We start from the raw sequence: 143,157 nt of genomic DNA on the forward strand, positions 1-143,157 counted from the left end.
CAAAGCCAATTCTTATTTGGGGTTCAGCTTAGAGGATATCTGATGTTTTTAGAGTCGCTGATGTTTACAGGTCCTTACTGCTACAGTTAACCGGCTCAAGACCATACTGTTATGTACAGTAATCCCTCCTTGATCGCGGGGGTTGCGCTCCAGAACCCCCTGTGATAGGTGAAAATCCGCGAAGTAGAAACCATATGTTTGTATGGTTATTTTTATATATTTTAAGCCTATAGAAACTCTCCCACACTGTTTATAAATATTCTCCGCACAGTTATACAGTAAACCCTCGTTTATCGTGGTTAATCCGCTCCAGACAGATAAATGAATTTCCATGAAGTAGGATTCTTTATTTATAAATCTAATATTTTCGTAGTTAGAGCATAGAAAACCTGTTTACAACCTTCTAAATATGTTTTTTAACATTAGAGCCTTGTAGACATGAAAACACCCATTAGTTGCGAAAGTCAAAGTGTGATATAGTGAGAGATTGCTGTACTTTCAATTACAAACAGCATGAATACATCCCACGACATTTGAGAGCACTCCCTACTGTAGTCATGGGAGTGAGAAACACTGTAATGTGATGCTCTTACAGTTCAATAGAAGTTGACTCTCTGACTTGGGGGAGAAAGTTGAGAGGATGTGAAATGCAAAGGGTTGTCGTGCGACTAACGTACGTGGGTTACTAAATGTATTTTGAAGTGTCAAATTGTATGGTTAAAATAAGTATTTCACAGGGGTTTTTGAGAGAAATGTCTCAAGGTTTCTGATGAAGTGGCGCTTGGGGCCTCTCTCTCAAGGGGCCCTCAGATGTATACTGTAAATGGTGCATATTGACAAAAATGTCGCGTACGCCAGTTTCTATGCTCCCTTCGATATGTATAAAAACTAAACGCACATTTTCACTATAAGCCTTAAACCATGCGGTTTTGCAAATTGGTGGCACCCAGCATCAAAGCAGTGCTACTGTTTCTGTGTCATTTCTTTCTGTTTTAGATTCACATCTGTGACGTGGGCTTTTATCAAATACACTGCAATTAATTGCATGTAACTGCAAATATTTAAGGCATGGATGATGACTGGTTACAAAGTTGATTTAGATTTCCAAGAGCTATCCTCTTGGAGCTGTGTGCTATTAGAATGCTAGAATGTATATTTGATATCATCTTTATGATGAAGTGCATTAAAATATTCATATTACATTTTACAGATAAGTTAACTTCATTTAAATAATGGATACTGTTAATAATTTGAATATTGTGGGGGCATAGTGAATCCACACCACAACGCGCCGACAGGCGTGCCATACAGAATACATTGCATTCATGATATTACAGCCCTCTGACAATTTTAAAATACTTAGATGTATACTTGATATCATTTTCTTGATTATATGTATTAAAGCATGCTTTAGACAGGAGGGGGCATAGTGCCACAGTGGTAGCTAATATGAACACATTTATTGTGTGGCAATTGGTAGTGTGGAGAAAGAAAACAGAAGGACAGGAGTTAGGGGTTGGTATGTTTGACAGAGACAGTACTGCTAAAATAAAGAATAAAAAAGCTCATCCAGAAGAACATCCATTAAATTCCCAGGACACTTTGCCACAATATCTCTAACTGCAAAAACAGCTGGATGTTCAATGCAGAGAACATTTATGGAAGTTGTGACAAGGCTCCAAGAGGCTAGATTTATGAAGGAGTATAATTGAAATAATATATAATTGAATATATAATTAAATTGGGGGTTTAATTGAAATACAGGTAAAATTCCATTACAATGAATATCTTTACAATGAAGTATTTTTGCAAGGAACAGTGTAAATTCAGGTAACTGGATTACTTGATCACTGATCTGGCCACGACCCTGCCTGACTGCTGTGTCTGCGTATAGCAGAGTTGCGGATACTGCTATAATAAATGTGTTCTGTTCCTGTTTCAAGCTGAATAAAGCTGGTTTTGCTAAAGTACTGAGACTCGGCCTTGTGTTCTGGGGTGTAAGACAGGGACTTATAGTGCGACCCCGATCTTTTATGATTTGCTTCTTTGTCACTTCAGCGCTATGAGCCTGTTTTTTGCCCTGCCCTGGCAACAGACAAACAAAATCTTCCACAGACGCTGCAATCGCGCTTTGGGATGCACTTCAGCGTGCTGTTCCTGTTGGGTGGGGGGCTCTCAAAAGAGTTCAGAAACCTCAAAATAAGAAGAAAAGGATGATTCAGCTACTGATTGATAACTGTACTGCCCACAACACGCTTCCACATTTAGATAGTGTTCACATTGAATTCCTCCCACCCAATTGCACGACAGTGCTTCAGCCATTGGATTTGGGCATCATTCAGACCCTGAAAGTGTATTATCACAAGGAAATGCCGAGAAAAATTCTTGTCAGCATAACTTGTAGGCAGGAGGTGATTAAAATTAACGTGAAAGAAGCTATTGAAATGATTGCAACCACCTGGGCGCAAGTTAAAGCAAGCATTATAGTAACAAATACAGAATCTCATTACAACAAAATGTTCGTTACAAGATATTTTTTAGGTCCCTGGGAGTTTGTTGTAATGGAATTTTATGTGTAAATGTTGGGTTTGTGGTGGTGAAGGACACACACACACAGAATTCAAAGGATGTTCTTCTGAGTGGTGAATGTGACTATTCTGCGGGGCGATCGCTGCCTGTGCCCTCCTGTCAGTGTAAGAGGAAGCCCATTTAAGAAGCACATAGTGATTAGTGACAGGGTTGAGGAACACTAAGAATATGAAGCATTTAACATGCTACCCTAGTTACGATGGGATTTGGGAAACTCTAGTGATGAAGTTTATGATCTACTTGAATGACAAAATAAACAGATTAAAGCCACCAAATAATACATTTTCCTTGCCTATACTTCACTGAGTAGGACCTAAAGTTCACATTCGCTTGAATTCTTATTTTGTCCACAATTTTGCCATTATCTTTTCTACACCTGAATTTTTTTTGTAAGCACATTTGTTTTTGTCCGTACACCTTTTTAGTGTGAATTCTACACACAGTGTTAAACGTCAAGCCCATGGTGTTTTCCTTTTCAGACGTTTCCAACAGGCACTTGTAATGATCTATAAGCAAGGCCAAGACTTCCAAGTGCAGGATCGAAGTCCAATTCTCCAATTACCATCCATGGCTGCAGTGTCAGTGGTGTGCCATCCATGTCTAGTGTACATTGGTGTGTCCATCTTCTCACTGACCTATAACTAGTGTGCATACACACATTTGTTTTAAATATTTAAATTGTGGCGATTGTTCAGTTTTTTCTTCTTCGGCCTTTTGAATTTATGTTCTCCAGTGTTTTGTGTGTTGTATGGACAAATCAAATCTTATAGATTAGTGATTCATCTGTGACGTCTCCATGCAAGGCCAACTTTATATTTGGCACTAGTCTGTCACAACTAACGCTCCTACTCTGGCTACAGGTACCCATTCTGAGAGGCTGTTAGGTTCCATCTGTACACAAGATGAGATCTCATTAAAGCAGCCTCCAATATGTCCACTTAGCCTGTGGTGTTGCTTCTCCTGCACAGCAGACCTTTCTGCTGGTTTTGTGCACACTGCAGGCCATACAGTATTGAAATGCTGCTGGTGCCCAAAGCTTTCGCCAGTGCTAGACCCTGCTTAACCTCACTGCACCATTCGGAAGCGGAAATTCCACTTGATGACTTTGGTTTTGCACCACCGACTTTTTCCAATCCCTCCATCGAACTGTTGATGTCCCATGTTCACCTTGTGAGACTGTAATGGGGAGGGCTACCACTCTTCCATTTAGCCTTGCATCTTTCTTCCTTGCTGTCTTTCATTTTATGTGTGCATTGTTGTTTAGAAATGAAGACAAAACTGCAAAAAATGGCTTTTTAAATTTTTTTTGTAAGCATTTTTATAAAATTGAGAAAAAAATTACCACAAACAACCACTCACAACCTAAATGTGTACAATTTTCATAAGAGGATAAAGTAATAAGCAAATACTGATTATTGGTATATACAATCTCCAAATCCAAATATTGTACAAAAGCGCCTTTGCCAGCGAGAAGCATCAGATGAATAAAGGGCTGCGAATCACTTGGCAGACGGGCAAGCGGCACTTCCCAAGCATCTATTCAAATTGCTGAATAAAAAAAAATCTCAGCTTTACTAATATAAATACAAATATTAGGTACCATCAACATCGCTCCTGTCTGTCTAAAGCAGCAAAATGCCTGAAAAAAATTACATCCACACGATTTCCAGTGAATATTAATTTAGAGAAAAACAATACCAAACAAACCAAAAAAAGTAATGATTTTAGCAGAAAAATAGAAGCTTTTTTTTTTTTGTTTTAGTAATATCCCCACAAAATAATTTTTTTAAACAATAATAAAACCTCTTTAAAATAATAAATCGGCAGGCTCCCCATGTATCTAAAAGTAGAGAGATGCAAGTTTGAAAAATCATTCACAAAGCAGCCAGCTCGTGTGTAAATGGGACTCGATGGTAGAAGGCCCTGCATAGTAAGACTGGTGGTGCCGCCCCATGGCCTCCTCCTCGACAGCACCGTTAACCTTCACACTCCTCCGTTTGGGAATCGTGTCACGGCCCGTGAGGCTTGTTGGCTACAACACAACAGAGACACAGACAGACAACGTGTTTTTTAGACCACTTCCATGGTTCACTGCTTGCTGTTTCATAAGGTTGTTACTGCACATTCAGACTTCAATGATCAACGGTAATCATGAGGGAGTCATTGCAGTGATCACTTTGTTATTACTAATATTCTGGGGAGTTTCTCACACAGCATTAATTTAGCCAAAATGCGAGAGTTTTATCTAAAGACTGCCATGCAATTTCAACTTCTCTGCCAATTTCCCACTTGCTAAACTTTGGGAGTCGCTGAGTATTCGGTGCAAAGCAAAGAAACTGAAGCTCTCGCTTCGAGACAGCACTGAAGGCCTAGTGTTTTTCATTTGTCACATCATGTGTGTGATGTAAATAGTGTGCCAGTGCCCACTGAACATAATCAGATTTGCCAACGGACTTCCTTAAATGTATTGTCCATGCTTGTGGCCTTCACAATGATAAAAGCAACAACATAATTAAACATTCACACAGTTTGGGGGGAGTTCAGCCTACCAGTCAGCAAATTGAGATAACCATTCAGAAGTTCTCACTGCTAGTTTTACCTCTCTAAAGTAAAAGGAGCACATAGTAGCACCAAAGGCATTTTGCAGGTAGACATTGGTAGCCACTGTCAAGTCCATTTTGTCCCCAAATCCTGATATTGTCACGACTGTGTGAATGAACATCATCGCTAGCATCTGCTATAAATGCGGCACCTTATTCTTTTTTTTGTAATCATTTCTGAAATTAAGATTGAAATGTAAGGCATACCTAATTTTGTGTTTGCATACAACACAGGAATGCTTTTTTTTTTGTTTTTTTTTTTGTAAACGTTTTGCTCAAGCTGAAACTTAAAATTTCCTGACCCATAATTTTTTTTAATTACCACCTCCACCATCCACATCAAAACCTGAGAACGTGAAGGCAGGCTGAACCGACTGTGGTGAGGTGAAGGGACAGAAGGTGGAGCATTGCTTTTGGATGAGGCGTGGTGGAGGAGATCCTTCAGATGTTTCCTGCAAGGTGGTGTTAACCAAGATATTGTCATCTGTATGGATACGTTTGGATAAATTACTGTTCTGCACATTCATAAGCTCCTTGAGCTCAAAAAAGCTGAATTGTCAGTGCAGCAGACCCCATGGAGCCTCAAGCACTTTATTTCCCACTGGTCTCGGGGCCTTTGGCTATGGCGGCCTCTGGGTCCTGTTTTTTCTTGACTGTGGAGTTCCCTGTTGCTGCGTTGTCTTTCGAGGCAGCCTTGGAGGATGGATTCTGGGAAGCTGCTGAAGTCTTCTTAGCAGAGCTCTGAGGCCTTGAGGAGTTAGACATTGGTCTCTTGCGACCACCATCTTCGCTATAAGAGTTGTGTCGTCTTCTGCTTGTCTCTTCTCCGATTGGGGGCTTAAAAATAAATAAAATACTATTGTGGCAGAACATCCTCCTTTACAAATAACACTACAAAATATGAACTGTTTAGATACTCACATCCACTCTGAAGTCTTCCAGGCGCTTGAATTTAATAAGTTGCTCTTGCAGCTTGGGGTCAACTGTGTGGTTTTTGGTTTTGGAGTACTTCAGAAAAGCCCAGAATTTCTCCAGTCCATACAATTGCCCTAAATGTTTAGAAAATTATAATTAGTAATTGTAGTTTTTTTTTCTTCCTGCCCTGGAGCATCGACCCAAACAAACATAACAAGGCTTCTCAGAAGCACTTCTTCTCCCAAACAGTTCCAAAGTCTTTCACACTGTTTAAACGGACCCGCCATCTCTCATTCAGGGGTTGATAAAAGCGTCAATTAACTGTGATCTCTGCTCAGGGTGTTGCTCCCCCTTTCCAGACACTGTCCTTTTTTAAATGGCTGAAGTGAGTATCCAAAGTGGATCTCTAGAATTACACACCACAAGCTGTAACCTCTGAGGAGAGACGAATGATTTGCTCAGTGGTGCTTCAATGAGAGGCTCTCCACGATTACTAGCAGAAGTTGCTGCTTGTAGGTCCAGTGACTCATGTTTGTTCCTCACCGCTGCCATCTCAGGGAGGACAATGACCATTATGGAGAGAAGCCTCGAGCAGAGCTAATCGCTTAATAAATACTGAATCCATTAGGCTGTCAGCTCAGTCTCACTGCTGCACTGTGCTGATTGATTTCAAGTGATACGCTGACACCACACGTATGCTTACTTAGCAGCATGGCCCTCTGTAATCAAACTGCCTACCAGCTCAACCATTACAAGTCTAAGAAACATCAGATTCTGGGACAAGAAAATCAACATTTATCACAGGACATTTCAAATAAACCTTGTTTTTACATGACAGGGTTAAAGCAACTGGAGTTCTAATGGCACAGAATGTTTCAACAAACTTATCAGGAAAGTGTACTCCATCAAAGGGCTAACCCAGGACACACTGGGGAGCCGTTGTGGAAAAACTGGATGAGCACTTTTAGCCACAAGTTCATTCCTCCAAGGTGTGCTATTAAGTGCTGCTGCTATCAGGCAGTTCAATGTTTCCTACATTCATTTCGTTATGATGTACGTATCTATCTATTGATTCATTCTGCTCTACTCTAACTGAAGAAAGGCAGGAATAAAAGCAATATAACTTGTCTTTTCACATGCCAACATGTAAATGGGTGGTCACCTACTGGGGTGGTGTTATCAAGTTTGAAAAGCACAACTCTGCAACGGCTAAAACAAGTCTTTCAGCTGGTTAGGCGGTCAAAGAGGCTCCTGTGTCCCCCTCTGTGTGCAACTTCTTGATCAGTACTGAGAAAAGACTTGTGTGTCTGCATCTACTTGTGGAAATATCTGTTCATATCTTCCCCAGAGCTCACATCTCAAGAATGGCTTGCCTTCCTAAAGTTAGCATGGCAGCCTTTAACTAAGCCTGGCTGCGTCAGCTTACTTAAGAAATGTGACTTTCTGTCAGTTCCTGGAGGCGCAACGGGCTCTGTATGTCAACAGATTGGGGCTTCTCAAATGAAACGTGAAAATGAGATCATGTGGCTACAGAACGTTTAGAACAAACAGAGTGAACATTCCGCTGTAGCAACAAATTGGCAAATAAGTCAGATTTAAGTTTCAAGTTAGATGAAAACCCATCATCTGTAGTTTATGGCCCAAAATCATAATGGATTCTTGACTGAAGCACTAAATTCAGACTGTTCTGAAAGGTATTCTTTCTTTCTTCACAATATTTTGTTTCTTTTTTGCTTTATATAGTAGTATTAAAAGCGTACCAATTGAATAATCCCGAAGGGTTTCCTCCTGAAAATCCTTGAAGATGTCTGGTCGGAACTTCTTTTCTAAGCCGTAACTGTAAAAACGGAACAGACATTCCAGACCATACCTGCAAGAGGAAAGGAAGCATACATAGATGTTAGCCCGGCCTTTCAGTGGGGGGCTTCAGCTGCTGACATGAACCACCCAGCAATATCAGCACAATGGATAGCCACTAAACATCACGGCAAGATTTCAAACTAAATTTAATCCACATATCAGGCTGCCTGCAAACACTTCCTCTTATCATTTTATGCTTTCTTAGTGCAATTGGCCAACACTTTACTGCAGGAAATAAAAGGTTGTTAAAAAAAAAAAAAAGTAAAGGAAGTAAGAACAAAAAGTGAATTAAGAGAGACTTTTCCACTACAAGTTCCTGCACAGCAGACAGCTAAAGCCCCAGATGAGTGGCACGTATGCTCTGCTCCTGGGTGAGATCTGCAGCTAAAGCTGTCGTTTGAAGGGCCTCTGAAAACATCCTGATCTCATAGGGGTTTGTGTCTGATTTCCCTCTCGATTTCTTCAGTTCTACAAACTACTATTCATTTTCTGACTATAGTGTTTAAATTAGGACGTGCTTTTTAAAAAGCTCTTACCAAGATTTTTATCACTTGTATAGTGCCTAAAAGCTTCTTTAAACATATACTAATAATCTCATTATTTTGTGTAATTTGCTGTTTTTTTTCTCATGTATTGAGGTCTTGATACTGGACTGTTAGATTTTTTTACATTTCATCTCACTGTTTAAAAAGGTGATTTTGCAATGCATTGTTCTGAATATGAATTTGTCGTTTTCCAACACTTGCTTATTGAGTTGGTCAAAAATGCAAACACTTCCAAATAAAGTACCAATATATAAAAGCTGATAACTTGAAGAAAACGTTCCTCAAGCTCCCACACATGCACTGACTTGGACATCACGTGAATGACAAAATCCTTCCGATGGCCGATGTGCGTAGCTTTAACGCATGGAGACCCCTGAAGGAGTGTTAATTGGCTGCATACATATATTCTTTCAAAACACTCAAACTGGTGAATGATTACACTTCATTCTAATTATGAAGAGACAAATTCAGTTGAAATAAGCAGTTTGTGGTTTAAAAAATATGCAAATTGTGTGACAGGTTCATACATTTTCATGCACAACTCAATGCTCTGTGGGTGGCTGTGGTAACTCACAAATTATTTACCGTATATACTCGTAGATAAGTTCTCCCGCGGATAAGTCGGTACTTACTGTGTGATTTCTGGTATTTTATAATGTCGGTCATATAAGTCGAATACGGAAAACTCACGCTATTGGCCCAAGAGATTGATATGCTAACGCCCACCTGAGAGAGTAACCACAGAGCACACGGCCTTTTTTTTCTATGTGGGTGCGGCAATGCGCTGTATCAGCGTGTGCTCCTAACTTCTCGCTCTCTCTCTATTGTGCCTACGTGACCACACAGTAATACCCAAACTATTCACAAGCAACGTTTGCACTGATTTGTGTTTTTGTGTCTCACACCCTCATACACCTTTATCTATGATGAAGCATGCGATCAGTACTTTTAAATTAAATGTCGTTGAAGTAGAGAAAGAAATTGGTGACAGTTCTGCTGCAACAAAATTTGATGTGTCTAAGAAACTGAATGGAGAAGGCAAGAAGATGAAAAAAAAAAAGTGTTGCATTTTTGAACAGGCGTATAAGATGGGGTCTGTTTTTATGAATGATTTTTTCGGGTTTCAAGACCCGACTTATACGTGAGCATATATGGTAATCTTAAGGAAACTTTGCGCAATTAATACTATGAAATGCTAGAAACCAACTAACTCTGAATAGAAACTGCTCCCTTAGATTTTGCTCTACAGGGATATTTATTTTCATTTTTATTTCTTTCTACATAAGACAATATTGGCTCTAAATATTTTCTTACAAAAAGCACATCTTTAGATAGACCGACAAAATTTTATGGGAATATTTTATATCAGTGACTGCTTTTTAATTTGTAGCCACATCAAAAGTTTTTTTTTTTCTTTCTTGTTTTTGTTATTCTTGTGTGTGTTTTGCTTGTTATTATATTAATGTATTTATTGGTCCTATATAAAAAAACACTATCAATTAAGTTGGCTATTCAGTCTAATACATAGAAAACCTAACACTTTAAAAAATGTATCCCTTTTGATCTTAAAAGCAAATGAATGGGCCTGGAAAGTGGCGATGTGTTCCATCCTGGTTAAATTTTACAGAGGTGCTCATTAGCATGTTCTGACGAGAACAGGCCATTCAGCTCAACCAGTCTGTCCAAAATAACACCCAAGTCGAGATCTGAAGGCCTGCCACACTACTTTGGTAATTTATTCCATGTCTGGTTCTTTGTGTAATGTAAAACAATTGTGTAAAATTTGCTCCTAACAAGTTTCTAATCATACCCTGTGTTCTTGCTGTGGGATTCACATTTCAAAACACGACCTTCCTCGTCACAACTCTTACCGACTGTTTGCTAAAACTCCCATTCTAGACACGTGATGCTCGATTTAATATTTGCTTACTGTAATTTACCTTTGATATGCGTTACATACTGCCCTATAGTTCTTTGAATTGGCCCAATCACCATTGTTATACAACAGGATCATATTTGCTAGCCTGTAGCCTTTAGGAATTTCCCCAGTGTGCAGAGATTTTCAAACGAATATGTGCCAAGGGTTGATAGATATACTCAATGATTACCTTAGGCACTCGAGGATAAATGTTATCTGGTGCTGGTGACTCTGTACAAGTGACAATACTACTACTACTACCACTGCAGCTAATAAACAAGAATTCCATAACATTAAGTAAATTACGTTGGCCATCGCCCTGAAGAGCCTTACAGAGTTTTTTTTTTTTTTTATTTCTATTTTCTTCCCTCAATGACTGGCCATGGTGCCAACAACAGAATCATTTAATTTTGCAGTTGCCCTCTCTACTCCACTGACACTGTACTATATTTGTGAGGACACCTCTGTTGTAATTGGCACCAAATGAACAAGCAAAAAAGTCTGATAGTAATCCGCCACCGTAACCAGCTATCATATTCAAAATACTTTCTGAGCCTCTCTTATTCTGCAAATTCACATCCATGTATTTTCTGAACTCATATAATTCGAGTTAGGATTGCACAAAAGCATGGACTGTCACAGCAACATCGGGCACAAGACAGAAGTCATCTTGGAAAGCCCCCCAATCTATTGTAAGGTCCACACTGCCACAAATGGGTCAGTTTAGAGAGTCCATGTAAAGTAACCTGTAAATGTTTGGGGGAAGCTGCACGCACCCCATGTGACCAGCACTAGAATCAGACTAGAAACAATTTGTAAACAATGTTTTCTAATATGCAGCCTGGTTTTTATGACCATTTTAATTCAGTGCCATTTCTGTATAAAATGAGTTCTCACTGTGAACAAGTGGCAGACATAGAATTGTCATATCACCAGATTTCTCATTAGTTTGTTGACGTGATCATCAGTAGTCATCCTGAATCTGAAGAAACGTGTCTGTTGTGTTGTAAGGCTACTGATGTTACCCAATTTAAACAGACAATGCAAGAGCTTTTTAGAGTTATTCATTTTCTAACTTCTATTGTAAAAAACGTTTTTATTAAAGAGCTAAAGTAAATGATTGGTCCCACTGATCACTTCTCAACAAAGACCTGAGCAAACTGGAGGATGAATGAGTATCAATATCTGCATGCCACCTTCCCAAAGTTGTTTTAATTTTAGACGTCTAAGCTTTGATTAACACATTTTTAAATGTAGTAGACTGCTGGTAGGATGATTGCACAGGCAGACAGTTACAACCATTGCATTTCTTACCTATAATTTTCTTTTGCATCTTCCAAAGCAATCTGTTTAAACTCCTCATACATTTTTCGGTTAAAATGATCACGAAGAAAGAAAGACCAAAACCTGAACAAGGTGTTCATTTCTTGAGACTGACCGATTCCCAACCGTTTCCTCTCTAAAGCAAAAAAAAAAAAAACATTTGTAAATTTAAAATATTTAACATGTGAAACACACAGTAAAACTAAAGCAGTGAAATAGCGATTTTAAATTTCCCTACAAAAAATATATTTAACTCTAAAGTTATTCTTTAACTTCTGTACAAATGTAGAAATATGTCAAGTGTCAAAGCGAAAAACTCGACATGGTGACGGAGGTGCCAGGGCAGTTCTCAATGTGGCACAATGCTTGACGTGTGCATAACAAGACTGTATACAGCAGGTCTGTCTGCCCGCTCCCAGGCCCTTTGGCCTCCGTTGCAACGTGCCATTCATTTCAGGTGCGTTCTTTACTCTACAATAATGTTGCTTCATACACTCTTTTAATATTGCCAAGCCTCTGCTATTGCACAAATGCAGGAGTGCTCTTTTATGGATTCACGCTATCAGGGTAAACATCAAAAAAAAGGACTGCGAGAGGAAGAATATTAAGACCCATTGCTTTCATTAAGCCACGTCACAGACCCCTTTGAGCATCTTTAGCCAGCAGCTCATTCCACAACATTGTGCTTCACAGGCACGGCTACTGAGGCTTTTTTCGGCCTGCAGCTATCAGACTTTACAATGCAATGCCTCCTCCCATCATTCCTGCGTTCAAACCCCTGGCAGTTACAAGAGACAAACTGGTGTGTGGACGTCTCTACTACTAAAGGCCAATGGGACTTCTACATACATCTAAGTATCAGCAAGCTCTCCCTCTGCCTTGCTCTTCTCTCCCAGCCCGTTACAGGCTTAATATTTCTTTGTATTACACTTATATTTTACACTTATGTAATAATTAGAACTTTTTTTAACCCTTTTGCAGCCTCACAGATCCAGTGTCCTGAGTTTGAGCCCTGCACTTGGTTGCTAATGCTGTGGAGCTTGCAAATTCTCCCCCCATGTCTGCCAAGAATTTTCCTCTCACTTCCCCAAATAAATGTGCTGTTAGCTCAACTGTAAACTAAAATAAGCAGGCCTGACACTGACACAGCATCTCAAGTTACTGAAATATCTTAACTTGGCTACTGCAATCCTCATTTTACTGTCTTTACCATTTAGGCATCTTCTTCGGTACTTGTGGTAAACTTGCTGAGTGAAGCCATTCTCCTGAAGTAGTTCATGCGAAGGATGCTGGAACTTTGGCAAGGAGTGAGGTGTACATCCATAACTTCCAACAAGAGGAGCACCTTCTGAAGGTGAGGCATTGGAGCTACTGTAAAAAAAAAACAAAAAAAAACACAAACATGCCAGGCCTACTTAAAAAACTTTAGTTTAACGGAGACACATTCGCTACAGTGCATGTCATTTTTTAAAATAAGGAAATAAATAAAACTGACACAGAATACAATAAAAATCCTCCCTCAACGTGTGCCTAACAGGGTGATTCTCAAGTCTACACCAAAGTCCTAGATAGCCGTTTGACACTTTTATGTCCTCCTCATGATTAGACAGCAAAACTGCACAGCTTTTGTTTTTATATTTTACCTGAAAACATAATAGTAATTACTGCTAAAAATGTTTAGTGTTTTCATCAAAAGCAGACCCCTTCATATTTTAATCCTGCTTGTAGGAAAAAAGGCCGAAGGTCCAAGTCTTTAGAGTCCTGGTGCTTCCTTTCTTGCTGTATGGTTGTGAGACATGGACGCTATCCAGTGACCTGAGACAAAGACTGGACTCCTTTGGTACTGTGTCTCTCTGTAAAATCCTTGGGTACCATTGGTTTGACTTTGTGTCGATTGAGCTGTTGCTCATGGAGTCCCGAATGAGGCACATTACCTGCATTGTGAGGGAGCGTCAGTTACACACTACGGCCATGTGGCGCATTTCCCCGAGGGTGATCCGGCTCGTAAGATCCTCATTGTTGGGGACCCGAGTGGCTGGACCAGGCCAAGGGGTCACCCACATAACACCTGGCTACGGCAGAGAGACGGGAATTTCCGGAGAGTGAGACTGGACCACATGTCTGCCTGAGGGATTGATACCCGGGATCCTGAGTTGTTTTGTCGTGTAGTGGGTGAGGCAATGCACTGTACCAGAGCATGCTCCCCAACTTGACATGACTTATAGAAGATGTAAAAAAAATAAAATATATAAGCAAAAATCACATATCCTTAAAAGTTTTAATGACAAACATGGAAGCACCTCCACAAAACAAAGGTTTTCGGTGCCAACACCATTTTCTTCAGTTTAATAATCCAAAGTAAAACCTTATAATGCTGCAACTCTCAAGGCATGTGATAAACATTGTAAAGAAATTAAAAACAAAGAAAAAAAAAAAACAAAACAGTATTTACCAAATTCAAATGTCAATACGTTCTTTGAAGCACCCACTGCACAACGGAGGAAATGCCAAAACAAAAGTCACAGGGAATACTTTGTAAAGATCTTATTCATTTGATACAATTAACATCTTAAAAAAAATGCTCCCTTTTCTTTTCCTGACCATTCTGTGGAAATTCCAGTGAGCTGTTTAGTTAAAATGACTTCTATCCTGCAGTATCTATTTTCTTATATTGAGCTGAATCACAAAAGAGAAAGCGTCGCAGTTGTTAATAACACCATACTGTATGTGTTTGTACTGAATGGCAGTCAGGGGTTTGCTACCCAAGGAAATTTGTTAAGAAAACAAAAATAATGATATTAATAAAGGTTTAGGTTAGCACACTGTTAAATATAAAAATAACCCTGGAAAAAGGTCAATTAAAGGTATTTTCTATTTTTTTTTAGGGGTTGGTTCAATTGTGCTAATCCATGCAAAAGGCAGTAACAGTAGACCATCAAATATGTTTTTCATTTTTGGAATTCTCCTGTTACTACATTATAAAATAAAACTACCATAATCACATAAAAATGACAAACAGACACTCACTCAAGAGCATGAAAGTGCCGTTTGATTATTTTAATAAGAACCCACGTGCAAAGGGCTTAAAGACTTCACGTCTATATTATAACAATTATTCTGTGACATTCTGAAATGTAATCAGGTTTACCTAAGCAGAATCAAACACTGTCAATGCAACAGAATCATTTTATAAAGTAATTTGCCCATGCTCTATATGCTATATGAAAAGACATTTTTACAAGAGATAAGTTGTTTTTGGAAGAGATAATAAAACACATTATGGAAGGTTGACCAACACGTGAGGAAAACTGCAACGTGTCCGTCTACATTCAACACGTCCTGCGGAGTCCATTTTAGCTGATGACATGACTTCCAGGTATGCCGACTGTTCAGCCACAAAGCACTACTGCAGGAGTGAAGGGCGCTCAGAATATTACTGGGAAACGGCCACTTCCTGTTCAGGACGCATATAAAGCACTTTACCTTATAAAGGCAGACCACTTTTATTAAAGATCTGCTGAATTGGCCAGAGAATTTAGGCAACTTCACATCAAAAGTCCTTGTTAACTAGGAAACACCAGTAGAATCTTTTAATGCTTTTACTTATCCTAGAACTTTTGTGCTGTCATGTTATCACACAAAAGCTGACTTACAGTTTCCTTAAAACTGCAGTGATGGAGAAATTACCTAAATTTAAAACGGTCTGCCTACCATCAGTGTAGCCACATTTCTTCTTCCTTTAAAATAGCCAAGGAACACCCACCTCATACTGAAGAGGTACGCAGTGTTACAAAGAGTGAGCAACATTAAAAATATGGCCTGCTTGCTCTGGTAGTTACAGATTTTCTGAACAATGATGCAGATTTACTATACAGTAGTCAATCACAGAAAACCAGTTAAGTATATTAAAATAAATGTTTTTTTTTATTATTATGAGTAAATTACAAGACATATCTACATATATGTAAAATCCAACATCCGTAGGTCTGTCTGCTTTTCACGAGAGAACTACTTAACAGATTTAGATTGGCTTTGTTTCTATAATTTGGCTGATTTTGCGACTTCGGTCATTGTGCCAAGTATCATAGTTCACTTGCAGGAGCGATTTATTTGCGTTAATCCAAGACAGAGGCTGCGGGCCAAAGGGAGGGAAGAGTGTGACTCACATGCCAGCTTCTGTTTGAGTCGCTCTACCTTTGGCCACGTTTTGGAGTGTACCTTGCCACCGCTTAGCTAGCAATACCTGTTTGTTCATTGATTTTTAAAGTTTGTCCTGTTTCACTACTATGCAGGCGGAGCCGCGGGGGATAATTAGTTATTCCTAAACTCACAAAATGAAGAATACATTTGAGTTATGCAATTTAAAATACTGAGCCCAGAGGCTTCTCATTGTGCTTGGCAGACATAACTGCATATGAGTACTTTCCAAATATGTGTAAAACATGTAAAACTCATGACATGAGAACATCAAAAAAATGAGAAGCTTAGTCATCCGGGAGGGGCTCAGAGTAGAGCCGCTGCTCCTCCGCATCGAGAGGAGTCAGATGAGGTGGCTCGGGCATCTGATCAGGATGCCTCCTGGACGCCTCCCTGGTGAGGTGTTCGGGCACGTCCAACCGGGAGGAGGCCCCGGGGAAGACCCAGGACACGCTGGAGGGACTATGTCTCCCGGCTGGCCTGGGAATGCCTTGGGATTCTCCCGGAAGAGCTGGAAGAAGTGGCCGGGGAGAGGGAAGTCTGGGCCTCTCTGCTTAAGCTGCTACCCCCGCGACCCGACCTCGGATAAGCGGAAGAGGATGGATGGATGGATGGATGGATGTAAAACTCAATTTCCACAGGGAAGTAAATCAAAAACAACGTCCAGTTACTAACATGCAATGCACACTTCCTGCGCCAACTTGCTTCATAATTTCCTTTTTCAGGGCCAAATGTGCAGTGTAAGTACAACAGAGTAAGCAAATTGTTAATACTTATAGACACAGTAAATCGTTATCTAGGGAACTAACATGTGCCCACAAAACACAATGAAAAGCCTGAGAGCTCAGTATTTTTAAGTTAGTCATATTATTTAAAAACATATTTATTTAAATATACTCAAATGTTTGTTTTTGTGATTGATGTTAATAATACAGGGAGCTTCTTTAATAAGATGGTTATTGAAGGAGTAGTCAAAGTTACCTGACAGAAGATGTTCGAGGCCGGTGCTCTTTAGAGTCCATGACCCAGCCAACATGACACTCGAGAGGTGGATTTGAACTGTGCCTTGTTTTTCTCTTTCTTGGTGTCTGAAAAAAAAAAATATATACACAACAGAATTCAGAAAAAAAAAAAAAAGACAGTTTAGGACAGCGGAGTTCTACCTGTAAGATACAGTACATTCATTTGCTTGGTAGGCGTGTTTATCCATAACAACTTAAAAAAGAGGTGGACATAATTGAATAACATCAGGCAAAGGCCTATTTGTTTGACAAGTGTAGTAGGACCGGTAACAAAAGTTGATTGCCACAAGTGAAAGGAGGTAATAGCTAACAAATGTACATAGATTTACAATTCATAAAGCAATTAAACTTAATGTAACATCAACCAGCAATGTGAAAGATCAGAGCAAAGCTTTATTTTTATAAACTTAGTATGCACAGAAACCTAATGATTAAGTATAATATGGAATGACAGGGAAATAAGAAGACAGGGAAAACAATGAACAATATAAAAAGGTACGTACAGTCAACCCTCATTTATCGTGGTTAATCCTTTCCAGACTCTGCCGTGATAAATGAATTTCCACGAAGTAGGATTCTTTATTTATAAATTGAATATTTTCGCAGTTAGAGCATAGAAAACCTGTTTACGACCTACTTCTAACATTATTATAGCCCTCTAGACATGAAATAACACTCTTTAGTCAAATGTTTAAACTGTGCTCCATGACAAGCCAGAGATGACAGTTCCGTCTCACAATGAAAAAAATGCTAACATATCTTCCTCTTCAAAGGAGTGCGAGTCAGGAGCAGAGAATGTCAGAGAGAAAAGCCAACAATCAAAAATCAATAGGGATGTTGGGTTTTTAAACATGCGAGGCACCGCCGGACAAAGCAGCTACAAGGAAGGCAGCAATGTGAAGGTAGTCTTTCAGCATTTTTTAGAGGAGCGTCCGTATCCTTTAAGCCAGTGTGCGAACACAACCCCCACCCCAAGGGAGCAGAGAATGTCAGAGAGAGACGGACAATCAAACAATCAAAAATCAATACGTGCTGTTTGGGCTTTCAAGTATGCGAAGTACTGCACGGGAAGCATATCATATATTATTGAGGAGTTTTATTTAATATGTAATATACATGCTCTGATTGGGTATCTTCTCAACCATCTTGCAATAGCGTCCCTTGTATGAAATCAACTGGGCAAAGCAATTGAGGAAGCATGTACCATAAATTAAAAGACCCTTTGTCTGCAGAAATCCGCGAACCAGCAAAAAATCTGTGATATATATTTAGATATGCTTACATTTAAAATCCGTGATACAGTGAAGCCGCAAAAGTCGAAGTGCGATATAGCGAGGGATCACTGTAATTAATTCACATATACGGTAATATAAAAATATTTTTAATCCATAAGTTGCCATTTTAATACTAGAAGCCATGAAGCCTATGAAAATATTCATAATGCCGGACCACCTTAAATTTCCTCGCACCTCTTCATCAGCATCTTTGTTTTACAAATGTGCCAATCAGCACTGGCTGCAGGCAGCCTGCTTACTCATCCCCCACGGAGGCAGGTGAATTCAAATCAGATGCTGTGGTCTCTTTATCTGGGTGTGAGGTGCCTGGGGTTGTATAGAGTAAATAATATATTGTTATTTGGAATACATACGTTTCATGTGTGCGCTGTGTTCCATATCTACAAAAATATATATGTAAGTGTAGGATGACAGGAAGTGTGAGGCAAGAAATGAAAAACATTTCTGTTTTAGTAATGTGTTCAACATGTTATAGTAATAATGACAAAATGCTAATGGGAAGTGTATAATGTGCAAAGACTGAAGTCCAAATATCAAATAAACACTTTCACAATGTATAACAAAACAAGTGTGCTTTTATTCAAGAATATAACCAAAGAAAAAGAAATCATTCAATTTATATGTTGCTATCAATGAGTTAAAAACCCAAGCTCAAATGTCAATCGACACAAACTAAACATATCAGCTGGGCTAGTGCAGGAGGTAAGAACTGCCATCGCGTAATCAAGAGATTACGGGTTTGATCCCGGGTCCTCCCCGCATTTACCATTTTGATTAGTGAGCTGCTATTATTATTACTACTTTCATATAATAATAACACACATTTGATTTGAGTCTGTAACGCCCGGTGTAAACTTTTGCGACGTGTAAAATATATTGCTGAAGGGATATAAGCAGACACACAAATGCTGCTGAATCATGTCTACTTGGTGTCTTGTTGTCACTTAATTTTGTTTTTTAAATCAGTTTAATTCTTGAATAAAAGCACACTTGTTTTGTTATATCTTTGTGGAAGTGTTTATTTTATATTCCAGTAACCACCTGAATGACATCAAATCTGTTTCTGCCTCTCTCGCACTTGCACACTCACATTCAAACATGAAAACGTCAGTTTTTAAAAACACAATGTCATTTGAACATGTTTTTTTTCTCCAATCTTGTCCAAGTTATGGTGCATGGTGCTGAGAATGCAGACAGACTTCTTTTTGGGCGCATACACCGTCAGCATGGCCCTGCCAGATCTAAATACTAGCGTGGAATTGCTACCATACTAAAGTGACTTTAGCTGCAGGTGGAAGTTTCTGTCCCAATTTATTTATGGTGCCAATCAGAGATGTGTTACGGTGCAGCAGTCTATTAGCCAGTGAAAACGATGTGAAGAAGTTGTCTATTGTTATGGTTCTACCTTTGTCCAGAACAGCTCCATAAGCTTTATGACCACAGTCTCAGAAAGACTTTCTCCCGTGGGACGGCTACGATCTTTTCCTAAATAAGAAGTGGCATTGCATGTGAACTTTGTCTCAAAATCTGCCACAATTCTTAAATTTGTGCAAAATTTGTCAAGCTTCGTTGAGATGTATTGCAAAAAAGGACAGCAGACTTTGGTTGGAAACAGTTGCTCATTAACAGTAATCTGTTTCCCTGGGTTGTAACTCAAAACACAGTTCTCAACAAAACGTCACTAGATGTCCGAGATCGCAGCAAATCTGTTGTTTTTCAAGACGTTCTGCGTGGGTGTCTTTGTTGTCAAAATGCAAATGCCGCATAGTACTCTGATAGCAGTCACGGGCCATTGTATCTTTGATTGCCAGTATAACAAATAGTTCTGAGCAGGCATCAACCACAGCACCAACTGTGGTCATCGCTGCTCTTGTGAAAAGAATAGAAATAAATGCCATCAACTCAGAGAGGGAGGGGCAAGGTTGTTGTACCACATGATACTGAGTGACTGAGAGAATAAAACCGAAAAAAAAAAAAAACACTAACTTTTACAAGCAGCAAAAATTTACACCGGGTGTTAACAATCAAATGAAATGTAGGTTTTTATTACATAACAACAACAATAATAATAATAGAAGCTCATTACTCAAAATGGTAAATGCAGGTAGGACCCGAGATCGAATCCACAACCTCTTAATTATGAGGCTGCAGTTCTTACCTCTGCACCAAGTAGACATGTCTATCTTGTGTTGACTAATATTTGGGTTTCGGTTTTACACATTGACATTTTCTTAGGTTATATTCTTGAATAAAAGTGCACTTGTCTTGTTGTAACTTTTGTGTTTATTTGATATTTGGACTTTAGTCTTCACACACTACACACATCATGTCAGGATTTTGTCATTATTACTATAACATCCAAGAGGACACTGGGAAAAAGACCTCTCAATTAATATATCAGAAAAGGAGTGGAAAGTAGCAATGCAGAGAATTCACTCAAGCTCCATATGCGCAAAGCATACAATTATACAACTCAAAATTATATATCGAGCACATCTGTCTCGACTAAAACTCTCCAAAATGTTTCCAGGGCATGATCCAACCTGCGAACGTTGCAACCAAGCCCCAGCCTCACTGGGTCACATGTTCTGGGCCTGCACCAAATTAACATTATTCTGGACAAAAATTTTTAATTACCTCTCAGACAGCTTTGGACTCACAATCCCTCCTAACCCATTGTGTAAATTGTGATTGCATTCACTACACTGTTGGCACGCAGACTCATTCTGATAAACTGGAAGAATCCAAACTCTCCTCTTTTAAGTCAGTGGGAAGGGAAACCGATGTGTTATACTATTTGAAATTGGAAAAAATCAAATACTCAGAGGATCCCTACAGACTTTTTTCAAAACATGGCAGGATCTAATAAGTAATATTTTAAAATAAGTTCATGAAGTACAGTGAATTTATTAATTTAGGTATGTTTACAAGCCTTAAATTTTACACCGTTTGGCTTGCTCTCTCTCAGGGGTGGGGATCGATCTGTTCTTAATATAATTCTTTTTCTTTGTAAAAACTTGATTGCTATGTATTGATTGTAATAAATTTAATAAATAAAAAAAAAAAATTATTACTATAACATGAAAAAAGTCCGGTATTACGAATATTTTCATAGGCTTAAGGGATTCTACTATTAAACCTATGGCGACAACACAAGGCCGAAATCAGCCGTGGTCAGATTGTCTGTCCACCCCAGGACAAGAATACGCCAACACTAATACAGGGCTTACTTGGAGTTCAAACTATGCTAACATTTAATATAACAACATTAATTATTTCTTGATGAAACATTATTTTTTCTAAGAATAAATTTACTTCAGTTAATGGTTGGATTTCCCTCATTTTTTCATTGTGAAATCAAGGTAATTCACCAAAAAGTGATTTTTTTATAACCCCTTTTGCTCATTTTTACCACAATAATTGTGGAGGGAACTGTATATAAACATTGGTTTACTGTATTGCCACATAAATACAAAAGTATCACAATAAATGACACCTGGTTGAATTCATGAGATGTGAATGATTTAACATACAAATTAGTACATGTTACTAAGAAAGGGCAGTCAGACTTGGAAAGGTGACAAGATACTTATGAGTTAAGAAATAATTTAAATGATGTGAACAGGAGATCAATCACATCGTTGTGAGGATATCTAGGTAAGGAAAAATGCAACAAAGGTACACTAGGAGTAATGGACACCTCAAGCAGACAAAGTATTTTTAGCAATAGCAAAAAAGCAAGTTTCGAGAAAGATGCTATCTATAATTTGAAGAATTTAATTATACAAGTATAAAGTGTTTTAACCAACAGAAAATATAGCACAACAGCTGAGATTCATATTTGAAAGTAATCATGACTTTTATATTATCAATAGGGAAACTCTTATACAGCTCATTTTTGTAATAATTCATAAGACCTTAATGGCTGTAACAGTTTATTTCTTTATGTGACACACTTGAGGCAAAGTGAGGTAGATTTAAAAGTACATTATGTAAAATAAAAGCATCATTTTATATTAACAACTAGAAGCAGAAAAAAAACTAAACAGATCTTCTCACTGGATGAGTAAAAAGGTTTGCTACCACAAGTACTGTTAAAGAAATCCTAAATATTTTAGAGATTGTAGAGGATAAAGTATTATCAGGATTAAATAATATATACAGTTTGGTTTGAAGAAGGATTTAGTTGTTAGAAATAAGAAGCTCATATTCGGCAAGGGGCACTCAATCATACCTTCAACTAAGCCTCCTAAAGGAACATTCTTTCATCATCTCATCAATAAGAGGTATGCTCTTCTCACTCAGATCAGCTCTCAACTGAACTACTCATGCAGACAGACAACCTACAGTTGTGCTTGAAAGTTTGTGAACCCTTTAGAATTTTCTATAATTATGCATAAATATGACCTAACACATCGTCAGATTTTCACTCAAGTCCTAAAAGTAGATAAAGAGAAATCAGTGAAACAAATGAGACAAAAATATTATACTGGGTCATTTATTTATTGAGGAAAATGATCGAATATTACATATTTGTGAGTGGCAAAAGTATGTCAACCTCTAGGATTTGCAGTTAGTTTGCAGGTGAAATTAGAGTCAGGTGTTTTCAATCAATGGGATGACAATCAGGTGTGAGTGGGCACCCTGTGTTATTTAAAGAACAAGGATCTATCAAAGTCTGCTCTTCACAACACGTTTGTGGAAGTGTATCATGGCACGAACAAAGGAGATTTCTGAGGACCTCAGAAGAAGAGTTGTTGATGCTCATCAGGCTGGAAAAGGTTATAAAACCATCTCTAAAGAGTATGGACTCCACCAATCCACAGTCAGACAGATTGTGTACAAATGGAGGAAATTCAAGACCATTGTTACCCTCCCCAGGAATGGTTGACCAACAAAGGCATGTAATAGTCGGCGAGGTCACAAAGGACCCCAGGGTAACTTCTAAGCAACTGAAGGCGTCTCTCACATTGGCTAATGTTCATGTTCATGAGTCCACCATCAGGAGAACACTGAACAACAATGGTGTGCATGGCAGGGTTGCAAGGAGAAAGCCACTGCTCTCCAATAAAACATTGCTGCTCATCTGTAGTTTGCTAAAGATCATGTAGACAAACCAGAAGGCTATTGGAAGAATGTTTTGTTTACGGATGAGACCAAAATAGAACTTTTAGCATTATGTTTGGAGAAAGGAAGAACTGCATTCCAGCATAAGAACCTTATCCCATCTGTAAAACATGGTGGTGGTAGTATCATGGTTTGGGCCTGTTTTGCTGCATCTGGGCCAGGACGGCTTGCCTTTATTGATGGAACAATGAATTCTAAATTATATCAGAGAATTCTAAAGGAAAATAATCCAATTGAAATGTTGTGGAAGGACCTAAAGCGAGCAGTTAATGTGAGGAAGCCCACCGACATCCCCGAGTTAAAGCTGTTCTGTACGGAGAAATGGGCTAAAATTCCTCCAAGCTGGTGTGCAGGAATGATCAAAAGTTACCAGAAACGTTTAGTTGCAGTTATTGCTGCAAAGGGGAGTCACACCAGATACTGAAAGCAAAGGTTCACATACTTTTGCCACTCACAAATATGTAATATTCAATCATTTTCCTTAATAAATAAATGATCAAGTATAATATTTTTGTCTCATTTGTTTAACTGGTTTCTCTTTTTCTACTTTTAGGAGTTGAGTGAAAATCTGATGATGTTTTAGGTCATATGTATGCAGAAATATAGAAAATTCTAAAGGGTCCACAAACTTTCAAGCATACATGGAAATTTTTCAATGGCAGTAACTAAGGTAGAGAAAGCATTGTAGACGTAATCATTCAAATGGAGCTCATTTGTGTACTAGTTTAGCTTGAAATATGGAAATCTATTGCATGTCCACAATAAGAGAAGTTGCTAGAAAACCACCTACTACACCTCAGTCATGGACATGAGCTAGTATCACCTGGTCCAGGAAATTGTTCAGCAAGTAGTAGTCTTTGGTTGGGAGAGCCCCCCCATAAGCTACTCATTTTGTAAACTATTTTGAAAACTTATGACCTGCAGATATTTTACTGTATTTTCTTTTGGTCCTGGTACAGAATTTCAATGTCCTGAAAACAGAATCACTGCTCTCTGTTGGTGTCATGTCTTTCTTCCCACAAGTACAGCTCCTTACCATCTCAAGTTCAGGGTTGGCCCTGACCATCCTACACACCTTTAACATGCTACTTTTCAAAACAAGGCGAAATGGCAGGCCATGAATTTGCTTTAGAAGTTGCACCATCTACACCACCAGTAGAGGCTTGTTCATGCACTACTTGCTAGGACAGAGACTACATGATAACTTGTTACAAGGATGGTAATTTGTGTTCACAATTCACCTGTTTTGATGAAACAAAACAGGTTACTGCACTCTAAATTGCGTTTTATCTCTGAATGCTATAACCTGTTCACCCCAGTGACTACTTCGACTGTTCCCCCACTTTTTCACCTCAAGTTGATTTTCTGGTGTTTCTAGCAAAGGTACAAGCAGCGCTGACAGCCAGCTACTCAAAAGCACAAAATTTATTTTTGTCAAGTAAAAGACTGAAAAGGGAAGATTACTCCACAAACAAGGCCAGAACAAAGAAAGCATAAAGTGAGGGACAAGACCAAAACACGTGGGAAAAGGCCAAGGACACATGCTTGTGTTGAACATTTCCTATAGTCGCTTGTCAGTCACAAAATGCAGCAGATTGTATATTCAGTTAAAGCTGGAAAACTGGATCTTACTAATACCGCTTGGTGAATGTTAGTAATGTTAAGAGATGTTTTTGTAAAAGTTTCACAAACAACAAACTTTGCAGTCCAAGCTTTGGTATAGGAGGAAGCAAGTGACATCACGCTATATTCATATCTTAAGACATGAGTTTCAATTCTCCCTTGGTGTCTGCTCAGAGGTTTCTCTGGAAATTGTGTTTGCCTGTTTTTTGGAATCAGGCTGACTAGCAGTCCCAAACTGTCCCAGAATGAATGACCATGGCTTTGTTTGCAATTCTAGCTGAAAATGTTGTACACCTTTTTATTCTGGTAATACCTCATTTCAACTATAGCACTGTATTTAAGCAGTTTGCATAATGAAAGAATGAAAAGCTGCCTTGTATAGAACGAGGCACAAATATCTAAGAGGGAAGGGGGAGGATGCGCCAGCAAATGTCATATTCTAAAAAGTAAACACTTCCAATGTCTTAAAAATAAAGTAGTGCAGACACACAAAAAAATGATCACACTTAACATATTGCTTCTTCATTTGTACTAATTGTAAGGAGCAGTAACTTTAATGATGGACTTATTGGAAAGACTGGGGCAAGAGAAATGCTGCAAAAAATGAATTAATTAAGAATATTGTGTTCTTTAGAACATCTGACACAAAAATAAACAAACCACTGTGGTGTGGGAAAAAAACACTTTTTCATATATACAACTGGATGGAAAAAATCTAATTTAAATAGAACTCAAATTAAAATGGACAGTTTTAAAAATGTACATACCTTCCCATCAATATTCCCTCCTTCTTTCACAACAGGGTAAAATCTAGGTGTTTTGTTAGGATCTTGTAGTCGTGGTGTTCTTGGCGTTTTTGGAGTCCTGGCTGGATGCAAAACTGGCGAGTCTGGTACTGTTGTAGGCAAAGAACGAGCAATGTTTGAAACAGGAGGCTCAGGAGCTCCAAAGAGTTTATTTGCCAATTCATCTGCTAAGCCTAACAGAAAAAGAAATAAAAGAAATTGCAGCCTGAGAAGACAAACCTAATAGGCTGACCCACATGGTTTCATGTTCCCCTCACCTCTGCTGAACCTTCCCAAAATGTGTCGCTCCATATCAACCAATCTCTAATTTACTACACCCAATGGTGAACTTCATATTCCGTTTTCTGGTTTTCCAGTCTGCTGGAAAAAACATTGCACAGGGGTCAGCTCTGCTGCAGTGCTGCTCTGGAGTTCAAATTGTGTGTGGAATTTGCACATTCCCGCCATGTCTGCTTGGGTTTTGCTCCCACTTCTCAAAGACAAGCAGTTTAGGTTCACTGAGTTGAACTCTTGTGTATGAGAAAGTTGTGGGTGTGTGCATGAATGCCTTCATTGGCACCCTACTGAATTGTGCACTACCATTTCCCTCTCCCTTCAGTTCTGAAATGGGTCAAGTGGTTTAAACGAGTAGATGGATAAGTTGTCAAAAAACAGTATTTTTAACAAAAAGGCTACTTAAGGTTTGGAAACCAATGTAACTGAAGTATGTCATTGACTTTGCAATCAAAAACAAGCCTTGCGAGTCCACTCCTTCACTGTGTCATGTAGCCTATTCTTGTAGGGTCAGATGCAGTTCTCAAACGTCAAGGGACAGCTTGTTAAAATATTAAGTAGTGAACTGTGGTGAAACTTTGTGCTGCAAAGGCTACACACACAGGTCTTCTTCTCAAACACCCACCACCAGTTCTTCCAGTCCTTGAAGTTTAAACTGCCAAGTTCAAGGAGCGGTCAAAAGAATCTGAAACAAGGTGTCAGAGAGGAGAAAATAAAAAGCTAAAATTGCTGTTATCAGTTCATGAGCTCAGTAGCACAAGGTAACTGAATTTTAATGAAATTTATTTACAATGTAATGGGTGTTATGATAGATGAGATGCATGTGAGGCATGCTTCTGTCTGCTACAATATCTTTCTGTCATCTTGACTATCACTGTAGGTCCCAACAGCAAAAAGAGTGTAGATAAGCACTGAGCTATGGATACACTACATGTTAAAACACTGTGATTATTCTGGCATGGCTTGTTTGCATTTAAAAGTAGATTGTAATGTTAATTTCCTTTAGTTATTTGTCTAAACACCCTGAAACAGTGGATGGTGTGCAGCCTCTTGCTTGCATCTACTGGTTTAGGGTGTGTTGAGCACTGAAATCTACATCTCCTGTGGCACTTCAATATCAACTCTCTTAAAAGCCCTTTTAATAATAATAATTCTTTACATGTATATAGCGCTTTTCTCACTACTCAAAGCACTTTTCATAATGAGTGGGGAGCCAATTCAACCACCACTAATGTGTATAATCCACCTGAATGATTAGGGGGCCAGAATAACTAGGACATGGAGGGCACCCAGGATACACACAGTGTCAGCACCTCGGTTTTACGTGTCATCTGCAGGGTGGTGCTAGTTTTACAGCACAATGTCTCCATCACTGCACTGGGGCATTGGGATTCACATTCAGAGCACAGGGTAAGCACCCCTTGTTGGCCTTGCCAACACCTCTGGCTTTTCCTAGATGGTTTCCCATCCAAGTACCAGCCGGGCCTGAACATGCTTAGCTTCAGGTGGATGACCTCTTCTGCATTTCATGTGGTATGGCTGCTGGATGTTCACCTCTTTTTGACAGGGTGTGACACATCGTTCTGTAGAATGAATATTTTGCAATTCTTCATACTTTCACTAACATTGTAGTTTATCATAATCAGAAACTTGCTCTGTTGGACTCATTTAAGAAGAGCCACCATTGCCCTCTGCAGTTGAAAATCACCACCCTTACTCTGAGTACTAACTTCATGATGGATTGAATTGGTTTAGAAATGCAACACTCGGGGAGCTGGCTGATTGTTTCCTCCCAGTTGTTTCCAGATGTAAATATTATACTACATGTAGCCTAGTAGGCCAGACTACTGTGCATGCGGATTAAATGCTGCAATTGTTTTTCCTGAGCAGAATTTCACAGAACCTCAAGTTTGGATTTGATGATTTTTAGTCCAATATGTTTGAGTTTTGTTCTTGCTTGTATGCTGCACAATTCACCTTAAAGCAGAGCAGTTCAACTATTAAACTATAATTTAATTATTATTAGTATTTTATTCCTTTGGGATTCATGTCTTGTTGGCCTGTCACCCTCATTATAAGTTTTTTTTTTTTTTTATGTTTGTGCTAATCCTGTAGACACTTTGAATTGGCTTACTCATACTGGCACTGTTTATCTCAATAATAATTGCACTTGTGATTTCAATGTTTTTGTATTATTTTTACATGCTTCAGTTTTAACTAAATAAACAAGACCAGTTTTCCATAAATATGTTGTTTTCATTGATATCATTGTAAACAACAATTAATATCCTATTAACAATGACAAGCTATAGCTTGCACAAGACTGTTACAAATGTATTTTTGAAGGATGCAAACTATTGTCTACTGATGTTATTGACAAAATCCCACAAAATATCAAAATATAATTTTTTTTGTCAATATCACACACCTCTAGGAGAAACTTATTATCAAACTGCACAAGGCAGAGTTTTACAGCACTGGGTGCAGATGGGTAAAGAATTGTCTTCAACAGAAAAACCAAACAGTGTTAAGGTGCTTCTTATCTTTTTCTGAAGTTGGAGATGTCAAATGTTGCACCCCGCAGTGTCTGATGATGGAAACAGTGCTTCTATATGTAATGTAAAAAATACAGAGCTTACTCTTACAAATTAAAGCAGATGGATTATCAGAAACATTTGAACTCGACAGTGGGCCTGATCAGAATTCAGATATAGACTGATATATGAAACAAAACACAATATTAAGTTAAATAAAAATTGACTGCACATGAATCATTACGTATGCATATACAATAAGTCCTGAAGCTAAAAAGTGCATACTTTGAAAAGAAATGGAAATCTACGAGGATATTCATAATGTTCATAACCAGACAGAAGTCAAAATGATTAAAAGGTGGATAGGATGCTGTAAATAGATGTCATATATCAGATAAATTATACACTTATGAGACTATGTTCAGGATACTAGGTGCAGTTTTATCCACAGTATTACTCTGCAGTCACATGACATATTTCAGCGTGCAAATGCTATTTATCTGCTGGACTTCGACTTAAAGTAACAGTGAATGTGGCTTGTGCAAAAGTGTCGACACCTTGAAATCACAGATAGTCAGCTACTAGAGGATCGTTTCTTGCTTTAGGATTTTTTCCAACTCTCCCTAGAGAATTCTTCTAGCTTTGACTGAAATATCATTGCAAAATCCATATTTGCTTTGGGTAGCTGTCTTGCTGAAATATAGAGCTTCTGTTCTGCACAATGTTCTGTATCTCATTCCTCATTTTATTCTGAAAACAGTGTGTGAAATGTCTCCTTTGCCTAGGGATATTCAAATGTGTGTGAATATTGACTTCTATGAAACCTAACTGTTGACTACTAAACAGAAAGAAAAAGGTGTGTTCATAAGCTAGGATAGGCGTGAAAGGATTTGGTCATGGATCAAAAGGCAGACAATGGAAAGGCATCAGAGATCTCCTCAGAAAAAGAAGCTTAAAAGTCACGGCTAAGGCCTTTTCAGATGCAGAAGAGAAGACTGTCCTTGATATTACGCCACATGCCAATCAATTCTGTTCAATCATATTCATAAAAAATTGCAAACGTGTTTAAGGAAGGATGGCACTCACGAAAATGCTGCTGAAGCTCTTTTAAAGGCAACAACAAACAAATTTCAAAAGGCCTGAAGCAACCAAAACATCTCCAGCAGACTGTTCTTTACTATCCACCTTACAAGCTGAGTGTTGCAACCTCAGATGTACACAGATTTACAAAGACATTAAATGGGCATCTTAGATTGCGCAGATTGGGCAGTGACATTCTAACCTATCATGTGCAAGCAATAAGACAAAAATATTATAAAAAATAAACAAAATCTTGTATCTGCTCTAACAGCACCTATGGAATGCATTTGTCCTTTACAAAAAGAATGCTGACAAAGATATACATCAAGCAGACTTCACGTGGGAGGTTTCGGGTTCTGAAGAACCACCAGCCATCGACCTTGCCTTAAGTGGTGGGGCTTCAGAGCACAACATTTGTGAATCCTGAATGTCTGATTTACTTGTCATTTCATCAACTACTGCCCACCGACAACAAAGAAACACAATCCTACATGAATGTGTGTGGTTTATTGCTCGAAATGTGACAGGCTGGACAAGAAAGTTCGCAAAGAAACACGCTGAGCTGTGCATTGGTGACTGTTTTAAAATGTATCACACGAAGGATGTGCACCGCATCTGCATACCTTTCATAATATTTTTATGTTGACATTTACGCATTTCTATTACAAGTAATATTTTCTTGGAGAAAAAAATGAAGCATTTTGGCCTATTTGACTACGGGGGCTAAAAAGCATTACAAGAATAAATATGAATGATTAAATTGAAATGTCAAATTACCTAGAATATATTACCTCAATATTTTCAAAAATATGGAGAGTATGTGCAAATTTTCTCCCTGCAGCAATTGAAAAGCATCCAATTGAAACAGAGATGCATAAAGCCTTGAAACATGGCTGTAACAACACTAGGCCAGAGTCCAGAGAACAGTCCATAAACTACATTTATACTAGGAAGAGAATTGTTAATGTTTGGGTAGTTTGTCATATTTTTGTTCAAGTCTGCTTTTCCCATTTACATCGACATACAAGATCAAATGAATATATTTTACTGTGTGAAAAGTGCAACATACTTACCCTGTTGGGTTTTTGGGGGTCCAGGTGGGACTTCCTGATTGGGATCAATTGGTGGCTCAGGAGCAAGATTATCAAACTGTTCTTTACTTATTAAACTGAGCTTTTTAAAATTTTCCACCTCTTGCTGCTTAAAAGGAATGGGAGAGAAAAAATAAACAAGTTCAGTCATCTACCTAAGTAACTTTGTTATTACTGCTGCGCAACTCTGTGTTTCTCATGACAGCAGCCATGTCATTCTCATACAGGATCTCAACATGCCAAATGCCAGGTGAACACGATGTCACTTTGCACTTGACATCGTGCTTTTCTGTTTTCAATTTACGAAGATTCTGACATTTTCAGGGCTGCATGTTGCTCAAATTTCTTTCTGCTGATACCAAATGCAGGCATACCCTTTCTTTCAATTTCAGTCAACAACTTCTGAGCACACACATGTGACCAAACCCTACATGCACAGTCAGGACCACAAGCATTTGAACAGTGACACAATGTTCACAATCTTGTACACCACTACATTATCTTATTTAAAATAAAGAAATCATTACATGATTGAAGTATAGACTTTCAGCCTTAATTTAAGGATTTACCAAAAACATTGTATGAGCCATTTAGGAATGAGAGACATTTTCCTGCATTAACCCCACCCCTCCCCACCCATTTCCTGGGGCGCAAAACTATTTGGACATTTGACTGACAAGCTGTTCCATAGTCAGGTCAGGTGGGAGCAGTTCCCTCATTATTTCATTAAATATTAAACAGCTAAAAAGGTCTGGAATTGATTCCAAGTGTGGAATTTGTATTTGGAATCTGTCACTGTGAACTCTCAAAATGAGTTCCAAAGAGGTGTCCATGCAAATAATAACAGGTCATCATTAGGCTGAGAAAACAAAACAAACACTTTAGAGAGACAGCAGAAACGCCAGGAGTGGTCAAATCAACCATTTGGTACATTACTAAAAAGATGGAACGCACTGGTGAACTCGGCTCAGAAGACAACTGTGCTGGATGGTAGCAGAATTCTGTACATGGTGAAGAAGAACCCCTTCACAACATTTAGCCGAACTAAGAACACTCTCTGGGAGGTAGACCTGTTATTACCAAAGTCTACAATCAAGAGGAGACTTCATGAAAGTAAAGACAGAGGGTTTACCACAAGGCGCAAACCACAGGTAAACCTCACGAATAGGAAGGGCAGATAAGACTTTGCCAGAAAATATTTTTGAAAACCTGCCCAGTTCTAGATCAGTCTTCTTTGGGCAAAGGAAACTAAGATCAATATCTACCAGAATAACGGAAAGGGAAGAATATGGAGAAGAGAAGAAATGGCTCATGATTCATCATCTGTGAAACATGCTGGAGGCAGTTTAATGGTATGGGCATGCATGGCTGCGAATGGAAGTCAGTCACTGGTGTTTAAAGATAATATGACTGCTGGCAGAAGTAGTAGGATGAATTCTGAAGTGTACAAAGCTATACTGTCTGCTCACATTCAGCCAAATGCTGCAAAACAGAACGGCCAGCACTTCACAGTATACATGGACAATGAGCCAAAATATACTGTGAAAGAAAACCAAGTGCTTTTCAACACAAAGTAGCGGAAGATTCTTCAACGGCCATGTCAAACAACTGACCTCAACCCAATTGGACATTCATTTCACTTTCTGAAGACAAAACTGAAAGCAGAAAAGCCAATGTAAAGCAGCAACTGAAGATGTCTGCAGTAAAGGCCTGGCAAAGTATCACTGGCGTAGAAACCCAGCCAAGGGTTCAAGACTTCAGGCAGTTATTATGTTACCTGGTCCAAATACTTTTGAGACTCTGAAAATAAGGAGGGACATGTACAAAAATGTAATTTCTAAATGGCTCATATATTTTTGGTAAACCCTTTAAATTAAAGCTGAAAGTCTACACTTCAATTACATAATGATTGCTTTATTTCAAATCCACTGTGGTGGCATACAGAGCCAGAATTTTGAAAATTGTGTCACTGTCCCAATACATATGGTTCCGAACGTAGAAAGAGCTCCTATACCAGACAAAAGTTATAGATGTGCGCCAACTGCTTGAAACCACAGTAGTGACAAACAAGTCTTAGAACTTACTGTGTCTGCGATTATACGGATGTGACAGATGTGGGAATGTTGAGCTGACATGTGGATACAGAGCTGCTGTTCAAAGTGTTGGTAGCTATACACTTGAAAGTACTAGGTCTCATTTAGGTAAAGATAAAAAGCAAAGGAGGAGGACAGTGTAAAATATCTGCAGAAAAACAAGTGACAATATTTTCCATGTCATGCAAATTTTAACATTAACATTGGGTGATAATTATGTTCATTTAACTTATAAACTTCCAATTCTTGTGTATTCTATGCCAGTTAATGTTCATTGTCTCTACAAGTGTATGCAAACTGAAAAGGCTAAAAGTGATAGGTCTTCAAAACAAAACAAACTGAAACGATAAAAAAAATGTATAAAAGTGAAATGTTCTTTGATTTGGGACATGAAAGACTAACCTTTATTGTTGCATATTCTGTCTCACTTTCTTCCGTCCAGAGATCCTGTTCATAATAGTATAACCCATCATTGATTGCTTTGGCCAGGTCTGCTGTAATTTTTGCTCGTGAAACATGATAACCTGTACGGTCACCACTTGGATGCTTTCGCAGGTGTGGTGGAGTCTGGGTAACAATTAGAATTTTGTTCACATCATGATCATCAATTTCATAATCAGAGTCATCGTCTGACCAGTCAGTGAAGGTATTCTTCCGTCCCGCTATCTGCTCCATTTCCTCATCAAACATGAAGTCTAGTTCCTCTTGTTCTGGTTCCTGCTCTGCAGTAGGCATTTGCTTTGGTATAAGTTCTGGTTCTGCTTTGGGTTCTGAGCTTACCTGTAGATAAATCAAACATAATTGAGACTAACTCAAAACTATTAAAGTGTTTACTCTTTCTCCATCTATCAAGTGTATGCAGTTTCAAACAAGCAGAGTTGAACAGAGCAGTCTGCAAGTAGGCACAGATTCATCCACAGATGATTCAAGAAACTCTTTCAGCATGTCCCGAGTCTGTCCCTGGATATTTTTTCTTAGTGGGTCAGTCTTAGAGTGCAATATTTGTAGGCAAGGCCTAGGCAGTATTCTCACTACTTAACCAAACCAGTTCATCAGGTTTCACTTGATCCACCAATGCACTGACTTTAACCAGGGTTTCTCCCACACTAAACTGCTTACCACAATGTATCAATCCTGTAAAACAGTACAAAGTATAATTTAAGCTGCTTGCACATACAACTTCTGTGTTTTGGTTGCTATAAATAGTTCAAAACTTTAAGTTAGGATGTAAGAAGTAGACTGATCAACAAATTGAAAGCTCTGTCTGAGGATGTAGCTCCAGCTTTATCACTATAGTATGATGCAACATTTGCAAAACCGCATCTGCAACATTAATTGACTAGTCAACCTCACATCTCGACCCCCCATTCTCCACTTTAAATGGACTCAGATTAACTGCCCCATATGAAAAGACCATGAATGAATGACAGGCAGCAGTGACCCCACAACGCAAAGTGCTATACCACATTCAAGCATATACAGGTTTGAGAAACCCCCACAATCTTTCAAATATCCATGCAAGAACAAAGAGCTGATTCTACATTTCATAGCTGAGAGAAGGTCGCATTGCTTCTGCTGGATCTGAAATTTAATGATTCATCATAATCCGTTCTAGTACCTCAGCATATGCTTTTATAGTGAGGCTCAAAAACACCTAGATAACCAAAACAAGCCCTCTTGACCTCTTTATAAAAATGGAGTCTCAACAATAGTAAGGAGGCACAGGAAAAAAACTATTGAGTGCTACATCCACCCTAGGACCCTTAAATAGTTTCATGTTGTCAAGATTATATTAATGACTGAATAACGTAGGTTTACCTCCATAAAAAGTGTTCCAGACTGCATTGTGACAACCCCATCATTTACTACTAACTTCATATACATGCCATTTGGTTTACAAGGTGGGATCAGAAATCATGTGAAAGGTTAAGAGAGAAACTGAAAAAAGATTTACTGTTAATGTTTACTGCATAACTCTAATAAGAACTTCGGAGATACAGTGGAACCTTGGTTCATGACCATAATTTGTTCCAAAACTCTGGTCATAACCCGATTTGGTCATGACCTGAACTAATTTTCCCCATAATATTGTATGTATATACAATTAATCCATTCCAGACCATACGAACTGTATGTAAATATATTTTCTTTAAAGATTTTTTAAGCACAAAAATAGTTAATTATACCATAGAATGTACAGTGAAATAGTAAACTAAATGTAAAAACACTGAATAACACTGAGACAAACACTCAGGCTCCCAGTTCAGCTGCTCGCGCAGGCTCTCTCTCTCAGCAGCACGGGATCCTGCGTTCTCTCTCTCCTGCACCGGCTTTATTTATTTAGTTATTTATTAAAACTGGCCTTTTTGACGGGAGCTGTGGACCCGCTATACCATAGGAGGAAGCTGGGTTGAGAGGAGGTTACAGTTTTGAGAGAGAGTCCCTCTGCGTGATGCACCGAGAACAATGTACAGTACAGGGAGAGACTGAGCACGTGCGGAAATCATGGGCGCGCACAATGAAAGGGAAACTGGCTTATTCGTATACCGAGTGTGTGGTCGTGAATAGATGCAAAAGTTTGGCGAACTTTTTGGTCGTAACCCAATCTGTACGTGTTCTGAGACGTTCGTGAACCGAGGTTCCACTGTACACGAGAAAAAAAAATCATTGAAAATGGTCAGCATAACAACAAATAAACAATATTACTGTAAAACTTCATTCAGGCTTTTATTTAAAACAAACATGGGGGGTATTGCGGGCTGCTGTCACGCTACCCTTCGATCTTTTTAAAGCCTGTACAGCCGCTATCCTTTTTCCTGCTTTGTGTCTCTGCTGCTCGCGTTCTGATTGCTTCTCCGTCATCATAAATATACACCTGACCGAATTGTGTTTTCTTTGAAATTAAACTTGTTGCTTTAACTGTTGCGGGTCCACAGATTCTCATTGTGTATGTTGTGCATCATTGTGTAAATTAAAATTTTGTGCATTGAATGATGTGCAGTGAGACACCCGTATCTGTGTGCACCTTCCCTTTACATTACTTTTTTTTTTTATTGCCCATTCTGTTTCGTCTCACGGTTCTTTTATTTGTCTTTCGTGATCTTATTGTATAGATCACGTATTGTCTACTAGTCATTCATTCCACAGGATTTTCTTTAAAAATTAGAAAATCATCAAAAAGTTTATTTATTTCAGTAATTCAAAAAGTGAAACTCATATTATAAAGATTTATCACACAAAAAGTGATATATTTAAGCGTTTATTTCTTTTCATTTTGCTGATTATGGCTTACAGGTAATGAAAACTCAAAATTCAGTATCTCAGAAAATTAGAATATCACATAAGACCAATAAAAAAAGATTTTTAAATACAAAAATGTTGGCCTGCTGAAAAGTATGTCCATGTACGCACTCAATACTTGGTCGGGGCTCCTTTTGCATGAATTACTGCATTAATGTGGCATGGCATGGAGGCGATCAGCCTGTGGCACTGTTGAGGTGTTATGGAAGCCCAGGATGCTTTGATAGTGGTCTTCAGCTCATCTGCATTGTTGGGTGTGGTGTTCTCTCATCTTCCTCTTGACAATACCCCATTTTAAGTCAGGTGAACTTGCTGGCCAATCAAGCACTGTGATACCATGGTCATTAAATCAGGCATTGGTACTTCTGGCAGTGTGGGCAGGTGCCAAGTCCTGCTGGAAAATGAAATCAGCATCTCCATAAAGCCTGTCAGCAGAGGGAACATGAAGTACTCTAAAATTTCCTGGTAGACAGCTCTGTTGACTTTGGACCAACACCAGCAGATGACACGGCTCCCCAAATCATCACTGACTGTGGAAACATCACATGGACCTCAAGCAACTAGGACTTGTGCCTCTCCACTCTTCCTACAGACTCTGAGACCTTGATTTCCAAATGAAATGCAAAATTTACTTTCATCTGAAAAAAGGACTTTGGGCCACTGGACAACAGTCCAGTCTGTTTTCTCCTTAGCCCAGGTAAGACACTTCTGATGTTGTCTCTGGTTGAGGAGTTGCGTGACAGAAGGAATGCGACAGTTGTAGCCCGTGTCTCAGATACGTCGGTGTGGTGGCTCTTGAAGCACTGACTCCAGCCACAGTCCACTCCTTGTGAATCTCCCCCAAATTCTTGAATGGGCTGTGCGTCACAATCCTCTCAAGGCTGTGGTTATCCCTGTTGCTTGTCCACTTTTTCTCTTTCCACTCAACCTTCCATTAATATGCTTGGATACAGCACTCTGTGAACAGCCAGCTTCTTTAACAAATGACCTTTTGTGGCTTACCCTCCTTGTGGAGGGTGTCAATGGCTTCTCAACAACTGTCAAGTCAGTAGTATTCTCCATGATTGTGTGGCCTACTGAACCAGACTGAGAGACCATTTAAAGGCTCAGGAGACCTTTGTAGGTGTTTTAGGTTAATTAGCTGAGTGGAGTGTCACACCATGAGTTTACAATATTGAACTTTTTCACAATATTCTAATTTTCTGAGATACTGAATTTTGAGTTTTCATAACCTGTAAGCCATAATCAGCAAAATGAAAAGAAATACATTCTTGAAATATATCATTCTGTGTGGAATCAATCTATATAATATAGGAGTTTCACTTTTGGAGCTGACTTGCTGAAATAAGTTAACTTTTCGATGATTATATATATACACACACACACACACACACACACACACACACACACACAAACAAACAAACATTCATTAAAAATCAAAAATGGTCAATGCAGACCACAAGAAAGTAATCTCTGCAGCGATTGCTTAACATTCTCTTATCTAAGGTAATAAGCAGGAAAACTGAATGACATACTGTAAAACCATAAACAAATCCAAATATGAGCTAACAGACTAAGGGATGATTCAAGAAGAAATAGAGTGTAATTTTTTGAGTTCCATAAATTTAAATTTTATGTGGCTATGTGGGAAACAGTGAGAACTGTACATACAGTACATGTTAGCTACAAGTTTATTTGAAAATAGATCTGTGTTGGACCTTTCTCTCTCAGTTCAATGATATTTTGATAACATGCTGGACAGAATCGCTTGCTCTAATCAAAAAAATTGTATTGTTTTGCAGTTTTTAATTGTCCAACTTTTTAATTTCAGCATGGTCCGTAAATCACTTTAAAGAAGAAAAACTATTTGTATGCTACAAAAATCATGACTACTACATCAAAACAGATAATTTTCAGCCAAAAATGACACCACAATGTACATTAAACCAGACACTAATGTTTTCAACTCTGACGTCTGATGAAATTGGTGCCAAACTGCCAACTCCAAACACCCTTAATTTGCAATTTGTAACAATCTGAAGAAAAGGCTTCATTTTACACTAAGGAGGAGATAATTACACACTTTTCCTCTCCATTTAGCCTGCTTCTTATGGCAATACAGTTTTTAGAATTAATAAGTAAATAATAGCACAAAATATGTTAGTAATTGTCAGAATCATGGTTTTAATCCATTGAATGATTTAATAAAAAAAAAAATAAAAAAAAAAAGTAAATTCAGTCAATAATAAATAACCTTAAGCTGACCTTTGGTTTGGCAGGTGAAGGACGGTGCCTCTTTTTCACCTCAATCCAGGGCTCGGACTCCAGATCTGGAAGGCTTGTGGACAGGCCTTTGGACATTGTCTGGAGGTTGCTGGTTTCCACTGTCTTCTTTGCGTTAACTGTGGAGCCAGTTGTTGGAGAGCTTGGCGCAGACTCTGAAAACAGAACATAGTATACAGTGTGGTAAGAAATTGAAACAATCAACATTGACTTGAAAGCACATGTCATTTACTATATACTCAAACACCACCAAATATTATTGTGCAATTGACAACATAAATCTGACCTCAGAAAAAATGTAACTTTTCCTAAATAAAAAACTGAAAATACTGGTTATGTATTTTGTGGAACAGTGGTCACTACATCTCTCTGTTATAAAAAAAAAAAAAAATCTTTGAAGGAGACGAGACGTGATTTTCTCAGAGAGACACTTATACGTCCTGCGAGAAAGAGATTTAACCACACCTGGGGCCAGTAATAAAGGACAAAGAGTAGATGACAAAGTAGAACATTGTAAAGACTTCAAAAATGTTGGCTTGGAACACATGCAGAGCAGGTTAGAGATAATGGAAGTACTAAAATTCGAAAGTCTCAAAGAAAGGATAGTAAAGATTGCATAAGCGCAAACAAAAGGAAATTATTACTCTGTGAAATAACGGAACAGCGAGAAGAGATTGAATATATTGTTTGGATTTAAACTTTAAGTCAAGGACTTGTAGATCGTCTAATTCGTGTTGCCAGCGAGAATTAAAAGATTCCAAAAATGTTGGCACGGTATGAAGTCCCGTGAGTCATGTCCTACTTACAACTATTTTCAAACAACACCACAGTCATCCAACCTCAGTCGTGTGAATGCTTTTGTCAGACACTCTTCCTGCACTCTCAGCTCTTATAATTTTATCTGGACAATAATTTTATACATTCTAGATGACATGACAAAGCAAAGAAGAAAGAGCATGGACAAACATTCAAAAAAGTTGTTTTATTTATTAGAGAGAAAGAAACGATATTCACTCACATTGCATTGTCACAATGTAAGTCCAAACGCAGAATCAAAATTCAATGAGATCTTGAAGAAAACTTAATTCCAAATATTGTTTTTACTAAAGTTTTAAAGTAAATGTGAAAATAAGGCATATGTAACAATTCCCATGAAAATAACTCTCTCTTTAAATTGTATATCCGGAAAACCAAACCCAGGGGTCGATGAGCGAAGCAAGCAGGGGGCAGAGCCCCCTAGTTATAAAAAAAAAAAAATAATTTGTGTTACATTCTAATTGTGTACGGCTCCAAAACTAAGCGATTGCTTGGCCAGGTTCAGACTGACTAATGCAAATTGTACCTAGTCTAGGGCAAATGGGTATCCAATTGTTCAAAATCCTTAGGCGGTGAAATCCATTGAGGCCATGTCACATTACACAACTTTTCCAGTGACTTTCGTAGTAGACTTCATTTACATAATGTTAGCAAGTTGGAAGCAGTGGCAGTTCGCTCCTGTGACTCCAGTCACATAGTATAACATACCCAGTGACCGAGTCCAACCAGTCTGTGACTGTGGAGGTTTAATTTTGCCTCAAGTCGGAGGTGCGGGCTCTGTGAGCATGACAGCCAATAAGCAATGAGTGCTAACCCCAAAGTACAATGCATATGATGCAGCAACAAGGAATAAAAAACAAGAGTGTTTTGGAGCATGAACACAGAAGACAGACTTTTCTGCCTGATGCCATATGTTTTATGTACCAATATAGAACATGGGGAGGTTAAAGGGGCAGAGATTGCAGCTGAATTTGCTCTAACTGTAAATCTTATTTTGAAATATTTAAAAAAGAAAAAAATTGAAAAAGGGTGGCATGTTGACTATTAGTAAATCTTAAAAGTCCAAATGGACTAAATGTGACTTCCGGTATGTAAACTTTATGATTTTACGACGGCACGGACCTTTGTTGAAATGTAACAGGAACCTTTTCAATAAAGCAACGTACATTTTATTCTAAGCAGCTAAGCATTAACAATATCCCTCATTAATCATTAAAACTTAACATTACTAATATTTCTCTTTGATCAAAAATTTTCAACTTTCATCAGATATGACTTTTTCTTTAATCTCAATCTCTGGTAGCTGACTTAAAACATAAATATGCTACAAAAAATATCTTATATTTCTCAAAATATGTATTCATTATAGACAGGGAGCTCCAAGAACCTCCTGTACTTACCAGCTGCCTTTGTGGAAAACGTTTTTCCTGGTATGAACTCCGGACAGTTAATCAGTCGAGAAAAATCCGTCCGTGGTATATCACTAGTAGGTAGTCCAGGGATAGGCCATCGTTCAGGCTCCACTTTTCTCCTGATCTTTTGGTCTATAAGCTCTACTTCTGTGCTGTCTTTTAGAGCCTGGACAAATTAAAGGTTTTTATAATTATAATTTGTGTGAGCATCACAAGAAAACATCAAATCTCACATCAGCTTTTGAAAATGAGGGTTTACAGAAGTACAATCAAACTGTTAAAGGTTCACCTCAAAGATTAGATTAACATCCGTTGTGAGAGCTTGCACCCTGTGGAAACTAGCAATCAGGGAGATTGGCAGAAATCCTTTATTGTCCATCTTTCTTCTCAAGAAAAAGTCTCTTTCCAAATTTTCTGGACTGAAGTAGTATTCACTGAAAATAAAAATGAAAAAATAACCAATTGAAAACGTAGTGATTTACAACTTACTACTGTGTACTTTAAAGCAAGCATATCACTTAACTATTCATGTGTTTCAAATGTATGCATATGCATGTATAACAGTGGAATATTCTATAATATAATGGTGCAAAACAGATCACCGAGTAAAATAATTAAGATGAAGAAAGAAACCAGGTTTACCAACTAGCCAGAAACAATTCAGTATAAAATTTAATCAAAAACTGAATGAAAATGACCCATATTCTACAACTAATATTTAATATTAAGTATTTTTAAGTATTTAAAAAAAGTCTAAATTAGTGTAAGCTGCCTTTATTTTGTACTTCTACCACATGAACAAGAATATGGAGTCAAATCTTTGAAATATTAAAATGTGTGCTTCAATTTTAAACATTAAAGTCTAAATATTCTTGACTGTAACAGAAATTTGTCATTTTTCACCTTCTGATAGAGATCCGAAAAAAGCTAGATCCCTGGAAAAGCATCAAATAACATTTTCATAATCACTGACCTGGAACAAAAGACATGTCATGTGGTGGGGAGTGGGTGTTCCGTTACCTTCTCACATAGCCACCACCTCTGAAACTGTTTATGACCGCATCTTTGCAATTTGAAGAGGACCCCGCTTCACCCCACCAATTCTGTGAAAAGGAGTAACTTTGACTGCTCAAATACCATTTGTTTGAACCCCATATTGTGCTAAAATGGCCCGAGTTGTTTTTTTGTGATTTCAAAACATTCACAAATTCTTATGAATGTCACTAAGCAAACAATATGTCGAGCATTGATACTCAATTCTAACAACTTGACTCCACTGTATTTAACTACATCCTCTACAGGTGGATAATAACAATAGCATTGTACAAACAAAAAGTAGCATCAATAAATTGATTATACATGTTTAAATTACAACCCCAACTCCAATAAAATTGGAACATTGTATAAAATGTAAATAAAAACAAAATGCAATGATTGGCAAAATCATAAACTCATATTTTATTCACAATAGAAAACACATGAAATGTTGAAAGTGAGACATTTTACTATTTCATTTTATGAAAAAATATTAGTTCATTTTGAATTTAACGGCAGCAATACGTCTCAAAAAAGTTGGAATGGGGGCAATAAAAGGCCATAAAAGTAAGTGATACTAAAAAGAAATAGCTGGAGGAACACTGTTCAACATGATTGGGTATGAAAAGAGAATCTTAAAGAGGCAATCTCTCTCAGAAGTAAAGAAAGGCAGAGGTTCACCAATCTGCAAAAAAGTGCATCTACAAATTAGGGAACAATTTCAGAATAATGTTCCTCAATGTAAAATTGCGAAGACTTTGAATATCTCATAATCTGCTGTACATAATATCATCAAAAAATGTGAGATTCTGAAGAAATCTGTGTGCACAGGACAAGACCAAACATCAATATTGGACAACTGTGATGTTCAGGCCCTCAGACTGCACTACACTAAAAACCGGCCTAATTCTGTCATGGAAATCACTGCAGGGGCTCAGGAACACTTCCACAAATCATTGTCTAAGAACACAATTTGTTGTGCCATCCACAAATGCAGGTTAAAGTTCTGTCATGCAAAGAAGCTGCAATATTAGTGCATGATCCGGAAACTCCACCGTCTTCACTGGGCCAAAAAACACTTTTAAAATAGACTGAGGAAAAGTGGAAACTGTTCTGTGGTTAAATGAATCGAAATCTGACATTCTTTTTGGAAAAACATGGACATCGCGTCTTCCGGACTAAAGAGGAGAAGGACCTTCTGGCTTGCTATTAGTGCTCATTTCAAAAGCCTGCATCTCTGATGGTATGGGAGTGCATTAGTTCCTATGGAATTGGCAGCTTGCACATCTGGAAAGGCACCATCAATACCGAAAGGTATAAAATGGTTTTAGAGCATCATATGCTCCCATCAAGATGACGGCTTTTTTTAGGTAAGGCTTTGCACATTTCAGCAAGACAATGCTAAACCATATAATACTGCATCTACTAGAACAGCATGGCTTCGTAGTCTGGGTGCTGAATTGACCTGCCTGCAGTCCAGACCTTTCACCAATTGAAAACATGAAATGAAAAATATGACAAAGACGACACAGCATAGTTGTCTGATATAGGATTCTAGCTATTCAAGAATTCATTCCTCTCCCAAAAGTCCAGCAACTGATCTCCTCCGTTCCCAGACATTTACAGCCTGTTATTATAAAAGAAGAGGGGATGCTACACAGTGGTAAACAAAACCCTGTCCCAACTTTTTTGAGATCTGTTGCTGCCATCAAATTCAAAATGACCTTGTACTTTTCTTAAGATGATACATCTTCTTAGTTTAAACATTTGATATGTTTTCTGTGTTTTATTGTGAATAAAATATTGGTTTATGAGATTTGCAAATCATTGAATTCTGCTTTTATTTATATTTTACACAGTGTTCCAACTATTTTGGAATTGGGGTTGTATGTAAATTCTTAATAATACGGTAAAGGCATTTCTAACAAATAAAATTTTGTTGTTTCTAAAAGTGATCTTAAGTCAAGTTTAGGAAATATGTATTTCTGTTTTTTTTATGATCAGCTCAACCCACAACATTTTGATTTGCTCCACCACGAGTGCCTGTAAAGCAGTGATTTACAAGCGACAATACAGGAGAAGGCGGAGAGAATTGCTGGAATGATCCTGCAAGAGAGACTTTAAACATCCACTGTCACTTGTCCTTACCTGTCCTCCAATTAAAGCCATGATACATGAAGTATTATGCATCAAAATCAAACATGAAACAGCAGTTTCAGATACTTGCCAAAAACTATACTGCTGTTACAAGCTTATTTTCAGCATAACAATTATTTTATCAGTGAAGCATTTTTTTCCATAATGAAAAGGTCTGCAGACTAAATCTTGCATGTCAAACCGGAAAATACAGAGTTGAATATATTTTCTCATATTATTATTCAATTTAAATAACAAAATTCAAACATCTTGGTTGAAAACAAGTTTTCAAAATATAATAGAAAATACTGTACCACTGCATTCCAGACAGTAAACAATATGAGGTGTTTCAAAATGAATTAAAGCATATGGTGATTAGTAGGACATTTTAGTACAACATGCATGTGCAACTCATTTATCAGAAATTTGAATATTCCTCATATGAAACTGGAATAACTTGAGCAGGTGTTAACAGTTCATATGGAGAGCAAGAATAATATATTGATTAGATGGCTGAACTTTACTGCTGGCACTACCTTTTGTCTACTCACATTTTATAACATTATTTTTAAATGAACACCACTTGTTTAAAGAAATTGATTACCCAAATTAACCGTAAGACTGTCAACTAATTTGGGCTAAATGAGTTTACTTAAAATTCTAATCAAATGCCTAATAAAGACAAATTCAAGCATTAATTAGGTGAGACATATACTGCTTTATAAAACCATTTCTGTGGTAATCACAGAAAAGAAAACAATTTAGCAGCTCAGAAACAAGTACAATGCTCAGAGTTACTTACATCTGCCGTTTTATGTATTCCTTCAGTAGCCGCTCATCCACACTGTACATCTGTACTCCGGTACCATCATCATAGTAATACATCATATTTGTGCTGTATTCTGTTTGAAATGAGTTGTCAGAGCTATCCACATATGGCTCCCGAAATCCATATACATAGTCATAATGCACTACAAAATGTGGAGAAGTACTAATTACTAATTTAGCATACTTTTCAGTCTGGTTATTTAGTTTTCAGGTCCTTTTATGTAAGAAAGCCCTAGAAACTTGAATGAAACTTCCATAAACATTCCCAAAAACTGTAAACAGAATGCTAAAAGTTACACAAACATGCTGGGTTAAGGAACTGTGACCTCACTAATGTCAAGATTCATGAAGAAAATAATAAAATACTAAATAAGCAGATCAAGAATTGCAAGTTTCACTCACTCATAGACATGTCTCAGAGCAAGAAACCTGTTGGATGAGCGTCTCCTTTAATAAACTGGATGAAAATCTTTACCTGTACTCGTATAGCTTTAGCTGTTGGGAGCTAAACATTTAAATACTAACTGTAAACAATTTCAATTCAAAGAAATTAAGTGACAGTGACTGATAAATGTTCCATGTTCTAAAAAACAAACTGTGGCATTAACTGTTCCTCAATAAAATTTGTGAGTCCATTCTAGCTTATGACAGTGTAGGCATATGCTATAAAACATGTACAATTGTTGTAAACATTTGCCACCTTTGTCCAATTCAAATCTGTGATCTTGGTCTCTTCCAAGGTAAGATGACGAGGGGATACACAACTGTCCCAAGTGAAACAGGTTTGTAACTTGGAGTCTTGTACATAAGTGAGCATAACGTTGGCTGTGAAACTGATCAAAGTATCAGCGTACTGGCAGAAGGACTATTTGTGTAGTTCAGAATGGTGGAAGTAAAGCATGGGGTCCTTGGACAAGGTTTTGAAGTTATAGATCAATATACATTTCTATCCACACCTACTGTTACAAGTAATCAAAAAAATATTATGTTCGTGCAAACAGCTGAAATTGAATAGGGCCAGTGACAATAACTAGTTTTGAGTTTCCCAGAATTATGACAGTAGAAGTCAATAAACCACAAACCTACTAGAAATTACTTTAAAAAAACCTCACTAATACAAGGTAAGATAACTTTAAAGAAACAAAGTTGGGAAACAACAAGTTACAATATAAAAAAAAAATACATGCAAAATAATAGACCTATATCAAACTCACATGCAAGTTAACATAAACTGCATAGTAGCTCAGTTATGGCAATCCCTGTGTGGCCAAGAGTCACCTTAAGGTGTAAATTCTACATTACAGTTAACACATTTATATTACTAAATGTCCTAACTTGCAAAATATTAAAATTTTATTTTATTTTCAAAAAACCCTTCACCTTGAAGAAGTGTAACCTCAGGCAAACCTACAGCAGTGATGCAGCAATAGCAGTCAAAGGACAGAATTTAGGATTAGCTTACGTGAAGTTGGATTAAAAAAATAAAAAAAAGTCACAAAAAGGGGATCACGAGAAGCAAACTGGGAATGGCATACAAGTAAAAGTTTCCGATTGTCATTTTGGTGGCGTCCCTGTGGCCGTAACAGCAGGGAAGTAATTTAGGTGCTTGAAGGTCTGGCAGCAGCCTCACTGTTATAAATAAACATGTCTAAGTGAGAGGGGGCTGAACTAAAAGTTGTGTGGTGTTGCAAATTCTCATCTTGGTGCTCATTACACTATTGCAAAGTTATATGAACTTCTTAATTTGGATATTAGAATTGTATTAACCAAAACTGAACTTAAAGAAGTAACATAAAATTGCCTGGCCATAGTATAGTAATGCAAGAACCATTGTAATAAAGCCGCTTGACAGAAGAGATGGACTCTGTGGCAGTTAAAAATGAAGGTCAAGACTGGAATTGCTGATGCTCAATTCATCATCATTGTGATGTCTGCAGCATAAAAACACAAAACCTGATGGTAAAACATTTTCTACTGGGAGCTGGACTGATAATATATAATCTGGGAAGGACAGTTTCTACAATTTGAATTTATGTGTTGTTAAATGAAAAGTTATGATTGAGAATACTGATGACTGTAGTTTTATGTAACTATGTATCTTTCATTGTATTTTCTCCAGCTTCTTTACAATTTATACACCATATCTACTAACATTTTGATAAAACAGAAAATAAGAAGCAAAAATATAAACAAAAAGTGAAAGAGTTTTTATTTCTTAAGATTGAAATGCTGCAGGAAACACAACATATTAAAATGCAGACTGAGGAATTATTTACACTTCCAGGTCTGACCTAAAACTAGATAGATAAAGACTAACCTGAGGGGCCAAATAACACATCTTAAGAGTTTATCATTATTTATTCAGGAAAAGAAAGACTATATTATTAAATATAAAAAATATAAAAGTGGTCCTTATGCAAGAAAGTCTCTTACATTACATTGGAGGAATTCTGGTCTGCTTAATTTCATTTATCTTTAAGGGTATAAATTTATGCACAGTTCTATTAATGTAGCACCACAAGCTGATGCAAACATTGCTCTTAGTATGACTGTATACAGTACATATAAATTTCAAAATATTAACATGTTACTGCTATAATGGTACATTTGTTTGAAGGGTGTCTGAACTTAACAACAGTAATTTTAAAGGCCCTGATGTTAAGATAGTGATATCTGGCATGATACTGTGGTATTAGTATGTATTGTTCATGGTTTTGTCTTTAGGGGATCTTCCCCTGGCCTTTTTCTCTAAACTTAACCCAGTATCAGGTGTTATAGTCATACCATTAACGGTGCACTGCATGATAATGAATACACTTGACTTGAGCAGTCCTAGTTTTCATACTCTTTCTCTCTACATTTAGCATTTGTTTGCTAAGAGGTTGATGCGCTTGCTGCTTTCTGAGCAGCTCTTCTTTTCTCCACCCTACCGGCCCGCTTCTCTTCTTTCGTCGGCATCTGTTTGCGTTAAAACTGATTAAATCAATGTTTGTGTTGCAATTACTTAGTACGTTTTCCTTAATTTTGCACTTAAGCTGGCACTTAAGTCTTCAATCTGCCTCAAGAATAACTGAAGATATGAACAGTTAGGGGAACTGACGGTGAAGGTGGTAGGGAATGAGAAAAGTGCCCGTAAGCATGCGCCGCACAGCCGCCCTGCTGGCCGCTGCAGATAGTTGAGTCTACAATAAAATAAAACAAAAATAAAAAGAATAATAAAAACCATCACCCCAAAAGCGGACAGTAGAGGTCATGTAGTATATGTGTACCAAATTTCAGGTCAACAGTTCAAACAGTTTGCAAGCTACAGGTGATTTAAAATCCTGGACAGACAAACGGACATGTGAATATTTTTTATGTGGTTACCACCTAGTAAAAGATAATTTATAACTTTACATCAGCTAGAATTTAGTGCTATTGAATATGGTCCCAACTAATGTATTTAAAAAAAACTGTTACAGTAAGATTTGGAATAAACTTAAATTGTTATACGTTTGCTTTTTATATATTGCCCTATAAAATATTATAAAAAAAAAAAAAAGTCCCAGCCTTTCATTGATTTTTCTCCAACATTCCAAAGACATTCTAAATTAAATGGAGGGTATAAATTTACCAAATATGAGTGTGTGTGTGTGTGGGTATACATAGATGTGCCATGTCCAGGGTTCTTTTCTGATTTTGTGCCCAAATCTAAGCTAGGAGATTGTTTTATGTCAGTTGAGTGAGTTTGTAAATTGAACAGATGAATTTGTTTGCTGCCATGCACAGTACAGCTGCATGTCATTATATATATTTTTTATATCACAGTCAAAACAAACTTTTTTTGCCGAGCTACAGCATCAGACGTAAGGCAAAAGCCCTGAAAGGGATCCCATTAACTGCAGTGTACACTCATGCTCACTGTCTTACACAGGTTCAGTTTTAACTGACAAATTAGTCTTGCACACATATCATAGGAAGGGTGTTGGGGAGGTTAGACTAGAGTACTCAGTTGGGGGGGAAGCATGCAGACAAAGGCCGAACATGACATTTACATACAGACAATTTACTGGCTGTGCACTAACTCCTAGGTCACAACGTTAAAGTATTTTCACACTCAAAGAAATTCAACTCTCAATTGGAACCACTTCTCTATAGTTTTATAAATACTGTAATTCTACCTAATAGAAAATCTTGAACTAAATTTTGCAATATGATAATAAAATGTCAGTGTGTACAAATGTATGGTTATATCTGTTTATCATTAACATATTAAGCTTATGGTAAAAGTTAAAAAAAATAATTAAACAAAAAAAAATCCCTACTCTTAAAAGAAAAAGTTTTTTTTTTTTGCTTATCCTGTTAGCAAATATGAATTCACATTTCACCTTTTTCATTTAACACTTTCCAAACAGATATATTATAAAAAAAAAAAAACGACATGCAAAAGAAGGACTTACTGTGCGAGTTGCCTCTGCCACGTCCTCGCCCTCGTCCACGTCCTCGGCCTCTGCCTCTAAAGCCACCTCGTGTATTGGCTCCCTCACTCCGTACACTTGAAACTTCATCCTGGTCTTCTCTGCGATCTCGGTCCCTCCGCCAGCCTTAAGGAACATCAAATTAGGTTTAGATGAAACAGTGTAAATTTGTATTATGGGTCTTTATGATCCACTTCAGAAAGTGTGGTCTGTGATAAATTCTTCAGTGGTTTTGTTTTGTCTTAGAAATGTCTTTGTTTTTTTTTTTTTTTCTTAAGAGTGACACTATTCCCTGCAGAATCAAATCCCAATCCTATAGCTTGCTTGTTTTACAAAGGTGACTGTCATGCTTCTTGTGCACAGACAGGCGTTTTTGAACAGAATTGGGTTACCAGTATGTATGGTTTCACTGATACACAAACATTGCATTAGTCCTCTTGTCCCATGGATACAACCTTAAACTTGTAAACCTTAAATCTCTGCCACACAGTCAATTTTGATTATACTAAAAATTAAAAATGTTACTTACCAGCCATTTTAGGCTCAGTGCCTTTAATTATTCAACTTCAACACAAATACTTCCACTTCTTACATTAGTTGAGTTTACATAACATGGAATCTACAATGTACGAGTTTCACAACCACAATACAATGCAAAGCGAACTGTATCAAAGTTCTACATAGTTCTACATTTTCATCTAAAAACAGATAATTTTTAATTTAAGAAATTGCTTGTTGTTTTCACCTGGTTAAATGAATCTATTTAAACATTTCTACATTTGAATCTTTGAAACAAAGTCCTTAAAAACAAGGGAAGTTTGTTATTGACAGTCTAACATGAATGACTTTTATATACTGTATAAACGTTTAACCACCTCTTGCTTAATAAGACTACAGGCTTAGCTGCTGGTGGATCTAATATAAACTGAAGGAAAAGAAAAGCAATCATTGTATTGTACATCAGATCATCTTTTTAGAAAGCAACCTACAAGTAAGGCATTTTTTAATGAACAAATGTTACAGAATAGTGACAATGTATTAATAATTGTAAGCTTCAGCTGCCTTCTTGAATGTGCTTTCATGCATCAAGAGACAAGGTAGCAGGAGAACAACCACGTACATTTGTTCAGAGATAGTATAAGAGTGCCAGACTATGGATATTAGAATACTCAGAAGCTCCGGCTACCAATCTGTGGATACCTATAGACAAGGCAAGACAATCTGGAGGGTAGCACTTAAGACACTGCACCTATTTGTTTTGAAACTTTCACAATGTGCATTCAAGAACACTAGAAATAGATCAGAAGGAAAAAAGAAAGGCATTTTACAATTATTTAAAAGGAAAACAGGTCAAATAGGTAACTCAGGATACTCTACTAGACACAGTGTTTTCAATGAGAAACAAAGCAATACTCCAGGCTTCAATACATGTAAAAAGCACAGATCAGTATTTGTTCCCAATACAATATATTTTTTAACATGGTTGTATTAAAATGAACAATTTCAATATGAATGACAAAACACAACGACTTAAGAAACAAGAAGATCCAATATGTGGTGCAATACAAAGTTGTCTGTTCTTTCTAGAAATAGATTTGTCTATAAAGATAGAAGCATTCTGTGGAAACTTTTTTTATATATACGGTTGAGGGTTTTTTTTATGTAAATGAACAGCAAACTTACTCCTTGAATAATCATTTCTTCGGTTATTGTGCTGCGACCCATTGGAGTCAGAGTGAGAGTGAGAGCCATTTCTGGAGCTGGTTCTCTCCTGGTCATCCTGATTCGTATCTTCTAGGAGTAGCGGTACCCAGTTACGTTTGTCACCTAACGACAGCGCAGATTGAGAAGATTATTTATTCTCTGGGTATTAGCACAGAACTGTTTCAAAACTATGAAGGAAGGTCAGTTAGGGAGAAAGGTGCTGTTTAACATTTGGGTTGAAGGGATACTGTAAATAAAAATACACTTGCTTACTTAATGCTCTCCTTTTTACAAGAAATATTAAACTTACTCTGAGAAGGTGAAGAGTGTGTCAGCTTTAAACATTTAACGCAATAGTGTTCAAAAAGTTACATTAAAAAGATTTAGCTTTCTGAGACAACCACTTGTAATATTTCTTTTTGATACAATACTGACAAAATAGCAATGAAGCACAATAGCTTTTGTGCATAAGAGACACTAGATGTCTCTTTCATACAACGGGTCAATTATGGAAACAGAAATCTCTTAATAAGAGAACAATACATAGAAGGAACTCCTGTCAACATTATTTACTTAATGCTTTTGCACAATGTTATCTTCCCTTTTTATTTTAAATTAAATTCTACAAATTAAAGGCAAAACATGCTCTTGATGCCAGCTTTTGGTACATAGGTTATTTACTAAACAGAAAGTAACATTTAAACAATTTCTAGAACTGAAAAAGTACATCTTGAATGTGGCAAGGCAGACTTTATGAATTACTTTTATCCAGACTTACTGCACTATTCAGTGAACTTAAAAAATGGTACTCTTAAACCTGGATAAAATAGACCAGCGAATTAGAGCACAGGGATGAAAAGAAAAATGGGCTACAAATCTGAAGACATCTATTGGTTTGACAAATATATTTTATCAAAACGTAAATACAAAACGTGTTGTTACATTAAAGACTCGAGTGTAACATATAAAGACATCTGTCTTCAGGTTCTAAGTAGGCATTCAACTTAGTGAAGCTCAGACTGAACTCATGCTGACAATAAACCCATATACCTTACACATTAAAATCCCTAATTAAGGCAGTCAACAAACCAATTCACAGCTACAGTTACAGGGCTAATTTTACATAGGCAGTTCAGTTATATTTGTAACAGCAAATGTAAATGCATACTGTAGACTTACAATGATGTACACTACAAATATTTTCCCTATTTTAAGTATACATCAATGTCATTTTTACCATAAAATATTATCTTTATCCAAAACCTATGTAAAATATGAGAAACTGAGGATGTGAAGTATCATTAAAAGCAGTCGCCTTCGGAGAACAATGCTCCCTTAAATATTTAAGTACTTATTTTTTATTACCTGGCTTCTGTTAAAAGCACACAATTGTCTTAGTGGTTCTTTGTTACAGACAAGCAGTGTACACTAGTGACTATGTCTACAGATTATAATTCTCAAGGTTGCCAGTTTAGGCCCTATCACCTACATGCTATGTGACACTACTGAAATCACTTAAATATGTCAACCCTGAAGTATGCAAGAAGATCTAAAATTAAACATCTCAAAAATAAAATTGTACTCTTTATAAATGCCCTAAAAAATGGTCTATTGAAAAGTGAATGTTTTCGTAGAGAGTGCTCTAATGTTTAGAGAAGTACTGTACTTCAAATATGTATGGTATCACGTTTACACCCCAAATTAGTGTGATATACTTCAACGTTTAAATCCCAGGCCGAGTCATTGGCTATGAGCAGTCTGAACTTTCTCAGTGTTTGTGTGCGTTTTATCCAAGTATTCCTGCTTTCCTTTTGAATCTCAAAGAATCATGTGGTAGGGTTAACTAATGGTTCTTCATTAGCCCCAGAGTACTGGAGTGAATATGTATATATACTGGATATAACTTGTAATGATTTGAGGAATATTTTGGACAAATTTATAATTAAGTAAATAAATAAATGTAATGTAAAATGTGACAATAAATAAAAACACAATTGTATGTGAGCAAAAATAATTAATGTTTGGCTGCTAATTTGTTTATGAACATGTATATATTCTTCAGTGACACCACATGAAATGTGCAAAGAAATGAAAATGGTCATTTTCACCCATCAATTAAGAGGGTGGACTACAGAGAGTACTGCGTTTTGAGTGTTGAATATCCAGTGAAGCACAGCTCCATGTTTTGACTGTGCATGCCTATGGCAGATGAGTGCAAGGAATAGTGCGCGAAGCGACTACTTTAATGTGAGAATCTGTGAATTTGTCATTAGTTAATTTGTCAATTTACCAATGAAAACACAGAACTTGCTACAGCCCATTTTCTCATCTTTGCTGGGTGAAAATGGCAGTTTTTATTTTATTGCCTACTGCATTGAAAGAAAGAAAGAATGAAAGAAGCAACACAAACATTTGATGAAACATTTAATTATTTATGCTCACAAATCACTGTGTTTTGTCATATTTCACAATACATTTGTTTTTTTTATTTACTTATAGTGAGAAGTCAAGCAAAATGTCACCTTTTATTGGCTAACTAAAAAGATTACAATATGCAAGCTTTCAAGGCAACCCTGGCCTCTTCTTCAGACAAGACTTAATTTATTTACTTACAGTAATTTTATCTGAAACAATTCTCATTATTTTGTTCAAACTCTGTAAAAGTCGTGTTTTCATCTTGTATCCCTTTAATCTTGAACTGGATTACATTGATTAGTAATGTATGGCAGGATAGAGAGACATATTATAAATGCAGTAACTTTTGATTTGGGGCCAATTCCTAAAAGCAGAGAATTTCATTCCCAGTAGGAGAGCACCTTCAATTTAACATGGATCTCCCTTTAAAAGATCACATTACACTGTGCTTAAACGTGACTTGTCTAAATATTGTAATCCTTTCTTAAGAGCACAGCCGTATGTGTGGAAATGCAATCTCTCCAAATAGTGTAGCACTTTGTATCTGAATATGTCCTCTTTCCAGAGAGCACTTAATTTGCCCTCTGCTCCGACTGTAAGCAATTCTACTGTAACTTTGTGGCTACAAAATGGATTGGGATAAAAATGATTATTTTTATTTCAGAAAGCGTGCAAAAATTTTGAGGTGGATAATAAAATTCTATACAAGGTAAATATAACATAACCTTTTTCCCCATATAGGAAGTGTTTTAAATATAAGATACATTACCCTTTCCCTTACATTAATGCATATTTTACTATGCTATACTTTTTTTAATATAATCACGCAGAGCATTACATACATCAGTAATAATAAAGTATATACAAACTGTTTACCCTTCACTGTTAACAGATTCATTTTATATACCATATGATTTTGATTCATTAAGTATTTTACATGTTTATTATACACCATAAATAGGTATGAAGGGTATAAAAAAGTTTGCATAATGTAGGAAATAGCGATACATGAAAAATTTGGATTTTTTTTTTAATATAGCCTTTATGTTTTCATAGCTAACATTTGTATGAAGAAAGAAAAAAAAAAAAGGTTATTCCCTTGTTGGGGAAAAAAAAATTGCTAGAGACACCTTTGCGGTTGCATAACCTTCAATAACAAAAGCCATTACTCACAACTGTGAGCGCTGGTATTCACAGAAGATTCAACCAAACACAACATTGAATCATTGCAAAGCATCATCCTTAAAAGTGAAGTCAGTGAAATAAGCAGAACTAATCCACCCACGTACCGACTTTGTGCTGGTGGCTTAAAGACATTTGGAAGCATTCTAAAACCTGAACAGCTCAAACCAGGAAACTCATTAATTTATGACGGCAACTCCAAAGCAGGCCTCTCCAACTGCAAACAAGTCCTTAGTGGACTGGTTCACAGGAAAAGTGTTTCTCCCTCTCCTTGTGTTACCTAATGAACTGTCACAAGTGTGTTTCCAAAGCAGCCAAGGCCTAGGGATGAATACTCTGCTGGTTCAGTTACAGCTCTGAAAACGAAGTCTACACCAGCTTTCAAGCTCCCTCAACACAAAGTGTGCAAGTGAAGATTTTTGTTTCTATCGAATTCAGTACCATTGACACATCGTTAATTTGAACTAATGTTTTTATTTAATTGGATAACCAATTTCTTAGAAACATATCTCAGTATGTAATTTGATTAAATAAAATATTTATTTTTGTTATAGCTTTAAACATTCAAAAATTTGTTATTTATTCCTTTTTAGATTTTTTTCAAAAATATTTCCTTGCCTAACTTGTGTAAAAACTGAACATTTGAAAAAGATCCTTTTGTATAAAAGATGCACATACTTGTGTAAACCCTACATTACATAAAGAAAACCTTGTTGAAAATTTCTGAATTAACACAATGCAAGTGAAAATAAAAAGATGATTGGAATGAAAACCTGTAGCCATTTATTCCCAACTGTAGTATTTTGAGCACCAGTGAGCTGTCCATTGCTACAGGCTGCCAAATGCACATTACCCGCATAACGAACACTAACATGATGGCAAATTACTGTATACTGTAAATATTTTTATATCAATGCACACAAAAATGGACAAACACAGAAAAAAAAAAATCAGTCTTGATTTTAAATAATACCTCTTATGGAGAGTTCAGACATAAGTCAAACAAAATTACATCAAAACGGTAAGGACTCGTCAAACAAGTAATATGCAAAGCCACTGGACGGTAAGAGGTATTGGAGAAGAAGCATTGATCATATTGCAATGAAACCACAAGCATAACCGAAAGCAAGTGCACTCTCTCCAGCCAGGTACTGTATATTAAGAGAACAGTGTCTCAGTAAAAGTTCAGTAATTATCTCTTATCAATTACAATTAAAGATATGTGGTAGGAAAGTATCACAATGAAAATCTCCTTGATTGGCACTGCCATATCTTGTACCAAGACAAAAGTAACATGGGGAGGAGTTGTTACCTTTACCTTAAACTGAGAAAATACTATAGCACTTAACACGGTTCTATTTGAATACTGAGCAGAACCAAAAAGGCACCTACTTAATTTCATTGATGTAGTACAGCATAACAACATTCTTTCATGCCTCATTTAGAATCACACCTAAAAAAATTCTACAACAATCTAATGTGATACAGAATAAATAGACTTGCCAGATTCGGGGGACGCTGTGTGACATGCAATTTCTAACACTAAGTAGCCACAATAGAAGAAACACCATCTCATCCCTTTTATCCCCTTTCCTGTTAGTACTTCATTCCCACAAAAAATGTCGGAACCTGAGAATAAGTAAGTTTACTCAAGTAAAAACACAATTATGCTAGAAGAGCACATCTGTCTGTTAAGGTAGCAAGATTGTTTTTCCTGTTATAAGACGCACTGCATTTGTGCAGCATTCAAATGCTATGGAAGTTCTCTTCGCATCGATCAAAAAAGTTTCCACTCAGAATTTTGGGAGACTTGGTGACCATCGATTAGCTAAGTGATCCCCACAAAAAGGAAGTTTAAAATTAGCTGTTTTTTGTGAAACTAAAAAAAAGAAACTAAGTGACACTAAACAATTATTTCATCATTAAAAATTAATTCAATCTGAGAAAACAAACCATTTTTTATTAACTAGTTATTTTTTATGGTCTGATAGATCAAGGTTAGATCACTAATCAGCTAATTCAGGCAGCAGTGTTTTCTCCAAATTTACTCGCTGTGAATTACCACTTTAAAGAGTATCTAACCATTTAGAAGTACTCATCATCCAATGGTATAGCAGGCAAAACTGATGGGCACACACAAGTTATTGTGACAGGAGATTGTGGCCCAGAAGTTAGTGCCCTGGGGTTGAAACTCTCTATGCCTCCCTGAGCTACAATCCTGCAAATATGGTATTGGTGAAGTGGCATACTTGTAGCAGGTCACAACTAGACCAATAAATTGCATGTTTTGTATTACATTGTTACATGGCATTTTCTAGCTCAATGTTATATTTGCCTTTACCACATTTGCCCTTGGACTTCTGCCACTTTTATCTGCATTCCTCCAGTGTATTCATATTTTATCTGATGTCTTTGAACTATAAAATGAGTCTCTTTGATATAGTGCTCACCCTATAATATACAATATAAAATAAACTGATAAAGTGGTCTAATATTTTGACCTTGCAGTACATGTGGCTTGCCTTTTCTTTGGCTGACATTTTTCTAATTTTGCAAGGTATTGCTGAATATACAGTATATGGTTTGGGCAGTATAAAAAAGGTCTTCATTTCCTACAAAACTAAAATACCATTTGTTATGCAAGTCTTACATTAACTGGACAAAAGAAACAAAGCCGACAAACTAAAGTCTCCCAAAAATGACCAGGACAATGTGATCTGAAATCATATTTTGGAAATTGCCGATTTTTTTCAAATTTTTATTTTAAAATTGAAAATGTGCACAGTGTATCTTAAAAAGCTAATCTACAAAAGCACCATGATGCAGTAAGCTCTATGGCAGTGCTTCTTGGACTATTGTTCTTACCGCCTCTCCTCTTCATGACAGATGACTGAAACTCTTCATGGTTTGCCTTTTCATCTGGGCTGTCCTGTCCAGCTTCCCGATTTTCTTTACTCTCACTGTTGTCATCTTTCTCACCCTTCTCTTTCCTTTTCTCTTTTCTGTTGGGAGACATCCTTCTGCTTTGGATATTAATGATGTTTTGGTGCTGCTAAAATAAATTTCAATAGTAAAAGTGTTAGAAAGCCAAATCAACACCATCTTGAATCAGCTCAAAACTGTTATAAGATTGAGCCAAAAAAATTGTTACAACTAGTTAAAACTCCATCCTTTAAGAGATACAGCCTGTAAACTGATTCAAGATTAAAATAATCAAGAACGTCACTGGGGAAAAAAAAGGAGCGTCAAAATGAAATAATACTTTCCACAAACGGCAGAGCAGAGACTTCCTTTCATTGTTTCTTTCAAAATCATGTAATTAATTATTCTAAAGGGAAAACTTGTTTTCCCAATAAATTCCTGAATCACATATGAAATTATTACATAGCAAAGCATGTTCTAGTTTGCAATCTCTAATAATTATGTATGAAATTAAATGAACTATTAGGAGAGTTAAAAAGTATATGTTCTTAATGTGATTGAACAACCCCAAATGCTGTTCACATTCATAAGTTAGCCAACCTGCAGCATATAGCACACAGTTGCTAAATCAGAGAAAGTTATCAAGATTTCATGTTTCTTCACAAATGCAAATCAGCAGTTATTGCATGTTACAACTCGTTACAACCTCACCTGACACTTGATTAAATATTCCTTTTTAGAAGGTAAATAAAGAATAAAGAGATATACTGTATGTCAGCAACTGAACTGAGACGTCAGCAAAGATCCCTGTCTAATTTTCAACCACTGCTGGAATGTGTGTGCTTTTATGCAATATTATACCAAAAAAAAATCCAATGATGTTTTAAACATTTTAATTTGCTGTGAAATATGAAAGCTGAAAGTAATGGAATTTAATAAATGAAATGTAAAAGAATTAGTATAATACTTTTTGCTCCTTTAATCTTTGCATTTTTCTTGATAAGCTCACCAGTCTGTTTCTTGTGAAATTCATATGTTGTTGTGACTAGTTGTCAGCTTATTTGCTGGTTTCTCAAATTGGCTTTTCATGAATTTTACCATCTTTCAAATTTTGTTTTCTCAACAACTTGAATAGTTCACGCCATTAGTCATTACCCTAAAGAAGTTGCATACACCAGTAAATTTCTATTGAACTTATGAAGCAGTCATAAATTTAAATTATGGCATGATGTTTTATTCATACCAACAAGTATTGAGAGTGTGCCTCGATTTCACATGGCAGAAAATCTACCTTTTCCCATGGTGGTTTGCCTTCAAAAGGGTTTTGGCTGAGAATCGCATCCTTATTATGAAACTATGCTGCCATCTGTTGACAATTCATAAAAATTGACCCAATACTTTTCATTAAGGCTCTGCAATTGTGCATGTCATTTCATAAAATTCACAAAACATTTGCATATTGGATTAGCTGGCATCGCTTGATGGGTTTAGTACATGCGAGTGTCAGTTATATGAGCGAGTGTGTTTTGCAGTGGCATCTCAATCATTTTCTCTATCAAAAATCTGCTACCGCTTTAGAATGAAAACAATAAAAGCATAGAGTTTTAAAAACCTGAATATGTAAAAATACTGAATGTAGTTTAAACACATTAAGCAGGAATATTTAAGTGTAGAAATTGTATAGTCTAATCCATCTACAGAGTGTTTCTTTACTGAAAGAAGTTTTTTTCTTTGGTAAAGAAAACATTATAAGGGAATCAAAATTTTTCCTGTGACCTGAGAACCACTCCAAAAATTAAGGATTTACGCCTTGTTTGCATGTGACGTTTAACATCAGTCAAAGGAAAAACTAACTATTGAACATCATTTTAACACAGTGCAGTCTGATAATGATAATAATAATAATAGTAAAAACACTCAAAATTCCATTATTCTTACAAATTACCCATTTCACTTAAAAAGAATACAGTATATCCTAAAATTGTGTTTTGCAGTGAACATCAAGAAAAGCCAAGGGCTGTTTACTAGGAATGGCAAGAATTGACCAATGTCAGGAATATTTTAGTCATGTTCAATACAAGTATTATGTATGTAGCACATTCAAGAGTATACAGATCCAGTGAACTAATATCAGCCCCTGGGCAAAAAAAAAAAAACTACAAATTTTATATACAAAAATGTTCTGAGTTAGTTATACAGTAATTCTGATACATCAGATTAATCAAAGGCACTACAGCTTGAGGTACAGTGTCTTAGTGTTTATGTATAAGCTAAATTGAGATAATTCCCACTGATACAATGGAAGGTTTTTGCAAGTGGAAATGTTCTGAATCCATCCAGGAGCTCATCCTTGCCACTATGCTATAACTAAGATGCAAAAGTATTGGGACTGCCAAGCCCAGCCACATCAAAATGGCTGAGAGACACCCATCCTAAGAATGTGACTCAGTGATGCAGTCTTTACCAGACCCCACAGGCACAACACTCTGCATGATATGCATTTTTATTATTTCATGTTTTAAAATCTGCAGTTGATATGTACTGTTTCATCAGCAACATCTTCTTCTACAGAGAATTTGTGGCAGTTTCAGGACAAAAAAAGGCATGCGGTACCACTCTTGACACAAAAGGTCTTAGAGCCACCTTGTAGAAGAAAAGAAACATGACCAATTCATACAGGAGTCAACATGAAGAACCACTTGAGTACATGTAACAAGGAGCAGCTGGGTATACAAATCTACACCTACTCTTAAAACACATATGCATAATAAATAGTTTTTTTTTAATAAAACAGATGAAAATATAAAGGCTGAGTGTTTTTTTCTTTTTATATTTTTAAACCTTCAAGTTCAAAACCACAATTACAGATTCTAAAGTATTTACCGCCCCATATACCAATAGTTATATATTTGCATTTTTAATTTTTATACAATTGGCTAAGAAGTGTCGCTGGAGAGATGGGTGTTAAATGCTTTAAAACCTCAAAACAATTAACACTGCTTTGCTGAACTGTTTTGTTGCTTCACAAAGCTTTATCCTGCAAATCACTACTTGCTACATTATGAAGCAGCACTAGTGATGATTTCTGAAAATACTTTCATGCACTCATCCCGGCCGACACATCCAGGCCGCTAGACGGCATCTTCCCTGCAGCATGGAGGTGCCCCAGATTCCCACAGGATACAATGGGAGATGGAGTTCAGCTTCAAAGCCCTGCTGGGTGCCATCGTGGGATGCTGCAGGGAGACACGGAGATTTTTATTTTCCCTGTAGCCCGGAAGTACTCCCGAGGACGGAAGAACAGAAGTACTTCCAGGCTGAAAAAAAATTATAAATCTTCATCTGACCCTAAAGTGCAACAGCGACCCCTAGCGTCCACAGCACGTAATTAGGAAGGATGTGCCAGTACAATTCTGAAGTTATTCTGCTACTGCAATATGTATCTACATCATTAATGAAGATGAGCAAGACAGTTCTGACGGTGGTCATTCATGCCCAAACCATACAACTACATTAACTATACATTTTCTCAAGATTAAGTTGTATGCATTACAACTTCTGGTATTTGTGCCTTTATTCATATGTTCACTTTGCAATTACAGTACTGTGACATTCTCTTTGCCAATCTCTCAATTAACAGTTGGTTCTAGGACTTTACTGGCTAATCCCTGCACTTTTGTGCAAATCCCAATCTGGTCTTTCGGCTGTAGTCCTGACAAAGTTTGGCCTGTGATGAGGCTTCTACGTGAATCTGATTGCGAGGTTTCTGTAATAAACTGATACCATCACCATATAAGTTGATTAATTCATGAAATTACAATTTTTTCAAAACTGTTGATTTTAGTATTTTCAGATTCTATAATGCTTTCATTAAGGTCAAATTCACTTTAGCATGTACATATCTTACTTTTTTTAATAGTAAGTCCTGCCACTTTATATCTAGTGACTGTAAAGATAGACAACCAACTAAACAGCAAAAGATTTAACAATGCACATTCATGTCTTTTAATGTCAGGGAAAATATACAGTATGACAAGTAACTATTAAAGCCAACTGGCACTGAAGTATCACAATGCTTTTTTTTCTCAACTGAAAGGATGTCCCTGCCCTACATAAAACATGAGAATTCCTATGACAACAAACACTGAGAAAGGTGAAAAAAAAAGAAAAAGTGGTATCATTATCTAGGAGTATTTGATTCTATACGACCAGACTCCCATTTTTCCCCCAGGCAATTAAATTGCTAACTCACATACTGTGTGACCTGCTTGACCTGATATGTGACTAAGAGTGGTCTCTGGAAAGTACATGTACTCCTAATCTATTTATGCAATTTATGTGCTGCTGCTAACAATCTGCACCTCAATTACTTGTAACAAGTGCTTGTTACCAAATCAGCTTGATAAAGTATTGATTTTAGGGATAATATGTCAGTATGATGTACATTACTGTATCTTTTTTTCAAAACAGACCAGACACCCCCACTCCAAAGCTATCCAGAGAACAGAAGAATATGGAGGATCACTTAATTTTAAGCTATCACTCAAGTGCCTAAAATGTTAGTAATAGTTCAGAAAGCTCAATTAATTGAGAACAACATTAATAATCCACAACCTAACATATGGTAAAGGACATTAGAACGGTTACTTATTTTAATAAAGTTAAATTAGATTTGTTTTTCTATTTTCAAGTAAAACCAGACATCCTTTTCCCATTGTGTTATGTTTGATGGGATACGATTGCTCCAGTTTAGCAGGATTAGACAGAACACTAACAAGTAATTCAATTTTCAAACCACTTTCCATGATGCATCTTGTTCAGCGTGGCGGCACGTGATGAGTGAACAAAAATTAATATGTGCTGGTAGCATTTTAAGCATTTATATTTGCATTTTTACTACTTGTTGCCCTGATGGAGACCTGTCTCTGTTGTGTTAATGATTGTTAGTGGAGATGATTAATTTGTGATATCTCAAATTCTGTTCTGCTAACTTATCTGTGCTCCAAGTCTTAGGAGAAGAATGAAATATCATGCAAAAAACCCAATATATATATATATATTGCAATTTTTATTCCAATAAAATGTCTTAGCTATTATGACACAGATACTGATGCTAGTTAAAATGCACTTTATTTACATGATTCCTCAACAAGGTAAAACACACACACACACACACACTTCCTAGAACCTCCCAATTTACTTTTCAATCAAATTATATAAGTGTTAATGTATATGAAAAGATGAGTTAAAAAAGGTGATCTGTCTTCAAGCAGAGTAGACAAAAACATTTCTTACTAAAATCCCACTGTAAATTGGGTATCAACAACTTCAATAAGCCTAAGAGATTTTAAGCGTAAAGATCATTGAAAACTGACAGGTAGACCACCGTATTTAGAATCCTTTGCATATTCAACGTGGGTGAGGAACTGGAAATCACAGGTTAACATTGTTGTGATTATTCTGTTCCATGTGAAAAGATGACAAATGTACTGAAATCTATCTTTTGAATGGAAAACAGAGCAGCTTTCCAGTTTTGGCCCAAAAGTTATTTCTTGTACAGTTGTGGAACACCGTTATTCCTGTTACCAAACAATTCTGGATAAATCTTACACTGTACATTTTGATGCACCTTGAAATATTCTTTTTCCTATTTTCCTTCTAAAAATAGAGATGATTCTCACCTCTGTTGTTTCTATATTTTCACACTAATTTAACTAAACTAAAATTGCTCTGTCCCAGTGTAGAAGACCGTCTTCACTTATTAATATTAGAGATTGTGATAAACTGTTCTTGTGCTTTAAAATTTTTCGCTTTATTCTAGTAAAATGCTAACCATCAGCCACTAATCATCTTGACTGCTGTCAGAAAAAAATTATACCTTTACTATTCAAAGGTGGAATCAGATGACAGGCAAAGTAGGACATTTTCACCGAATTTATGTTGCCAATCCCCGAGCAGGGCAAGTGCACATAAATACAATTTACAATGTATGTTTTACAACAAGCTTATCTGTCATGCACACATCACAGGTAATCTGTCTTATACAAAAAATATTAAAAATAAGGACAATGCGTAACTAACTTACTTTAATATTTCAAAAACAAAACCTGCAATCTGTTACTTATAAACTGTGCCTGATGAATTGTTGATAATAATATATATTTTTTTTATTTTAAATGTTTTTGGTAAAAAAATAATATTGAATAATAATGACAAAAAAGTCGAATTACCTCAGTTAAGAGCAGCATTTGAATTCTTCCACTCTATATGCTTCTCCAAAAATAGACTATGTCATCTGGATGTTCTTTGTAATGAAATATTTAAATACACACACACACACACACACACATATTTACAGTTGTGCTTGAAAGTTTGTGAACCCTTGAGAATTTTCTATATTTCTGCATAAATATGACCTAAAACATCATCAGATTTTCACTCACGTCCTAAAAGTAGATACAGAGAAACCAGTTAAACAAATGAGACAAAAATATTATACTTGGTCATTTATTTATTGAGGAAAATGATAGAAAATTACATATTTGTGAGTGGCAAAAGTATGTGAACCTCTAGGATTAGCAGTTAGTTTGAAGGTGAAATTAGAGTCAGGTGTTTTCAATCAATGGGATGACAATCAGGTGTGAGTGGGCACCCTGTGTTATTTAAAGAACAGGGATCTATCAAAGTCTGCTCTTCACAACACGTTTGTGGAAGTGTTTCATGGCACGAACGAAGGAGATTTCTGAGGACCTCAGCAAAGAGTTGTTGATGCTCATTAGGCTGGAAAAGGTTACAAAACCATCTCTAAAGAGTTTGGACTCCACCAATCCACAGTCTGACAGATTGTGTACAAATGGGGGAATTCAAGACCATTGTTGCCCTACCCAGGAGTGGTCGACCAACAAAGATCACTCCAAAAGCAAGGCGTGTAATAGTCAGCGAGGTCACAAAGGACGCCAGGGTAACTTCTAAGCAAATGAAGGCCTTGCTCACATTGGCCAATGTTCATGTTCATGAGTCCACCATCAGGAGAACACTGAACAACAATGGTGTGCATGGCAGGGTTGCAAGGAGAAAGTCACTGCTCTCCAAAAAAAACATTGCTGCTTTCTGCAGTTTGCTAAAGATCATGTAGACAAACCAGAAGGCTATTGGAAGAATGTTTTATGGACGGATGAGACCAAAATAGAACTTTTGGTTTAAATGAAAAACGTTACGTTCGGAGAAAGGAAAACACTGCATTCCAGCATAAGAACCCTATCCCATCTGTGAAACATGGTGGTGGTAGTATCATGGTTTGGGCCTGTTTTGCTGCATCTGGGCCAGGACGGCTTGCCTGAATTATATCAGAAAATTCTAAAGGAAAATGTCAGGGCATCTGTCCATGAACTGAATCTCAAGAGAAGGTGGGTCATGCAGCAAGACAACGACCCTAAGTACACAAGTCGTTCTACGAAAGAATGGTTGAAGAATATAAAGTTAATGTTTTGGAATGGCCAAGTCAAAGTCCTGACCTTAATCCAATCGAAATGTTGTGGAAGGACCAGAAGCGAGCAGATAATATGAGGAAACCCACCAACATCCCAGAGTTGAAGCTGTTCTGTACAGAGGAATGGGCTAAAATTCCTCCAAGCCGGTTGGCAGGAATGATCAAAAGTTACTGGAAACATTTAGTTGCAGTTATTGCTGCAAGGGTGGGGTGTCACACAAGATACTGAAAGCAAAGGTTCACATACTTTTGCCACTCACAAATATGTAATATTCGATCATTTTCCTCAATAAATAAATGACCAAGTATAATATTTTTGTCTCATTTGTTTAACTGGTTTCTCTTTATCTACTTTTAGGACTTGAGTGAAAATCTGATGATGTTTATGTCATATTTATGCAGAAATATAGAAAATTCTAAAGGGTTCACAAACTTTCAAGCACACTTTAATATACACTGTATATATAACCAGTCAACAGTTTTAGAAGACCCCCATTTTCCTTGAAATGTAAGCAGCTCAAGTTCAGCAGTGAATAACCTGAAATGATGCAAACTCTCAATAGTAAAAAAAAAAATTGTAGTTTTCACAGTTATACAGAAATGACCCAAAGGCAACACAAAATCAGGAGACAAGTTTCTGACAGACAAAAGCTTGCATGAAAGGTGCCTCAAAGGAGAAAAGCTTCAACAATAGCTTAACTATGACGAGAAGAGGTCAAGGTGCAGGTCTAACAGGTTGGGTGGCATTAAGAAAGCCATTGTTAAATTTGTAAAATAAGAAAAAAGAGGCTTGACTGAACTGGGAACTGTCACAAACCTTCAATGCACTCTGAAGTTAAAGCACAGAACAAATAAACAATTGGAGATATGGATACTACACTGATGTTGTCCAGTGAGGAGCCTATCACACCTATCTCCTCCAGTTTCCTAGTTGTTTTTGATGGAGTAAGAAATTGTACTCACTGACACCTTGGCTTTCTTTGCATTTTATCTAAAGAATAGACCAACTGTACACTATTAAGGGCTATAATGGTCTGTTCTGTCTTCATTTGTTAATTGATTTTTTTCTTGCCATTATGATAGCAGTATATACAGTACAATATTTTCCAAAGGCTTCAGAGGATGTAGCAACACACTTTTTTTCTGTCCCTGCTTCTCTACAGACAGTAGAGTTTACTTAAACTCTACTGACTTTACAGTTTACTTGAAAGTAATAAACAAAACTAGGAACTGCTTGCATCAACTCTTAAGGCTTATTTAACATTTCTGCAAAAATCTATTAGTTGATAACCCATTACTTGTTTCTTGAAAAATGTCTTTTTGAATAACTTTTGGCAGTGTATTTGCTAACTTTCGTAACTTTTGTACCATTTTAAGTTATTCACTGGATTACAAAACAAAAACTTCAACTGGTAGTGTGTGTATATATATATATATATACACACACACACACGTTTCAAATGTAATAAGGGGAAGGTTACTGCTAAGTACATGGCTGAAAAACAATTCCAAGATTCTTTTAATAATCGCTGTAAACAAATGCTTTTGGTGTCTGTTTGGAGGTGTTTGAAATAAATCATATATGGTTATATATAGTGATGCACCAATATGGAAATTCTGGGCAATACCAATAACCGATATGTTTTTGTCCATCGTTGCCAATACCGATCACCGATGGCTGATATATATTTTTTTTTATTTACTTCAGGTATGAATGTTTTAGGTATGCTGAAAATATATTAGGCATTATCAAAGAAACAACAGTAGTATGTGAAACAGAGATTAACTTTTTATTAACTTGCTCTTTATGCTCTATAAGTAGCCAGTACTTTATGCTGGGGAAAAAGAGCAAGATATGGCTCATCCCTATAGAAAAAATACTTCAGATTATGCACAGAAATATGCTTAACATACACATTCTGAGTAACTTGAGCACTTCAAGACACCATGCCATTACATAACATGGCATTGGGTATATTAACAAAAAAATGAAAGCATATTCTTTGTGCTATAGTCAGACATATATTACTTTAAGTAAAACTAAAATAAATGGTACAATGAGGCCAGTAACCCTGGGCTTAAGTTGGCTTTTTTTAAAAGGTACAAATGGTAGTTTTTTTTTTTTTAACAAAAAGAAGCATTTCTGCCTTTTCACCAGCAAACCTGTTTCTGTTTTCATTTACTATATTTGACAAAGCTGAAAAAAGGCGTTAACTGTCTACACTGGTACAAGGTGCTGATAGGTACTTGATCGCTGCCTTGGCCAACGTTGGGAGACAGGCTGCATTGCTTTTCCAATACTGGAGGGCGCAGTTATTTTTGGAGACGTGGGGCTCGCTGAGATAGTTATTCAGCTGAGAAAAAAAGTTTACAAACGTTTACCCTATATTATAACAATAATAATAAAAAAAAATATTATTAGGTTGATCAGATGCAGATGCACTTTAAAGAGATACAGCACAAGCTGTTCCAAAATGAAACACTTTGTAACACAGGTGTGCTTTGAAATGTTGAGACTGCTGTATATTTCAGGGTGATTTTGTTTTAAAGTAATGCTTACATTAAAACTGGAATAAATCTTGTCTTAAAATCTTTTACAGTTTAGACACAGTAGACACATCTTTCACAAGGTACAAAACTCGAAGCTGCATTCTACCATGTAGGTTAACCTGTTCCTCCTTTTTGCCAAGTGCTCATTATATTAAATTCCTCCACTAATTTTCCACAGCGACTCAACTATCTACAATGGAAAAACTCACAAACTGCACCGCTGCAATGACAGTTGCAATCTGGCAAACATAAATTGTAAAAACCTGATGAAAAAAGCGAGGTGATGCTGTTAACATGTTCCTTTTCTTCTCAGCTAATGTTTGTGGAGCAGTTTGCCTTGCACTCTTAAGTTATACACACAGTCCCTGCAAGCCGCCTCGCAGTGCTTACTGTGAGTTTCTGGTAAATACACAATGATTCTGATTGGGTATTTGGAAGCTGCAGTGTATGGTTTGTGTTAAAAAAAAAAATCCGTAACAGTGTTTTTTTTCCCCCATTCAGGACATCTGGTCAACATAATTAGTATGATTATTGTTAATTTTATAATTCTGTTATTTTACCTCGGTGGCAGTCGAGTGTGGTTTTGCAGCCACATACAAATTTTCTTCAAGAATTTCTGCATACATCTCCAGCAATGAAGCTGCAACATCTCTCAGAGTGCAAACCTTTTTCTCTTGTGGTTCTCTGTTGCTTTCATCATCTCCTTCACCAGCTGACATCTCAACAAGTTGTTTCTGAAGTGCTTCTTGCACTTGTTTTTTTGGTATCTTGGGCAAAAAATCGATATTTGTACTGTGGATCATGCACAGTAGATAGATAGTATAGTGGCTGTCTGAACCCCGTCTGTCTTGCCACAAATTATAAGCAGACACGTAAGCACTTCAACAGACGGAATCACGTCCGCAATTGTAGATGAATGCGCACTTATGTCTTTAGTAAGTTGCTCGAATGGTTCGAATAGAGCAATCATATTTTCAACAAGTCCCCACTGATGCACCGTAAGAGAGGCTGGAAGCTCGTATTCAGCACCATAGTGTGCAAGAGTGCACTTCTGATCCATAAGACTTTCCAGCATATAATACATGCTGTTCCAATGAGCAGGGGTGTCCTGCTGAAGCATTCTTGTTGGAGTACCAAGGTCTGTTTGTATTTCTCTCAGCCGCAAAATAGCGAGCTGTGAGTGCTTAAAATGAGGAACTATTCCGTCTCCCAATGGCAACACAGTCAGAGATGCATCTCTGGCTCAATAAGCCCCAATTTACAGCAAGCTACAAAGTGTGAGCCATGCAGCTTAAACTTTTAATACCGCTTTTTTTCCCATAGCTTTTGCCATATTGTGAGCAATGTCACGAAACACAACGTGCACATTACTTTTTGAAATGTTCCACTTCGCCAACATGGAATCGAAAGCTTGTGTGATAAACGTTGCAGAATGAGAACAGGAGAACTCTTTAGCATGCAACAACACTGTTTTTGACTCCAAACTGTCATCAATTCAGTGTGCTGTTAGACTTAACATACTCATGGGGTTAACCTCTGGGGCTCCACATATCTGTAGTGAAGCTAATGCTGGTGGCATTGTTTCTTAAAAGCATGTGGATATGAGTAGCAATCACATCATATAATGTAGGCAGTGAGACATCTGCAAAGTATCGCCGGCTTAGAAGAATTTACCGAGGTTCTAAATGATGCAGTAACCAACGAAATCCCTCGTCCTCAACTAGGGAAAAAGGCTGGTCATCAAGTGCGATCATTTCCTATATATTAGTTGTTATGCCTTTAGCTCTGGCGCTGTCTTGAGGAAACGTCTTTAAGTTTTGAAGGATTTGCTATATAAGGCTACCGCTAGTGACCCTGGTAGCATCTGACTTAACTTTCATTTTGGTAGCATTAGCTGCTAGAAATTCCACGTATAATTCATTATGGTGGATGGGTAATTACATTTGTGGTATTGAAAGATTTAATTCTGCAGCCTCCTTGCGTTATCTAATTTTTGCAGGTAGAGCAGACAGGAAGATAAAGTTTCTTTTTCAAAGAAAAATATGACCACATGGCTGACATACTGCTTTACTAACGATATCTGCCCAATGAATAAATAATGCGCTTAGTGCTCCTGTCAGCAAAACTAGGAAACCCCATAGCGTTTTTTTTTTTTTGTGAGTGCAAGGTGCTACACTTGCATCCATGTTTTTCTGCAGCTTAATGTCTGCCTCGCCGAACAATGAAAACAACATTTTATTATTTAGTGAACTGACAGTGTTGACAAGCCTGAATTATATCGGTTGGCTGTATTGGTTAAAATGTACACATCTGACCGATTTCGATGTTGTCATTTTTAATGAACATCGGCTGATAACAATACAGTTCCCGATATATAGTGCATCTCTAGTTATATATTTTTAGAAAGTTTAGTTGTTTGGCGAAAATTGTCAGTGACTTCCAGGATAATGAATTAAAAAAGAAATAATACTATTATTAATTTCCCAAAGATTTCAACTTCTCGTCCATTTTGAATATACAAGGGTTATGAAATATGATGATTCACCTGTCAGCTTTGGTGTTGCTTAGGTTTACAATTCAACTTATTTCTCTTAGATGGTGTATTTGTTTTGTCACATAAAGAATAGTTTATTTCAGTTATTGGTATGAGACTAAGAAAGCATGATTTGTTTCAGTATGAGATCTCTTAACCTTCATTTGTACAAGATAGAAAATTGACTGTTTTTATTAACTTATCTTTTTTACATGTACTGACATTTCTATAATTCAATTAAAAGGTAAAACTGGAGCTACAGGGAGAACGTCAGTTAAATGTACTCCTGTAAATGAAACACACAGTAAACAATATGACTGTCTCATAATGACTAAAACACTGCATTTGAATTGCAATTGATGACATATCATGTTATTAATTATTCTAAAAAAGGCAAAACAATTTTATTGTAGCTATTTACAAATCATGTTCTTTACATAATCATCAGTGCTAAGTTAGATGAGTGAGTCTCAACCAAAGACTATAACTCATCTTACATGAAAAGATCTTATTATTATTTGTATTACTTTTATATTGAAGTATCATCATATGATGCAAAACAGGCATGTAGAGAGTGACAAGTAAGCAGAACCGAATAGGGACATAATGAGTTAATCATCTCTAGTAACGATCATTTATACATAGCCGACAGCTTGCCATATGTCTGAAGTTGTTGTAAAATGCATTTTTTTTCTTTAAACATATTAACATAACTGAGTGATCATTCGTCCATATCCTGAAAAATCTGTCTTTTAAAATAACCATGCATAATTTATGCTCAATAACTTTTCTGTAAATACTGTTATAAATGTGCATATAGCAGCACATACTGTATACTGTATATTTTATTCACTCATCATGTGCCACCACGTTGAAGAAGATGTATCTTGGGAAGATGTTTCCATAACAACCTCCATAAACAAATGAGGAACTTCAGGAACTTTATGTCAAATGATCATTGTTTGCACAGGTCCCCAAATCTGACACAGGCAGATAGAGAACAATTTCAGCATGCACATTTTTTATTTTTCCATGGGAAACTCTTTTCCTCATTTACCACCTATTGAGCACAGCACAGCAAGCACTAGAAACGGCACCAAAGCACACTTTCTCCCCTCTCCCTCGCTCTTAGGCAGCGCCTTATTAGCTGCATCTGGGAATGCTCCAGGTGGCTCGTCAGCAAGGTCTGGAATCTCTTCCAGGTGTGGTGAAAGCCCAAGTTATGGTTCTGCAGCACTGCATGCCCCCCTGGTGGCATCCACAGAACCCAACAGCGCTGCAGCAAAGTCCAACTTCCAGTATGCCCTGCAGCAATCTGTGGTGCCACAGCAACCCAGGGGGCTGCCCTCTAGTGCCCTACAAAAGACAATGCCCTAAATACGCTCTTTCCCCAGTCTTTCCACAATATTGGCGTCCTGGCCGGACCATGACAATATCTGCATTGTAAATCTTAATTCTGGCATGGATCACCTCTCAAACTGTACTATATTTCTGCTGCATGTTTGACAGTTCCACTATCACTGGCATTAGCAACAAATACATTCATTGTTCTGTAAGGTATAAAGATAATCAATTTAAGTAAAAATTATACAAAAAATCTGACAAGCATAAATTTGTAAAATTAAACAAACTATAATTTATAAACATTTTTAAGTCAAAATGAATATAATGGATGCCAGGATGTAATCCATAGCAGTAAAGAGTCTAAATGATGAACACCACATTGCTGATTTGTTAAAAAAAGGATACCAGAAAATCAATCCTTAATTAGGATCCCCACTTACCTCTTTGTTTGCAATTTCAGCTGGAGTGGGCCAATTTGTGATGTCACTGAAATCACTTGCCTGCAATTGATAGATATGTATTGTTTAGTTATATTTTTTATAAACAAGTGATATCATTGTTAAACATGCCTGTAATTCACAATAATCTCATTATTTGCCCTTCTCTCTGATAAACACACCTGCAATTTGCATTTAGGTGTCACCTGATCATCTTTTCTTTACCTTTCATGCTGTGTCACCTATTTAAATTATTACTCAGTGCCATGGTTAACATAAAGGTTTCAAAATAAATTATCAGGGTAATGAAGAGGTATAAAACAATCTTTTAAAGAGCCCCTTTTATTTAATTAAGATTAGGAGTGGGTGGGTGTCACAATTCATGTCTTTTCCTGAAATTAAACCAGCACTGCAGTTAACAGCCACATGAACAACAATGTGCTCCTACTGAAGCCGGGAATGAAAGGCTACAACCTAATTAAAAGATAATACAGAAGTCAGTAATCACTTTTTTTTTATTGTTAAGTCAGTTCCAACAGCTAGCATTAAAGACACTTCGGCAACCAAGGCTCTTTCTCATACCACAAAAAAATACTTCAGTAAACCAAAGAGAGTGCTCACACTTAAATACTTTCAACTTAAGTATTCTGTGTAGTTTGTGTGTTGACTGCTATAATACTGCAGTTTCACCTTGTGACCTATCTTATAACAACTTTTAATACTACAGTTCATCTATAGGAAATGTATCTCTAACAGAAGGGCAAGTGTACTGAATTGCATGTTACCATTCAGAACTATAGAAAAATACTTAACATCCTCGTTCATCTGTTGCATGTAATGCAAAATGTAATATCAATGTCCTTTGTTTATCTTATACTGATTTTTTTTAGTCAGTGGGAGTAAGGATTACATTGTATTGTGTCCAAGAAGAAATATATGCATATGCCTGCCTTAGGTATGTAGAAACATACTGTGTGAAGAGACAGATGTGCTTAGCAGCCCAGATGACAGACTGCGTTTGCAGTTCATTTAACACATAAACCCCATGGAGTACATCTTTCTTTAAAATGTTTTTGATTCAAGTCTGGTCAGAGCTGACCATGAACAACAGGAGATCCTTGGTATGTTAATATTTATATCTCTTGATAAATTGCTTTTGCTGTTTAAACCGGGGTGCAAAAATAATTTAGGCATGCAACATTTTAATATATACATGGCTACATAATTACTGATAACTGTGTTCAGTTCCTACAAGAAAGCTCAAACTTTTCACGGGAGAATACATACATACATATGTTGCAAGAAAAAACAATGGAATAACAGAACTAAGATGTGTTTGATTTTTATAAGGCATCAAAACAAATATAAAGCACTTCTTTACAACATTCATTCAAACAGATGTACTGTTTCACACCAGCAATTAGGTTACAGTTTTAGGTTTTTAAAAAATTCTGTCACATTTGAAATCATCAAAATGAAAACACACTAAATCCATCCATTTTCCAACCCGTTGAATCCGAACACAGGGCCACGGGGGTCTGCTGGAGCCAATCCCAGCCAACACAGGATGCAAGGCAGGAAGCCAACCCACCGCAGAAAACACACTAAATTCTAAATAAAATGTGCTTTAAGTTACGAATTATTAACCAACTTTACGACATCATTCATTGTTTATCTTTTATGTTTTCCTGTGGTCTGTTCTGATTCTTCATAGCGTGCTCAGCAGGTCTGCTTCTTGCCAGAAGATTTTGTTTATTTCATAATAAATTTACTAATTATTCACAAGTTTATTCCACGTTGTTTAATGGACTCCTTGGTTTGAAAAAAAAGTGGTTATGTGAGGCTGCCCATGAGCAGATACAAATGTCAAGCTTATGATAACTAAAAGTCACTCCATCAAAGTGCACTTAACAAGATGAGTGACCACTAAGAGATGCAACAGTTAACACTCTAAGCCAGTTCTTCATGCCTGTTCTTCATGCCTGTTCTCCTCAGAATGGTTCATTTCTTGAGCACAAGTCACACTCCCTCCTGAATTGACCACACTTCTCTTAGAGCAGGCAGGGGTGCAGTGTATCAGTCAGATGTGCCACAGTACCACTCTGCCATTTCAATTAGCCACTTTATTAGATAGAGGTCTACAAAAAAATGCATGAAAATGTTTAAATGGCTGGTGAACATACAGGACTGAAAATACAGTATGTACAAAATTACATGTTCACAATTCAGCTTAAAATTGCTATCTATGTTCTATTACATTAGTAAAATAGTATTACTTTTCTGTCCCTTTTCCCCTCTATTAGACTGCAGGACTCTTTTCATCAAGCTTAACTTTGGTCATACAGGAGTGATTTGTAACGGACATTATTGCTCTCAAAAAGAACAGATGGATGATCAGGCTGGATGTGAAGGCAGCTGAAGCCTAACAAAGAGATCGGGAAGGATAGTTATTAGTCATGCACCAGTTTATATCAGCAACAAATTAGAACTGGATTGATTTCACTCGAAATATGCTACTGACAAATTGGTGGATAGCTTACCAATTGGTAGTTGTTTTTGTGAGAAGGAAAAAAAATTTCAGACACGCAAATGTGCACTTCTGGGTCTCTGCTTCTGGCAGTAAAAAAAAAATTGTGAAAATGCTTTAAAAGTGTAGATAAAAAAAGAAGTCACTTCTAAACATGATAAAAGCAAGATGTTCCTTTGTGTCATGACATGACATGAATGAAAGCATGGTAAGCTACATTAATAAGAAATAAAAAGTCACAAAAATTTTTCTGACGATGCACCAACAAGCTGTAAAGACGCTATCTTGACTGCATGATTGGATAGTGACTGACCATAATAAAAACAATCAATACCCATGCGGACATAACGAGAACATGTCAGAAACACAAAATGACCCATCTGCGGAAATCAAAACTAGTGTCTACAGAGTAAATAGAAATGCTTTTCATTGTACCACAGTCTAGAAAACAAGTAATATTTTGAACTGGTACAGGATTTTTTTTTTTATTTTATAGGACATTTAATAAGTGCACTTTAAAGGTTTTATTTTTATAAAGTTTGTCTGTAGGTATGAAAGGCAGAGCAAATCACTGTGTCTCAGTTGATATTACAAATACCATATTGGTTTTATTTTACGGCTTGTATTATGTACATACATGAAGGTGGTGGTGGTGTGGGGTTGTCTGGCATGCATAGACTTCACTTTATGTTATGTTATAGTGTGAAAAAAATATTATTTATGTAGCTTTTTCCTTCAATGTTGAAATAATTTACAAACATGTAACTCTATTGATGTAAATTAATTTTGTGGAGCAGTGCCTTACCAGTGCTTTGCTTCCTGCCAAACACTGTGCAAGGTAAGGAAACTTTCACAATGCTGTGCATAGCCAGCCCACTGTGCAGATACTTGCGTTTTTGGGTTCTTCCCCAGTATGATGTTAGACCAGTGATGCAACAGATCTGCTTTTTTCTCACAATATGTAAGAAAATGTCTATATAATTTCACTCAGCTTTTTCAAAGCTCTAAAATAAAAGAATACTTTTCACTATCAAAAGATGGGAAATTGCAACTGTTACATTTTAACAGCTATGAGCACCACTTAAATGGGTTTCAATAAGTGTCCAACAAACTGAATTATATTGCCCCAGTGCTCAGGTGATACAGCTGAACAGACCACATGATGCAAGGAAAGGGCATGCACAAAACTGGCCTTTCAGAAAGAAACCCAGCAATCAGAACTAGACCATAGAAACTCAAACAGTACAACTCCAAGAGTTACAAGCTTCAGTAAAAAAAGAAGCAGTACAAACATTTGCCAAGAATTGAGTAATGAGGAGCTGAATCCTAATGTGATGTGGAAGACCTTCAGTGACAAGACTCTGAAGGTTGCTCAGGGTTGTGCTGTGTTGGTGTTACCAGTGTCCCCAGAAGGAGGTGTTTCATCTCACAGGGTACTATGGATATCAGCTAAAGAAGTCACAGTGCACACTTGATGGCAACTCTGGTCTGTACCGGGAGAGTCGCAGTCAGGGCTGCTGATAGAACGGTCCTTATGGATGACACTGCAGTAGAGACCTACTGGGCTGGCTACTTTGAGCAACTGTTTAAAGCTGCTCCTCTGTGGTGAACTTCTTCAGGCTGGTGGTAAGGCTGTCCTCCTTGCAAGCAATCTTTGTCATCCCCGCTGATTGGAAAATGGGGCTTATCACCCTTGCCTTTCCAGATAGGGATGACCACCTTGATTTTGGCAACTAGAGAGGGATAACATCGCTCCGGGAAAGGTCCTTGCTAGGGTTATCCTCAATAGGATCTGTGATCACTTGCTCACCTACCATTGACTGGAACAGTCTGGTTTTATGCCTAAGAAGTCTATCATCGACTGCATCCTGGCACTGAGGGCTCTCATGGAGTGCAAACATGAATATCAGCAGAGCTTCTTTATAGCTTTGTGTCAATTATCATAAAGTGTTTGACTCAGTTGATCCAGCTGCCCTGTGGGACATCCTGAGACTTTTTGGGATTCCTTCAAGGTTGCTGGATATTATGGCCGGCCTATACACTGGCACTGTGAGTGCTGTGCAGAGTGGAGGCAGAACCTCTGTGTTTTTCCCAGTTGATTCTGGGGTTCATCAGGAGTGTGTTCTTGCTCCTACTCTGTTCAATGCTTGCATGGACAGGGTGTTGGGGTAAGGTCTTGTATTGTGAGGGAGTGTCAGTAACGGCAATACGGCCATGTGGCGTGATTCCAGGAGGTTGATCTGGCTCGCAGGATCCCCATTATTGAGGACCCGAGTGACTGGTTCAAGCCAAAGGGACACCCACATTACACCTGGCTGCGGCGGACAGATGGTCATTTCCGAAGGATGGGACTGGACGGCGTGTCTGCCAGGGTTGGGGGGTTCGACAACCAGGATCCAGAGCTGTTTTATCACGTGGCAAGAGTAGTGCTGGGTGGTATGACCAAAATTCTATATCACGGTATTTTTCAAAATTATACAAGTTTCCCGGCATTCAACGGTATTTGTTTCCCATGCATAAGTGGATGTTAACCACATTTTCCACTGCAATTACTGTAGTAGACTGGCTAAGAATAACCTATTCCACTGTCATGAGAATTGCAAAAAAAAAATTTATGTGCACACAAGTATTAATACAGGCTTGCATGGCCCCAATGAAGTGAAAGTTTTCAAGGGGGTGGCACTAATGAAGATAAGGAATCACATTGCATGACAGATGCAGTCAAAACATAGAACCTTTTTATTGAACAAATTTTGCAAAAACTTAAACTATAATTTTATATGTTTCTCATGGTCTGAGAGTCCTTCAGGTGCCTTATGGCAAACTCCAGGTGGGCTGCCATGTGCCTTTTACTAAGGAGTGGCTTCCATCTGGCCACTCTACCATACAGGCCTGACTGGTGGATTGCTGCAGAAACGGTTGTCCTTCTGGAAGGTTCTCCTCTCTCCACAGAGGACCTCTGGAGCTCTGACAGAGTGACCATTGGGTTCTTGGTCACCTCCCTGACTAAGGCCCTTCTCCCCCGATCGCTCAGTTTAGATGGCTGGCCAGCTCTAGGAAGAGTCCTGGTGGTTTCGAACTTCTTTCACTTACTGATGATGGAGGCCACTGTGCTCATTGGAACCTTCAAGGCAGCAGAAATTTTTCTGTAACCTTACCCAGATTTGTGCCTCGAGACAATCCTGTCTCGGAGGTCTACAGACAATTCCTTTGACTTCACGCTTGGTTTATGCTCTGACATGAACTGTCAACTGCGGGACCTTCTATAGACAGATGTATGCCTTTCTAAATCATGTCCAATTAATTAAATTTACCACCGGTGGACTCCAATAAAGCTACAGAAACATCAAGGATGATCAGGGGAAACAGGATGCACCTGAGCTCAAATTTTGAGCTTCATGGCAAAGGCTGTGAATACTTATGTACATGTGATTTCTCAATTTTTTTATTTGTAATAAATTTGCAAAAACCTCATGTAAACGTTTTTCACGTTGTCATTATGGGGTGTTGTGTGTAGAATTCTGAGGAAAAAATTAATTTAATCCATTTTGGAATAAGGCTGCAACATAACAAAACGTGGAAAAAGTGATGTACTGTGAATACTTTCCGGATGCACCGTACATGTTTAATTATGCCATCCATTTAGGGTTGCGCTCATCCCAGCAAGCATTGTGTGCACGGCAGGAGCAAATCCTGAACGATTCGCCAGCGCATCACAGGGTGAATACGAGCAAAACATACACTAGCAGGGTCAATATAGCATAACAAAACTCCACATCCTGCAGGACTTTGAAAGGAAACTGAAGCACGCAGAGTAAACCCACCAGAAAAACATGCAAATTCAAGGCAGGGTACACCCGGGACACCCTTGCTGGAGATGGACTTGTAGCCATGAGATTGTTGATATTTTTCTACAATTTTTGTTCTCAAGTCCTCAGACAATTCTCTGCTCTTCTTTCTGTTCTCCATGCTTACTTAGTGTGGCACACTCAGACACACAACAGAAAGGTTAAGTCAACTTTTTTCTCCATTTTAACTGGCTTCAGGTGTGATTGCTATATTGCCAGCACCTGTTTCTTGCCACAGGTGAGTTCAAACAAGCATCATATGCTTGAAATAAAACAATTTACCCACAATTTTGAAAAGTTGCCAAAAAATTTTGTCCGGCCCATTTTTGGAGTTCTGTGTGACATGATGCCAGAGTTGGCTTTTTTTCTCTATTTAATTGTGTGGTTCCAATGCACATAATGGAAATAAAGATGTGTATACCAAAACATTTGTAATTGCAACAATTTTTTGGGAGAAATGGTGCATTTTCTGGGAAAATTCCAGGGTTGCTGATAATTTCAGCCATGATTGTACATATATAAAATAATATATATATATATAAAATAATATATATATATATATATATATATATATATATATATATATATATATATACACACACACACACATACAATACATACATACATAGGTAGTCCCCAGGTTTCGGCCATCTGACATACGACTTATGAACGAGGCCGCAGCTGCGACACATGTGCCTCAGTAACTGCCGCTCCGTCATCTTTGGCCTGGGGATGCTGCAAGTGGTGGCTGAAGGGGGGCGATTTCACTGGTCGCGCAGCGAAGTGTCCCTCGGGCAGCTCCTGGCGGCAAGCGGTGACCTATGGTCCACAGTCACCGGCGCCACAGCTATCGCTCGGTTCGCTGCCTGCCCATTACACCGCTGCAGCTACTGCTCCTGACTGGACACAGGCTGGATGGAGAAGAGGGGGGCATTTCACTGTCCGCCTAGTACACACGGCTGGTAATGCTGAAACGGAGGTCATTGAGGGTGAACGGGGTGGCGGAGGTAGCATTGTAGTGCTGCCTGTTGAATTGGGGTTGGGCAATTCACTACCCGCATTTGACCACACCGTGTTCGTTCTTGGTGGGCAGACGCTGCAGGCACTGTAGTGGAGGTGACTGTGATGAACCAACCCAACACCCCCCCCCCACCGCCACATCCAGTCATTTTCAATAGCAAACCTGCTTGTACTGTTACGTACATAGCAGGAAGTTGTCTCTTGTCAATAAATCAGACGTGTTGACGGGTGCCTTCCTGCTGTGATAGTGTGTACTGTATAGTGCTGTGCAGAAGAGCTCATCTTAACCTTTTGTCTTCACCCTTCAAGAATGTCTGTGAAACACAAATCTGATGCAAGTGCTGGTGATACATTAAAGAAGAGAAAAATCATCACCATTGAAAATAAAGTAGAAATAATAAAAAGGTCAGAGAGAGGTGAAACTCCATCATTCATTGGCAGAGCACTTGGTTACAGTCAGTCAACAATAGTAATTATTAAAATAAATGTACCTGTTCCGACTTACAAATTCAACTTAAGTACAAACCTACAGTCCCTATCTCATACATAATCCGTAGACTGCCTGTATATAAATATATAAAATAGGTAAACAATCAACGTCCTCACAGTTGCAAGAAGCAGATCATAGATATATTATACAGTATCTGCCAAATGATACATAGAATTCACGTGTTTCGCCCTTATTGGGATTGAACTTTATACATCAGTACATAAGGCAAAGCCTCTAACATTGCACCACAGCGGCTGGATCACTTATTTGACTGGCCGAAGATTGGAGTATTACTTTCATTTTTAGGTCTGAGTCACAATCTGATTATGTAGGTGGTTACCCAGTGATAGCAATGTTACTTAATCCAAAGAAAATGGCACATGGTGCAAATCACATTTAATATGAACACCATATATGATTGTACAGATTTCAACCTTGTCAGACAGTTTGAAATAGCCTAGCACCGTAAGTTAGTTAATGGGCAAAATCAGAATGACCATCTCTTGGTGTTGAAAGTGTTAAACAATGTTTGGTATGCTACTCCTATAGACCAACCAGATTCTGAAAGAAACTGGCTGCCTCAAGTAATATAAAATATAAATACCTCTCCACCCCTTACTAGGCAAGTATGATTTACCATCAGTACAATATTTCATAATACACAACCAAATAAAGCCATTAACATAATGACTTTATATAATTAAATATGCAGATTCTGAAACAAAACATTATATATTCTACATTGAGTTTATTTGTAATAAAAATACAGTTTATTAAAGTGCAGTTTATTTGTATTATTTGTATTATTGTCTAATTCAAAATTTTGCGTCTGCTTGACTAAGCCTTCAGACAAAACTTGTTCCAGCCCAAGACCAATTTTGTTACTTAGATATTTGGAGAATTAGCCATTCACCCACTGTTAAGCACATGCATAGGTTCATGCATAGGTGTTTTAAGGTAGTCTGTAAAACATGTATCACAACAAGAAGAATACAAGACAGATATGGCTATTGTCAATATTTTTAATCTTTGAATGGTCTAGCTGGGTATTAAAAAAAAACAACAATTTTCCAGTGATTCTTAAAAAATGCTCAAGATTTAAAAGGCATTCAGACATAACCATAAATTTAAAGTGATAGTCCCATACACTTATGGGAACTGCTAATTTCTAATGCCTAAACAATTACTCTGATAATTATGTGATAACTGCCATTTTGCCTCAAACATAGTGTTTGTCATATTCCTTCACCCTTTAATTATTTTCCCTTATTTCTGTTCTGTTCTTATAAAGATAGTTTTGATTCTATTAGCTGTATTAGGTAAAGCCTCCTACAAACCTACCCCCGTTTCGCAATACAGCTGAATACAATTTTTTAAAATTTATTTATCATCAAAACCCTAATCACAAGCAAGTACAGTAATTACCAAGTCACAATTCTTTTTTTATTTTCTTTCTTTTTAGGCATCATGGTGTGTGTTCAGACTATAGTGAGGGTGTGTGTGTGTTTGTATGTTTATGTACGCTGCTGAAAAAATGAAGAGAACAATTAAATCACATTGCATCTCGATGAATGAAATATTCAAGTGGATAATTTTAACTGAGTAATATTGTGTAATTCGTTGAGAACAAAATAATGTAACAACAGTCAGTGGAACCAAAATCACCAACACAGTGAGGGCTGAAAATCACCATCAAAAACTGAAATCACAGTTTGATCCAACTTGTGTGAATTTCACCACAGCAATTATAATGTGATTTAGTAGAGTGTATTGCTCCCACGTGCCTGTATGCACTCCTGATAACATCTGGGCATGCTCCTAATGAGATGGCAGGTAGTGTCCTATGGGATCTCTTCACAGACCTGGATCAAGGCATCAGCGAACTCCTCGACAGTCTCTGCCGCTACTTAGTGGTGTCAGATGCACCAATACATAACGTCCCATAGGTTTTCAATTGGATTCAGGTCTGGAGAACATGCAGGCCAGTCAATGGCATCAATGCCTCAGTCATCCAGGAACTGCCTATACATTCTGGCCACATTAGGTTGAGCAATGTCCTACATCAGCATAAGGTCTGACAGTGGTTCTGAGAGTTTCATTCTAGTACCTAACAGAAGTCAATGTACCATTGCCTATCAAGTAGAGGTCTGTGTGATCCATCAAGTATATGCCTCCCCATACCATGAATGACCCACAGCCAAACCAGTCATGCTGGATGTTGTTGCAGGCTGCATAACATTCACCATGCAGTCTCCAGACTCTAACGTCTTTCACACATGCTCAGTGTGAACCTGCTGTTATCTGTAAAGATAAAGGGAAGCCAATGGCAGAGCTGCCAATTGTGGTATTCTCTGGCGAATGCCAATCAAGTTGCACTGTAATGGGCTGTGAGCACAGGTCCCACTAGAGGACGTCAGGCCCTCGTGCCATACTTATGGAGTCTGTTTTTGAAAGTTTTGTCAGAAACATGCACACCAGTAGACAGCCGGAGGTAATTTTGTAGGGCTCTGGCAATACTCTTCCTGTTCCTCCTCATACAAAGGAGCAGATACCAGTATTGCTGCTGGGTTGATGCCCTTCTACGGCACAGTCAAGCTTTCCTCATTTATGGGCCTGTCTCCTGGTATCTCCTCCATGCCTTTGAAACTGTGCTGGGAGACACAGCAAACCGTCTTTCAATGGCACATATGGCTGTGCCATCCTGGAGGACCTGGACTATATGTGCATGCTAAAACAGCTGCGGCTACCACCTAATGTTACCAGTAATGACAAGGACACTAGCAAAATGCAAAACTAGTGAAGAATCAGTCAGGAGGGATAAGGAGAGAGCAATTGTCTGTGGCCATCTCCTGCAAAACCATTTCCTTTTTGGGGGTTGTCTTGCTGTTGCCTCTCCAGTGCACTCATTGTCACTTTCATTTGCTCTAAAGCAGGTAAAGATGACTCACAATCGCTTAAGCCTTCCTAACTGGACAGAATGATTTTCCATAAAGCTTAACTGACTTTGTGTTAGTGATGATTAAGTTCCCTTAATTTTTCAATAAATATTTGATTTACAAAAGATGGTGTTTTTACAGTGCACTCAGCAATTAGGATTTTAAGTTAAAAGAACTTTGGAAAGTACAGAATGGGTGTTTATGCTGATGGACCACTTTCATTTTCTCAACTTCACCACCATTCTCCACAATAACATCAAGTGGAGATATGAAGTGAGATATGACTCTCTGCCAAACTACCGGGCAATTGTTTAATGTGTTACTTTCTAATACTTGTGGACAACTTGTCCTTAACAATTGTGTCCCCATGTTCTTGTTGAAGAATATATTTTAATGTAACACTGTACTAATTCCCTTCCTAATTTTAAATACTTAATCATGTCACCTTTTAATCTCATTATTTAAACTGAAAAAAATCAGCTTCTTCAATCCTTCTCCCATAGCTCAAACCTTGTAGTCTCTCTTCTCTGGTCCTTCTCTAGCTTTGCTATATCTTTTTTGAAAAATGTTTTCGTACACAAGTAGACAAGATGTTTCTGTACACTTCTGCTGCTATAACCATTATTAGCAGCTTCAATAAAACTGAGTGAATCTCTTACAGAAGGTAATCATGTAGGAGGTGATATGGCCAAAAATGTACAATACACTATAATTAAAATGATCACAGTTATGGTATATATGCACATACACCTTTCAGAATAAAAAGGGTTTACATACTTGTGTTGGTACAATTTCATAGGTTAACAGTGGGTAGTTTTACTGTGAGATTTCTTTTTATATGGACAATTTTAATCAACTTAAGTAATTCCAAAAATATCTTTATTCTGTAAACTAATAAAATAAGAACTGTACCAGAAATAAACATAGGAGTGTCTTACACATGCCTTTTAAGCCACAGAATCTTTAAAAATGATTGATTAGAGAGAGAGAGAGAGAGAGAGAGAGAGAGAGAGAGATAGAGAGAGAGATAGACAGGCAGACTTTATTAATCCCAGGGGGAAATTCACATACTCCAGCAGCAGCATACTGATAAAAAACAATATTAAATTAAAGTGTGATAAAAATGCAGGTATAACAGACAATAACTTTGTATAATGTTAACAATTACCCCCACTATATGGTAAAAAATTAAACCAGACTAATAATAAATAAATATTCAAACTGCTACTCTTATCAATTTCTTTGGTTCCCCACTAAACAAAAATGAAGAAGGCTAGCTGGACTCTTATATAGCTTTACTGCGTTGCTTTGGTTAGTTACCAACAATGTACCTAGCTGGATAAAATTCTGGTTGGATTTCAAACAAGACTCATGTCGTAGACTATTTTTATTTAATCTACTGCAGTGCACATACATGCACTCTGAATTTACAAAGTACTGTTTTGGCCAACAGAATGCATTTTTTCAATGAAAGAAAGGTAAAGTTACATAACAGACATTCAAGCTCACTTGTTTTGTGATGTGATGCGCACATATTTGGGGCATCTTTTTACAATTTTTGTGTAGTAACAAACATATACAAGTAACTGAAACAAATTAAACAAATGAGAAACTATACCCTTGAAATAATGACAAAATTACCATTTTATCAGGCTTAATTAAGGTCATGTGTAAAAACTGATCACTATATTTACTATAACACCTGCTTGAAGACAGTTGCCAGAACAGCATTCCAGATAATAGCAAGCAGTGTCAGATGATGCATCAACACAGGTGGATTCACATGAGGATGGGGTTTATCACTATAGCAAAAATGTGCAAGATGCTTGTAGCTATACAAACACTGTAACGACCCAAGCATGAAGTAAACCACTTTAAAAACATACATTATAATAAATATTTTTCTTTTACAACATATGCTACAAATGGAGCAAGTGTCCTATAGGCATAAATATCTGCCAAAGGGACAATAAACAGATATTTAATAAAGCAAAACTTTCAGCAGGAACTGGGTAACTGCCCACTTGTTTGCCTTTTTCTCTTATTACAGAGACAAATCACATTTCCCCACGCACTTTCTTGCTTAACAGTACATCTGTTCATATTTTTCTAGCAATATAATTTTGACAGCACAAATGCTCAAGTTACAGTCTCACGGGTACCTAATAAAACAACACACAATTTGTTTGTGGTTAAGAGACAGTCTTGATTTATGCCATGTACCAGTTAGTATAGATGCCACTGCTATAGTGAAATTAAAAATTACCAATAAAAAATGAAAGCTAGGCAGCATTAAAATAAAGTTCACACAATAATATAAACCTAAAAATAAATATACTGAAATTGGAGCTACTAAAAACGGCCTATAAAAAATGCAAGTTATCACAATTAATACGAGTAAGCAATACATAGTTTATTTTACTTTCAAAAGTTTTAATACTTAGTGTTCCAAAACACAGTACATATACACTTGACAAGATAAAAGATAAAAGATGTATATAGTTAGGACACCAACTCAGAGTTTGTGCTAACTGAAAACTTCAAACTAAGCTACTTCAAATTTTCAAAGTGACACAAGTCAGTACAGTATAATTAAAATATAGCTGCATCCCCACCATTTCTTTCTCTAGTACTTTATTGGCTACTTGGAAACAGGGCTAAACAAAAACCTTCATATAACTGCTCTGAAGACTCATGTATCATCAGTGAATACAGAATCTCTAATGTGCCACCCTGTAAGACATCTGTTCGTGTCGTAATTTGAGATAAGTCTCTTCTCCTGTGAATCACCTCTGATTCTTAAAACTGTTCTGAACTATCTAATTACCTGGCAGTAAGCACAAGTTTTAGAGGTACTACCTCATGGCCTGAATATAAAATATGAAGGAATTCGCTTGGCACCTACCTTATTTGACTTCTTTGTTTTCGGCTTTCCTGCTCGGATGACTTTAGCAGAACTTTGCTGTTCTGTACAAAGAAAAAAGAAAGAAAGAAGGATACAATTTTATTTTTTATATAGAATGACTCTTTTCCAAGTTAATCAATCCAGCCCAAAAATAAATTATCACAACAAGGCACAGTCCCATCCAGTCCATATACAGGTACAAATCAATCCGATCAATCCTGGTTTGTGGATGAAAACCCAAGTCCTTGTAGTTAGCCCACACGATGAAGAACTTTGCAAACTCACACTAGAATTGAATCCCAACTGACAGGTCTTCCAAATGCTGTAAACTTTAACACTTTCAACTTGGGTCTTTGTGTTGACCAAAATTATATTGCATACAGCACACACACAGAGTGGCATACACTAAAATTGCAAAACAATTCTAATTTCATTTTATAAAAATAGTTTCTAAGGGTATTTAGCTTATGCTGCATAAAACAGAAGCGGGCAAAGGTGAGATGAAAAGTATTTTTTAAACTGTGACACATTTGTATTTTAACAGTTGAGATTTTAGATGTCAAGGTTTTAAAACACAGGATTAAGTACACCCTGCAAAGAAAACAGAGCTCCTGAACTTGATGCACTTTTCATGAATGAGACCATTCTGGTGTGTTTACCGAGGCTAGAATTAAATGAATACTGGAATTGGGTAGCGACTAATAATAACAGCTGACATTTCTGTGTATTTCCTACTCAATGCAAAAGTTAGAAACCTGAACAATGGCCTACTACCCTGAACTGACTCTGTCATCAGCTCATCCTTTAAAATTTTATCATCCCCCCAATTCTGATCTTCACAACTAGATGGAAAACACCAGCATGCCACTTCATAGCATTAAGTGCACTGGTCATTGCTAGCAGTGTGCCAATGCACACATAAACTATCATTACGAACCTTCTAACAAACGTGTCTCACTCACCTGTGACCACAATCCTTTTTTTTCCCTGTGCTACTATAAATTGTATTATTCTTTATTAGTGTGTTCTCCTACATACAGCATATGGGCAAAGAAATGCTTCTACTGATTAAAATCTAATGATTACAGCATTGACAATGGTATAGCCATTGTCATTACTTTTTCTGCTGTATGATGTCCACGCTAGGGATGATCAGGCCGAAGATTAATTAATATGGCAGTAGGCATATTTATATTCTGATAATATCCATTCTTCCTGACAGCAATAATGTTCAAAGATTTTCTCTTAAACCAACATTAGACTCTGAGCACACAGTCAATGAAGAGTTGCAAATCCCTTATACTAATAGCAAATACTGTAGGTGGACATCTGCTGACTTCATCTGCCATCATCAACCCTTTACTGTATTTCATAATTTGAATCTGCTCTAGACCCTACTCAACAGACAATAAGCAATTTCTGTTTTATTTTTTACCCATTTAACTTTTTCAAGCACCAACAGTACAATCACTTAGCTGTGAGCCAGGTATCAAGGAATTTACAGTGCCAAATAACTGATTACGCAAGTTAGAAAACAAGAAAACTTTGAAGAACAGCACTCTGGAAATGCTGTGCCACAAATGCAAAGCACTTTGAAGGATCATCTACAGCATATTGTCATGACACAGCACAAACCTAACATTTAAAAATATTCTTAAGATAAAAATAACCTACAGATTCTTGACTTTCCTTCTGCCAGAAACACTCCTATGGCATGAGCATACATCTTTTGAAAGCCTTTTTTTTGCTAATTAATTCAAGCATGGTCAATAATGCCTTTACTTATATTACAAGGTGCCAAATTTGCTAATTGTGAATGAAAGCAGTACACCAGAAAGCTGATTCAGCTTACATGTAACTTAGTACAGTATATAAAACTTAACTCCAGGCACAAGTGACCTCAAAGCAAAATTTGTGCAGCTGGAAACCACGCTGATACTCCCAGCAAGCTGGCCTTGAAATATAACAAACAATCTAAAAATAGCAAAGGTGTGTTTAAATATTAAGAAACTATAAAAAAAAACCAAAGAACACCAGCCCAAGTAGGAGAAGGTGTATAAAATGATAGAGTAGGTGTACAAAACTAGAAAAGTGAGTACGTACAAACACTTAATGCTACAACATGCTTATCCCCACAGAAAAGCAACAATTATTGAAACAGTATTTTTTTTTTTTGGTATTTTGAAAATCTTCGATGAAAATACAAGTAAACAGAAGATGCACAGTTCAGACCCAATGGTCAATGGGACAATTCATTACAGAATTATTTCTTAAAACCTCAATGAACCTCCCCAGAGACCTTATCGAAGCCAATGTAAGAAATAAGGGGTGAGGTCCGAGTGCTTCAGTAATGTCATCTAAGCTGGACAGGAATCAACTAAGCAGCCAGATGAACCAGTGGGGGAAGAGCGGCTTTTTAAGCACAGTGATGCGAGCCATAGAAAGGAAGTAAATCCCAAGACATATTAATCATCAATGATGTCGAAAATTAGAAATACAATGGGGAAATTAATTATTTGATCCAGTGCTGAATTTGTAAGTTTGCTCACTTACAAAGAAATTATCAGTCTCTATTTTTTTTTGGAAGTTTCATTTTAATGGAGAGAGAGAGAACATCAACCAAAAATCCAGAAAAAACAAATTACATAAAAGTTATACCAGAAAAAACAAATTACATAAAAGTTAAATTGATTTGCACGTCATTGAGTGAAGTAAGTAATTGTTCCCCTACAACCCAGCCAGAATTCTGGCTCCCACAGATTGGCATGGGCACACAGATTACAATCAATTACAGATACTCCTGATCTCAACTCATTATGTGAATAAAGCACACCTGTTCACAGAATCAATTTCTTCCATTCCACCCTCTCCACCACCATGGGCAAGACCAAAGAGCTGTCAAAGGAGGTCAGGGACAAGACTGTAGACTTGCACAAGGCTTTGGCGGTATGTTTTGGGTCATTGTCATGTTGGAAGACCTATCCTCAGTGTTCTGGCAGAGGGAAGGAGGTTCTCATCCAATATTTTATGGTGCATGGCCCCATCCTTATATATTATTTTTCTTTGTGTTCACACAGACGTTTTGAATGGCAATATCAAAGTATAGTTAGGCTTGCTTTTTTAATTTTAAGTGGGAAACCAGAGGAATTCAGAAGAAAATTCATTGTTTACTGTATAGTATTTGCAGTACACATTTCTTGTTCAGTTGTTCTTATGTTATCATTTTGTTCAGTACAGATATTCTGGAATTACTTCAGTTGATTAAAATGGTCCTTATGAAAAGGAAAATTACAGCAGAACTATAAACTGTTAACATATGAAACTGGGCCAACACAAGCACCAAAACTGATTTAGTCTAAAAAATAAGTACATAGATTATACCATGATATGTACTGTAACTGTGATCATTTTTAATTATATCTTGATATCAGTTTTTGGCCATACCATCCACTTCTACTTCACAGTGTAAAACATCTTGAGTTGCAAGAAACATCTACTGATGTGAAGTATGTCAGCAAAAAAGACATTTCTGAAGATCTACAATCAAGAATTGTTTAAATACTCAAAAAACTGAACAGGCAGGAAGCCACTACTCTCAAAAAAGGTCACTTAATGCCTGAAGTTTGCCAAAAAATCATACTGACACACCACAATTCTATTGGGAAAATGTTTTGTGGACTAATGAAACTAAGGCTGCATTGCGGAGGAACACATAACATAGTATGTTTAGTATAAAAATGGCATTGTATACCAACATGAAAACATTATCCTAGTGGTGAAGTACAGTGAAGGGGTTATCATAATTTGATGCTTCCTTGAATCCTCAGGGCATGGACAAATGACATTCAATGAGGGGAAAATGAATTCCCAAGTTTATAAAGGTAGCCAATCTGGTAATTATTCTGGAGAAGGTTTGCCAGCTGAAGCAGAGTAGAAGTTGTTGATCCAGCTCGACAATAATCCTAATCATTAAAGTAAAACTATTACTAGAAAATTCAAAGGAAGAAAATACACCTTTTGAAGTGGTCCTGTCAGAGCTCACACCTTTACCAAACAGAGATGCTGTGGAACCACTTCAAGAGAGCTGTTCACTCCCAACATCCCAAGAATATGACTGAACTGAAGCAATTTGTTAAGGAAAAATGATCCAGAATTACTCCTGAGCACTGTGCAGGTCTAATCCGAAGCTACCAGAAGCAATTAGTATAGGTTATTTCTGCCACAGGAGGTTCAACCAGTTATTAAATCCAAGGGTTCACTTACTTTTTCCACAGTACACTGTGAATGTTTGATGGGAGTATTCAATAAAGATATCGAAGATAATTGTTTTATGTTATTAGCTTAAGCATATTTTTGTTTGCCTATACTGTACTTATAACTTAGATGAAGCTTCCAAAGGGCTCACCTACTTTTTCTTGGTACTGTAGCTTCACACTCAATTATTATATTACAACACTACTTTGGAACAGGGCGGCATTTGCAAAAACTTGCTGTTTTACTTTTATTTGTACTGAGTTTAATCCTTGTGATTAGGATAATGGTGCAGTCTGTTCTAAAATTAATTCAGTAATACTGTATTTCTTTTAAATTAACTTTAGCTATAGTTGAAGGCACATAGTGTTTTTAGTGGTACATTTATTTTTCTCCAAATTAGAAGAATATTCATCATTTGTTTATTCTTTTGATTACCCTAATTTAAATTAATAAGCCAGTGAAGTATTGGCATGTGGCAGGGTGAAAACCAGCACCTCACAGAACAATGACATTTTTCAGAGAAGAATTGATTTTATGTTTTAGGAAGGGGCACAGGGTAAATTTTATGTATTATGCTAATGTCAAAAGCCACTTTTCCTATACAGGCTTTTAGAAGGAGAACTGATGTAAGGGGTCAAGAGCAGTAAGAAGGGCAGCTAGGGCCAGTTCAATGTGAGAAATATAAGAAATGTGCTTCTTTGGCAGTTAAAAAATGGGGGTAGTGTTGTGTGGTACAATGATAAAAACGAGACACGTGTAAAAATTTTCATGCCTCGTTTTTGCAGCAGTTCAGCACATTAGGAAGCCGTCTTACTTAATGTAAAAAAAGTGATTTACATGTTGTGGTAGCACGGTGAGGAGTGAGCATTTTGTTGCCTTCCGACAACTTGTAAGAGGAAACCTTATAGTCCAGGACCCAAGTTATGTGGACTTTGGAAGAAATAAGAAACAGCAGCTAGTATTTGAATGGGACTCGGGTTTAAGTATTTTAAAATCAATATTATGTGCAGTAATTTTGAATTATTTTACAACAATATGGTAATTACTAGGGAAGGCTCCGTCAACATTCATGAATGTAATAATTACCTCTTTAATTGAGATGGATAGAGTCTAGTACACATAATATACTGTAGGCATTTTTAAAAGATAAAAATTGTATAGTTTACCTTCAAGTATGTGATACCTCTAGAGAATACGATACTGGCGTGAGTGGATTTAGTATGTGTATGGAAGAATATCGTGCTTCTTTAAGTGGCATCCTACTCTCTTCCATTTTGCTATACAGAAGTTAAAGAAGTTAAGCATCAGTGTATGTGGGAGTGAAAAAATTAGTAAATTAGCATTTAACAAGTACAAAAGACTGTGAAACACCATATTGTGTCTGTGGTTCACTGTCACTGGAGAGCTTGTTGTAATCTGAGTACAGGTATATTCTCATTAACCTTTCTTTTGTATTGAAACATCAAAGTAAAGTTCTGGAATATGAAATGAGCATTACATTATCTTTCTGTTACATCTTGCATGTGGAGGAGGTAATATTTGGTTTAAATTATGAAAATGTTTTTACTCTTTCTTGACTGAAAAAGATAGTGGGTATAGAAAAGGAATGAATGGATGGCTTCTCCTCCTTCCTTATCTGAGTTATGTGTTCATGGCTATCACACAAGATGTAAAATGCAGCCGCTGCAGTATCAGGAGAGAATAAGTGGCTATGAATACAGAAACGCCCATCATTTTAATATTGGTGGTCCGTGGTAATCAACTTTTTGGAAGAGATAAGTTGGAGTAGCAGGGAACCTCCCTTTCTGCTTTGGGCATTGAACGGCAGTTTTTTTCTTCTTTTTTTTTTCCTCCTAAAGAGCAAGAAGAACATGAACATTTCATGTCCTTGATAAACATATTTTTATAGAAACTTGTCAGCCAATGTGGATTAGTATTTTAATAATAGCTTCAATCAGCTCATGGCTGTCTGTTAGGCTTTTGATAAGCTTTTTGCTAGTGTATGTCTTCACATTTTCAGCTGTGATGGAGTGTTATTGTTCATAAAAACAATGCTTTTTAACATAATAGAGCAGCACACATTACTAATTTCTCTAGTGGTATTCAGACCTTATTGTACTCCATTATTTCTGGGTGTCTACTCTGTCTAGGTCCCTACCACCTATGCCCGATACTAAACTGGTATCACACCCAACCCTTACTCTTCATCTAATAGCTGGTAATCCAAAAAGAAGACTCCACATCAGTTTCAGGCTGAGCCAGGCTGGGTTGTATGGATTACCTGACCACCTGGTGTATGCTGGCAAAAGGCACCCACAGGCCTGGCTCCAGGTTTGACTTCCAGTAAATCTATCCCAAGGTGAACTTTTTTTTTTTATTATTTTTAAATTTGAGGAAGGTAAGTCTAAAGACAAAAATTCTTGGTTTACTGGTTGATCTACATCGCTTCCCTCACTTATGGTCATGAGTTGTGGGTAATGACTGACAAAATTAAATGTGGATTCAAGCAGCAGAAATGAGATTTCTTTGCAAGGTAACTAGGCTGACACTCCCATGAGAGGGTGACAAGTTCAGCAATTCAGGAAGGCCTTAAGAGAAGAATCACCGAGTCATCTGGTTTGAGGGGAGCCAGTTGAAGTGGTTTGGATATGTTGTAAGGATCTAAGATGGTTCCTTCTAGAGCTGTCCGAGTCATGTTCTACTGGACAGAAACCCTGCAGGAAACCCAGGACATGTTAGAGGGATCATATCTCGGCTAGCTTGGGAATGCCAAGGAATTCCCCAAGAAGAGCTGGAATATGTAGCTGGGGACAGTAAAGTCTGAGCTGACCGGCTTGGCTTTCTGGCAGATAGACCCTTACCAGGAAAAATGGTTTCAGAAAATGAGATACTGTATTTCCTGGTGATACTTGTCAGAATGATTGTCACTGCCGTTTAAGGCTACTCCCACACTAACCTTGAAGTTAATGACTTTTGTGCTTTGTTTTTAAGTTATCAAATGTCCTCTTGATGCCAGTCAGTTTTGAGCGAATACATCCTGTAAACCTAACACGTTTACTTAAAAAGTTAATAGCATTTACATTATTAACATTCATAAAAGCCATTGCAGTACATCCTTATTTTGTGTGAGGGATTATTCCTAGGCTCCATGCATAGTATAAAAAACGTTACGAAATGTCCCTGAACAAGACCTTACATTGTCTTTAAGGACTCGAGTTTGCACTTTGTCATTCTTTAGAATCAGAATGAAAACAGAGCCGTCTTCAACAAAAATCATTTAGCCAGAGACAATCTACTAATGATACATAAGAAAGGCATGTCCGGGTCCTTCTGGCATACTAGTTGATGAGATGGAGCATGGAAGGCCTCTACCTCACTCATTCTCTTGCACAATACACAGTGGTGAGAGTGAGATAATGGGATGGGAAGCGTATGCCTTACTATCACTTGCCATTGAACCCTAGGGTGTCTGAAACAGAGTGAGAGGGTTTGAGGCCATGTAACTGTGTACAAAAGTATGTGTTTGTAAGAGAGCGATTCCCTTCTTGTTTCTGTTTCTTCTGGCCGTGCACACCAGGTTGAGTAAACTGAGAAAAAAAACATATGGAGGAGTGCATCTCAGTTCTTCTTGTACTGCTGTGGAAAAGACTTAAGAAAAGCTTAAGAATACAAAGTACGTGTTTTGCTCTTTCTGCTACAGTGGATTGTGCAGCGTGTGAGAGAGAGAGCATGGAAGATGTGTATCTACTACTTTCTATCAGCACTGCATTCAACAGTAAGAGAGTCCCTTTTCCTCCTTTATAAGAATAAAAATACATCTTTCTCCTTTCAGTTTTCATTTTTGTTCTATTTATGATCCTTCACCATTTCATGCAAAAATGAATTAACACGAGATTCACTAGTGTTAGCTGAGGTTCTGCAGCCGTATGATACACACCAAAACCTTTCATGGCCCAAAGATATTGCAGTTTGAATATAAAGTTTAAATATCCTCTTGATTTTCTTTTTGCTTTCCCAGGTGTTCTTGTTAACTAAGCTGGTTTACTAATGAAGACACAAATTAGTCTGAAGCTAATGTGGCTGCAGCCTTTCAGCATTCTGTATTATTTGCCCTGGCATCTACTCCACTAGTCATTAATAGCCATTATTGGTATATAATACAAACAAAGGAAATATCACAAAAGATGATCTATGGTAAAACTACAGCTATTTCTTATAAATGTCAGTTTCACACTATGCACATTTCTAAACGCAAAATAAGTGAAGAAAAACAGCCAACTAATTAGACAATTGGTAAACTTACTGACTGTTAAACTGGTTGGAACAAAAACCTGTAGCCTCAGAGGTCACCTGGGATTGAACTTAAGAATCATTGATTTTCAATACATGCTTCAGCATGGTTTGGGACTTAGTTGGGATACAGCATTTAGAGCAGTTTAATTTTCACTTATGTTCATTATTAATCCTGTACCTGCTTCCAACATGTAAAATTAAAGTAGTGTTACATTTAACAAAGCACTAAATGTCAGAAATAACAGTTTTGTTTTTGAAAGGATAACAAATGTCCTTATTCAGATGTGGGGGTTGATTATTTTTCAATCCTATTCTTGTAAAATTGATCTGTTTGCATGGAATGTTGTGTGATTTCAATAAAATCAATAAAATAAAAAAAAGTCCTTATTTAATTGAATGTTGGAGACATGGTTCAGACACTATTGCAGAATAATGATCAGTTTTTATCCCCAAATTAAATATAAATAAGCTCCAAGTTGAACTAAGCTTTCTGCATATGTCAAGTTTGTTGACCATTATATGGCAGACGTCTACAGTTCCAGTCTAACCAAGCTGTAAAATACAGCCTGTCATACTTTTATTTTAATTTCAGAACTGAGTTGAAAGAAAATTCTGCCATGGATGATGGCCAGGCAGGACTTGGATGGTTGAGGTGGGAGGAGTGTTGGTACACTAGTTTTTTCTTTTTCATGCATAATAGAAAATAAAGTAAACCCTGTATTCCTTTTAAGCTACAATACAATTTTCATTTCTAATATTTGTCAAAGATGGACATTGTGGTTTAATCAAGAGCTAAAAAAGCCTTGGACTTTTAAGGGGCTTATATCTCAAAGTAAAAGACTGCCAATAGAGTAACTGGAATAAAGAGGCTTATCATTCTTTTAGGTGTTATCTGCAGATGTCAGCTTTGGAAGGCATACACTGATAGCAAAACTGCTTTTTAAGAACAATCATATGACCTTTAGTAGATTAGTAAATGCCCTAGGCAGAGTTATGGCAGGTCTGTCATGTCAAGTCCATCTCACAGAAGTACCAAAGGATTCCCTTTTTTAAATTCCCCATCATGTAGCAGGTTTATTACGGATTACCATGGTATGCCTGGGATTACTATACAACAGTGCCCTGCAAAGTATATCTGTGAAGGGGCTGGTAGCCATACATCATCTAGCAACTGGCAATATTAAGAGACTGACTGCAGAGCTAATTTGTTCCATGGAGCAGTCTTTGTTTTTGCGGAATAAGGATGGCAAAATAGCTTGACCAATGTATGTACCCATAGTGAAAAAAAAAATATTTAGGAGAGATTTCAGCTATAATTATTTGTACAGCTGTTTTGAATCTCTCTAATATACAAAGAGGAAAAACATTTATCCACAATTTTCAGTATGTTACTTGCTACCAAAGTCCTTAAAAGCTATGGGCAATACTGTTGGGTTGGGGTGGTGTTTGTGTGTGTGAGATAGAGTGTGTGTATGTGTACACACACACATTTCTATGCAGCCAAAACATTGTGACACTGAGTTTTATTTCAATTTAGCAATAATAATTAGCTTTTTTCTTTAAGTAGATGCATTCTGAAGCAGCCCTTCGCTAATCTTTTTTATTTTTTTATTTTATTTTATTTTTTTTAACTTCAGCAGTATTTTTCAAGTGGTATAGTAATTGATAAACAGCAGTCCACCCTGACCTTTGTAGTGCCCAGAAGGAAGGACAGCCATCCTGGCTGGGATAAGAGGAAGGTTTCATACCTGTCCAGGATGCCATAATGGAAGGACTGGAAGAATGGGCTTACCAGGAGCAGGTCATTCCCCTACATGGCAGGAGGCAGTGTTTCTCAGGGCTAAACCCAATAAGGACACTCGCAGGGTTGCATGGGAAATGGAGTCCAGAAACACAATCCTGTCTGGGTCTTTGGTGACCACCAGAGGGCGATGCAGGGAAAGGACTGCCCTGGTTTCTGCACAGACTGGAAGTGTTCCAGATGACTTGGAGAGTAGATGAGAAACAGTTTCTGGGTCTAGCTTAAAAGAAAGCCAGTTATTACTAATCAAGTATTTCTTTGTAAATGTTATTCCATGTTTAGGCATATGTTATGAAGTCACTATGCAGACACCCTTCAAATATATCACAATATATCAGTGCATGCGAATTCAGTTAAGATAAAATCAATAACAAATTGAATTGGAGCATTGTGAACTGGAATCAAATAGAATATACATGTTTTATCACTTTAATTATGCAGTGCTTGTTTCTTACCAAAACTTATACTGTATGGCACAAACAAGCAAATAATAAACACAGTACAAACCTTTAAAAAAAGCTGCAAATCCATCAGATGTTCATAAAATATTTATCAAGAAGATACAAGATTAACATGCTTAACAAGTTTACTATACAGCCATTTCAAATTCTTCTTTATCTATTCTTTTTCTAATTGAAAATGCAAGCTGCTGTACTTAAAACAAGTTTGCTTTCCATCCAAACTCAGACAAGCAGGTTTCATCTTAATTAAAACACAAAATAAAAAGTCTGAATTAAAGAAGCAGTTCCTGCCATTTGTCTACTTGCACAGGACAGCTCCTCTGGCTCCTTTTTCTCAGTTTATTACACTTTCTTTAACGTAAAAACTAATATTCCAGTCTTCTTCCTCTCTCCCTGGTAAAGTCTGCTTTACTGCTCTCGGTTTACAGGAAGTTCACAGCAAAAGGACCTGCACTCGCTCAACTACCATAATACCTTGTGTGAAGGAACACTGCTACTAAATTATACTGTAAAGCTTAGAAAAAGCAGATGTTTAAAAAAATTATTTTGTGATTTTTTTGTGAAAATGGACGGATCAGCTTTACTTTGCATATTTATGTAAAAACAAAAATCCAATAATATTTTGAGTATAACAAAAAATACTTATGCCATAAAACAAATAAAATGTATTACATTTTTTATTTTTCCAAAATTCACTTTTCACTGAATTCAATACTTTGTGATAATGGTTTACGGCAGCGAAATGGAGGAGGATTTTAATAGAGACAGTATTATCATCAATGAACTGAACAGGCTTGTTGCAAGTGAAAAAGAGCAACCTCCCTAACCAATACTAGATGCTCTGTGGTGTAGGGCAGAGCATCATTACAGTTTTGTTCCACCATTTTGAGTGCATTTACCTGGGGGATCTGCACTGGCAATCGGAAGGTTGCCAGTTTGAATCCCGTAAATGCCTGAAGCAACTCTACTTCTTTGGGCACTTGAGCAAGGACCTTAACCTGCAATTGGTTCATCCTGGGTATGACATTAATCTGCATCCAGCCCTTCAAGCAGGTCCTTAAACTTACAGGAAAGAGGCAGGATTGGCACTCCAGCCACCATAAAAAAAACCTCACACTGTTCCAGTGTTGTGCTGAGGTGTCACCCGCTGCACTCGGGCCCCAATCCAGGTGGTTTGCCATGTGGTGGGTGTGGCAACACGCTATCAGCGCATGCTCCTGACCTCTCTCTCCTTTGCCTGCACAGACTGCAAAATCTTTAACTGTACCCTGTTTAACAGTTTACATGGCCACATAACTGGGTTACTCTCAGAGAAATTTACATGTGTTAACCTGGTTTCTCAGAGATCAATACTCCAGTTTCTCTAACCTGAATAAGGGTTTACATGGCATTTTAGAAACTGGTTTCTGTAAGCAATCGGGTTTATTAACACACTCATTCTAAAGTGCGGCCAAGTAAAATGTAGACTTTTCACTTGCAAAAATAGATGCAATCAAAGAAGAAGCATAATCAACATACTTTATGCTACTGCCCTTTTTCTATCTTATATCTTATACAATGAGACAAAGAGCATTTTGTGTGGAACAGAAAAAAAAACAATTTAAATATAATATAGTACCAGCATTTTGGGACTTTTGGTATTGGAAGTAATCATCAGCTATCCTCTCAAAAACCCACCCCTCACCATTCCCTCCATCACTTGCTGTTACAGGTGTGGAAAAAAGTCTGTTTCATAGATTTCACAAAATGAAAGCACACACTTTGATGTGACTGGAACCTTGCGTTGGACCCCTCACTCCCCCTTATTTGTTTGAAGCAATTGGGTTTTTACTGCTTTAAGGGAGAAGCGGTGTCTTGTGCAGAGGCGAGTAACTGTGTGGCACATCAGGGATGCTGGTGTAAAACGGGGGAATTTGAAGTTATCTATTATTGCTTCGGAACCATTTTGGTGCTAGTACTGAGGTTCGAGAGCTTGTATCAATGCCAAAGTCAACATTTTAAAACCGATCCAACACTAGTGTGGAAAGAACCTAGGCAAAATTACCTTAGGTGCTTACAGCTACTTTCCTCTGGGGACTGCCAAAGGCTACAATGCATAATGATAATGCCAGTGTCCAATATGATAAAACAGGGCCTGTCCCGGTTAGCTTCTCTGCACTTCATAAGATAAATTATCAAATATTAAAAAACACTGTTAGGAATTAGAAACTATAACAAAAACACTGCTAGTTGATAGTTGTTAGGTTCAGCATAACTGCAGAGCCTTTATGATGAGCTATGTTTTCAAGAGTAACCTGTAACATTTGGAGAGTTCTACTATTCTACTTTAGTAACAGTACATGAAATATGAGCACTTCACGCTTATCATGCTATTGCAAACCTATGAGACAGTGTTAAATGCAAAAATTAAAATTCACTGCTTAAAATATAATTTTATGCATACAAGTCCACAGAAATGATAAGGATGTGGGATGTCAAACCAACTGCCATTAAATGAATTTAAGAATTATAACAAATATGAATTACCACACTCATTTCCAATCATTTCTGAAGTTGATTAAAAGGAAATACACAAAAAAAGACAAAGATGTGAAGGGTGTTCAGATCCACTCAGTAATCATTAAGTTGATCTACATAAAAAAACAAGACTAATACTAATGATAAATGATGATAACCTTAGAGACAGTGAGATATGTAGAGAGTTCAATAGATCTGTATTTGTCCCAAGCAGGAAATTTGGCTTTTACAGAAGCTCTTTTAGTGAATACATACATACATACATACATACATACACACACACTGTGTAACATTTTATTATATATACATACACACACACACACACACTCAGATATATGCATATACCCTGTATATATAGATCGATTGATAGACTGATACACCAGAATAGCTGAAAAGGAAGAAATTTTAATAATTTCACAGTGAAGCATCATGCAGGCATATTGCCATTGGTATATGGACACACTTCTGCTGAATAATTCGCTGGCTGAAAGTACTCATTGTTAGTGTGTCAGCGAGAGAATGTTCAGCATTGTTCATAATGGCACTCAGTTTTGTTTTAATCCTCTCCTTTGCTACTACCTTCAGGGGGTCCAGAGTGAGTTCCATAATTGAGCCTACTCTTTTAAACTAACTTGATTCAGTAGGCCTCTCTTAAAAGCAATATTACCAGCCCAGTACACCACAGTGTAGAAAACTGAGCTGGATTGCACTGTATAAATACAATGTGATGTAAAAACTTGTAAATATTATGTAATTTTTATCCTCTTTTGAAACCATTACATCTCTCTATTATAAAAAGAAATCATGGAATGCAAAAGCAAGGCGACAATGCGTGATTTTCTCGGAAGTTCTCGGAAGACATTTAAAAGACCCGCGAAACAAAAGACACCTGCCATGGAGCATCATGCGGAGACCGTAAACATGAGGCTTGGTGCCAAGAGGTTGTCCCTGGGCCGTCTTGCAGGGACGTGGAACATGAAATTCTTGCAAGACACGCCCTACTTACAACAGATATCATACAAGAGCACATGCACCAAAAAACAGTCAGTTGTGTAAAAGCACATAATGCACACACATCCTGTGCTCTCAATACGTATAAAGCATATAAGGACAATACAGAGAATAGGCACCCAAAGGCACTGGAGAGAAAAAAAGGCAGATTGATTATGAAACCAGTAAAATTCTAAAGTATTGTAGCGTCCCAGCTAGGCCGAGGCCTTTTTGGTTTTAAGTGACTACTCGGTCCGACTGAGGAAGGGCGGAGTACAGCACGGAAGACTGATAGCAGGGTATATTGATTGATGCGGTAAGGGGGGGTCGAGACGCGGAGGATGAGGGATTGGAGAGGGCGCTAGAAAGTTGTGTTTGGGGTTACGAAGTCAGCGATTGTTCCAAGTAAAACTTTTGTGACACTTATATCATGTCAGTCGCTACAGTATCAAAAAAAAGATAGAAAAGATCGTATTACCGCAAAACAAAAGGTGATTAACCATCAGAACCAGGGGTAACTGAAAAAAAGAGCAGGGCAAATCGAGGTCAGAAATAAAAGGCAAAGAGTAGAGTCTTTTCGCATTCGCATCATTCTTATGCACAAAACATGGATTTACACAAGAATAGACCATACGCTATGAGAATCTGTGGTCCCGCAACAGTTAAAGCAACAACAAGTTGAATTTCAAAGAATACACAATTTGGTCTGGTGTATATTGATGATCACGGAGAAGTGATGCAAAAAGAAAGGCAATGTATATATTCCGGGAAAAACATTACACACCAAAGGGGATCGTGATATGCCATTCGTATTAAAATGTTTACAGTTTACTGTGAGAATAGCTTTTGCTATGACAATCAAATCACAGGGACAAACATTAGAAAAAGCCAGCTTATTTATTAGAGAAACAAACAATATTCACTCACGGGTAGTTATACGTTGCATTGTCACAATGTGTCTCCAAAAAACATTGTTTTTAATGAAGCTTTAAAGTAAAAGTGCAAATAATGAAATTGAAACAATTCCAAAGAAAAAAAAATTAAAATTGTACAGTGCACCTGGAAAGTATTCACAGCGAATCACTTTTTCCACATTTTGTTATGTTACAGCCTTATTCCAAAATGGATTAAATTCATTTTTTTCCTCAGACTTCTACACGCAACACCCCATAATGACAACGTGAAAAAAGTTTACTTGGGGTTTTTGCAAATTTATTAAAAATAAAAAAACTGAGAAATCACATGTACATAAGTATTCACAGCCTTTGCTCAATACATTGTCGATGTACCTTTGGCAGCAATTACAGCCTCAAGTCTTTTTGAATATGATGTCACAAGCTTGGCACACCTATCCTTGGCCAGTTTCGCCCATTCCTCTTTGCAGCACCTCTCAAGCTCCATCAGGTTGGATGGGAAGCGTCGGTGCACAGCCATTTTAAGACCTCTCCAGAGATGTTCAAACAGATTCAAGTTTGGGATCTGGCTGGGCCACTCAAGGACATTCACAGAGTTGTCCTGAAGCCACTCCTTTGATATCTTGGCTGTGTGTTTAGGGTTGTTGTCCTGCTGAAAGATGAACCGTCGCCCCAGTCTGAGGTCAAGAGCACTCTGGAGCAGGTTTTCATCCAGGATGTCTCTGTACATTGCTGCAGTCATCTTTCCCTTTGTCCTGACTAGTCTCCCAGTTCCTGTCACTGAAAAACGTCCCCACAGCATGATGCTGCCACCACCATGCTTCACTGTAGGGATGGTATTGGCCTGGTGATGAGCGGTGCCTGGTTTCCTCCAAAGTACATTTTGGAATAAGGCTGTAACATAGCAAAATGTGGAAAAAGTGATGCGCTATGAAAACTTTCCGGATGCACTGTATATCCGATTAACCAAACACAGGGGTTGGCGAGCGAAGCGAGCAGGGGTGAAGCGCCCTAGTAATCTAAAAAGAATACCTATTAAATTATTGTTAAGATCAGTTCCAAAGTTAAGTTGCCAGCAGTTTATGAACTGAAATAAACAACTACTGTACTTTAGAATTGTATAGACCTATCTGAACCTAAGGGCAATAGTGATAAGTTTGTAGATTCCTTTCCCAAGAAAATAGTTGATGTGGGGGCAGAGCTTTATTAATCATTAAGCTGCCAAGTACCAACAGGGCTAAACAAATGTTATTAGTAAAAGCTGCAATATGTGAAACATTTAAAATGCCAAAGTTTGTATTAAGATTAGAACTCTCATCTCCACTTTATTTAATACGTGCCTTTCACAATGCTGTTGACCATCTTAAAAGGTAAAGGGAAACATGAGTGTTATAGGTTTGATCCTGGTTGAAAGACAAAAAAAAAAGTGGCTCACTTGGAGGAATCATATATACTAATCTTCTGCATTTCACTTAATATTCTGTGCAGTCCACTTTTAAGTTGTGGTTGCAGCAGCAGGCAAGCTACACAAGCAAAAATAATAATGATGATTTTATAATTTATTACTAGAATGCATGTCACAAGGGTGTTATCTTGGAACTGTCCTTCAGAGAAAATGAGTTTCAGTTGAATATGCTTAAAACACGTTTCATGTTCAGTTATTAATCCAGTTTTGTTTTTTTAATTAAAATTAGATGTATCATACACTGATCATCTGATTGATCACTCAAAGTATATTAATGAGAAGAGTGTCAGTGGTTATAAGACTCAAGACTGAGGAAACCTGGCTTGTATGCTTTTGCGCCAAACCAGAGGCAATGATGGGGATACTAGTGTGACATTTTCTTTTTTCTTATTACTTCCATGGTACAGTAGCCACAGATTGCAATAGAAAAAGGCTCAAAGCAAACAAACTGAATCCAGCATGGAAAAATTCAGCTCCACCAAAAAGTTGTCACCAACACACCCAAAATTTAGATCTATGCAATACTGAAAAAAATATAATCTTGTTTTTTAGTGAAATACAACCAATTAGAAGAACATCATCTCCACCTGATGTGACTGCTGCCTAGCTTGTTTGGTTTGAGAGAAATTTTATTTGTCAGCAAGTTATCTTAAATTAAACCCTAAAATGTGTTGCTTATGCCGCCTATGCTCTGGGAATGCTATGTTTCCACACATGAAACAAACTGCCCTAATGTGGATATACTTGATTGACTCACAATTATAATCACTAACATGGAATAAACACCCAAGACTAATTTATGACATACTGATCATGCAGAGAATCTAAAGCAAAAGTATGAAAATGAACACAAATGTCTAAGATTAATGTTTGTACTAAACCATATTCAGGTGTCTGGAGACTTTGAGCACAACTGGCTCAATAATCACCAAAGGAACCCGCCTCACATTGCCCAAATCCTGCCTTAAAAATAAAACATAACACAAACTCCGTAACAGAGTTAAAGGAGGAGACGTGTAGTGGTATGCTCTTGACAAACCATCAGCCACCTTTAAACATCCAAATGTTAGAAGCGGAAAGTGAAAATATGCATTAGGCATGTGTCATGAGTCAAGTCTATATAGACAGACAGATCAAGATCATAATAATAATAACAACACACACAAGTTCAAGATCTGAACGAATTTTGTTTCTGATGTTTGCAACCCAAAATTGTAAGCTATTTTGAATATGCACTGAAATATCTATAAAATGTATAATGTTTTATTACCCATTTTATGGAAAATATTTCAAAAATAGTAAAATATTCTAGTGAAGTAAAATTTATTGTACTTTAAATAAAGTACAAATAATTTAAATTACATTTTGCACGAAGGATAAGTAAGGAAAAACAGCTTTATGCTTAAAAAATTTTTGTAGTTTGTGATAATGATAAAGTGCCTCACGGATTTAGAAAAAGCGTAAGGATGGCATGAAAATCCACTTCCATCTGACAAGTCTAAGATATGTGTTGTTTCTGCTGAGGAATTACTCAAGAGTGTTGATTAGCCCTCCTAGCATCTATATTACCTGAGATGACAATGCTGCAATGCATAAATGGGATGCTGGGAACTAACTATATGCAGCAGGTTCTATGACTTAGCTAAACAGCCAATCTAGCCACTTACCTGCATGAAAGTAGAAAATGATTAAAAATGGTGACAAAGTACATTCTGTGAAGCACTATGCCTCAGCATTAGTTATAACTGCTACTTAAGTTAAAAATGGAAGTTGGTATATGAAAGACAATTGAAATTAAACTGAATTCAACAGCCCCTATGTAGCTGTGTATGAATATAAACAGGTGCTATATGATTAGCAATTTATAAACATGCTACCAGGGAACACAAGTATTGATCGATAGTAAAAAGGTGTGTAAGAGGGTAGTATACAATTCCCCTTTTTTTTTTTTTATTGTGCTTGCTTACCCCTGGGGGTGGGCGCTGGGCACACGTTATCTCACGACTCAGCAGCTCAAAGGGCGTCGGGGTGCCCATTCGTTAGAGAAAGCTATTTTATTTAAAGAGATGGTATATAGAAGAGTATGCATGGGGCAGGAGGAAGACTGTTTGGTCTTTAGTTATTATAGAGAGAAAAATCAGTTACTTGAGTATTTCACTACGACGGTCTATTTTAAATACCAATGAATAATAAAACATAGTAAAAAGTAAAACTAAAAAAGTAAAATGTAATAAAAATATAAAATACATTAACGCCTCATCACAAACAATATTATGAATTACTTTATCTTCTAAATTACATTCTATAAACATTGCTTTTTTGCATTTCTGTTTGCATATTGTTCGGGATATTTTTCTCTTTCTCGTTTATTGGACAGTTCTCTTAGTTCTTGATTTTTATTATATGCAGCTCTTTTTTGTTCATTTTCTTTTTTACGATGTTAATTATCAACTCTTGTCACTGTTTTTCTATCACAATCTAAAATTTGACATTCTTGAATAGATAATTTGCTTTTTTGCCTTGCTGTTATAACCAACTGCGTTGAAAAGCAAGTTAGCACTGAGAGTGTCATGAGGTGGGACAGACAGAGGATTTGTGCAGCAAGAATAATGATTGGGTGAGCTGTGTGGAGGGGAGTGGTCAAGGCTGATTAAACATAGTCACGACGAAAAACTTTTTTTAATAGAGAGAAAAAAGTCTAATTTTAGCTTTTACCTTGATACTTGTAATACTTAATTTAAAATTCAAAACCAATGTCATTCATCTTTTGATTTATCAATATTTTAAACTTATGTTGTTTTCTAGTAATCATTTATTTATTTGAAGGCTTGCTATTATCTTCATTATCATGAAATTTCTGAAGAACTAAAAAGAACTAAACAGGTCATGCTATCCACTGTTGAATCATCTTCCTCACCCATCCGTCTTTCTGAGCAGATCTGGCAATGAATGCCACATAGTAAGGACAAATTAAGATGTAAATCCTCTAATACAGAAAATCATTGACAATATGAATATTGGAGGAGTTCAATAGCCTTTTGTGTGGGCTGGCATATTTATCAAAACTGGCTAGACACAAGCAACACTGCTTGTATTTGCTTATGCACTAGCAATGTGATCATACCACGTTTCCCTATCAAAATATATTCCATAAAAATGTGTGTGGCCTGGATAGTACAGGAAAGTTTTCAACCAGGTTACACAAGGCTCAAGGAATTTCCAATTGCAGAAATCTGTACTAGATATTCTGAATATCTTTTTATGTGCTGGGCCAGTTTTTCTGTTGTATTTTTTAACTTGGAATAACAGCAAGTTTCTAAATTTCAGTATCGTAACTTAGATTCCTTCAGTACACATCAATACAAGCATTAAAAGTCATATAACCCAAGTTTATACACAAGATATCAATAGCACCAACTAAATAATTAAAATCCATTTCAATGTCTCAATCACCTTTGGTAGTGAGTAACGCATAGAACTTTGACACAGTGAATTTATATGAATATTGTACTTTTAATTATTTCTGCTTAGTGTTCAACTAATGTAAACATTTAAATTCATTTAGTATTTTTATTTATCAATAAGGGAAGCACATCACTAAATTTTTTGATTTGTTCCTTGATTTCTGACTGTGCACAAGTAAGATATCTGGGGTAAATATGACTTCTGGTGGTGACTAAATGTTTAAATTAAATAAGGGGGATATGCAGTAACTACAGGGGAATAAAACTAAAGAGTCACAGCATGAAGTTATGGGAAAGAGTAGTGGAAGCTAGGTTAAGAAGTGAGGTGATGATTACTGAGCAGCAGTATGGTTTCATGCCAAGAAAGAGCACCACAGATGTGATGTTTGCTCTGAGGGTATTGATGGTGAAGTTTAGAGAAGGCCAGAAGGAGTTGCATTGTGTCTTTATGGACCTGGAGAAAGCATATGACAGGGTGCCTCGAGAGGAGTTGTGGTATTGTATGAGGATGTCGGAAGTGGCCGAGAGGTACATAAGAGTTGTACAGGATATGTACGAGGGAAGTGTGACAGTGGTGAGGTCTGTGATAGGAGCGATGGATGCATTCAAAGTGAAGGCGGGATTACATCAGGGATCAGCTCTGAGCCCTTTCTTATTTGCAATGGTGATGGATAGGTTGACAGATGAGATTAGACAGGAGACCCCGTGGACTACAATGTTTGCTGATGACATTGTGAGGTGTAGCGATAGTAGGGAGCAGGTTGAGGAGACCCTGCAGAGGTGGAGATATGCTCTAGAGAGGAGAGGAATGAAGGTTAGTAGGAACAAGACAGAATACATGTGTGCAAATGAGAGGGATGTCAGTGGAATGGTGAGGATGCAGGGAGTACAGTTGGCGAAGGAGGATGAGTTTAAATACTTGGGATGAACAATACAGAGTAATGGGGATTGTGGAAGAGAGGTGAAGAAGAGAGTGCTGGAAGGGTGGAATGGGTGGAGAAGAGTGTCAGGAGTAATTAGTGACAGTTCTGTAAAGTTTCACACTTTATTAATACAACACTGAAAAATTTTATATACACATTTAGACGTGTTTCTGTTTAACGCCTTTATTTTAATGATATTTGTAAGTGGAATTAATTGAATATTGTGAAGGAACGTGTTAAAATTTCAGCGCTATTCCTAATGAAACTTGTAAAGACCCAAGTACTTTAAAGTATATGATATCTCTGCTCGCTTATTATTTCACACTAGCCCCTATTTATTTTATCAAGTGCTGGAGTAAAAGGAATCAGGAGGAAGTGTATAGGTGAGAAGCACATGATTGCCATCAGCAAAAATGGAAAAATGACTTGATAAAAACTACTGAAAATACAGATTAGTATTAAGATCCTTGTAAAGTACAATCAAAACCAGGTATAAGAAATGTCAACTTAGATCCCTTTTTCTGCCTGTAACAAAAATAAGCTTTAAATCTTAGACAATTAAAGTTGACAGGCAGTCTCGATCAATATCATAAAAACAGATGAAAGTGAAATGCATGCTGTAAAAAAGTTAAATTTCAGCTGTTAATCATGAAGGCCTTATACCTGTAGTGAGCAGGTGGTGGGCATGGAAAACAATCCCTGTCTTAACATCTGACGAAGGCACAGTTTGATAGCTAAATTTAAAAGACAAAATCGTAAAGGGCTTAAATGCCACTTCCAACCCTACTCTCACTTAACAGGCCAGCTTCTAGATATATTATCTCTGTAAGCCATGTTTGAAGCATCTGTACAAAGTGCACAGCAAATGGTATCGAGTGAAATTTGTTAAATAAAACAACAAATGACTTTCAAGTTAAAATATTATAAAAATCTCTTTACGGGATACGACATTAAAAGTACATTCATGTTATGGTATTTCTTTTTGACTGGCTGTCGGTGTTGCCCACATTTTGAAGCTGCAGAGGTCAGCACTACTCGAGCAAGTCTGCAACCTGATCGGTGGGGGTGGACTGAATGTGCAGCAGTCAGCAGATCTGCCTCGTCCGATCAACTAATTCACGATGACAATACAAATTTCAGTAACAATGCCTCCTATAATGACCAAGTGACACAGGAAGCACATTGAAAAAGTTAACAATTGTTAAGTGACTTAATAAAAAAATAATCAAGAATACGGAGTATGGAGAACCAACGGCAAATGTATGTTTGAAAATAAAAAACAAAACAGAAAAAACGTTTTAACCAAAACAGACGTTACAACCAAGTAACCTAACAGTTCTCTGGGGCGGTCTTTCGTCTCCAAACCAAAGCGAACATTGGACACTCCAACGCCCCGCCCTCACACCCCGCCCCCTTACTTTAGGTCCTAATCTGGCGTTAATGCTTATTGTAAGGCAAGGCGTTGCTAAAAATAGAGTTAATCCCGACAAAGTTTAATTTTTAAATTACCCACAACTAAACTTCATGTCTGAAGTCCGATCAATAAAAAAAGAACCAAAACAAAAAAAAATTCTGAAACCAAGTATTTAAAAAGACATCGGTGTCTCGTCCCAAGAGAAAAACCACGCCCCTCCGCTCTGATTTGCCTAAGCATATAGCCATGTATGTAAATATCTATGATGAATGACACCTACACATATGGTCACGACTTCACCTTGGAGCTTGTCAAGTGTTTTGAATAAACTTTACGAATAGAAAATGTGCACAAAAACAAACAAAAATCTGAGCGTTGTCACACTCCTAGACAAAAAAAGACAGTAGCCAAAGATCGCTCTAATCAAATTAATGAAGCCCACCAACCTGAATCCTGGGCGTTGTCATGGATGGTACTGTTCACCGGAGAAGTGCTCTTTTTAGTCCATGGGTTCACTTTGGGCGGTGGAGCCTCTATAACCTTTTTCTTGGGCGAATCTGCTGGCGCACGCTGGTTGTTTTCCTTGTTACTATTGTCCAGTCCCTCGTTGAAGATTTCGATTCGAGTTTCGGGCACATCCAGTGGCTTCGGTGCCCCAGAGATCAGTCGTGTTTGTGGACTGACTGTGCTAGATTGCTCTACTCTGTCTCCCGCAGTAACTTCCGCGGTGGACAAGACGTCCGTGGACATGGCTTGCAAGAAAAGTGAAACACGCAGACCGGTGTATTATTGTTCCTGATGACGGTGGGTGGGATAAAACAAAACAATGCAGCGGAAACAACCAGTGGACGCCGGACAGCCTTAATTCTCTCGCGTGGGGATTTAGAAACAGGCAAGTTAAAAGAACTGCCTAGTCACTCACTCCCCAAGGACGAAAGCTTTTCACGAAAAAGCAAACATATCGCACAGGGGGGTGTGATCGATCGCCGCCTGGCCACAAACAACTGCTGCCCCTAGCGAAAGAGGAGTCGAGTGGGAAAGAGTCGCAGGAAGCATGTGTTTGCGAAACTGACGTGGCCTTGGTGCCCAGCGGAGCCGAACCAGTAGCTGTTAACTTCTAATGGGCGCAGATGCGGTTTGGCAGGAGCCTCGCTCTCCTTGTCTCACGGTGCTGCAGTGGCGCCATCCACCTACTCGCCGAGCTCGTGAGGGTAGTCGCCTTTTTTGCGTGGCCAATCGTCCGTGTAAACTCAATCTTCAGGTCGTCAAATCTTCCTTTTTAATAGTTATTGCAACCACGACGCGAGTTTTTTTTCCTGTTGTGGGTCAAGGTGTAAGAAAAAGTACTGCCAATGTTGAAAAATAAAATCCAACTACGGTTTAAATCCTCGTCCCGAACCTCCTCCTCCTCTTGCGCATCTGCATCAGTTAGATGTGTGCCATGCGCCGCCACCGTCAGGGGCAGCGAGCAAGCGTCTCTGTCCCTCGACTAATAAGGTAATCACAATAATAAAAACTACAGTCAGCAAGCTCCGACCTCTCGGTACATCACCTCTTCCTGGTTACGCGGTGCAACTGCAACACATGTGCCCTGTCAGATTGTCTCTAGTGAACATCACCACGAGAGCAGTGGTGTACGAAGACTGTTAGAGCAAGTTAGAGCTATCTTGACGAGCAGAATAAACTCTTCCCGACGACGTACAATATGGAAGACTGTGCCGTCCAAATTGGAAAGATCACCAAGTCGCCTTAACGGTGCCAGCGGCCGCGCAGCTCATAGCAGTGCCAGCTGAGTGGCGATATAGTATGTAGTTGCGCCCAGCATAAAGAAAACAACTCAGCTATCTCTTCTTCCGTCGTAGATTTCTTGCCATTCGTCTTCCGCTGGACTGCACATGCTTCTCTCCTACCAACACCTACAAGAAAAGCAGCAAAAGTCGTTTTGCGCACGCGCTCAACTAACAGCCCTCTACCCCTGACCTTCCGCCTGCTATCATGTGCGCATGCTTGAAAGACACTGCTGACGATACTCAAGAGAACAGATGCCTCATGGGAGTGGGCCTCCACGCGTGAAATACGGCACTCCTGCAGTCGTGGTAGAGCCGAAATGGTGGTTAGATGTCGTAACGTAGTGATTAACAACAACATGTAAACAAGCAACAAAAATAGATCTATCAAAGATTTCAAAAAGAAAAAAGTGATAAACTAATGAGTTACTATTTCTAAAAAGTTTTTTCGATGGACTATTGCAAAAATGTTTGTCGTTCATTTAATGCTTATTTTGACATAATTCCTTTAATAAAACGTTAAGACACTAAGCTGTAGTAGTAGTACACAAATAATAGTAACTAAGATGAGCTAGTTTAAATGTTTTAAAATTAATTCAGTTAATATCTAGACAGCATAAGAAGTTTTGCTTTGATACCTTATAGCACTCAAACCTCAGTTCTCCTGGCACCCTATCATCATTATGTGCAGTACACTCCCGACATGAATGACACATGTAGATAACTCAGGAGACGGCAAGCTTCACTGACTACATTTTCCTATATAGTTTGTTGCCTACATTTTGTTATATGTTTTCCGTGTCTCATTTTTAATTTAATGGTGAATTGTACTAGTCTTCCTTTTTTCCTTAGATATCCATCATACAACAGGTCTTTTCGATCGCCTGTTCGTTTCTTAATCATACAGGGTTAAATAATCCATTTTAGCAATCGGTTATAAACAGTAAAACGAAAATAACATGTTAAAATAATTATATAAGGGCAGGGGAATATTAACTATACAATACATGATATTTTTTGATGATTCTGCACTTTGGGGAGAATACATTAATGGTATACTGTACGGCACAGTATAGGAGTACAGTATTGTTTCTTGGTGCAGAAATAATCGTCTACAACTTAACATTAACAGAATCAAGAAACTGGTTGCTGGCATTCGCCACACCAAAGAACCTCTACACCTCCTCACTATTCTGGGAGTGAATGTGGAGGTACTTCACTGCTTCAGATACTTGGGTGGCATACTAATGACAGGCTGGACTGGTCTTATAACACAGGGGAACCATATAATAGAAGGGCAGAGTGGACTGTGCTTTCTTAAGAGACTTTTAATGTGGTTAATGATATCCTTTATATATTCTACAACTCTGTAATGGCCAGTGTGATTTTCTGTGCTGTGGCAAACTGGGCTGGTAACATCGCTTCAAGAGAGCCCCACTGAATTAACAAGCTAATTAAAAGGATGGGCTCAGTAAATGCCATTATGAACAGTGCTGCACATTCTTTCTTCAATACCGAACACTGAGTACTTTCATTGAATGAATTATTCAGCAGAAGTGTGTCAAGAAATGCTCCTGGGGCTCCTTTATATTAATGACAACACGACTGCATAATGTAACTGGGACTGCCAAATCAGACCTGTTTCTTCTTTTTAGTCACCGAGTGTGTGTGTTTGTATATATACAGTGGTGTGAAAAACTATTTGCCCCCTTCCTGATTTCTTATTCTTTTGCATGTTTGTCACACAAAATGTTTCTGATCATCAATCACATTTAACCATTAGTCAAATATAACACAAGTAAACACAAAATGCAGTTTTTAAATTATGGTTTTTATTATTTAGGGAGAAAAAAAATCCAAACCTACATGGCCCTGTGTGAAAAAGTAATTGCCCCCTGAACCTAATAACTGGTTGGGCCACCTTTAGCAGCAGTAACTGCAATCAAGCGTTTGCGATAACTTGCAATGAGTCTTTTACAGCACCTTGGAGGAATTTTGGCCCACTCATCTTTGCAGAATTGTTGTAATTCAGCTTTATTTGAGGGTTTTCTAGCATGAACTGCCTTTTTAAGGTCATGCCATAGCATCTCAATTGGATTCAGGTCAGGACTTTGACTAGACCACTCCAAAGTCTTCATTTTGTTTTTCTTCAGCCATTCAGAGGTGGATTTGCTGGTGTGTTTTGGGTGATTGTCCTGTTGCAGCACCCAAGATTGCTTCAGCTTGAGTTGACGAACAGATGGCCGGACATTCTCCTTCAGGATTTTTTGGTAGACAGTAGAATTCATGGTTCCATCCATCACAGCAAGCCTTCCAGGTCCTGAAGCAGAAAAACAACCCCAGACCATCACACTACCACCACCATATTTTACTGTTGGTATGATGTTCTTTATAACTGCTTTATAACCTTTACCAGACTGATAGATCTCAATTACTTCTGTTCTCATTTGTTCCTGAATTTCTTTGGATCTTGGCATGATGTCTAGCTTTTGAGGTGCTTTTGGTTTACTTCTCTGTGTCAGGCAGCTCCTATTTAAGTGATTTCTTGATTGAAACAGGTGTGGCAGTAATCAGGCCTGGGGGTGGCTATGGAAATTGAACTCAGGTGTGATACACCACAGTTAGGTTATTTTTTAACAAGGGGGCAATTACTTTTTCACACAGGGCCATGTAGGTTTGGATTTTTTTTCTCCCTAAATAATAAAAACCATCATTTAAAAACTGCATTTTGTATTTACTTGTGTTATATTTGACTAATGATTAAATGTGTTTGATGATCAGAAACATTTTGTGTGACAAACATGCAAAAGAATAAGAAATCAGGAAGGGGGCAAATAGTTTTTCACACCACTATATATATATATATATACAGTGGGATGCAAAAGTTTGGGCAACCTTGTTAATAGTCATTATTTTCCTGTATAAACCGTTGGTTGTTATGATAAAAAATGTCAGTTAAATATATCATATAGGAGACACACACAGTGATATTTGAGAAGTGAAATGAAGTTTATTGGATTTACAGAAAGTGTGCAATAATTTTTCAAACAAAATCAGGCAGGTGCATAAATTTGGGCACCGTTGTCATTTTATTGATTGCAAAACTTTTAGAACTAATTATTGGAACTCAAATTGGCTTGGTAAGCTCAGTGACCCCTGACCTACATACACAGGTGAATCCTATAATGAGAAAGAGTATTTAAGGGGGTCAATTGTAAGTTTCCCTCCTCCTTTAATTTTCTATGAAGAGTAGCAACATGGGGGTCACAAAACAACTCTCAAATGACCTGAAGACAAAGATTGTTCACCATCATGGTTTAGGGGAAGGATACAGAAAGCTGTCCCAGAGATTTAAGCTGTCTGTTTCCACAGTTAGGAACATATTGAGGAAATGGAAGACCACAGGCTCAGTTCAAGTTAAGGCTCGAAGTGGCAGACCAAGAAAGATTTCGGATAGACAGAAGCGACGAATTGTGAGAACAGTCAGAGTCAACCCACAGACCAGCACCAAAGACCTACAACATCATCTTGTAGCAGATGGAGTCACTGTGCATCGTTCAACCATTCAGCGCACTTTACACAAGGAGATGCTGTATGCGAGAGTTATGCAGAGGAAGCCTTTTCTCCTCCCACAGCACAAACAGAGCCGCTTGAGGTATGCTCAAGCACATTTGGACAAGCCAGCTTCATTTTGGAATAAAGTGCTGTGGACTGATAAACTAAAATTGAGTTATTTGGGCATAACAATGGGCGTTATGCATGGAGGAAAAAGAACACAGCATTCCAAGAAAAACACTTGCTACCTACAGTAAAATATGGTGGTGGTTCCATCATGCTGTGGGGCTGTGTGGCCAGTGCAGGGACTGGGAATCTTGTCAAAGTTGAGGGACGCATGGATTCCACTCAGTATCAGCAGATTCTGGAGACCAATGTCCAGGAATGAGTGACAAAGCTGAAGCTACGCCGGGGCTGGATCTTTCAACAAGACAACAACCCAAACACTGCTCAAAATCCACTAAGGCATTCATGCAGAGGAACAAGTACAACGTTCTGGAATGGCCATCTCAGTCCCCAGACCTGAATATAATTGAAAATCTGTGGTGTGAGTTAAAGAGAGCTGTCCATGCTCGGAAGCCATCAAACCTGAATGAACTAGAGATGTTTTGTAAAGAGGAATGGTCCAAAATACCTTCAACCACAATCCAGACTCTCATTGGAACCTACAGGAAGTGTTTAGAGGCTGTAATTTCTGAAAAAGGCAGATCTACTAAATATTGATTTCATTTCTTTTTTGTGGTGCCCAAATTTATGCACCTGCCTGATTTTGTTTGAAAAATTATTGCACACTTTCTGTAAATCCAATAAACTTCATTTCACTTCTCAAATATCACTGTGTGTGTCTCCTATATGATATATTTAACTGACATTTTTTATTGTAACAACCAACAATTTATACAGGAAAATAATGACTATTAACAAGGTTACCCAAACTTTTGCATTCCACTGTATATATACAGTACATGTATATATATATATATATATATATATATATATATATATATATATATTGTGGCACCCGGCCAGGAGGGCTTGTACCTCCTCCAGACCGCGAGGGGGCGTCCGTCCTGGTTACGCTGGTTGCCTCGGGTAGGGGGCATGGAAGCTCAGCCCTGTAGGGGCCCGTGGCCACCACCAGGCGGCGCCCCACTTCCAGACCATCATCTGCCACATCCGGCAGAGGCAGGAGCCCGGCCGGGACGCCCAGGAGGACCGGAGGAGGGCCTGTACCTCCACCAGACCACGAGGGGGTGTCCGCCCTGGTTACGTTGGTGGCCTCGGTAGGGCATGGAAGCCCAGCCCTGTAGGGGCTTGTGGCCCCCGCCAGGCGGCGCCCCGCTGCCTGAACAGCCCTGGAGCCCAGCACTTCCGCCACACCAGGAAGTGCTGGGGGGAAGACGACCGGGGACACCCGGACAGCTTCCGGGTGCGCAGCCGGCACTTCCGCCACACAAGGGCGTGTCTGCGGAGGAGTGCCGGGAAGCAGCTGGAGCCCATCTGGGTTCCCAAAAAAGGGGCCGCCTCCCAGCAGTCGGCGCGAGAGTCGGGAGGAAGGAAGACAAAGCTGGCGAGAGGAAAGGAGGCGGCCAGAAAAGGACTGTGTGGCCTGGACTTTGGGGGATCGGTGCTGGAGGCACTGGGGTGTGACTGCACGGTAGACTTTTGTAAATATTAGTGTAAATAAATGGTGTGTTGGGTGAAAACAAAGATGTCCGTCTGTCTGTGTCCGGGCCAGCGTTCACAATATATATATATATATATATATATATATATATATATACTGCTCAAAAGAATTAAAGGAACACTTTTTAATCAGAGTATAGCATAAAGTCAATGAAACTTATGGGATATTAATATGGTCAGTTAAGTAGCAGAGGGGGTTGTTAATCAGTTTCAGCTACTGTGGTGTTAATGAAATTAACAACAGATGCACTAGAGGGGCAACAATGAGATGACCCCCAAAACAGGAATGGTTTAACAGGTGGAGGCCACTGACATTTTCCCTCCTCATCTTTTCTGACTGTTTCCTCACTAGTTTTGCATTTGGCTACAGTCAGTGTCACTACTGGTAGCATGAGGCGATACCTGGACCCTACAGAGGTTGCACAGGTAGTCCAACTTCTCCAGGATGGCACATCAATACGTGTCATTGCCAGAAGGTTTGCTGTGTCTCCCTGCACAGTCTCAAGGGCATGGAGGAGATTCTAGGAGACAAGCAGTTACTCTAGGAGAGCTGGAGAGGGCCATAGAAGGTCCATAACCCATCAGCAGGACCAGTATCTGCTCCTTTGGGCAAGGAGGAACAGAATGAGCACTGCCAGAGCCCTACAAAATGACCTACAGCAGGCCACTGGTGTGAATGTCTCTGACCAAACAACCAGAAAGACTTCATGAGGGTGACCCAAGGGCCCCATGTCCTCTAATGGGCCCTGAGCTCACTGCCCAGCAGCATGCAGCTCGATTGGCATTCGCCATAGAAAACCAGAATTGGCAGATGCACCACTGGTGCCCTGTGCTTTTTACAGATGAGAGCAGGTTCACCCTGAGCACGTGACAAAAGTGAAAGGGTCTGGAGAAGCCATGGAGAACATTATGCTGCCTGTAACATCATTCAGCATGAGCAGTTTGGTGGTGGGTTAATGATTGTCTGGGGAGGCATATCCATGGAGGGTCACACAGACCGCTACAGGCTTGACAAAGGCACCTTGGCTGCCATTAGGTATCAGGATGAAATCCTTGGACCCATTGTCAGACCCTATGCTGGTACAGTGGCTCCTGGTGCACGACAATTCCTGGCCTCATGTGGTGAGAGTATGCAGGCAGTTCCTGGAGGATGAAGGAATTGATACCATTGACTGGCCACCACACTTTCCTGACCTAAATCCAATAGAACACCTCTAGGACATTATGTTTTGGTCCATCCAATGCCACCAGGCTGCACCTCAGACTGTCCAGGAGCTCAGTGATGCCCTGGTCCAGATCTGGGAGGAGATCCCCCACAACACCATCTGTCATCTCATTAGAAGCATGCACCGATGTTGTCAGGCATGTATACAAGAACACAGGGGCCATACAAAGTGCTGCGTACAATTTTGAGTTGCTGCAATTAAATTTTGACAAAATGGACTAGCCTGCCACATAATTTTTCACTCTGATTTTTGGGGCGTCTTTGAATTCAGGGCTCTGTAGGTTGATCATTTTCATTTCCATCAAACGATGTGGCATCCTTTTGTTCCTAACACATTACCCAGTCTATATCAGTATAGATATCCAGGAGGATTTCTTTTTCCCATTGAGATCTGATGTGTTTTCAAAGTGTTCCTTTAATTTTTGAGCAGTTTATATATATATATATATATATATATATATATATATATATATATATATATATATATATATATATATATATATATATATATATATATATATATATATATATATATATATATGTCACAAGAACGAGACATTGACAGATAAAGAGTTGGGGCAGCCACCCGTATATTGTGGTATCCTGGCTGCAAAAGTCGTTTTCTTTAAAAAATACAGAGCACTGAAGTGCACACAACCGAGTCCAAAACAAGACTAGAAACAAAGGAAAAGGGGCAGGTTTTAAAGGGGAGACAGGAAGTGAGGTCGATGGATCTGGCACGTGGTCTTCCACCATTGGCTCAGAGCGGAGGTGACATCAGAGGGACTGGAGCTGGTGTGGCCGACTTCCATTGGCTCAGTCCCGAAGTGATGTCAGGAGATCCAGGTGAAATCCCCGGGATGGTCTACAGGCAAGGGAGAAAAGAGTCAGTGCACTCTGCCACACCCCGCATGCCTCCAACTGCCTTCACTCAAGCCCTTTAGCTGCCTCCCATGCGCGTGTGTGACAAGGCCCCCTTAGCCCAGACCCGACGGGTCGGGCGACCCTAACCGAGAGGTCGTGAACCCGAGAAAGAGCATCAGCGTTGGCGGAGAGCCCCGACGATGAACGAGTCAAAACTTGTACGGCTGCAGGTCAAGAAACCACCGGGTGACCCGCGGATTCGACTCCTTGTGGAGGGCCATCCACTGTAGGGGTGCATGGTCCGTGACAAGGGTGAATTCCCGGCCCAACAGGTAGTACCTCAGCTGAGTAATCGCCATTTAATCGCCAGAGCCTCCCTCTCCACCGCAGCATACCTGGTCTCCCGGTCCAACAGTTTCCGCTCAGGAACATGATGGGGTGCTCCACACCATCGACGCTTTGGCTCAGCACGCGCCCAGGCCTGTGTCCGAAGCGTCCGTCTGGAGGATGAAAGGCAAAGAAAAGTTAGGTGCCATCAAAACAGGTGTGGACGTAAGGGCCTGCTTTAAGTCACCAAATGCAGCCTGTTTTTCAGTCCATACCACAATGTTCGGGCCCTCTTCTTTGTTAAATCAGTCAAGGCGCGCTCTCCAAAACCGGGTACAAACCGGCGGTAGTACCCGCTAACCCGAAAGGCTTGGACTTGCCGCTTGGTTCATGGACGGGCCATTTCAGAATGGCATCAATTTTGGAGCACTGTGGCCTTACGGTACCCGACCCACCAGGTAGCCTAAATATTTGGCTCGCTTAATCCAAGAAGCATTTCTGGGATTAATCCGAGCCCGCCTCACCAAGTGTCCGTAATACCGCTTGGACATGCTGTAGGTGTTCCTTCCATGTGCTGGAATAGATGACCACGCCATCCAGGTAGGCAGCACTGTATGAGTTATGAGGCGAAGCACTTTGTCCACCAGACGCTGAAAGGTTGCTGGAGCCCCGTAACCCAAATGGAAGGACACGATACTGCCAGTGTCCGCTAGGGGTACTAAACGCGTTTTACCTTCGGAGTCCGTTAAAGGAACCTGCCAGTACCCTTTCGTCATGTCAAGTGTGGTCAGGTATTGAGCCTGTCCAAGCCTCTCGAGGAGGTCGCCCACGCGTGGCATTGGATAAGCATCAAATTGGGAGACTTGATTGCCGACGGAAGTCATTGCAGAACCTCCAACTTCCGCCAGGCTTACCGACGAGCACAATGGGGCTGGACCAGGGACTATAACTTTCCTCAATCACACCTAGCTCCAGCATGCGCTTGATCTCAAGCTCCACTTCAGCCTTTTGCCTCGGAAGACGATACGGGCGTTCTCGGACAACAACCCCGGCTCTGTCACGATGTTGTGCTCAATCAGAGAGGTCCTTCCGGGTTCTCACTGACTACCTCCCGACGGTCCGGATAACTGTTTCCAGCTCCTGCCGCTGTCTGGGACTTAAGTCCGTGCGGTTAAGGTCGTGTGTGTGGCGAAGAGTGAGCGGGCTGGCCGGAGGAGGGATCGGGTCCCTGTCCTTCCACGGTTTCAGCAGGTTCACATGATAAACCCGCTCCTTTGGCCGACGATTGGGTTGACTCACCAAATAGTCGACCAGTCCCTTCCTCTCCTTAACTTCATAGGGGCCCTGCCAGTGGGCAAGCAATTTAGAGTGGGAGGTAGGCACTAGGACCATGACCCGATCTCCGGGCGGAACTCCCAAGAGACGTGCGCGGTTGTAGTACCGGCCTGTGCTGCTTGAGCCTCCTCCATGTGACTTTTAAGGACAGGCGAATTTTTCCAAATCTATCGCAGAAACTGCGCGATATACTCCAGTATGTTTGTGGAGGGAAGAGCCTCTTCTTCCCAGCCTTCTTTCAAAATATCTAATATGCCCGAGGTTGTCGCCCGTATAGTAGTTCAAAAGGGGAGAACCCCGTGGAGGCTTGTGGGACTTCCGATAGGCAAAAAGGACGAGGGGGAGGAGCTGATCCCAGTTCCTTCCATCCTCGCTGACCACCTTACGCAGCATTTGCTTGAGAGTTTGATTAAACCTCTCTACTAATCCGCCGGTTTGAGGATGATACACCGAGGTCTTTAAATGCTTTATTTTCAGTAATCTGGCAGTCTCCTTGAACGTTTCCGAGGTGAAGGGGGTCCCCTGGTCTGTCAAGACTTCTTTGGGGATCCCCACGCCAATACCCCTAGTAATTCCCGTCGATGCTTTAGAGGTAGCTGAGCGCAACGGAACAGCTTCGGGTATCGTGTAGCGTAATCCACGAGGACTAAAATGTACTTGTGTCCTCGGGCTGAGGGCTCCAGGGGTCCCACCAGGTCGACCCCGATTCTGTGGAAGGGAACGTCAATCAGTGGAATAGGAATGAGAGGAGCACGGTCCCTCCTAGGAATTTGTCGCAGTTGACACTCCGGGCAGGAAGCGCAAAGCGGCGAACCTCCTCATTTATTCCTGGCCAGTAGAAACGGAGCTTGATCCGCTCCAGAGTTTTTTCGGTGCCCAGGTGGCCACCTAGGAGGTGGGCGTGTGCTAGCTCACAGACCTGCCGCCGGAAGGTACGCTGCACTAGCAGCAGCCTCGTCTCCTGCCCGCCATGCATTGCTACACGGTAAAGGAGGTCATTATCTAGCACAAAGTAGGGGCCCTGTGGCATCGACTGATTAGTGCGCTGGCCATTGACAAGGACCACTGCATTTTTTACAAACTTCAGGGAGTCATCATTCCATTGCTCCCTTCTAAAAGAAGCCGGCGCTTTTTAAATTGGAACCGCAACACGGAGAGAGGGTCAGCGCGACCTCAATGGGGGTTTCCTCCCGCTCCCGCCGGCGTTGGTGGATGACGTGTTAGCCCGCGACGGCCGGAGTTGCCACGCCAGTCAGGGCGACTGCTTCGCTCTCTCTGCCGGCTGATTACACGGCGTGGAGGCAGCTTGAGACGGGTTATCTCCGCCCATAACGAGGCCCAAATTAACCCCGGAGTGGTATGTGTCTCACCGCTTTGATTTTAGACCAGTCCCGCCCTAGTATCACCGGGTGTGGAGGATCAGGTAGGACGGCTACGGTGAGCTTACGAACTGACCCTCCGTAACTGATGACACAGCGGCGGACCTGTACCAGCGGATGTCTCCGTGGACACAGGTTATACCGGTCTTAAATTTAGCCACTGTTGCGGTTGCAAAAGCGGCGGGCAACAATTGAAATGTTGCTGCCGGAGTCGAACAAACCTGTGGTCTTGTGTCCGCTGGCGATCACCACGCCAGTATGTGGGACCGCCAACGGATTAGCCAGAGCACACCAACCCTCCTCACCCTCCACCTGCATTCCTCCTTGCCTCCAAGCGGTTTTGCGCGCCGCCCGCGGACGCCATACGGCTCCGGATTGTACAGGGTGGGGCTAGGTCTTGGAACGCACGGCTGAGTTTGACATGAGGACGGTTCTGCTCCCCAGAGTGTGAGGCCGCCTCTGCGCTCCATAAGCTCTATGAGCTCAGCATGTTCTTGAACCGCCGCCCCAAACCGCTGGGTGAAGCCACGGGAAGCGCTTCCAGGAGCAGATAGCAAGCTACCTGCTCTATTATTTGGTAGGGCGTGTTTTCAAATGGCCGTAGCCAATGCCCTACCATTGCCCATAAGGACCAGGCTTGTTTGTTGGTTGGCCGTTCAGGGTCCAACCTCCATTTTTATTTTATTCACCTGCCAGTCTGGGGCACCCCTAGGTGGTAAATGGGGCTTTGGTTTCAGGGGGAGGCAGGCACTCTCCCCAAGAGAGCATACTGAGTCCCTTTGCCTCCCTCCAGGGCAGCCCAATTCTGTGAGCCCCACCCGCACACCCCTGGCCACTCCAGATGGGCTAGTTATGAGTGCCGGGAGCGGAGCCCGCACCGGTCACGCCAACCACGGGCACCCTCCCGCCTGAATACTCGGCCCCGCACGCCCCACCTGGGTATATTGCAGGTCCTGTCCCCTTCTCCTCTGGGACTTCTCCATCCTGCCGACTACGCCACTGTCACAAGAACGAGACATTGACAGATAAAGAGTTGGGGCAGCCACCCGTATATTGTGGTATCCTGGCTGCAAAAGTCGTTTTTCTTTAACAAAATACAGAGCACTGAAGTGCACACAACCGAGTCCAAAACAAGACTAAAGAAACAAAGGAAAAGGGGCAGGTTTTAAAGGGGAGACAGGAAGTGAGGTCGATGGATCTGGCACGTGGTCTTCCACCATTGGCTCAGTAGCGAGGTGACATCAGAGGGACTGGAGCTGGTGTGGCCGACTTCCATTGGCTCAGTCCCGAAGTGATGTCAGGAGATCCAGGTGAAATCCCCGGGATGGTCTACAGGCAAGGGAGAAAAGAGTCAGTGCACTCTGCCACACCCCGCATGCCTCCGAACTGCCTTCACTCAAGCCCTTTAGCTGCCTCCCATGCGCACGTGTGTGACAATATATATATATATAATGTAGATATATATAAAATGTATATATTTAAGGAATATTAGATCTGAATGGGAAAAAAAAAATAATGGTGGATATCTATACTAATATGGACTAGGTAATTAATGTGTTTGGAACAAAAAGATGCCACATTGTTTGATAGATATGAAAATTATCAACCTACAGAGGGTTGAATTCAAAGACACCCTGAAAATCAAAGTGAAAAAATGATGCGGCAGGCTAGTCCATTTTGCTGAAATTTCATTGCAGCAACTTAAAAACATACTCAGTAGTTTGTATGACCCCCACGTGCTTGTACGCATGTCTGACAATGTCGGGGCATGCTCCTAATGAGACAATGAATGGTGTCTTGGGGGGTCTCCTTCCTGATCTGGACCAGGGCATCACTGAGCTCCTGGACATTCTGAGGTGCAACCTGGCAGCATCGGATGGACCGAAACATAATGTCCCAGAGTTGATTTAGGTGAGGCGAGCGTGGGGGCCAGTCAATGGTATCAATTTCTTCATCCTCCAGGAACTGCCTGCATACTCTCGCCACATGAGGCCGGGCATTGTTGTGCACTAGGAGGAACCCAGGACCCACTGCACAAGCATAGGGTCTGACAATGTGTCCAAGGATTTCATCCTGATATGTAATGGCAGTCAAGGTGCCGTTGTCTAGAGGTCTGTGTGTCCATCTATGGATATGCCTCCCCAGACCCACCACCAAACGGGCCATGCTGAACAATGTTACAGGCAGCATAACTTTCTACACGGCTTCTCCAGACCCCCTCATGTCTGACACATGTGCTCAGGGTGAACCTGCTTTCATCTGTGAAGAGCACATGGCGCCAGTGGTGGACCTGCCAATTCTGGTATTCTATGGCAAATACCAATCTAGCTCTACAATAAAAGGTGGGCGCTTTTGCTAAGATTTTAAGAAGTGTTTTTTGAATGTTAATTGATGAAAAGCCCCCACCTTTTATTTTATCAGTGATGTATGAAAGCCTTATTTTTTACTTTTTAGTACACTTTTTAACTTAATATAAGTGTGGTTTTTAAAAAGTATTTTTTACATATATATTTACACACACGCACGTTGGGTGGTAAAAGTGGGTTTACAGGTGTGAGTATGCAAGGCTGGCAATTTGAGCACTTACGAGATTATACCTAAGTGAACTGTGCCATTGTTGCATTCTTTTGAGTTAATAAAGCTATTGTAATAATCATAACCTACATTTCTTTTTCCATACAAACAGCCTTGTTTTGATTGTTGATATAGTGAAAATATGGCATAGAAAGGCTGTCTATTGGTCATTTTTCAATCCATGATAACTGTGCCAAACCATGCTACAATGGCTGAACATGAAACAGTTTGTAGATGAAAAGCCCCACAAATGTTGCAACAATGAATTTTCCAAAATTTCTTTACATTACACTGATAAGCTGATTAATATAATATAACCTTTATAATGCACTGGTGAGGCCTCATCTTGAGTACTGTGTGCAGTTTTGGTCTCCAGGCTACAAAAAGGACATAGCAGCACTAGAAAAGGTCCAGACAAGATCGACTAGGCTGATTCCAGGGCTACAGGGAATGAATTATGAGGAAAGATTAAAAAAGCTGAGCCTTTACAGTTTAAGTAAAAGAAGATTAAGAGGTGACGTGATTGAAGTGTTTAAAATTATGAAGGGAATTAGTACAGTGGATCGAGACTTGTATTTTAAAATGAGTTCATCAAGAACACAGGGACACAGTTGGAAACTTGTTAAGGGTAAATTTCTCACAAACATTAGGAAGTTTTTCTTTACACAAAGAACGATAGACACTTGGAATAAGCTACCAAGTAGTGTGGTAGACAGTAAGACGTTAGGGACTTTCAAAACTCGACTTGATGTTTTCTTGGAGGAAACAAGTGGATAGGACTGGTGAGCTTTGTTGGGCTGAATGGCCTGTTCTCGTCTAGAGTGTTCTAAGGTTCTAATGAGAAATATAGCAACAATTATGTAGCTGTAGCATAACCAGTGATTGAGTCTAATTGAGCATTTGTTTTTAAAATGGGACATGGGGTATTTGGTATCAAGAAAAAATATGTATTATAATTTTGTATCTTTCACTTTTAGGGTAATGTTTATGTAATATAAAATGTTGTTTGAATATATGACAGTCACTTTAAAATATATATATTTGGATTGTGAGGAAGCAGTGCTAACTAGTGTGCTAAGATGCCCCAGTCAAAAAAATGTAAAAGATCTGTCAGATATAAGCTTATTTTACTGTTTTGCATTTTGTCATAATTCATACACCTAAATAGTCAATTTGAAGAAACAAAATAAAACCACAAATATTTAGCATTGCTTTGCTGACAAATTTAGTAAATTTGGATTCAAGATTGATTTATTTGCTGTACCTGCTTACTATAATACAAGGCTGTGGGGTCTGGTGTCTGTTATGGTAGGTGTGGAGGAGAAGTTTAAGTTATCCCTTGACGGGGTGCCAGTACCTCTCTTGGCAGATGTGCAAATATCCACACTTAATCATATCAGTTCAGTTTAGAGGCATCAAGAAACATAACCGTCATGCCTTTAAGACATGAAAAGAAAAACTCAGTTGTAATGAGTTTGTGCAAACATCAATTCTCATATAAACTGCTTTATGTTTAAACTGTAGAGACTCTTTTAAATGCCATCCATGCTAAATAACAAAATATGTCTGTTGAAGTTGGTTGTCAGGACTGTCAGTATCGTTTTGAACTGCATTATTTGGAGCAACACAGGCTAGAATGACATTATGCAACAAACATTTTGTTGTGCTATCCTGTAACATACTGCATCAGCTTACAGCGTACTTTTCCTAGAATGTTACAGAGTTTTCGCACTGAATGTTTTCAGGTCTTCAACCAAAATCTATTATTAGATAAAGGGTGCCTGAGTGAAAAAAAATAACACTTTGTTTTATATATGTCATTTATTGAATGAATAATGTTATGCAAAACATGTTCTTAAGATTTGTCTAGTACAGAGCAGAATTCATAGTTTTTTAATTAGGGCAAACTGCATAAGCAAGGGGCACCAGAACATCTTTGCACAATCACAATACCAACACAGTGTTTGAATGGTGGTATGATGTTCTTACTGTGGAATCCTGTGTTTGCTTAACATAGCATGTTGTCCAAAAAGCTGCATATATTTCTCATTAGTCCCTAGAATATTTTCTCAAAAGGCCTGGATATCATCCAGGTGCTTCCTGGCAAACGAGAGATCAGCATTTACTGTATGTTCTTCTTGTGACTTTCAGCTTCCTACTATTTAATAAAGGAAATCTTTTTGTCTAGGCCTGTCTTATTGTAAAGTCATGAGCACTGACTATTACTGAAACAAGAGAAGCCTGCATATGTTTGGTTGATTTTGTTAGGATCCTTTATTGCTTCCTAGATGATTTTATGCTGTGACTCCAGAGTAATTTTGTCAGGTCAATAACTCCTGGGAATATTCACTACTTTTTCAGGTGTCTTCCATTAGGAGAATAAGGCTCTCAGCGTGGTTCAGTAGAGTCCCAGACCATACAAATTGCTTTGTTGCCCCTTCAGAATTTCTAATTTAATTTTAAATATAAGCATTGGCAATATAATGTTGATTGTATTTTTGACTGAGCTATATATACATTCAATAAAATAAAAAAAAAATAAACAAAATTATGTCCCATTTGATTGCTTCTTTGTTACTTAACAAAACTAAAATCAGATCAACCCCTGCCCATGGAATAGGGAGGAATACCAACAACCAGAGCAAAACTGTTAAGAGTAGTAAAGAGAGAAGGGAGTCTTTTCCCCCAGTGTAAATGCTTATTCTAAAATGTTATTGATTAGGTCCTGCCAGGTTTTAAAATGTTTTAGACAGCTCCTCTAAGTGACAATTTGATTATTTTCCAGTTTCAAATAGTATATAACATCAGTTACCCACTGACTTAAAAGAGGTAGGTTAGGATTTTTTCAGTTGAGCAAGACAAGTCTACGTGCTAGTAGTGAAGTAAAGACAATTCCAGTTTGTTTGTCCTTCTCCACTTTAAGCCCATCTGGGAGTACACCAAACACAGCTGTTAGTGGATTAGGAGGGATTGTGGTACTAAGACGGTCTGATAGGCATTTAAAAAGTTTTGTTCAGAATGATGTTAATTTGGTACACACCCAAAACATGTGGCCCAGTGAGGCTGGGGCTTGATTGCAATGTTCACAGGTTGGATCTTGCCCTGGAAACATCTTGGAAAATGTCAAACAATATCGATATGCTCGATAAAAGATTTTAAGTTGAATAATTCATTGTTTTGCACATGGATCTACAGTAAATTCTGTGCGTGGCTGCCTTCTACTCCATTTCTGAAATGTCGAGTAAGAGATCCTTTTCCCACTGTACTCTGGGAGTTTAAAATGTTTTTATATATTATAGAAATGCTGTCTGAGTCTCCAAGACTGATCAATATCTATTCTGGAATATAAATAGGTGGGAGGTGAGGAAAACTGGGCAGATTTCATTTAGCAAAGTTTCTAATTTGGAGATAGTGGAAAAATTATGTTGATGGGAGATTAAACTTGGAGTATAATTGTTCATAGGATGCAAAGACATTATTTATATACAAATATCTAGTGATTTAATCCCATAAGTTTTCTAAACATTAAAAACTTTGTAGGTTTCAGATGGTAAACGGTGGAAAAAAGTGGTTATCACGTCGAGGTGCTACAGATAAAAATATTCTCTAATTTAAAGTGCTTCCATATTCTGAGTGAAGGACAAATGGGTTGTTAGTATAGTGACAATACCTTATATTTACTGGTGTACAAAACAAGGACTATAAAGAAGTGCCACAGGACTTTATTTTTATTGCAGACCAAGCTAATGTGAGTTCATCTGTTTGTGTCAATGTTCAGGTTTTTAAAGCTTGTATGTTTGCCACCCAGTAATAAAACTGAAAATTAGGTAGAGCCATGCTGTCTTCTGATTTAGTTCATTGTAGGGTTGCATTTTGAATGCATGGATTTTTCGAATGCTAAATAAATGAGGCTATGATTGAATCTAATTTCTTAAAAAAAGATTTGGTAATGTATATGGGTATGTTTCGAAATAGGAACAAAAGCTTAGGGTGGATATTCTTCTTCACAATGTTAATTCTTCCTGCTAAAGTAAGATGGAGGGTAGACCATCTATGCACGTTTTGTTTAATTTTATCCATGCAAACAGCAAAAGTTTGTTGAAAATGAGCTTTAACTTTACTTGTGATGCCGACCCCTAGGTATTTAAACTTATCTGTAACAATAAAAGGGAAGGTGTCCAATCTAATGTTGTTTGCTAAAGAATTCTCTGGAAGTAGCACACTTTTGTTCAAATTAATTTTAAGTCCAGATATCTTTTGAAATTCTGCTAGGGCTGTCGGCACAGAATTTTGTGGCTCTGATATATACAGTACCATATAATTTCCATATAGTGATATTTTCTTTTCAAGTCCTTCTCTGAAAACCCCCATTATCTGTGATGCATTTCGAAGTAAACAGCCAATGGTTCAATGGCGATTGCAAAGAGCAGTGGTGACAAGGGGCATCCTTGTCTAGTGCTGCGATCTAGTTTGAGGTAGTCTGAAATAATGTTGTTAATACAAACTGAAATTTCTGGACTGGCATACAATAGTTTGCACATATGTTCGTGCCAAACCTAAATTTATGCAAAGTGGTAAACAGGTAATCCTATTCAACCATATGAAATGCTTTTTCTGCATCCAAAGATAATATGATTTTCAGAGTGTTAGACTTCGTGGGTGAATATATTACATTAAATAGGCATTGAAGATTGGAAGCGAAATGTCTACCTTTAATAAATCCAGTTTGGTCTTGCGTTATTACCGAAGGGCTATGGCTTCTAGCTACGGCTTTGAAGAGAATCTTAACATCATTATTCAGAAGTGAGATTGGTTTGTATGATCCACATTGTAATAAGTCCTTATTTTCCATACGAAAAATGGTAATTAATGCATGACAAAAAGTTTGAGGTAGGATTTTTTGCCTCTGCCTTCTATAAATGTTGCTAATAAGAGGGGGGCTAACTTAACTAAAAATGTTTTAAAAAGTTCAGCAGGGTAGCGTAATTCTGATAATGTCAGAGGTTTATCTAATTCCTTTGTACTTAGAGTATCTAGCTGTGGTATCCGTAATGTATCAAAAACTGCATTAGATTGTGTCTTGTGTTCTTTAAGATGAGTAGAATATAAAGACTTATAGTAATGCTGTAAATGTGTGCATTATATTTTCATGGCCAATGATTCCATCTCTGTTTGTGTTGATGATTACTGATATTGCATTGTGACCTCCAGCTTATGGGTTTGTTGTGCTAAGATCTTGCTAGCCTTCTCTCTGTGTTCGTAGTAATGATGTTGCGATTTAAAAATGAGTTGTTCTGTTTCTTTTGTTGTAAAAAAGTTGAGTTCTGATTGCAATGCCTGTCTTTTCCTAAAAAGTGCCTCATTTGTTCTTGATCTATTCCATCTTGCCTTCTTGTTTTCTAGTTTATTTTTGTGGGAAATATATGAGATAATCTGTCTTCTTAAAAATGCCTTCAGAGTTTCCCAGAGTATTCCTGTAAACCTCAGAGGATGCATTTATCTCTAAAAATCAGTTTGCTTGGATAAAAATTCTGTACAGTTCTTGGCAGCTAATGACAGGGTGTTAATATGTCAGCTGCAGCTGATGAGTATGTGGGGCATAGTGATGTGAGCTCCATGATCAGAGGAGGCATGGTCTGAGATAACAATAGCGTTGTATTTGCAAGATTTGATTGTGGGAAAGAAATGCTTATTTATAAAGAAATAATCATTTCTTGAGTAACAATGATGTAATGGTGAGAAGAAGGAATATGCTCTTAAGTATGGATTTAATAATGTCCATGAGACTGATAAGTTATGATGAAGTAAATACTGTCTGAACATTTTTACAGTGTTAGATGTTGTCACCCCTATAGCTGTAGCCATTATAATTTTGTGAGCGTTCAAGTTAGGAATCGATGCAAATACATTTTGGATGAAATCTCTATCATCCACATTGGGTGTATAGATATTTATCAAAAGCACATTACAATTAAATAAATTTCTTATAACCATCACATATCACCCTTCAGGATCTGATACTGCATCTGATACTACTAATGAAATTGATCTGTGAATTATGATTCCCACACCTCTAGTTTTCTTTGTAGAGCTGGTGAAATATTTGGCCAATCTCTTTATTTCATAATTGGGACCTTTGAGGTTCCATTTTACTGTTTGGTCATTAAAACAGTGTTTCTGAACTTTTGTTGTCATTCTGTAATCTTAAAGTTGTACATTGTTACATATGATAGCTTTAATCTTAATTACCAATATTGCAAGGAGTTATGGATATGAAACCTATTGTTGTGTTGGCATTTACAATTTTGGGGATGAAAAAGATAGTTCAGAAATAGCTTGCTCTCTTTCTCTCCTAATAAACAACCCCCCCCATTTTGCCTCCCCAAGTGAGGCTAGACCACAGTTCACAAAGTGCCAGTCCTCTGACTTGCCTAGACACAGAGCACGTCCAGCACAAAACAAGCCCCCAAGCAACGATGTAAAAGGAATAAAGTAGAGATATCTATTGGTAGTACAGTCCAAATACTATAAGCCTAGAATATGATCTTAACAATTCTTGAAAGAATAAACCCAGGGTATAATGTTAAACTAAATGTTACCCATGGAGATGCAGATAATGTATAATAGTACACTCCTAATACAATAAACCAAGGGTGTGATGTTAAAAAGTCCTATTTGGAAAGAAAATAATAAATAAATATTCATACATACACATAATGCATATATATACATATACACACACATACACTCATATATATGCAAATATATATTCATACTGTACATGCATATACACTCACCTAAAGGATTATTAGGAACACCGTACTAATACGGTGTTTGACCCCCTTTCGCCTTCAGAACTGCCTTAATTCTACGTGTCATTGATTCAACAAGGTGTTGAAAGCATTCTTTAGGAATGTTGGCCCATATTGATAGGATAGCATCTTGCAGTTGATGGAGATTTGTGGGATGCACATCCAGGGCACGAAGCTCCCGTTCCACCACATCCCAAAGATGCTCTATTGGGTTGAGATTTAGTGACTGTGGGGGCCATTTTAGTACAGTGAACTCATTGTCATATTCAAGAAACCAATTTGAAATGATTCGAGCTTTGTGACATGGTGCATTATCCTGCTGGAAGTAGCCATCAGAGGATGGGTACATGGTGGTCATGAAGAGATGGACATGGTCAGAAACAATGCTCAGGTAGCCCGTTGCATTTAAACGATGCCCAATTGGCACTAAGGGGCCTAAAGTATGCCAAGAAAACATCCCCCACACCATTACACCACCACCACCAGCCTGCACAGTGGTAACAAGGCATGATGGATCCATGTTCTCATTCTGTTTACGCCAAATTCTGACTCTACCATTTGAATGTCTCAACAGAAATCGAGACTCATCAGACCAGGCAACATTTTTCCAGTCTTCAACTGTCCAATTTTGGTGAGCTCGTGGAAATTGTAGCCTTTTTTTCCTATTTGTAATGGAGATGAGTGGTACCCGGTGGGGTCTTCTGCTGTTGTAGCCCATCCGCCTCAAGGCTGTGAGTGTTGTGGCTTCACAAATGCTTTGCTGCATACCTCGGTTGTAACGAGTGGTTATTTCAGTCAAAGTTGCTCTTCTATCAGCTTGAATCAGTCGGCCCATTCTCCTCTGACCTCTAGCATCAACAAGGCATCTTCGCCCACAGGACTGCTGCATACTGGATGTTTTTCCCTTTTCACATCATTCTTTGTAAACCCTAGAAATGGTTGTGCGTGAAAATCCCAGTAACTGAGCAGATTGTGAAATATTTAGACCGGCCCGTCTGGCACCAACAACCATGCCACGCTCAAAATTGCTTAAATCACCTTTCTTTCCCATTCTGACATTCAGTTTGGAGTTCAGGAGATTGTCTTGACCAGGACCACACCCCTAAATGCATTGAAGCAACTGCCATGTGATTGGTTGATTAGATAATTGCATTAATGAGAAATTGAACAGGTGTTCCTAATAATCCTTTAGGTGAGTGTACACAGCCATACATATACAATTATAATTATAATTGAAATTAAAATATTAAAGTAGCAGGAAAGGAAATAAAATGTGTAATAAAATGTCTGAAATGTATAATTACGGCAAAAGTCTCACTGCAAATAGGCCAAATCACAGGTAAAGTTTTCTTTGCCTTGCTAGGACACAATGTGTTTCACAATCGTATTTCAAAAAGTGTTAGGATCAGTCTTTTTATCTCTTTTTCTGCTTCATCCAGAAAGCTAAAAAGGTTGAACCCCCTTTGCCCTCAGAATTGCTAGAATTCTTCATGGCATAGATTCAACAAGGTTCTGGAAAACATACTTCAGGGAGTTTGGTCCATATTGACATGATACCATCACGCAGTTGCTGTAGATTTGTCAGCTACATATCCATGATGCGAATCTCCTATTCCACCACATCCCAAAGGTTCTCTATTGGATTAAGATGTGGTGACTTTGGAGGCAATTAGAGTATAGTGAACTCATTGTCATGTTCAAAAAACCAGTTAGTGATGATTTGAGCTTTGTGACATGGCACATTATCCTGCTGGAAGTAGCTATCAGAAGATGGGTACACTGCAGTCATAAAGAGATGGACATGATCAGCAACAATACTCAGGTAGGCTGTGCTATTTAAATGATGCTCAATTGGGGTACCAAGGAGCCCAAAATGTGCCAAAGAAATATCCCCCACACCATTACATCACCAACATAGCATCTCTTTTCTGAGCCATTTTGAAACACCTCTGTTGAACTAAATGTTGCCCAGCATTTGAATCTCAATTCTTCATAATTAAATTTCACATTTTACCACCAGCTGAGTTTCTTTGGAATTTTTTAAATTGATAATTATAGACATTTTTTTTAGTGAAACCAATAGCTGTAGGTAAAATGATTAAAAGTGAGCTTACAGGAGGTATAGGGGGACTTCAGTTACCTAAACATTAGCAGATGAGTTTACAAATAGCAGAGTACAAAAACAGGATTTCATAGTACATGTAATCAGCAATTTTTTTTTTTTTATTATTAATTAATTTTATTGCAATCCATACAAATCAATCAAGTTTTTACAAAAGAAAAATTGAGTTAAGAACAGATCGATCCCCACCCTGAGAGAGAGAGCAAGCCAAACGCGTAAAATTTAAGGCTTGTAAACATACCTAAATTAATAAATTCTCTGTGCTTTATGAACTTATTTTAAAATATTACTGATTAGATCCTGCCATGTTTTGAAAAAGTCTGTACAGATCCTCTAACTGAGTATTTGATTTTTCCAATTTCAAATAATATAACACATCAGTTTCCCACTGACTTAAAGAGGAGAGTTTGGGTTCTTCCAGTTTATCAGAATAAGTCTGCGTGCCAAAAGTGTAGTGAATGCAATCACAATTTGTTTGTCTTTCTCTACTTTAAACCCTCTGGAAGAACCCCAAACACAGCTGTTAATGGGTTAGGAGGGATTGTGAGTCCAAGGCTGTCTGAAAGGTAATTAAAAATTTTGTCCAGAATAATGTTAATTTGGTGCAGGCCCAGAACATGTGACCCAGTGAGGCTGGGACTTGGTTGCAACGTTCGCAGGTTGGATCATGCCCTGGAAACATTTTGGAGAGTTTTAGTCGAGACAGATGTGCTCGATATATAATTTTGAGTTGTATAATTGTATGCTTTGCGCATATGGAGCTCGAGTGAATTCTCTGCATTGCTACTTTCCACTCCTTTTCTGATATATTAATTGAGAGATCTTTTCCCAGTGTCCTCTTGGATCTTTGAAAGGAGGGATTGTAAAATGATTTTATATATTGTAGAGATGGAGTCTAAGTCCTTGAGATTGAGCAATATTTTTTCCAGCATGGATGAGGGTGCAAGATGAGGAAAATCTGGAAGGTTCTGTTTAACAAAGTTCCTGATTTGAAGATAGTGAAAGAAATGTGTAGCTGGAATGTTAAATTTGGAATGTAATTGTTCATAGGATGCAAAGACGTTGTCTATATAAAGATCTCTAAGCAAGTTAATTCCAAATTTTTCCAGATATTAAAACTGCATATGTTTGTGAAGGTTGAAAGAGGTGGTTCTCTTGCAGAGGTGCCACAGATAGAAGCTTCTCCGTCTTAAAATGCTTTCTACATTGGTTCCAGATTCTAAGTGAGTGGAGCACAATTGGGTTATTAGTGTATTGCCGATAACGTGTGTTTATTGGAGCACAGAGCAAGGAATACAAAGAAGTACTGCAGGATTTTACTTCTATTGCGGTCCAAGCCTGTGTATGTTCTTCTATTTGTGTCCAGGTTCTTATCGCCTGTATATTTGCTGCCCAGTAATAAAACTGGAAGTTAGGTAGAGCCATGCCACCTTCTGCCTTTTGTCTTTGTAGGGTCGCTCTTTTGATGCGTGGATGTTTTGAATTCCAAATAAATGAGGTTATTGTTGAATCTAATTGCTTAAAGAATGATTTATTAATGTATATTGGATGTTTTGAAATAAAAAGGAGCTTAGGAAGAATATTCATCTTAACAGTGTTAATTCTTCCAGCTAGTGTGAGATGAAGGGTTGACCATCTATGCAAGTCTTGTTTAATTTTTTCCATGCAGACGCCGAAATTTTGTTGATAAAGAGCTTTATGTTTACTTGTGATGTTTACCCGAGGTATTTAAACTGTTCTGCAATGATAAAAGGTAGGGTGTCTAATCTAATATTATATGCTTGAGAATTCACTGGAAAGAGTACACTTTTATTCAGATTAATTCTGAGACCAGAGATCTTTTGAAATTCTGTGAGTGCTGCTAAGACTGCAGGCACAGAATTTTCTGGGTCCGATATATACAGTACCATATCATCTGCATATAATGAGATTTTCTGTTCCAGTCCTTCTCTGCTAATCCCCTTTATCTGATCAGTATTTCGACAATGTATTGCCAGTGGTTCAATGGCAATTGCAAACAGCAGCGTTGACAAGGGCATCCTTGTCTAGTGCCACGTTCTAGTTTAAAGTAGTCTGAGCAAATGTTGTTGATGCAAACTGAAGCTTCTGGGTTAGTATACAGTAATTTAATCCATGCACAAATGTTCGGGCCAAACCCAAACTTCTCCAATGTAGTAAAAAGGTATTTCCATTCAATCATGTCGAATGCTTTTTCTGCATCCAATGATAATAATATTTCTGGGGTGTTTGATTTAGTTGGTGAGTATATTACATTAAACAGGCATTGAAAATTTGAAGATAAGTGTCGGCCCCTAATAAATCCAGTTTGGTCTTGTGATATTACTTTCTCCATCTTTCTAGCTATGATTTTAGAGTATTTTAACATCGTTATTCACAAGTGAAATTGGTCTGTATGATGCACATTGTAATAAGTCCTTATTTTGTTTTGGAAAACAGTGATTAGTGCTTGGCAAAGGTTTGTGGAAGAGATTGGTTATCTCTGGCTTCTGTAAATGTTGCTAATAGGAGGGAGCTAGCTGAGCGGAGAATTTCTTGTAAAATCTGCAGGGTAGCCATCAGGGCCTGCTGCTTTCCACCTTGGAGTGACTTTATAGCATCTAGTAATTCTGATAATGCCAGAGGTTTATCAAGTTCCTCCGCACTAAAAGCGTCTATTTGTGGTATCTGTAATGTATCCAGAAATACATTAGATAGTCTTCTTTAAACTCAGTAGTATATAGGGATTTATAGTAGTCTCTGAAAGTGTGCATTATATTTTTGTGTTGACGATTTTATCTCCATTCGTTGGTGATTACGAGATTGCGTTGCACTTCTTGCTTGTGAATTTGTTGAGCTAAAAGCTTATTAGCTTTCTCTCCATGTTCATAGTAATGATGTCTGGATTTGTAAATTAGTTGTTCAGTTTCTTTAGTTGTCAAGAGGTTTAATTCTGAATGTAGAGCCTGCCTCCTATGTAGAGTCTCGCTTGGTAGTCTGGCATGTTCTTCATCTATTTTAGTAATTTCGCTTTTTATCTCTGCTACTTTCTTGGCTTCGGATTTATTTCTGTGGGAAAGATATGAGATAATCTGTCCTCTTAAGAAGGCCTTAAGAGTTTCCCAGAGTATTCCTGCAGAGATCTCGGGGGATGTATTTGTCTCTAGAAAGAATTTGATTTGTTTGGATATAAATTCAGTACAATTCTTGTCAGCTAATAGAAGCAGGGTTGAGGTGCCATCTGCGGGTTGAGTGTATGGGGCTTAGTAATTTTAGCTCCAAGATCATAGGTGCATGGTCAGAAATAACAATAGCATCGTATTTGCAAGATTTAATCTTAGGCAAGAAGTTATTGTCTATAAAGAAGTAATCAATCCTTGAGTAGCAATGATGTACTGGTGAGTAGAAAGAATATGTTCTTGAATTTGGGTTTAAAAACCTCCAGGGATCTGATAAGTTGTGATCAGTTATAAACTTTGTAATTATCTTTGCGTGTTAGATGCGTTCCCCTGTGGAGGAAGTCCTATCTAAAAGTGGATTTAGAACACAATTAAAGTCCCCAGCCATTATAACTTTATGAGTGTTCAGATTGGGAATGGATGCAAATAAATTTTGTATAAATTCCTTATCATCAACATTAGGTGCATAAACATTTATCAAAATCATTTTACAGTTAGATAAGTCTCCCATGACCATTACATATCTCCCTTCAGGATCCAATACTACATCTGATGCTACAAATGGTACTGTTCTATGTATGAGAATTCCCACACCTCTAGTTTTCTTTGTAAAACTAGAATGGAACATTTGGCCAGTCCAGTCTTTTGCAGCGGAACTGATCCTTGCTTAGTAAGTGGGTTTCCTGTAAAAATACTATTTTAGCATTTAGACCTGTTAGGTGAGAGAGTACTTTCTTTCTCTTTAATTCGTGATTCAGGCCTTTAACATTCCAGCTTACGAAGTTAACTGTCCCATCATGGAGACACTGATTCTGAGTTTTTGATGTCATTTTATAGTCTTAACTGGAAGTGAGACAGGTTAGGTCTTAATTTCCTATTTCCCCTAGAGTTGTTGCCATGCAGCTTATTATTACGTTGGTAGTTATAATTATAAAGATTAGAGGATAGATTAGGTATAGATCAAGCCTGCTCTCTTTCTCTCCCCTTAACCCCCACCCTCCCTTTTGCCTCCCCAAGTGAGGCTAAAACCCACTTCACACAGTCCCAGTCCTCTGACATACCCAGAGACAGAGCACGTCCAAAGCAAAACAAGCCCCATGCAGCAGCTTTAGGGTTAAAAGATAGAGATATCTATTACCAATATAGTCTTTATTTAAAAAAAAAAAAAATTTTGCACTTAAAATATATATATAGTCTTCAGCAATTTTAGTGCATTAAGATGATACACCCAGATAATAAACCCGGGATGGTGTTAAAATGTGTCCAGAATAAGCATAACAAGTCTTAATGCAGTAATAGCAATAACAATAAACCAAGGGTATGATATTGAACAGTCTCGTTTAGGGTAGAGATGAAATAATTTGAAAAAAAAAAAAAGAAAAAAGAAGAAGTAATTAAGCACAATAAAACATAAACAGATAGCCCTAGTAATACTAAGTAATAATGAGAATATATGCTGATAAAAACCCGTATTTTAAACCAATAGATCAGACAGTAGATTATTAATCCTTGCTATATCATTAACGGCCATGACTCACTATTATGTATCAGAATAGTCCGGGATCAGCTTTCTTAATTCCTTTTCTGCTTCTTCCTTGCTAGCGAAGACATAGAATTGACCCTGCCATTCCACTTTCAGTTTTGCGGATACAAGAGGCTGTATTTGACGCTGGCTTGCCGTAACCGCTGTTTAATGTTGTAGAAGGCTGCGTTTAGTAGCTGTTGCTGGAGAGAAGTCAGGAAGATACGAATGTGGTTATTTTCATATATAATATCTTCCTTGTTTCTGAGGAGTGCCATCACCTCTAGCTTAAATGATAATCTTCAAAGCGAACTATAAAAGATCTGGGTCTACGGTGTTTGATCCGCGTCTGTAAGCGCTGCTATCTCAGATTCTGCTTTAAAGTCGTTCCCGATTATTTTAGAAAAAAGTTCAACTGCGAATTTCACAGGGTTTGGACTTTCTCGATTCTCAGGCAGACCTTCAATTCTGACATTATACCTTCTGCTTCCATCTTCCAAAGCAGCCAGTCTGTCTCCGAGTTTTTGCATTCGAGCTGACATTTACTGCTTTTCTTCGCACTGGCAGCTAAATTTTGGCTATTTCAATCTGAGTCGTGAATGTCTCCTTGAGATCCTCCAATTGATCAGTAAGCGTGCTCAGTTTAACCGAGTTTTCCTGAATGTGCTCTTCAATTTTACCCAGCACCTGTCGCAGCTGAAGTTGCATCGCCTGTTGGAATTCCTGTCGCAGCCATTCATTTGCCTGTTTCAACTCCTGTCTCACCTCCTGTCTCAGTTTCTCATTTGCCTTTACCCTTGCTTTCTCATCTCGCTTTTCTTTATAACTTGCATGAGCTCAGCGAACATCACCTGCAGTTTAGACATTTCAATTGTGCTTTCTTGTACCATAGATGAAGCGGCAGGCTCTACTGTAGCCGGTGTCCCCGCTGCTCCCGGCTCTAGTGGAGTAATTGAAGCTGCGGACTGTAAGGCCTTTTCCAGTTTCAGGTGATCTTCTCCGATCAGCGAGCTATCGAGATCTGCACTCACGATCGTACATTCGCTCCCCTTTTCGCTCTCAGCCGGCGACGATGTAGCAGACCATGGTCCCAAGGAGTCTGTACTTTCGCCCATCTGATCCAGGTCTGTCTCTGAAAGGCCGTATCTTGAACTAGGGCTTGCTGATCTTAGCTTGGGTGTAGCTTTAGTTTTCGATTCTTTCGGACCCCCTTTCTTGTTGGCAATGTTTATATATGCTTACATATACTGTAGCAGTCCCTCTCGGGTTGAATAAATACAGGATATCTCAGGATAATAAGGAAATAATATGAAGAATAACACCTCTGCTAGCGGAGCCCCACTACAGATGTCCGTCTCTCGCATCGGACGAGACCATATTCAGCAACTGTTTCTAGTACAGTATATTATAGCACCAAAGAAAGGAACGCCTGTTTAGTTTTATTATTCTGTAAAAATCTGAATAATATACAGGGAATAGAGGTAATCAAACATCATCATCTGGTAACCATAATATAATACATTTCACATTGTTTTGGTACAGTGCTTATTCAAAGCCTATAACTGTTATTTATTTTAGCAGGACATGGAACTAAAAAAAAAAAAAGGTTGACAACAGTTGTGTAAATCATACAAGATAACTAACTATAGTGCTAACTGCAAGGCTTATCAGTGCACAAGAGCATTAGTTAAAAAGAATATTAGGAAAGTAAAAAATGAATTTGGAGAAAGTTATTGTGTAAAATGTGAAGTATAATTTAAATACATTTTTTAAGTATTTTAGAAGTAAAAGAATGTTTAAGGAGTAGGAGATGAAGTGTACTAGGTGTTGTAAAGGATAATTAAAACATAGTTACAGGCATATACAGAAGACCATTTTTATCATGTTTTTACATGTGATGAAATCATTATTCTTTAGCAGTTACAGGAACAATTAAATACATACTTAATAATTTGCACATTGTAGTGAGAAGACGTAGTGCTCAATTTAAAATGGGTGAGATCAAACACATCACCAGGGTCAGATAACATGTACCTTAGTGTGCTTGAGGAGGCTAATGAGTACATATATAAACCGTTGACACACAATTTTCAAAAATGATTGCACACTGGGTTGACTCATGTAGATTAAAAGCTAGTAAATGTTGCATCATTGTATAAAAAAGGTGATCTAGTTACTTCAAGTCACTAACAGGCCAGCATGCTTAACACACATCATGGGTAAATTACTGAAAATAATTATTAAGGAAAAGATAGAGCATCACATGTAAAAAACAGGTGCATAAGTGAACAGCCAGCATCAGTTTAGATAAGATCATCTATATTTACAGGGATCAACTCTTTTGGGGAAGTTCATAACAAAACAAAAAAAACATTAAATTATAAATAACATGTGCACTTGAGTATTTCGAGCCCCGCGTCTGAGTCGGATGGTTCCCCTAGTCACCAATTTGTGTGTTTCACTATGCCCACTATGCCTTTCCGTCTTCAGCTTCAGCATGTGCACTTGTACGGAGGAGACCTTACGGAACAATGCCGAAACGAAACGCAACTAAACCTGCTGCTGCGAGAGAGGACACATTACAGCGTAATCACGAAGCAAAGAGGCAAAGGTGTGACAGTCGCTCGCAAGAAACGGACACTCAGCATTCACACAGATTAGCTCAACGACGCGTCTCTGCCACACAACGAAAGCCAACTGAAACCCCTACAGAGAGAGAAGACAGATTACGCTATGATCGCGAAAGAAAGAGGCAAAAGTGTGCCGATGAGACACCCGACGAGAGGTCCTTACGATTGAGTCCTTCAACTGTGGTCATCCAACGGGCAGCGTAGCGCGCGCGCCAAGTTGCTAGTATTTCAATAATGTGCTGGAATTTAATGAAGAAAAATAAAACAGGTGCATATGAAATTGTTTGTTTTGAGGAACATTTCCAGAAGTAGGCAAGTTAGTGGTGTATTTCAGGGTTCATTGCTCTTTTTAAACATACATAAATGATCTTGGTAAGAATATAAATAACAAGCTATAGTTAAGTTTGCTAATGATATTACGCTAGGTGAAATGATAATCTAGAATCAGCCAGTAAGATATGGATACATGATGGGAGGTTTGAAGCTGGAATGTACAAGCGTCTTCGTGGACTCTTCACTTTCAACATCAAGATGGTGTTCATAAGAAAATAAAAAGACTAATATGATGTTAGGTTATAGCCAATGTGAACAGTGTAATCCAAGGGAGGTTACACTTAAGCTGTCGAATGCACTAGTGTGACTTCATGTGGAAAAGATAGTTCAGTTTTCGTCTCCATGTTACAATAAAAACATCAGCGCTAAAGAACAGCAGCTAGACCAATTTTAGACTGTGAGGTATGAGCTATCCTGAAAAATTGAAGAAGTTGGACATTTGTGGTTTAAACAAATCGAATTAAAGAGGTTACATAATTGAATTATTTAAAATTATGAAGGGAATTAGAATGTTGGATTCCAGCAATTATTTTAAAATGAGTACATCCCCAATAACATAGCAACACATATAGAAACAGGTTAAGGATACATTTTACAGAAAGTTACAAAATTGTTCTTCACACAGACATCCATAGACACATTAAATAAACTACCGGTAAACATGGTGAACAGTAGTAACTTCAAAAATCAGACTGATTTTTTAAGAGATTAGTTGAATAGGATTGACACGGTTTGTGGCGCTGATTGGCCAGTTCTTATCAAATTGTTCTAATTTTCTAAAAAAAAAGGAGAACATAGAGATAAAAGCTTTCAAAAATGTAGCAAAGGGATTCAACTGTGTTTACTGTGTTACCTAAGGGACAGCCTGTAGTTCACCATGAGGACAGCAAAGCAACTGTAGGTTTTTAGGTGACATTTGAACATCAAACCTAATGGAGGCTTGTGTACAGCACAGTAGGACTATAATGTAGTAGCCTCAAAGCTATATGTGTTTTCACTAAGAGTTATGCAGCTGAGCTTTGGGAAAGCAGGTGACAAACTTGTACAAGGAAAGCAATGACTAGAGGTATGCTAGGGTATTAGAATGCCTAAGTCAGGAGCAAAGTTGTGGAGATCTTGCAGTACAAGGAGTCAGTTTAGTCAATCCAGATGGCTAGAAGCAGCATTTTGTGCAGAATCGATTTTGAAAAGTAAACTACAGAAATTCAATTGAGATATGATGAAAAATTGATACAGCAATCTATCCCAGAGGTTTTTGTGTTAGCATTGGCAAGTATTGTTTATTGTTAGTGCTTGTAGTTCAAGTCTTCTATAGTGCTGGCCGGTAAGCTGCTACCTAGCATGCTAGTTTGAAAAAATGTTAGCTCATGTAGCTAGCTATATTACAAGTGCTGACCAGTAAAACCTTCTTCAGTTTTGTATTGGTGTATCTTTAAAGCATATATAGATGGCATATTCAAACGATAAAAGACTGTACTGCTGCTAATTCTAACCAGGTTAGTACTTTGATCAAGCCTGTGCCTGCCCTCACGTCAGTGTTATATGTTGGAAAATGTGAACCAGGTCAATTCACCAAAACCAGGGTCATGAATTTGTGGCATGTGAGTCAGTGCCACCAAGGAGCAAAATGGGGGATCATCCCTTGAACTGTACTGTGCTGCCTCCTTAGTTTTAGAAGAAAGAATTTTTATATATTTTCACTTATTGTGTGAATTTGGTACAAACTAAGTGCACCTCTGCCAAATTCCTACTAACTCTGGCCTGTATTTCAATGCTGCAGGAAGGAATGAAAACAGCAGCTTTAATATTTTTAGAACAAACGTTTACAGTAATTTTACTTCATTCCTGTGCCAGTGTTTACTGCTTATGCTACTATCATAATGAGTCAGTTTTGTTTGTTTAGGTAAGTGACTTCAGCTTCATTTTATGATAGTTTATTTTGCATCAACATTTACAAATAGTGTAGCAGTTCTGAACTGTGAGGAATGATGCAGGTGAGAATCTGCAGGGAAGTAGAGCCATGATGCTTGAGTGGCATGAAAGGGGCTGCACTGAACAGCATGGCAGGTTGAAATGGAAAGAAATGATAAGGCGAACACCACAGTAAGGGGAGCTCACCAAGATCATGATTCCCCCAGAGGAAGGTTAAGTATTTCACCAGGTATCTCCTGAGGCCGACAGCAGGAGTTAGTCCAGGTGCCTGTCAGAAAAGAGGTAACCACCTCTTTCAACCTTCCCGAACATATGCAGTTTTTAATATCTGGAAAAAAATTGAATTAACTTGCTTAGAGATCTTTATATAGACAACGTCTTTGCATCCTATGAACAATTACATTCCAAATTTAACATTCCAGCTACACATTTCTTTCACTATCTTCAAATTAGGAACTTTGTTAAACAGAACCTTACAGATTTTCCTCATTTTGCACCCTCATCCATGCTGGAAAAAATATTGCTCAATTTTAAGGACTCAGACACCATCTCTGCAATATATAAAATCATTTTACAGTCCCTCCCTTTCAAAGATCCAAGAGGTCACTGGGAAAAAGATCTCTCAATTAATATATCAGAAAAGGAGTGGAAAGTAGCAATGCAGAGAATTCACTCGAGCTCCATATGCGCAAAGCATACAATTATACAACTCAAAATTATATATAAGCACATCTGTCTCGACTAAAACTCTCCAAAATGTTTCCAGGGCGTGATCCAACCTGCGAACGCTGCAATCAAGTCCCAGCCTCGCTGGGCCACATGTTCTGGGTCTGCACCAAATTAACATTATTCTGGGCCAAAGTTTTCAATTACCTTTCAGACAGCCTTGGACTCACAATCCCTCCTAACCCATTAACAGCTGTGTTTGGGGTTCTTCCAGATGGGTTTAAGGTGGAGAAAGACAAACAAATTGTGATTGCATTCACTACACTCTTGGCACGCAGACTTATTCTGATAAACTGGAAGAACCCAAACTCTCCTCTTTTAAGTAAGTGGGAAACCGACGTGTTATACTATTTGAAATTGGAAAAAATCAGATACTCAGTTAGATGATCCATACAGAATTTTTTTCAAAACATGGCAGGATCTAATCAGTAATATTTTAAAATAATCTCTTAAAGCACAGAGGAAGCAATTATTTCCGTATTCCTCTGTCTTATGCACCCATCTCATCAAATTTATTAATTTAGGTATGTTTACAAGCCTTAAATTTCACGCCGTTTGCCTTGCTCTCTCTCTCAGAGGTGGGGATCGATTTGTTCTTAACTCAATTTTACTTTTTGTAAAAATTGATTGATTTGTATGGATTGCAATAAAATTAATTAAACTTCAAAAAAAAAAAATAAGAGAAAAGAGGTAACAAATGATCCTTCCAAGAGCCATTAATCATTGCTTATGTTTGCAATGGCTCCATGTTCCTTAACTTTGCAAAAGGTCAGGGGCTGCGAATCGCTGAATCCTGGTTCTAGCTCCCAGAACCGCATTGTTGGACTTAGTACTCCAATACTGGTGGTGTGGTGAAGGAGATCGATCACATCCTCATGGGCAGACGCTGGAGGCTCTTGCAAAACTGCAGGGTCTACAGAAGTGCCCAGTTTGTGAATTCTGACCATAGACGTCTTGTTGCTACTCTTAGGAGCCAGCTTAGGTCCAGTAGGTTATCACCTACTAGGAAAATGAGCCTGGACTTGGCCAGACTCCAAGACCAGGCTGTTTCAAATGAGTTTGCATGCAGTTTGTGTGGGGAACTTGCAGATTTGGGTACGACTGCCGATCTTAATGTGATGTGGGAGACCTTCAGTGACAAGACCCTGAAGGTTGCTGAAGGCTGTGTTGGTGTTCCCAGAAGGAGGTGTTTCATCTCAAAGAGCACCCTGGATAT

The 143,157-nt window shown here is 38.2% G+C and overlaps 1 protein-coding gene across 4 annotated transcripts; it reads right to left on the reverse strand.

Moving 5' to 3' along the window:
- Positions 1 to 3,877: 3,877 nt before the first annotated feature.
- On the reverse strand, positions 3,878 to 109,919 carry larp1b (La ribonucleoprotein 1B). 4 transcript variants are annotated; one of them, XM_039751705.1, is made up of 19 exons: positions 108,403 to 109,919; positions 85,461 to 85,522; positions 71,738 to 71,797; positions 57,325 to 57,508; positions 50,842 to 50,985; positions 49,141 to 49,284; positions 44,676 to 44,844; positions 40,992 to 41,136; positions 40,691 to 40,868; positions 38,457 to 38,629; positions 33,294 to 33,671; positions 30,781 to 30,907; positions 25,782 to 25,993; positions 16,929 to 17,035; positions 12,961 to 13,121; positions 11,742 to 11,886; positions 7,865 to 7,974; positions 6,111 to 6,238; positions 3,878 to 6,026 (listed from the first exon to the last, which is right to left on the reverse strand). In XM_039751705.1, the coding sequence occupies exons 1-19, from the start codon at positions 108,704 to 108,706 to the stop codon at positions 5,781 to 5,783; spliced, it is 3,177 nt and encodes a 1,058-aa protein (XP_039607639.1). In that variant the 5' UTR covers positions 108,707 to 109,919; the 3' UTR covers positions 3,878 to 5,780. The 4 variants fall into 4 exon arrangements, with proteins under 4 accessions (XP_039607639.1, XP_039607637.1, XP_039607638.1 ...); XM_039751703.1 differs by having other exon boundaries at positions 57,325 to 57,511; XM_039751704.1 differs by having other exon boundaries at positions 30,781 to 30,904; positions 57,325 to 57,511; positions 108,403 to 109,913.
- Between the last annotated feature and the right edge of the window lie 33,238 nt (positions 109,920 to 143,157).

Source organism: Polypterus senegalus, chromosome 4, assembly GCF_016835505.1.
Source record: "Polypterus senegalus isolate Bchr_013 chromosome 4, ASM1683550v1, whole genome shotgun sequence".
Lineage (NCBI taxonomy): Eukaryota > Metazoa > Chordata > Cladistia > Polypteriformes > Polypteridae > Polypterus > Polypterus senegalus.

Coding starts and splice junctions, on each gene's coding strand:
- larp1b (XM_039751703.1), bottom strand. CDS start 108,706: ATGTCCACGGACGTCTTGTCCACCGCGGAAGTTACTGCGGGAGACAGA. Junction 85,523..108,402: donor TGACAACGCCCAGGATTCAG/GTTGGTGGGCTT, acceptor TTCTTTGTACAG/AACAGCAAAGTTCTGCTAAA. Junction 49,285..50,841: donor AAGAAATGATTATTCAAGGA/GTAAGTTTGCTG, acceptor ATGTTCCTTAAG/GCTGGCGGAGGGACCGAGAT.